Here is a 127,728-nt window from a genome sequence, read left to right as displayed (position 1 = left end):
GGGAACGTAATGTCTTTTTCAGTTAAAATTACAATAACATTTACAGTAAATACAAACTGAACAAGTAGGGCACTATATGCTAATTCTGTAAAATTGTTTACAACATGCTGCACTTAAAATGCAATTTACTGATAACACAATTGTTTATTAGAAAAGATTTTAATTAATATGTTTGATGCTTTATATCTGTCAGTGAATCTGCATCACTGAACTCTACAGATGAAGATGCTTTCAGCTACATTTAACATATTTACAATACAAAAATCTTTTTATTTCGCCCAAAATCAAAATGTGGGATAAAACCTTGCCTTGGCCCGCTGATCAGTATATGAATTCAATAAATATACTATCATTTTTTCTGTACAAATATTTTTTTTTCTCTTTAGAGGTGCAACAAGTGAAGAAATGAAGCGGTTCATCCATGTTTTTTGGAGCACACAGAGGAAGTTAACAGAGATGTTGTTTCCACCTGGCAGGAGCTGTAGCTCACCTCTGTGAGAAGATCATCAGAACCTGCACAGATACACACTTTATTATCATGTTTCTATATCATGGAGCTCAGTTTATGCAGAACTAAACTTACTGTCAAACTGGCAGAGACAGATGAATCCCATGAGTCCAGACAGAAATAAACCAACACCAGTGAAAACCAGCACTACTGAAAGCCACGAGACTGACAAAAGAAAAAATAATCCATGTTTATATCTATATCATTATGTGCAGATTTATTAAATTCATTTTAAATTAACATGCCACATCATATGTTCATGAAAGGATTAAATTTTTAATTTTTGTTTTATTTTTTACAGATATTCAGAACATGAGTTTTGTGTTGAATGAATGAAGAACCTTCAGAGTGAATGTGATCAGAATGAGGAACAGCTGAAACAGAAAAGATGATGATGAAATCATATTAGAATAAAAACTGAACTACTTCATCATGATTACAGACATCAGTGTTTCTACATGATCTCAATGTCAGGAAAGTGATTCTCATTTAACACTGATTTAATATTCTCTTATCAACAAAGCAAAAACACACTTACATGTTTGTGTCTCTCTGGTGGTTTGAGGAGCAGAAGCTGGAGTGAAAACAGCTGATAGAATCAACAGTGTGTGATCAGATATGAGAGATATGAAAATATTAGCCTAAAATCAGCTGCCAGAGACAATGATCAATTATACAGTTTAGCTGTAATTATACTGTATAACAATATTTGACTTCTAAATCCTGTGACTGAATAATCACATAAGAAAGCTGTGAAATAAACTAAGAAAGAATAATTTTCACATTGAAGCAATTTAAAGTGAAATGAGAAAATGCCTCTGTATTATTTTCAAAATAATCTTCACTCACAAGTTGTTTTGTCTGTCAAAGTTTCACCAGTAGAGGTCGCTGTTGAAGCTGCAAAGAGAATTCAACAATGTTACATGATGCAATTAGTTTGGAAATAAGACTCTATTTACAGTAGTACTAGTATGAATACTACAGCATAACACACAATATAACATACTAATATCAGAAACGCTCTATGAGAATCCTCTACAGGTATATTGAGACACAAGATTACTCACTTGTTTTTGTGGCAGTTTTCAAGGTTTGAGCAGTAGAGTCTATCACTTATTGGACAAATAATAGTAGGTGTAATTTGTTTTTGTGAAAAAATGATTAAGTTTTACTGTTGTAGGCTATATAGATTAGTTATTTCAACATATGCATTAAAAAAACTTACTCTGGACTGTCACTGTCACTGGATCAGAGTGAGGAGATGTTATGAGAACTTGTGACTTCTTCATAGTATAAAAGCAGGTTATTCTCACAGATGAACTCTGACCTTCTGACCAAATACTGATTTCAGATCCAGTGAGTGAGAGTTGACATGATGAGCGAGGTTTTGAGTTACTTTCTCTTCCATAGATGTTAAAGACACACATCTCCATCTTCAGATCTTCAGTATTCTCACAGCTCAGCTGAACTGTGTCTGTTTCCTTAATAACTGAAGCAGATGCTGTCAACTTGGCCTGAGGAAGACCTAATGAAGAGAAAAGGAAAAGACTGAGTAGTGATCAAAAAGAAATGGGACATTTTGACTTGGTTTCTGTTTTTACAAGTGTCTAGGTAGAGAAACCTCATTCGTCCAAACAGTCTCATTGGTATATTCTGGATTCACAAATATTCATGACTGTTAGATTATTGGATAATTACAGAAATATTTGGACAGATTTATAAATGACTTTCACATTTGACCTCGCAAGTAAATGTCACTCTAAGCTCTCACATATCCAGTTGACTAAATAGTTGTTGTTTTTTTATGTTTATTCAATAAATACATTTTTACTCATCTGTATGACATTTTGCAGGCCTGAATATTCAAACATAAAATGTATTTGTTAATATATAAAATATAAAAAAAGTATTTACAGTTTTGCCATTGTCTGATATGTTAACCACATTTGGACATGTTTTACCTCTGCATTTTACAAATTCAGTCAAATTAAATTGTTTTGTTTACTCTTATAATATATATATAATGTATGAAAAGTCCTCACCTCTGACAGTGATTGTGTCACTGCGCAGTGATCTGATCTCAGGTTCAGTGTTGAGTGAATAATCACAGCTCAGCTGTCTGTTCACTGATCGTGTCAAGAGTTCACCAGGAGTTACATAAAACAGACAATAATGATCTCCAGACTGACTCCTCTGAGTCTGAGAGACTCTTCTGTACAGAAGAACATCCCCAGTGTAGAGACTACAGGTGAAATCAGCTCTGACTGAAAGTGGTATTTCACATGATATGACAGAATGGACATCATCGTCATTATAACTGATGAAGGGTTTCTGAAGTGAACCTGTTTAAATCAAATAATGTATACTTAATTAATTAAAAAATGCATTAAGAATTTCCAAACAAGAACAGCAGTGAAATATTTTACCTAGAACCGTCAGTGTGGCAGCAGGAGAATGAGATGATGGTTTATCAATCCCGTGCTCATGTATAATGTAGTTGTCGACTGATGCAGGTGATTTTACAGCTGCCCATATGAGCACTTCAGCGCCAGTGAGATCGAGCTCACAAGATGGACTGGGTTTTATATTCTTCTGTTCACTGTTTCTGTAGAAATAACACTGTTTCACTGTAACACCTGCTGGAGTCTCACAGATCACCTTCACTGAGCTGGACTCACTTATGACATCTGGAGATACTTTTACAGCAGGAGATTCTGAAACAACCAAAAACAGATCAATCACTACATTACATTGACAATGTTTAAAAATATTGACAATGTACAATAATATTCCAAAATTAATCACATATTTTTGGAAAAATACAGCTGCCTGATTATTGCTGATGTATACAGTAATACTTAAAGTAAAACAAATATATCAGGAAGGTTGTAGTTCAGGTGTTTGTATGTTCATATTAAAACTTCACATATCAGACATGCTGAAATATTTTATCCAATAAAACTTGGTTCACTATAAATATGGACATATTTAAAAAGACATTAAACATCAGAGATCACTTACTATAAGACTGAACCTCCATAAGAAGCTGAAAAGCAGTGAAGATGAACAACTCCATTACAGCGAGAGTGTGAGAAAAGAGACAGAACGAGTCTCACACAATGGGTGAATTAGAAAGTAGTGCACTAGACCACAGGAAACCATTTAATGTACTGAGCAGTTTTATGTGGATGAAAGTGTAGATAAAAATACTACACTTATAGCCATGTGCAATGTAACATATCATAGAGTGTGCATAAGTCTCAATAATTTCATGTAATAGTTTTTTTTATAATGTTCAATGAATGTCAACCATACTGGTAGAGTTATAGACTAGACTAAATCTATACATTCTCTGACTAATAAATCCTCTTATTAGTGTTTTTTCATATTATATATAATAGAATTGAATAATTTATTAAAACACCTGAATATATAAAGTGCACAGAACAGTATTTATTGTTCTTAAAGTAATGTACAGCAGTGATGATCAGAAGGAAACAGAAGTTCAAACGTTCATGCATTTTATTAATAGACAAACAATATCTGACATCACTTTACATCTTGATGATTTAAAAGAGTAAGAAAAGAATAAAAAAAATTAAGAGATCAGATCCTCCTGAAATGACGATAAGTTTAACTTGTTTAATATATTGAAAAATGAATTAAATTGTCAGTGGATGATTTGGCATCTGAGCCAGACTGTCTAACTCAGAATCATCAGGGACGGTGCAGTACACGGCATCCTGAAAGAAAAAATACAATCACTGAATCATAAATAGGCCTTTTCTATATTGTGTACGTTGTATATTCTATTTTGTGTGTGTATACACACACACACACAAACTTAATGTGTGATAATAAATACACAAATTGTGAAGAAGTCAAAGAGACGAAAAAAATTAAAATAGCTTTGAATGTGAACACAAACAGATCTCTGCTCACCTCATTTTCTTCAGAAGGTTCCTTGTTGTCATCAATGTCATCTGACACTTTGGAAATAAAATAAACATTAGCCTTAATTTGACAGTGCACCATTCTGACACTTTTACATGAAGCATGACAACCTTCATTTTTAACTTCTGTATGAACATCATGAAACATTACAATGTTTTGCACAAACATTTAGCAAAAAGCTGCAGCACATCATTGGTGTAGGAGATAATGACTGACCTGGGTTCTGGGAAATGGCTGCTACAGAAGCGATCATAAGACTTCTAATAAAAATAGAAATTTGACTTTCTGTTTCAAACAAATAAAGCACTTAAATAACACATCTATATGAAATGAACTACAAAAGTCTCACCTCTTCCTCCTCAGTCTCACACCTAGAGAAATGCAGTGTATTAACGTGCTGTGTTGTTAACCGGATACTTGAAATAGTTAGTATGTGAATGCATGTGGTTCACTAAACTTACTGATGCAGAACAGACAGACGCCCATGAGTCCAGACAGGAAAACCCCCCCGCCGGTGGCCGCCAGTGCCATGATGAGCCATGTTTCTTTAGTGTCACCAAGAAATCAGATCGACTGATCACCATTTGCAATGTTTTCAGTTGGTAGAGACTGATTAATTTCAGATAATTAGTAATACTTACTTGGTTTTGGTGTTTCAATAACAGCAGTTTTACCAGGAGTTGAGGCTTTGACAACTAGTTAACATGAAAAAACAGAAACTTCTAAAACTCACAGATCAAGAGCTCTTACTGAAACTGAATTGCTTCATGTTAGTCAGGTAAAAATAAACGTCACTCACAGGTTTCTGTGGCCTTTGTCAGAGCTTCGCCTGTAGAGGTCGCTATAGAAACTGCAAAGATTTCAACAACGTTTTTAAAATGTAAAATTTGGAAATGCAACTCTATTTAGTAGAGGTATTTATATTAAAGTATCATACAATAATATAACATAAAACCATGAGGAAAATTAAAATGGTACCTGAGCAGAATAACAAAATTGTCAGGTTGAAGTTACAATATTGAAATACAAAGTTTGAAAATACCTGACCTGAAAAACTTCCTCTAACTAGATAAGATGATCTCACTACAAAAGAATAATGTTTATATAGAGAGGCGATGAAATAAGCAACATGAACATAGCTCTCTGTGCTCTCTGTGTTTTGATACATACTGTAAATAAATAACTCACAAGTTTGTGTGGCCGTTGTCAGAGCTTCACCGGTAGAGGTCGCTGTTGAAACTGAAAAGAGAATTCAACAACGTCACAAGGTGCATTTAAAGGGGGGGTATCACACACAGTTTCTGCCAATCTCATGTTAATCTTGAGTACCTATAGAGTAGTAGTGCATCCTTCATATCTCTGAAAAGTCTTTAGTTTGATCATATTTATAAAAGATACATACACTGTACCAAGTCTTTCTGAAAACAGCCGAGCGCCTGGAGGCGTGCCGTGTGAGCAGAGCTAAAGAGTCACAAGTACGCACAGATTTTGCTTAGCGATTGTCTGCAAGCTATCAATGGTCAGCTAAACAAATGTATTTAAACACACACAATACACCATCACATTATCCCTGGATAACTTTTGAATCACTATAATGAATATAGCGTATGAATGATGAATAATGAATTTATGAATTCACTATGTTCGTGTTGTTTACACTTGTGCACTTAGGCGCCTATTGCCAACAAAACAGACATCTGAAGCAGTTTTACTCATCACCTGCGGTTCCCACTCATGACCGGGATCATTATCCCTGGGACTGCTCCACCTTTCAGTTTCAAACGATCTGTAAATCCAGAGAAGAACTGGACCTTGTTTATGAAACCATAAGCGCCAATCCTGAGGGATCAAGCAGCCACGGAAAAACACGAGATATTCTCCATCATTTTAACTAATAAAAAAGTGATTGCAACTATAGTTTCTATGGTTATTTTAATAACAAATGTCGAGAGCGCATCAATGTAATGCTTGAGCACAAAACTCTCAGCTCCACTTAACGCTGGGTTCTTTGGGAAGCAAGGTTATCTTTCCCTCACAACCAAAAACACTTTTATAATATAGATAAATACAACATAAAACTATGTGGCAATATTAAGTGACTTGGGCAGAATAATTTAATGTGATAAACATAATTATATTAAAGACATCATCCACCTGGCATGGTTTGATAAACTAACTCAAAATGAACAGCAAACATACAGTACAGCAGAAAGATAACCACAGCTGCTTTAAATATAATGCAATATCTCTGATTTACAGTGTAATGAAAAGCTCTATGTTGAGGTGTAAGGTGTATGTCAGGTAATTGTTTTAATTTAAATATAAAAGTCACTCACAAGTTTCTTTGGCCGTTATCAGGGCTTCTCCAGTAGAGGTCGCTGTTGAAACTGCACGGAGAATTCAACAATATCACAAGGTGCATTTAAAATGATAGTTTAAAAATACAACTGTTTAGTAGTGGTTTTAATATATAATTTAATAAACAATATAAATATAAATAAAACCATTCACAAATTTAAAAGTGTCGCTTTGAAGAAGGCGTGGTTTTGGAGCTGCTCTAAATTACTACTTACAAGTTAGAGATATGTAAACTGCTGACAGAATTCAACAATGTGTCAGGGTTGAGGTTACAATATTGAAATAAATTTTGACAATAATATTGCATGTGACCTGATACCTAACAAACAAACCCCGATTTAACCATTTTGTTTGTGCTAACCCCATGAACTGCTAATAACTATTTCTGTCTATCTATAATACACTGGTCGAATATGTGAATATGAATTTAAAAAACTTACTCTGGACTGTCACTGGATCAGAGTGAGGAGATGTTATGAGAACTCGTGACTTCTTCAGAGTGTAGAAGCAGGTTATTCTCACAGATGAACTCTGACCTTCTGACCAAATACTGATCTGAGATCCAGTGAGTGAGAGTTTACATGATGAGCTCAGTTTTGAGTTACTTTCTCTTCCATTTATGTTAAAGACACACATCTCCATCTTCAGATCTTCAGTATTCTCACAGCTCAGCTGAACTGTGTCTGTTTCCTTAATAAGTGAAGCAGATGCTGTCAATTTGGCCTGAGGAAGATCTAATGAAGAAAAAAATAGATTGAATAATGATAGAATTTCCATTTGACTCTTAAAAACAAATCAGACTATAATATTGTTCTTCTTAAAATAAAGAATATAAAAGTCCTCACCTCTGATGGTGATTGTGTCACTGCGCTGTGATCTGATCTCAGGTTCAGTGTTGAGTGAATAATCACAGCTCAGCTGACTGTTCACTGATCGTGTGAAGAGTTCACTATGACTTAAATAAAACAGACAATAATGGTCTCCAGACTGACTCTTCTGAGAGTCTGTTTGGTGCAGAAGACCTTCCTCAGTGTAGAGACTACAGATGAAACCAGCTCTGACTGAAAGTAGTATTTCACATGATACGAGAGACTGATCATCACTATGATACACGATGTTGGGTTTCTGAAGTGCACCTGAAGAAAAATAAACATATTAAAAAACATTGCACTAACAGTTTCCAAACAAAAAGAATAGCAGTGAAATATCTCACCTAGAACCGTCACAGTGGCAGCAGGAGAACGAGATGATGGTTTATCAATCCCGTCCTCATGTATTGTGTAGAAGCAGTTAATGTCCACTGATGCAGGTGATTTAACAGCTGCCCATATGAGCACTTCAGCACCAGTGAGATTGAGCTCACAAGATGGACTGAGTTTCATATTCTTCTCGTCACTGTTTATGTAGAAAAAACTCTGGTTCACTGTAACATCTGCTGGTGTCTCACAGATCATCTTCACTGAGCTGGACTCACTTAGGACATCTGGAGATACTTTTACAACAGAGAAATCTGCAACAACCCAAAACAGATCAATCATTTTGACATTACATGCAAATAATTTTCTGAATGAGGTCTGGTTAAGACCTTATTTTCAGTATTTGTGTCTCGTTTCCATTACAAATATTAAATTTCTTAAGATATTAAATCTTGTTTTCTTAAAAATGTTAAAATTTCAACAACAAAAAAAGACAAAATCTAACTGCGGAATTCCAGAGGATAAATGTTTAAAAATAATATTACATGTGATCTCATATCTGACAAACCAGCTAGTCAGATAACAGGACTATTATTAAAACCAAATTTCAGGTGCGCAAAGTCTGTAAATTGGTAAAAACTGTCTCTTTGTCCGTCTATAACATACTGGACAAATGCGAATATGAATTTAAAAAAACAAAAAAACAAACTTACTCTGGATTGTCACTGTCACTGGATCAGAGTGAGGAGATGTTATGAGAACTTGTGAGTTCTTCACAGTGTAGAAGCAGGTTATTCTCACAGATAAACTCTGACCTTCTGACCAAATACTGATTTCAGATCCAGTGAGTGAGAGCTGACATGATGAGCTCAGTTTTGAGTTACTGTCACTTCCATAGATGTTAAAGTAACACATCTCCATCTTCAGATCTTCAGTATTCTCACAGCTCAGCTGAACTGTGTCTGTTTCCATAATAACTGAAGCAGATGCTGTTAACTTGGCCTGAGGAAGATCTAATGAATCTAATAAATAAAAAAATACATCGAACAGGGATGAAATCTTCACAGACAAAACAATCATACTGGCTTGCCAAACAATATCAAGTTGATGTAACAATCAAGGCAAAACTAGAACATTTATATTCATTAAATAAATTATATATTTACATGACATTTTCAGGCTTTTATACCACAATTTTGCTAGAATTTTGGATAGGTTTGGAAATATAACAACAAAATAATCCATACACAGGCAGATTTCAATTATATGCATTTTATTTCTTGTCTCCACTGATCTGCTCTAAGCACAGTCACTATTTTCACACCAATGCACAGCTTTGTCAAGTTACTTACATGAACGATTACACATATCATATGAGAAACGGATATCAGTGGAAAAGTTGTGGGTTGGTTGTGTATTCTGCTTTAATTCATGCAGCATCTGCCTTTCTAACAATAGATTGCATGCTGTGGGTCTGCAGAATGAAACGATGACAAGGAGATATATGTGGCGCCCTTAAACCACTCTGACAGTTTACAGCAAAGACTATAGAATAACACAAGACGTGTCACTCGTATTGTTTTAAATGGGAGAAAGTGTAACGCGCAATATGGCGGAATAAGTCACGCCTTCTAAAGCCAAGAGCCAATCGCCGACTGGTAAAGTCATCGCGTCACCTCAGCGGCCGTTAGAATCACCGGTTTCTATAGAAACAGTCAGACTCGCGCCTCCGAAGAGACGCGCATTTAGGTCTGCGCATGCGCATTAGCTTGATCAGCCTGAAAAAATACTTTTTTTTTGTCATGATTCGAGCGTTTAGAAACTAAATTTATGAGTCGGTTGTTGTTAGATTTCATTGGTGATTTCAAATATGAAATTTAATCGTAAGGTTGGCGAACAGTTTTGGAGAATCTGATGTTTCCCCATTCAAAGAGATAGGAGCTGCATGATGCCCAGGATGCCCGAGAGGCGTTTCAAAGATGGCCGCCGAGTTAAATGACTTGTCTTAAGGGACTTTACAGTCAACAACATTTGACGACTTTAAAGTAGTGTTGATTTTCCATGTAAAAGACTAGTTTTTCAATCAAAAGCTAAATTGTTGTTTTTATTTCACTTTGTATTATACACACATCTTTATTGAAATTTGAAACAAAGCAGAGATTCACTAACTTGGAGATTTTAATATCCATGGAACCTTTATAGTGGTTCTTTATAGTGAAAAGGATTCTTTAGATTATTAGGGCCAGAGCACCGATGGTGTGTAATTGCTTGGTCAATTATTGTTCTTCTCCGAAATGAATCACATTTTTGAGGGCCTTAAACATGCTCGAAAACTCATGAAACTTTGAACACGCATCAGAAGTGGTGAAAATATACGTCTGATATGGGTTTCAGAATTGGGTGTGGCAAAATGGCTCGATAGCGCCACCTACAAAATTTCAATTAAGCGCCCTTCGCGCAACGTTTCACGTACAGGTATGAAATTCGGTACACGCATAACAGCCCAATATTTACAAAAAAGGCCCTGGGTGCAAAATCTGAAAACCCAACAGGAAGTGAGATATTTTGAATTTTCTCTGCAAATTTTTTCAAAATTTACTTCTCCTACAGTTTTAATCACATCAACATCATATTTGGTCAGTCTAATCTAAAGGCCTTTGCAACGTTAAATTGCAAAGATCTTGAGTTTTTGCTGTGGCAGCCTGACAAATGCTGATGTTTCGCCATGAAAGAGGAAGCTGTTGTAACTCATAGGTAACTCATATGCCTGTAAGGCATACAATGTCTGATCTGAGATAAGAGTCCTGGCCTAAAGACATCTATATGGCAATATTCAATTAGTCATAGCACCACCAGCTGGCAACAGGAAATGACATGCTTTACATTGTAATTCACTCCCAGAAACACATTTGAGTATGCCACGAAGTACCAAACATACTAGAAAAATGTTAAATCATGCAACACTTGGCTAAGTGTTAATGTTTGCGATTAACGCAAAGAAACAGGAAGGTGTTGTAACTCAGGCATACAATGTCCGATCTGCTCCAAACTTCACGTTTGATAATGGTCCTGGCCTGAAGATCTACATGCCAAAATTCAGTTACAGTCAAAGCGCCACCTCTTGGCATCAGGAAGTGTGCCATTTTGAAATGACTTTGCCATAATTCTCCTGTATTTACTCGCTTACATGCATGTTGCCCACTGTTCACTGTTTTCCTAAGGCCAACGGGTGTGAGTGAGCCTGGGTGCGAGGGCCCTTTCATCGCTGCCTGCAGCTTTAATTAAAATTGTTCTTTTATGAACTGTTCACTGAAAGGTTCTTTGGGGAACCCAAGCAGTTTTTCTATGGCGTCACCATTTTGGAATCTTATTTGTTTCAAACAGCACCCAGAATATGACATTTCATGCTGAATATATAATTTAAACTTCACATGTACTGATCAGGCATGATGAAATGAAAATCTAAACAGCAAGCATAGATCACTTACCAAAAGCCTGAACCTCCATAAGGAGCTGAAAAGCAATGAAGATGAACAACTCCATTACCTCGAGTGTGAGAAAAGAGACAGAACAAGTCTCACACAATGAGAGGATTAGAACATTATACCACAGGAAATGATTTAATATATTGTTCAGTCCATGTAGATCACGAGATGAGACCACACTTATGTGCGCTGTGACACGTAGCGATACATACAGCAGGTCTGCATGAAATCATTGCTCTAATAGTGGTAGTGCTCAGTTAAATGTTTTATCTATTTTCTTCTATAAACAACCCTATTGGCACAATTACATATTAACTTCTGCTAATCCATACTCTGGTCTCATGAGACCAAATGAATCATTTTGGATCTAACAGCATCCAGAGTGTATGGCATTGCAAAGGAAAGAAGTACAGTGAGAAGTGTCTGGTGCCCACAGTGAAGTTCGGTGGTAGTAAAGTTCATATAGGGATGTAGGAGTGCTGAAGGAGTTTTACTTAATCAATGGTGTCATGAATTCACACACCATTGTGTGATGTAATAGAAAATCTTTAAACAGAAGATGCTACCTTCTCCTAATTACCTGCATTGTTGAGCACTTTTTCAACATGACTCTATGTTCTCCAAAGGTGAAAATTCTTCAGTCGACAAGTATTTCACTCGACTTTAACAATACTGGGCATCTGAAGGGGATTTAGTAGCTACAAGATGAGCAATACTCCCCATCAAACATCAGTGCACTCAAGGAGGTCATCTTCCAGGAGTTAAACAAGATAAATGAGCAGTTGTTGTGAACTTGTACACTCAATGCCAAGAAGGGTCAGAGCAGTATACTTAAAGTTATGGAGGACATGTATTATAATATTACACGCTTGCTGAATTTAATCAGGGGTGTTCTCATTTTTGCAACCATATATTTAAAGGGTTAGTTCACCCCAAAATTAAAATTCTGTCATTAATTACTCACCCTCATGTCGTTCCACACCTGTAAGACTTTCATTCATCTTCTGAACACAAATGAAGATCTCTTTAATGAAATCTGAGAGCTTTCTGACCCTCCATAGACAGCTACGCAACTGACACTTTGACGCTTCAAAGAGTTCATAAAGAGATTGGAAAACGAATCCAAGTGAATCAAACGGTTTAGTCCATAATTTTTGAAGAGACTCGGTTGCTTTTTATGATGAATAGATGGAATTTAGGCTTTTACACATTTTAACATTGACCAGCAAGCACAAGCAGAAGCTCAACCAAACCTGAATGACACACAAGAACAAATCTCTTCCAGACGCTCAGACGTGCTGCAGAACCAATGAGGTTCCAGAACAGATTTGATCTTGTGCGTCATTCAGGTTCGATTGAGCTTCTGTTTATGTGTGCTGATCAATGTTTACATGTGAGTAAAAGACTAAATTAAATCTGTTCATCATAAAAAGCGATCGAGTGTCTTCAGAAATTTATAGTCTTTAAATTTAGACTAAACCGTTTGATTCATGTGGATTAGTTTTCTGATCTCTTTATGATCTTTTTGAAACTCAAAAGTGGTCGTTGCAAAGGCAGTCAATGGGACAGAATCAATTAGATTTCATCAAAAAGTCTTGATTTGGAACATCATGAGGGTGAGTAATTAATAACATCATTTTCATTTTGGGATGAACTAACCCTTTAAGCAAAATTGTCACATTTACTGAATTTACAAATATTAGAAGGCCTATTTTTATCACTCAGAAACAGACAAAAATATCTTTATTTTCAGAGGGGGTGTACTCATTTATGCTGAGTAATATATATATCCTTTACTACACTCTAAAAAATGCTGGGTTAAAAACAACCCAAGTTGGGTTGAAAATGGACAAACCCAGCGATTGGGTTGTTTTAACCCAGCAGTTGGGTTAAATGTTTGCCCAACCTGCTGGGTAGTTTTATTTAAACCAACTATTGTTTAAAAATTGCTATATGGCTAGCTTAAAATGAACCCAAAATAGTTGGGAAATTAAAAACCAGATCCAATTAGAGGCAACAATAATAGACAAAAGGTGAATGTTTATTAATAAGCTTTAATATTTTATTAATATAAATTTAATAGTTTAATAGTTTATTAATATAAATTTATTAATAAGCAATTTAATAAATGTTTATTGTTTAATAATTATTCATTGAACATTAATAAATGTTCATTTCCAACATACTTTGGGTTAATTTTAATTAAGCAATACAGTCATTTTTAAACAATAGTTGGTTTAAATAAAACTACCCAGCAGGTTGGGCAAACATTTAACCCTACCGCTGGGTTAAAACAACCCAATTGCTGGGTTTGTCCATTTTCAACCCAACTTGGGTTGTTTTTAACCCAGCATTTAAAGTTGCTGAAAAATGATTTCTCTATTTCTATTTGTATTCTATATTAATGTGATATTTTGGACAATTTGAATGAAAATGTAAAGCTTTTGTGAAAATTCTCTGCTTTTGCTTGGATGATTCCATTTTTAGTGTCCTGTCCCATAAAGTCCACCTCACAGGTTTTCGCTGTAATTTTATTTTCTTAATAATGCAGTGAGGTCAAAACTGGATGTCCTTTGGCTTTGGCTATGTGCAACAATGCACAAACACACAGAACATTTAAAAAAAAGCATGTGGTTTAAATATTAGCTTTGAATTAAAGATTCACACTTATCTGAGGGACAAAACAAAAAATTCCAAGAGAAAAATAGGAAGCAGGGTAGAAATGTACAGTAGTGCCTTACAGTACTGACCTCATAGACATACAGTGAAACCACTGAATGTGTGACACAGGACAGTACATTTTTATAAACACAATCTCTTTAAATGACAATGTTTAGTTATAATGATTTAATGACAGAGAAATTATATTAGCAGAGAGCGATTTGGCATCTGTGCCAGGCTGTAGAACTCATGAGTGTCTTCAGGAACATCAGGAATAGTGCAGTATATGTGGCACCTTTTTTCCTGGAGAACAAAGAAGGTGGATAATAAATATATGAAATAAAAGGAAGTAAATATGGTAAAAGTAAAAACAGCTCTCTAGTACTCACCTCATTTTCTTCAGTATCATCTTCATCTGCCACATTATAAATACAATCATTTCAACCATTCGGACATTTATAACCAAAGCAATGTTAAATAACTGGTAATATTTTTTAACTTCTGTACTGTGTGAACATTATAAAACATTCTTTGCATATGAGATAATGACTTACCTGGGCTCTGGGAAATGGCTGCAGAGGTTTTCAAAGGACTAAACATAATAAAAATACACATTTATTTTGATGTTCTAAACAAATAATCACCTATATAAAGTACACTAGAAAAGACTTACCTCTTCTCTCTTGGATTCTGTCCTAGTAAAATATATAATACAAGTGCATTAATGTGTTGTGAAGCAAATTGATTATTAAAAGTGCACTTGGTGCACTTTTTATCATCTATTTTAACTATTACATATTTTAGTAATCATCATAAATTAGGTATCATTCGAAAGCCTAAACAGTCAAAATTCATCCTGTAAAAAACATTCTGAAGTTGGACATTGGCGTAACTAAATTAAAACTAAATTAACGGGTTGTAACAGCTGGCTTCTCCCCCTAGTGGGCAGTGTTGTGTTCCACATTATTGCAGTATTTTAGAATCAAATCCTTTTCTAATCTTGACAAAACACATCGTTGGAAAGGTATGAGACTCCAGGTGTTTCGGTTTTGTGAGTGGAGTGATATTGTGACAGAAATGTATTAATTTGTGACTGAAGAACGTATAAAATTAACGTATCAAAAGTGTGAGTGTGTCATTCAGTGGCTATTTTTGGTATAGCATCGAAACTATGGCTAAAAAAAAAAAATCACATACACTCGAGTAGGTACTTATTTTGAATTACTTCACGACCGCTAAAAAAGTATGTTCTAGATAGTATGAATGTGAATTCTATGAGTGTAATCTGGACATACTACATTTGCCATGACCTACCAGCATCAGTTCCTCTCCTGGGTACTTTTTGCCTACTCTTTTATGAATACTTAAAGTATTCATGAATTACAACCATTTAAGTTTAGTGCATTTTCACATCTATGCTCAAAGAGGGGTGACATTTAACAGGTTTTTTAAAAAAAAGTCAGTTTATCCGCATGTGTCTGTAACTTACTGATGCAGGACAGACAGATGCCCATGAGTCCGGTCAGGACAATCCCCCCGCTGGTGGCCGCCAGTGCCATGATGAGCCATGTTTCTTTGTGTCAATAAGAATTCAAACTGAGTGATAATCATATGCAAAGTTTTCAGTTGCAGCGATTAATCGATTGTTAATACATACTTCTTCTTGGTGTTGAATGGTCACCAGGAGTGGAAGCTTTGAGAACTAAAAGGATGAAATGGAGAGAGACTTTTCTAAACACTGAAATCCTTTAACAACAGCATGGGCTTTAATGTAGGACAGTAACTCAGACGTTTAGAGCAGTTACTCACCTGCTGTCGTGTTCCTCGTGACATTGAGAAGATGTGAAGCATGAGTAGATTCTAAAATGTAGCAATTCAGTCCATCAAATAATGATTAAATACAAATATTTCTATTTTTTCAATGATTTACAGTTACTATTTTAGACTTAATTTAAACATCTCCAAGTAGTTATATATTTACAAATAATTTTACATATTTTATGTTGAGACGAACAATATCAGAGTCTGTACTGGAATTCATTTTGCCTTGCTTTTTGTGTCTACACTCTTAGAAAAAAAGGTTAATTGGGGTTCTAATATAGTTCTTGAATGTTTTATGGCAAAAAGGTTCTATAAGGAGAAATGTCTTTAATTGAGTGCAAAACACTTTCATGTTTAATGGGTTATTTTTAATTTTTTTCTACAGATAAAGTGTTTACAAGCTGCTTAATTCATACATTTTTATTAAAATTAAAAATGAAAACTAAGTCCATAAAATGATCCCATGACGAAAAGCCATAAAAGGTTCTATATGAAGTGCCTGACAGAATCCTTTATGGTTCTATAGAACCTTTTCTTCTAAGATTGTACATATTCTAAACCGGTGAAGAAAATATTATAATTCCATGTTTGTTTGTTTTATATTTACATATGCTGTATTGCACAATGGTGTCTTTATAATCAGGCCTGTGGTTGAATCTAGTAGATTCTACACACTGTTCCTCAATTTTTAGGGCAAATACAGAATGAAACTTAGTGTTTCAGATCCTCATGAACATATGGGTGGTGCAGGAAAAACCATCTCATCAGGACAGAACTCCACTACAAAAAAGATGGATTTTACCTTGATAACGGTTTTGTCATAATCCCTTTAAATGATATCAGTGTTATTGCAAAACTTTTACGTACATTTTTTCAAATTATATTTTAATAACAATAAAGGAGCTCACCAGCCGTTGGGTTTATTGTGGTCTCATACCAAGTAGTGGATTCTGTAGCTAAAGTTGCTGAAATATTAAGAACTTACTGTTAAAAGTTGCCATCACAGTGTATTCATCACTATTTAGAGTCATTTAGTCTACTTACTTGTTTCATTGGTAAAGAATGTTGGTGTTGAATCTGCAGGAAACATTTTACCAGGTTAATCATCAAAATAATTATCACAAAAATAAGAATTATATATTTCAGATGAGCTTACATGATGCTGATGCTTTTGTTGTGTTTGGTGACTGAATTTGCGCAGGAAGAAAAACTATAGAGACAAAAACATACATTAAGAATTAAAAAAAAAATTGTTGAATTAATTGTGAATGTGAAGATTCATATTAGATTAAAGTGACATACCTGTCAGGTTGAATTTGTCACTACATGGTGAACGTTTGGATGATGCAGGTTCTGGAGAATAACTGCAGCTCATCACTTTACTCTTAACTGACATTAGTTGATTAAATAAATTAGTTTCGTGTATTGTAGAAATGCACTGTGTTCTTCCAGATGGTTTTTGAGATTTTATAATTTGTCGATTTTCATCTCCAATGTAAATAAAACAAGCATAAACAGTGTTATTTGATCCTGGTATTTGACAGTAAATTGTAAAAGCACCAGTTTGAGGGTCATGGGTTACTGTAATGACTGGCCTCTCTTCTGAAAAACAACATTTACAGACACATTAGTGTGGAGGAACCAGACGATTATGACAACACTTAGAAGAGAGCAACACTGTTCATAGAAGATGCTAAACAGTGACATTTTAATGTGACACATTACTGTACCAAATTAAACATCTTACTCCGATTTAAAGCCGAGTTATAGTGAGACTGATCAGCCCCTTGTGCATCTGTCGGTCTTTCATATCTCAGCTGCGCTGCGTTTGTGTCTTTCTGCATTGACGCTGAAGTCGCTGTCGTCCAAACCTGAGCAGAGAGTCCTGTAGGAGTAGATAACAATATACATCAGATATACAGGCATAACATTATGACCACCCTCCTAATATTATGTTTGCTGAAAAATAGCCCTGACCCATCAAGGCATGGAGCCTCCATGGATCAGACTTGTTTGTTCAGCACATCCCACAGATGCTCGATTGGATTGAGATCTGGGGAATTTGGAGGCCGACACCTCAAACTCGTTGTTGTGCTCCTCAAACCATTCCTAAACCATTTTTGCTTTGTGGCAGGACACATTATCCTGCTGAAAGAGGCCACAGTCACCAGGGAATACTGTTTCCGTGAAAGGGTGTACATGGTCTGCAATAATGCTTAAGTAGATAGCACGTGTCATGGATGGCAGGACCCAAGGTTTCCCAGCAGAACATTGCCCAAAGCTTCACACTGCCTCCGCCAGCTTGCCTTCTTCCCATAGTGCATCCTGGTGCCACGTGTTCCCCAGGTAAGCGACGCACACGCACCCGGCCATCCACGTGATGTAAAAGAAAACGTGATTCATCAGACCAGGCCACCTTCTTCCATTGCTCCGTGGTCCAGTTCTGATGCTCACGTGTCCACTGTTGGCGCTTTCGGCGGTGGACAGGGGTCAGTATGGGCACCCTGACTGGTCTGCGCCTATGCAGCCCCATACGCAACAAACTGCGATGCATGGTGTATTCTGACACCTTTCTATCAGAACCAGCATTAACTTCTTGAGCAATCTGAGCTACAGGAGCTCGTCTGTTGGATCGGACCATACGGGCCAGCCTTTACTCCCCACATGCATCAGTGAGCCTTGGCCACCCATGACCCTGTTGCCGGTTCACCACTGTTCCTTGATAGATACTGACCACTGCAGACCGGGAACACCCCACAAGAGCTGCAGTTTTGGAGATGCTCTGACTCAGTTGTCACAATTTGGCCCTTGTCAAACACGCTCAAATCCTTATGCTTGCCCATTTTCCCTGCTTCTAACACATCAACCTTGAGAACAACATGTTCACTTGCTGCCTAATATCTCCCACCCACTAACAGGTGCCGTGATGAAGAGATAATCAGTGTTATTCACTTCACCGGTCAGTGGTCATTATGTTATGCCTGATCGGTGTACATTACAGCTGCTGAACACAAAGATTGCATCACCTCTTGTAAGAAATCAAGCTATTTATTGGTCAAAATATAATGGTAAAAATATGTAACAAGATGTCCATTGACAGCACTGAACTAAAGTGAACAAAAGTAACCTGCTCTGACCATAATAGAGAAGTGGTTCTCATGCAGGGGCCTCAGCAAACTTCACACGAGATGACTTGAAATTATTATATTAAACTTAATTCAAATACTAAAAACACAAATAAATCAAGATGTGTTTACTGATTAACACAAGTCAGAATCTTGAATCTTATGGAATCAAGAAATTAATCCTAGTTATTTATTTTTTAATATATCAGCACTCCCAGTTTCTGTTAATAAAAAGTATTAAAAACATTTAAGGTGTTTCTGAGAACATGCACCTAATTCATGAGCGCAACTAGAAGCAAACTGAATCATCCACCTAAAAAAAAAGTGTTTATAGCATAGGCCTAGCTCAGTGCGATGATGATGATGATAAAAGCAATAATTTAATATTTATATTGTACTTTTTGCTTTTGCTCACAACATAAACAGAACAAAGAACTAAAAACAACTGAGGATCATGCAGCACACAGTACTTGACAGACACAACAGTACTTACACAAATAAACTTGTATATGCATTTTAAAATAATATAAATAACAAAATGCAAAGCACTTAAATATAATTGTTTTCTCCCCATCTAGTTTTATTCCATCATCAGTACAGCTCTACATATCTTGTCAGTAATTGTCGCATTTTTTGCAGTTGAGCTATAAATGTTTATTGTAAATGTTGGTTGAACCTAAAAACAGCAGTTATGACAGATGATAGTGAAAATATATGCATACTACTATAATAAAAGAAAAAAATATGCATACTAAACTAAAACAAAGAAAAGAAAAACATATGCATACACATATGCATACTATCCTAAAACAAAGGAGAACAGACATCTAATATGAGATCATTTCAATTATTTAACAAGTTTTGACACTTACTTTGAGGTTGAACCTCCAGCAGGAGTGTAAAGATGATGAGCAGAACCATGTCAGCGTCACATCAAAGAGTGAAGTGACACAAAGACACGCACCACGTTAAATGTACATGAGGAAGAAAGAAGTAATGAAAGGAAAACTATATAAACTCAATGACACAATATGTCTCTACAACATTAAATATGACACAGACTGTAGAATGATCAGCTACTTCAAGTATATCAAACCAAATAAATGAAAACACAAAAAATATTTTTCTGGTGAATCTTAAAGTCTCAATGTATTTTCTCACAATGGTTTGTGTTGATCTGAAGCGCTGGGGTCTTTCAAAGCCACAGGACAGCAGTGTGGTTGCAGAAACTAGCAGAGATGAAGCTACAAATAGAGGATATCTGCTGCAGTGCTGCTTTATATTTAACTTTTAGAACAGCTCTGCCAACTTTAAAACTTTAAAACAGTCATTTAAAACCTTGAATAATAAAATAAAAGTTTGAACAAAACGACAATTGTAAGTAAAAAAAATAAAAATCAAAAAAAGATAACGTTATGTAGCCTGTAGTTATTGTGAGCCCAAAACAACTAAGACTTTTTCTTTACCTGCAATGTTTTTAATTGATACAGATTTTAAAGGACACATTATATAACTTAATTGGCTATATATAATTGAAAATGTAAACTTGTGTTCAATAATAAGACATCATATCACATACATCTGTAAGTCCCAGTGTTAGGCAGCAGAGGGCGCTCTCATCTGACTCATATCCACAGTGATCAGGCCTGTCGTCTATACTGCGGTTGTTGTTTAGCTGCTTTTATTTATTTTATGGGATGAAGCTATCTTTAAAATATAATAGGTAGGGGACTCGTTTTACTCTTTACCTGTGGTTTAGAAGTGGATTTTGTGAAGGTGGGCCTTCAATCATCAAGGGGAAAACATAAGGGTAAGCATATCTGTATTGTATTCAACATGACACATAACACGATTCAACATATATAAGTTTTAGAGTAAATTACAAATGATTAGTAAATTATTAGTTATTATTAGTATTATTAGTCATTTATTATGTAATTTCAATAAGTGTGTAGTCAATTTTAGTGATAGCGCAGTAATGTTGCAGATTAGAAGAGAAGACCTGAGGACTTGCCATTTGCAGGACTTGTTAAATATGGCTGTCATGGGTAGGTAGACTGGATATAATGCAGATGAAAATGTAGATCATAAGACCACACTTACATCCTTTTGCACTGTGACATAGGGCAGATCGGGGCACATGCAACTGTTTTCCATTAGGACTTTAATGTTTAGTTTGCATTTTGCCCTGTTCTGTTCCTTTTTCCTGTTTCTAGTTTTGTAGTCCTTTTGTATTCTCATTTGTATTCGCATCCTCATTTCTTCCTGATCATTTGCACCTGTGTCTAGTTAGTCTTCTTATCTTAAAGTCGGGTGCACACTGTGCAATTTATAATAGTCTTTTATGATTGTTGCTTGTCAGACTGTACGAACGATCCTCATGTCACACTGTGGGATCTCGGCTGTCGTTTATGTCAGACTGTACGGCAATCAACATGTTAAAAACAGACGCGCGCATGAAAATTTGTCCGGAGTTTTACATCATCAACCCATACACGTTCGGTGACTGTGAGCTGCATTACATGCAGGACTGAAATGGTGGCTAAAAAAAGACATCTCTATAGCGTGAATTTTGATCACGGCTTATCTTGAAAAACTAAGACAATTTGACGTTCGTCGTAGAAGTCACAGTGCAGGACTGTGCGCCAAGTCTTCTGACACTGCCAGAATTTTGTCTGAGGTAAAATTTGATCGCAACGGTTATTAATCGGCTGTCTGTGAACATGTCAAACTAGCATTCAAAGACTACAGATTTTAGCCTAGGATTAGGGCTGGGCGATATATCGCGGGCGATATATCGCATGCGATTGTCACGCGCATTTTCTTCAGTAAAGCCGGTTCCCTGATTACCGCTAAATCGCCATCACCTGCTTTCAAATGGAGCGGCATTTAAAGGTGATAGAGAGGATTTTTTCATCTACTGAGAATCCAAAGACTGTTACTGAGTTTTTCAAATGAGCGCATGCGTAAGAACAGCCCCCCTCCTTCACAGCTCATTTCAAAGGAACGCCTCCCAAAACTCGTGCACGAGTATTGGAACACGAGTGTTTACCACCGGCATTCGCTGTGTCGTGTTTTTTTGGATTCATTATGTCGGACTCACCGCAGGTAACTCATAATCTGCAGTTGTTACTCCTGTCTCCTGACAAAAACATCGCATGCGGGGCCTGTGGAGTGTGGAAAGTTACTTAATAGAGCGCAGCCGCGCTCGTCTCTCACAAGGAACGTCACGGCAGTGATTGACAAGCCAGAGGGCCAATCGCGTAAACGTTTAAGGCCCTACCTCGTGCACAGATGATGTATATTAATATTATTACTTTCAGTGCACCTAATAAATAGTCTTTTATCCGTTAGTAAAGACAGTTTCAAGTAATATTGCAAAAATGTATAAAACAAAACATCCTCTTTAGCACCTTTAATAGACAGAGCCGTAGTTCACTGACAAGCCACGCAATATCGCGTTCATTATCGAAGGCGATTCATCTGCTATAATGAACGCAATATTGCGTAGCTTGTCAGTGATCTACGGTTCTGTCTATTAAATGCCGCTCCATTTGATAGCAGGTGATGGCGATTTAACGGTAATCAGGGAACCGGCTTTACTGACGAAATGCGCGTGACAATCGCATGCGATATATATCGCCCAGCCCTATTTAGGATTCTCAAAATTTGTCTCAGATTACCAAATTGTGGCCAAAATCGCACAGTGTGAACCCGGCTTAAGGCTACAGGTAGGCGAGTTTGATCGGGGTTGACCAAATAATAGACAATAAAAAATAATAGACATTGACCAAACAATTACTTTTTGGTTAATGTCTATTAAATATTAATAATCAGCTCTACATTGAAGTTTGCTGTATGCAAAAATCTAATCAGTTAATCATATGTATGCATTGGTCATTAGTCACTGATTGTACAGTAATTTGACAGAAAAAAAAATAATATAGACAAAATAATATAGATAATTTTGTGTAATTGCATATTTATTGAATATTTTTGCCAATTTGAAGGTGCTATTTAGTTACATGTAATACATTTTACCAATATAAAACTCATTTTCACCCAAAATCAGAATGAAAGGAAAACATTCACAGATTCTGATTTGCCCTGCTGATCAGTATATGAATTCAGTAGGTATACTGTACTGTACATACTGTCATACTTTCTGTACATGTTGCACCTCTAAAGAGAAAAACAAGTGATGAAGCGGTTCATCCATGTTTTTTGGAGCACACAGAGGAAGTTAACAGAGATGTTGTTTCCACCTGGCAGGAGCTGTAGATCACCTCTGTGAGAAGATCATCAGAACCTGCACAGATACACACTTTATTATCATGTTTCTATATCATGGAGACTTCGGTAAAGTTGGTTTTATATTCGCACATTCGGACTTCTTATAAATTCAGACTTTCCAATAAATGTGCAATAAATTAATGTTTGCGAATTTTAAGCAGCGACATGACATTGACAACCAACAATTGTCAACTTACAACATTTTTCACAGTCGATCAAAATAGGCAAGTATTGTTTTAAAGGCATATTTACTTGTGAATGTCCACTGAATGTCCAATGTAGTGTGATTAACAAGGCTATTGAATACGGATGTCCGAATGTGCGAATATAAAACCAACTTTACCGAAGTATCATGGAGCTCAGTTTATGCAGAACTAAACTTACTGTCAAAGTGGCAGAGACAGATGAATCCCATGAGTCCAGACAGAAATAAACCAACACCAGTGAAAACCAGCACTACTGAAAGCCACGAGACTGTCAAAGAAAAAGCCATTTCTAGGTTTACTTTAAGGTTTGTTTGCATTGAGAAAAGTAAAGGTGTTTTACAGCGATTTTACAGAGTCTCATTGATTCAATGCTGACAAACCAATTTCTCAAAGTAAAGAGTAAAGAATATTATTATTCAGAATAGCAGTTTTCTTATTGATTAGTCTTTTTTGTTCTCAAGTGTTTCTTGTTACTTGTTACCCCTTGTGTATAAACTGCCCTTGTGTTTCTCCTGTTCCTCGTCAGTCGTACGTTTATGTAACATGTTAGATGTATCTGGTGTTTTCTTGTGTTCCTGCATTCTCTGTTTTCTTTGACTCCTGGTTCTTTTGTTATCATTTTGTTTGTTCATTAAACAGCCCTTTGCATTTAGATCCTCGCCTCTACCTGTCATCATTTCTACTCCACCAGACACAAATTGATAAGCAAAATGAATAAATGTACTAATAATAAAGGAGCTCACCAGCTGTGGATTCTGCAGCCAGAGTTCCTGAAATATTAATAACTTACTATTAAAAGTTGTCATCACAACGTATTCATCACAATTTAGAGTCACATTTAGTCTACTTACTTGTTGTTGTTTCACTTGTAGAGAATGTTGATGCTGAATCTGCAGAGAACATTTTGTCAGGTTAATGAAAAGACATGTCTCAAACATTAAACATATGACACAGACTGTATAATGATCAGCTTCTTCAAGTATATCAAACCAAATAAATGAGAACACACAAAAATATTTTCTAATGCTAAAGGGAAGGTCAGAATATGATAAGAGGCAAAACAAATAAATTGACTAATAATAAAGGAGCTCACCAGCCGTAGGGTTTATTGTGGTCTCATACCAAGTAGTGGATTCTGAAATATTTAGAACTTACTATTCAAAGTTGTTGTAAAAAACAAAAAACAAAAAAAACACACACAATTTAGAGTCACATTTAGTCTACTTACTCATGGTTGTTGTTTCACTAGAGAATGTCAATGCTGAATCTGCAGAAAACATTTTGCCAGGTTAATCATCAAAATAATCATCACCACAATAAGAATTATATATTTCAGATGAGCTTACATAATTCTGATTCTTTTGTTGTGCTTGGTGACTGAATTTGCACAGGAAGAAAAACTATAGAGACAAAAACATATATTAAGAATTTTTTAAAAATTGTTGAATTAATTGTGAATGTGAAGATTCATATTAGATTAAAGTGACATACCTGTCAGGTTGAATTTGTCACTATATGATGAACGTTTGGATGATGAAGGTTCTGGAGAATAACTGCAGCTCATCACTTTACTCTTAACTGACTTTAGATGATTAAATAAATAAGTTTCATGGAGTGTAGGAATGCACTGTGTTCTTCCAGATGGTTTTTGAGATTTTATAATTTGTCGATTTTCATCTCCAATGTAAATAAAACAAGTATAAGCAGCATTATCTGATCCTGGTATTTGACAGTAAATTGTAAAAGCACCAGTTTGAGGGTCATGGGTTACTGTAATGACTGGCCTCTCTTCTGAAAAACAACATATACAGACACATTAGTGTGGAGGAATCAGAGGAATATGGCAATGCTTAGAAGAGAGCAACACTGTTCATAGAAGATGCTAAACAGTGACATTTTAATGTGACACATTACTGTACCAAATTAAACATCGTACTCTGATTTAAAGCTGAGTTATAATGAGACTGATCAGCCCCTTGTGCATCTGTTGGACTGTCATATCTCAGCTGCGCTGCGTTTGTGTCTTTCTGCACTGACGCTGGAGATGCTGTCAGGCAAAACTGATCAGAGAGTCCTGTAGAAATACAGTAAACATAGATATAAAGTAACAATATATATCAGACATACAGACATAACATTATGACCACCTTCCTAATATTGTGTTGATCCCCCTTTTGCTGCCAAAACAGCCCTGACCCATCGAGGCATGGACTCCACTAGACCCCTGAAGGTGTGCTGTGGTCTCTGGCACCAAGATGTTAGCAGCAGATCCTTTAAGTCCTGTAAGTTGTGAGGTGTGGCCTCCATAGATTAAACTTGTTTGTTCAGCACATCCCACAGATGATCGATTAGAATTTGGAGGCCAAGTCGACACCTCAAACTCATTGTTGTGCTCCTCAAACCATTCCTGAACCATTTTTGCTTTGTGGCAGGGCACATTATCCTGCTGAAAGAGGCCATAGCCACCAGGGAATACCATTTCCGTGAAAAGATGTACATGCACTCAAAAAAATGATTCTTTAAACTTACTTAATTCAATTATGGACAGTGGTTCCACACAAGCAAATTGTTTTTCATTAACATTAATGGAATTTTCACCATCTTTAGTAATACTATTGTTATTATTATCACTGTTATTACTGTTATTATTATTACTGATGTTACTGTTGCCATCATCACAAAATATTATCATCACCATCTTTAGTATTAGTATCACTAATTGTTATTATTATTATTGTTATTAATGTTATTATTATTATTGATATTACTATTGCCGTCAACACAAATTATTATCATCACCATCTTACTATTGTTATTATTATTACTGTTGTTGTTATTATTATTATTGATATTACTGTTGCCATCATCACAAAATATTATCATTATTATTATACATGCTATTACTACTTAAATACTTCTCCTATTACCCATTTGTCATTTCTGCTTATTTTTCATTGCTGTTACTATCATTGCTGTTTTATTGTTGTTTTTGTGTTTTGTGTTCACCATATGTTGTATGTTTTGATAAAAAAAATCATTAATGGAATTTTTTCACTTCACTCTTAACTGACTTTAGATTATCAAATAAATAATTTTTGTGTTTTGTAGAAATGCACTGTGTTCTTCCAGATGGTTTTTGAGATTTAATACTTTGTAAGTTTTCATCTCCAATGTAAATAAAACAATCATAACCAGCGTTATCTGATCCTGGTATTTGACAGTAAATTATAAAATCACCAGTTTGAGGGTCATGGGTTACTGTAATGACTGGCCTCTCTTCTGCAAAACACCATATACAGACACATTAGTGTGGAGGAACCAGAGGATTATGACAATACTTAGAAGAGAGCAACACTGTTCATGGAAGATGCTAAACAGTGACATTTAATGTGACACATTACTGTACCAAATTAAACATCACCGTGTGAATCTGTCAGTCTGTCATATTCAAGTAAAAAAGGTTGAGAGCCACTGTGATATGCCTCAACATGATGCAGTATACATTGTTTCCTGAGATTCCTCTGAATTTCAGCCTCCATTTGTTTTTTTCATCACTCTATTTAATAGGAAACTCAGCAATAACACTCCACAACCTATACTGCATCATGTAATTGATGCAAGCAACTAGAAGAAAACTGCTTCTACAACCTACAAAGAGAATTATCCACCTAAAAGTAAAAACATCTGAATGATGAAATGTTTCCATAGTATATGTATAGCTCAATGTGATGATGAAATCATTTGATATATATTTTGGTCATTTTTGCTTTTAGTCTCACAAAAAAAAAAAAAAAAAAACAGGTACTTAACTGTATAAAGTATACAAAAATATACTCACACAAATAGGCACGTATATGCATTTTAAAATATTATAAATAAAAAATTCTAAAGCAATGAAATACGCATTTTTTATCTCTTTTTTTTTTTACATCGTCACATCCCTGTATCCAAAAAATGAATTGACATGGCGAGTTCAGATCTATGTATTTTTTCTGTAGTTGTTTACTGACATCTTTTTTGTATTTCTTAGGTAATACTTAAAACCAGTTAGTTCTGACACATAATGGTGAAAATATTCAAGTGAATGAGTATGAGTATGGGTATGAGTTTCTTTGTTCTGCTGAATGCAAAAGAAGATATTTGAAAGAATGTTGGTAATCAAACAGTTAACCGTAGCCATTGACTTCTATATATGGGGAAAAAAATACTATAGAAGTCAATGGGGACCAACAGGTTGGTTACCAACTTTCTTTAAAATATCTTCTTTTGCGTTCAACAGAACAAAGAAACTCATACAGGTTTGGAACAATTGAGGGTGAATAATTGAATGTTCATTTTTGTGTGAACTATCCCTTTAAGATAATGATATGTGATTAAAAAAAAAAAAACTTAATTTAGATTGAAATTGTCACTTACTTTGAGGTTGAACCTCCAGCAGGAGTGTAAAGATGATGAGCAGAACCATGTCAGCGTCACATCAAAGAGTGAAGTGACACAAAGACACGCACCACTTTAAATGTACATGAGGAAAGAAGTCTGACTCATATCCACAGTGATCAGATGCCTGTTGTCAATATTGCAGTTGTTAATTGTATAGCTGCTTTTATTTATTTAAACAAAATAAAATGAAAAAATAAAGGTATCATTAAAATATAATATGGAGGGGACCTTGTGGTTGAGAGGTGGATTTTGTGAAAGTAGGCCTTCAAACATCAAGGGGAAAATAATACGACTTAACATATATATAGAAGTTTTAGATTAAACCTTGCAAATTCTGTAATTTCAATAATGTGTCAATTTCAGGGATAGCGCAGTAATATTACAGATTAGAAGAGAAGACCTGAGGACTTGCCATTTGCAAGACCTGTTAAATATGGCCGTCATGGGTAGTTAGACTAATATAATGCAGATGAAAATGTAGATCATAAAACCACACTTACATATTTTTGGACTGTAACATAAGGCAGATCAGGACACATCATGAACTGTCATGTCTCCCATTTGGACTTTTATGTTTAGTTTGCATTTTGCCCTGTTCTGTTCCTTTTTCCTGTTTTGTAGTCCTTTTGTATTCTAGTTGTAGTTCTTTTGGTTCACCTGTGTCTAGTTAGTCTTGTTATCTCCTGTGTATTTAAGCCCCATTGTTTGTTATGTTAGTTGGTCAGTTGATTTTCTGGCTCCTCATGTTTCCTGTTTTGTTTAATAAACTTACGTGCACTTAGTTCCACACTTCTGACTGCCTTCCTTGTTACAGTAATGGTTTGAGTTCAAAATGGCATAGCCTACTAGCATACTCATACTATTTGTGCCATATAAAGATACAGTATGTAAAGAGTAAGAGAATCAGCCAGAGTTTCTAACAAATCTACATTCAATCTTTTTTGTGTAAAAAACATTTAAATGTAGCAAAAATAACTGTACCAATAATAGATATATAACGAGAAACAAACACACCTGAACAAGCAGATCAATATCTTCAGGATTATAAGGCATCAGATAGGTGAGTTTGATCAGTGTTGAAGCTAAACTCTGCAGGAAAGTGGATCTCTAGGGCCAGAGCTGAGAACTCCTTGACTAGATCATAATATTGAACATTTTTATTTAATAACAAAAACAGGTATTACATTTATTATTATACCTTTACCTGTAAGAAAAAGATCCATATTTAACAAGATATAAAGTAAAATATATAGCTTGCCAGAATGCCTTCTGTATTCAACTTACGAAGAAAGTGTAACGCCTCTTGCAGTTCAAGCGCTTATGCTACGTCCTACACCTTCCGTATTTAACTTACAAAAAAGCATAAGTTTCGTAAGTTGAATACAGAAGGCGGAAGCTAGTTATTTTACTTTATAACTTGTTAAATATGGATTTATTCAGAAGGCCTTTATTAACCCCCAGAGCCATGTAAAGTATAATTATGATGGATGGATGTGGATTGAGACACTTTCTTCAGCTCATGCTTGTTGGTCCCGTTCACTGCCATTATAAAGCTTGGATGCATCAGGATATTTATTAATATAATACATTTTTAGAAAGAAGAAAATCATATACACCTAGGATGGCTTGAGGATGAGTAAAGCTTGAGATAATTTTCATTTGAAAGTGAACTAATCCTTTAAATATAAAATAAACTAATATGCAAACAATTACATTTCGGTCAATGTCTATTAAATATTAATAATCAGCTCTACATTGAAGTTTGCTGCATGCAAAAATCTAATCAGTTAATCATATGTAAGCATTGATCATTATTAGTCACTGTACTATACTGTACATACTGTCATACTTTCTGTACTTGTTTTTCTCTTTAGAGGTGCAACAAGTGAAGAAATGAAGCGGTTCATCCATGTTTTTTGGAGCACACAGAGGAAGTTAACAGAGATGTTGTTTCCACCTGGCAGGAGCTGTAGTTCACCTCTGTGAGAAGATCATCAGAACCTGCACAGATACACACTTTATTATCATGTTTCTATATCATGGAGCTCAGTTTATGCAGAACTAAACTTACTGTCAAAGTGGCAGAGACAGATGAATCCCATGAGTCCAGACAGAAATAAACCAACACCAGTGAAAACCAGCACTACCAAAAGCCACGAGACTGTCAAAAAAAAGCCATTTCTAGGTTTACTTTAAGGTTTGTTTGCATTGAGAAAAGTAAAGGTGTTTTACAGCGATTTTACAGAGTCTCATTGATTCAATGCTGACAAACCAGTTTCTCAAATTTAAAATGCATCAAAGAAAACTGAGTAAAGAATATTATTATTCAGAATAGCAGTTTTCTTATTGATTAGTCTTTTTTGTTCTCAGGTGTTTCTTGTTACTTGTTACCCCTTGTGTATAAACTGCCCTTGTGTTTCTCCTGTTCCTCGTCAGTCGTACGTTTATGTAACATGTTAGATGTATCTGGTGTTTTCTTGTGTTCCTGCATTCTCTGTTTTCTTTGACTCCTGGTTCTTTTGTTATCGTTTTGTTTGTTCATTAAACAGCCATCTGGAGAAAAAGTGAGTTTTAAAATGAGGATAAATACAGTAATTGCGTGCACATAACCAACTGATTTACTTACCTTGGATTGCTTTGATTCTGCACTGTTTCCTGCATAACAACACACATCAGATATCAAATAATGACCACGATAACACTTTTTTTCAATGATGATGATTCCCCTTTAGACATTCTACTACATGTCAACTAACTCTCATTACAGTATTAGTAGACTGTTTTAATATCTACTAACACTTTATTTTGATGACCTACAAAATAAAGTGTAACCTATTATTTTTGTCAGCTATAGCAAAAAATCCTTAGGAGCTTGACAAGCATCCATGCTGAACACATTTATATCAAAACAAGGGCAGATCAGAAGGTGTAATAAGCAGCATGAATATTATCCAGCTGAAATAGTTTGGAATTTTTCATGATTCTGATTGGAGCCTATTCGTTAAGCAAATAATATGAAATCATCTCAGTGCCAGCTAATGCAAAGGTTTGCAAATCCCTCTAACCTGTTTGCTGTGTGTTATATAAGTAGCCTATAATAAAACATAATGCTATTCATATGAAAATAATACACAAAATATAATATAGTACATAACATGGAGGGAATTGATTTTACTCTTTACCTTGTGGTTGAGAGGTGGATTGTACAGAGTTGATGGTTGAGTAAAATGCTGTATCTTCCTCACCAAGGCACTAAATAACAAAGATTGATCTATTAAATAGTGTCAAATATTAAAATGATCTCATTAATGGTTGATAATGATAGAAATACTTACTGAGTCTGAACCGGCCATTGTTAAAGGAACTCCTACAAACCAAGATGTCAGCAAACCTTGACATTAACGTGTATTTGACTTTTATTTTGAGTGAAATATGACTCGTTTTGAGGGAGAAAGTAAAAACTTACCCTGTTTTCTACTCTTTCTTTCAATCCAAATCCTAGTAAATTTCACAAATATATTTTGTGAACCACTCTATGCCTTATTTTCTTATAATTTCACCAATTATTTTATATATGCACAAAATGAACTCTGAAACATCTTTACCTCTCATCCTTTGACCTTCCTGCAATGAAGGAAACATCAAATCAGATTGACCAACTTTTCAACCAGAATGCTAAATCTATAAGCCATAAAGTCATGCCATTTTTTTTATACTCACGTGTACATCCGTATAAACAGATGCCAAACAGTCCAGTCAGTACAATTCCTCCACCAGTTGCAACCACAGAAATAGAGAAAAACACCTCTGTGTCAGACAAAGATATAAAAGATTAGCAACGAATTCACTGTTGCATTACTGTATATTAAGTGTCAAATGCTGCCATTGGGTTACATAACATAACAAAAGCTTCTGAGTAAAGTTACTTACTTTTATTTAAGTACTTATTTAAGTACTTAAGTATTTCAGGGTCTTCAATCATCAAGAGGAAATTTATAAAAGAGAAATTGACCATTAGCATATGTGTTCAACATGCTTAAATAACATATTCAACTCTCTCAATATAAAATTGTAATTTCCCAGCTAACAAGGAATGTTCTTATAGAACGTTGACTAACATTCTGTAAAGGTTCTCTCAAAGTTGTGATCAAACGTTCTTCCGGAATAGAATGTTCGTGCAAAGTTATCTGGTCTTTAAAGGTGCCGTATGTAATATTGACAGGTAGCAGTTGAAATGGGTATTGCAGTCCAAATTCAAAATACTGGAGAGAGTTGTTTCCCCTGCAAACTCCTCCTCAGACTCGACGCTCACGCGGATGCCAGATTGAGGACACGCAAAAGGAGCGAGCGCAACTGACAACAGAAGGTGAGGAGACTTACACAATTTTGATTTATAAGCATTTTAATATGCTCCCGTTCATAGAGATTTTTAGATGGATGCTGAGGCCTTTTAAGTTGGGAAGAATCTGTGATCTCGGACCCAGTTTGTTTGCTGGCTTCAATGGCTGCAATACCCTGTGTTTTACTCCAGGGGTGTCAAAATACTATTGTGTAAATTGGCAGTGGGCAGAATTACACAGACCCAAACAAAAACAGACATTCTGACACACATTTCTGTAGCAAGTGTTTTTCAGAGAAATGAGTATGTGAACTTTTGAATATCTGCAAACATATTACGGTATTTTTATGCTTTAGTACAGTCAAAAAATTACATACAGCACCTTTAATAATGTTCTCAAAACATTATAAAATCATTTTTTTCTTAAATGTTTTAGTTGGACATTCGTCTAATGTTGTTTTACTAAAGTAACATTTCTATAATGTTGGAAGAATGATAAAATGGAATGTTTCCTTAAAGGTGATAAAGAGGATGTTTTGTTTTATACATTTTGCAATATTACTTGGAACTGTCTTTACTAACTGATAAAAGACTATTTATTAGGTGCACTGAAAGGAATAATATTAATATACATCATCTGTGCACGAGGTAGGGCCTTAAAAACATCAGGCAATCGTTTATGCGATCATCGCGTAAACGATTGGCCCTCTGGCTTGTCAATCACTGCCATGACGTTCCTTGTGAGAGACGAGCGTGGCTGCGCGCTCCAGTAACTTTCCACGCTCCACAGGCGCCGCATGCAATGTTTTTGTCAGGAGACAGGAGTAACAACTGCAGATTATGAGTTACCTGCGGTGAGTCCGACATAATGAATCCACTAACACGACACAGCGAATGCCGGTGGTAAACACTCGTGTTCCAATACTCGTGCATGAGTTTTGGGAGGCGTTCCCTTGAAATGAGCTGTGAAGGAGGGGGGTTGTTCTTACGCATGCGCTCATTTCAAAAACTCACTAACAGTCTTTGGTTTCTCAGTCGACGAAAAGATCCTCTTTAGCACCTTTAACGTTTGCATAACAAAGAAAAAACCTTTGAAACGTTCAGAGAACATACAGAAATAATGTTTAATACGAACTTTAGCAAAACGTTCTTAGAACATTTTTGTTAGTTAAGTTACCTGGTGTATGTTCTGTAGTTTCAGTAACTGTAGACGATTCCAGAGATGCTGAAGATTTGTAAATAAATCAATCAAATGTGTTTTGTCTACGTAAAAGATTAGAAGAGAAGACCTCAAGATTTACCATTTGCAGGACCTGTTGAACTCTGGCTGTCATGGGTAGTTAGACTGGTCATATCTGTAAGCAACAAAACAAATGTAGATGAGAAGATTTAAAGCCAACCAATCAAAATCTTTGATAAATAGAGGAAAATTATGAGCAGAAAAGCACTTACTGGTTATCGGATCTGTTATCATTTCAGTACTGGATGTTACAGTCAAAGCTATTGAAACCACAGGACAAGAGTTACACTACAAGTTAAACATTATTAATGGACAAATAGTTTTTAAATGACCTTTTATAATGTAAGTATAACAATAAGATGAAACAGAGTTATGTTGGTTGAGAGGATTGTACAATCAAGGCAACTCACATGTTGTTGTTGTGTCCATTGTTGACGCAGTGGATAAATTTGCTGAAATTAATGTTTATATATGAAATCGCAATGATCAGTTTAGAAAGTGCTGGAATAAGAAAGACACATACTGGCTTTAAAAAGCCTTTAAAAATTATTTTAGCTATTAGTCTATACTCCCAAAATGTCACATAATTACCGTTCTAAAATGTATATTCGTCATTATAATTGCGCAAGGAGGAAATGAACGGGAACATTCTCACAACGTTTGCTAAATGTTCTGGCAAGGTTCTCTTAAAGTTATGAACAAACGTTCTTCCAAAATGTCACATAATTATCTTTGAGATATATACATTCCATTTTACAGTTTTTCTTTACTGTCAAGGGTGTATACAAATGTTTCTCCAATGCAATACAAGGTTAATGACTATGACGTAAACTAAAGCCTATCAGCTGTTTTTAAAAACATCTGCCCCACCCCAACTTCCTGTTTCAATTGGACATATGTCAACACAGGAATCAAAATGTTGTAATGTTTTTTTTTAACTAGGGTAAAGCAACTGAAATGCTCCTTAGTGTTTTCTTATGTGACGCATATATAAATTAATACAAGTTAAATCAGAAAAGCTGGAAATTCAATTAAAAATTCTAAGATTCCACCTTCAGTGGTTCCATTGGGGGTCAGTGTAGTTGGGCTGTCCTCTGTGATCGGCGGCAAAGATGACATGGCAGCAAAACCTTATGAGATACAAAAACATCAGCTTGGAAAAGAATAAACCACATTATCTATCTATTACACATAGTTTGCGATTAAACAGCGCACCTCTGACCCTTACTGAGACTGTGTCGGAATGAGGAGATGTTGCATTTTCTCCTAAGCTATACACAGTATAGTAGCAGGATATGTTGACATGTGAACTCTCTGCATCTTGTGACCACAGGATCAGTTCGTCGCTAGTAAGAGTGAGGTAACACGATGCACTTGGTTTTTTAAAGTTCTCCTGTCCTGCAGGGTAGAACATACATTCAGATACACGATGCATCTCATGACCTCCACACACCATCTGCACCGTTTCTCCATAGGTGGCAGATGTAGGAAATATTGTCAGGTTGGCCTGCGGCAAACCTAAAAAAAAAGAAGAAAAAAAAAAGAGAAGATACATAAATTCACCTTTGCAATAAAATATAACAATTAATTATTAACTCAGACCTTTTTAGATTCAATTTGAATTTAAAATGCATTCATTTAAAAACATACAAATGTGCTGTGCTTGTGTTAGTCATTAATTTAATATACTAGTCCATATATATATATATATATATATATATATATATATATATATATATATATAAATTAGTATACAATTTTATAAAATATATTAAATTAGTATTAAAAACCAAAAAGATAGTTTTTATTAAACTATTGACTCTTGAATATGAAAAGACACATAAAGGCTTATATAAAATAAATATTACATCTATATGTTAATCTGTTCAACATTTGTAAAAGTCAGGTCTAGAGTTCTAAAATCTATATTCGTCATTATAATTGCGCAAGGAGGAAATGAACAGGAACATTCTCACAACTTTTGCTAAATGTTCTGGCAAGGTTCTCTTAAAGTTATGAACAAACGTTCTTCCAAGTAACAAAAATAGAAAGTTTGGTCAAAGTTAACTGGTCTTTAATAATGTTCTCAAAACCATTAGCACAAACACATTATTTATACATTGTTTATATGTTTTTTTTTTTATGTCTTTTTTTTTTTTTTTTTTTTTTTGCTTCTTGTTTCAGAGAACATTCAAAAGTAACATTCCCATAATATTTTAAATATATGCAAAATGGAATTGCATAACCATATGAGAACATAAGCAAAACATTCATAGAACATATTTTTGTTAGCTGGGTTAATATCATTGTAAGGCATGAGAGATCACTTACCTTGTGATTTAACCTGCAGTAAAAGCTGAATGGTTATGAAGATGAACAGGGCCATTTCAATTTGTCTGAAGGCACTGTGAACAAACATTACATTAGAAGTGAACAATTGATGCTACTCAGAAAGAGTCTGAGAGGGAAGTAGGTAATGAGACCTACCTCAAAATGGGTGAAATGTCAACCTGACATGTCTGTAGAAGAATCCTGTGCTATAAGCATTACATGTAACCAGTTACCATGTATCAATCTCAGAATAAATTCAAAATTGACAAATAGATCACACAAGTAAGAAAAGTAAGAATCAAACTCCAGAAACAGGTAATTCACAAGGGTGGTGATGAAGACAATTAAAAAGGAAGTTCACAAACTCACTTTCACTTTATGTATTAGCCTTTGTTATTACCGTTTTTCTACAGAAGTGGAAAACGAGAAGTACAATGATCCTTAAAGTTACATTATGAATCATGCTAAGATTTATGTTACTTTTGTAATGTCTATATAGCAAATTTTTATGTTTAGCAGAATGTTGAATAATAAAGAGGAATAATTTTAGGGAATAATATTGTGTTACTCCCTAAAAAAGTAACAAATTATGTTAACTAATTATCTTAAAGGGATAGTTCACCCAAAAATGAAAATTTGATGTTTATCTGCTTACCCCCAGGGCATCAAAGATGTAGGTGACTTTGTTTCTTCAGTAGAACACAAATGATGATTTTTAACTCCAACCGTTAATGTCTGTCAGTCTTATAATGCGAGTCAATGGTCACACACTTTATAAGAGTCAATAAACATGCACAGACAAATCCAAATTAAACCCTGCGGCTCGTGACGGCACATTGATGTCCTAAGAGACGAAACGGTCGGTTTGTGCGAGAAACCGAACAGTATTTATATAAATTTTTACCTCTAAAACACCACTATGTCCAACTGCGTTCAGCATTCGCTTGGTGATATCTGATCGCGCTCTGACAACGGAAGTGATGTCTGGCACTCACTGATGCACGTGACGTCACCGTCGACCGTTAGGACTGCGGTCACGCACTCTGAGTGGCAAAAGACTGAGCAGCAGCATTGGTTTTCAGCGTGAATGTCGCGAAAAACAGGAAACGGGAAAGAGCTTTGCGGCTGACTGTACAAATAGATTTGACACAAACCCTGAGGTATATATTTAAAAACTAGAGAAAGCAACAGAAAAAGAAGCAAATGGATCACTGCAATTCACAGAAACAGCTGGACTCCAGCAGAGAAACATGGATTTGCAGTTATCATTGTGTCGAATTGTTGGATTTTGAGGTAAAATCATACCGTATATATTGTATTGTTATATATTATGTTGACGACTCATCAATTAAATATTTTCCATCTTATATTATGCATAATTGGGTGTTTTTAAGTAAACAACACTGTCAAAAACTATACTATAAAACTATATATGTTTTAGGGCTGGACAATATGACGATATAACATTGATATAAGTGATTAAGCAGATTTAAACCTACCGATATTGTAGTTATATAAAATATTCACAGCCAGATTTGCTTTATGTATTTCCCCTGCGTCAAATCAGGCACATATAAATGTCAGGAAACACGACTCCTGGCTGCATGTCAATATCCATGGATTAGGTTTATTTGACAAGTTGTAAGAAACACTTTCGAGTCCAACCTTTAGGGTAATTCGTTAGTTTTACTCGCGTCTTCGCCGTTTCTCCTATTAATCCAGTTACGCAGCAGGTTCTTTTGCCACTCAGTCCTGCTGAGGGAGCGCGTTTTCGGCGGGAAAGTGGCGTCGATGCATACCCTCTATATGCGCGAGACATCACTGCCGTTGTCAGAGCGCGATCAGACATCACCAAGCGAATGCTGAACGCAGTTGAACATAGTGGTGTTTTAGAGGTAAAAAAATGATATAAATACTGTTCGGTTTCTCGCACAAACCGATCGTTTCGTCTCTTAGGACATCAATGTGCCGTCACAAGCCGCAGGGTTTAATTTGGATTCGTCTGTGCATGTTTGACTCTTATAAATTGTGTGACCATTGACTCGCATCATAAGACTGACAGACATCAACGGTTGGAGTTAAAAATCATCATTTGTGTTCTACTGAAGAAACAAAGTCACCTACATCTTGGATGCCCTGGGGGTAAGCAGATAAACATCAAATTTTCATTTTTGGGTGAACTATCCCTTTAAAGTTACCTATAATGCCCCTTTTATAAGATGTAATATAAAGGTGCATTCACGCCACCTCATAATTCATGTAATTATGAGATTCTAGCTGGTAAAAAACGTTCACGTTCTCGTAGAGCTCGTAATTACAGCTTGTAGACTGGGAGTTTTCTGAAAGCTCCCACATGTACCACGTGGCTGCTGTACCACCTGACCGCTGTAGATTCATTTAGGCTTTGACAGTGCACAGCTCCGAATATAATGTCACATGTTGTCATCTCAAGATTCCGGTAAATATGAGGTGGCATGAATGCAGCATAAGTCTCTAGTGTCTCCAGAATGTGTCTGTGAAGTTTCAGCTCAAAATAGTAATTATAGCTTGTCAAATTTGCCCCTATTTGGGCGTGAGCAAAAACACACCATTTTTGTGTGTGTCCTTTTAAAAGCAAATGAGCTGCTGCTCCCGGCCCCCTTTCCAGAAGAGGGTTGCTCAACAACAACAAAGCTGGAGAATCTGACGCAGCCAAAATGATGATTATCAGTAACGGTGTTCAGCCTTACATTGTTCAAACCGGATGGAGAGACTCAGGAAGAACTTACAACCTTTAGAATGAAACTGGACGTTTCTGAATGGTTAGTGGATAAATTTATGTAGTTGTTGTGGAGTTGATTCAACTCATTGACTAGCATGTGCCGTCATGTTAATCTTTTGTGCAAATCCAGTGTTGAATTGACCCTCGTTCGTGAAGCAGTCCGGTGTAAAATGACAGCATCATTCTACTACAACAGTTCTTTCTCTTCTCTAAAGCAGCCCAACATGGCCTCACCCCCTTTGTTGCGTGTTCTTGGGGGCAGGGTTTGTGATGTAATGTAAATGTTGGGGTTTGTGATGTCACTAACCCAGGAAGAAGCTCATTGTAGTCCCTACCAGCCGTTTATTGTAGACCTTAAAAAGCGATTTTCTGTAAAAGAAAATATCTCCCTTTGCATTGAACTTTGAGTGTCGTAACTTTGCAGATGTTTATGCTCAAACAGCAACATTACACACTAACTAAAGTTAAAAAGTGAAATCATAAGGACCCCTTTAAAAAAAGGAACTCAAATATTAATTTGAAAAGTTTAAATTTAAAAAAGTAATGCATTACTTTACTCATTACATCAAAAGTAATATGATGATCATATAATGCTTTTTTGAAAGCTTCAAGCTTAATTGCCTCCAGACTCTCCTATATAAAACCTACAGACCTGTACAGATAGAAAAAGCCTCACATTGGCTCAAATTGTCTACTGTGATATCAGCAAGGGATGCTTTTGTCCCTTTTTGAGGAAAAAAACCAATGTCATCAATAAAACCAAGCAAATATTGACCAACAGCATTAATAAGCAGATGGAAAATGTATATTTGGCCTTTATAGCATTCTGTTTTAGGTGATATTTGCACGTCCCGTCATTCATTTTATTGACACGTTAAAGACCAAACAATTTAGGTGTGTTGTGCGAGTGGGTCAGCGATGACGTTCGCACCCGCTTGTGTCAGAGAGATACCACAGGAACAATGCAGGGCCGTTAATTTAAAGCGTTTACGGATGGTCTTAATGGGGTCTGTGTAACAACAACCCACACCCTTCGCTGTGGCCTTCAAGGCCTGAAAAGAATCTACTGCCCGGGTTCAGAGAAAAAAATCGAGGTCACCTTAATGTCAGATATTAAACGTCTAGGGCCTGTTTGAACAGGGGGTTTGGTGATTATATAAATCGGTCAAACAGAGAAAAGGAAATTCTTCTTTGAGCAAAGAGGATCTGCTCTGAAAGGTTGCTAGGAGTGACAAAAGTAACAGACACAGTTTGAAATGGAAGCGCTTGCCAAACTATCCCTCTCTTTTGTAAACAAGGAGAATCTGAAACACTTGGTCGCATTAAAATTGTTTTTTAATCACTGAAATGGTCTATTTACAGTTTTACTGGCATCTAAACTCTCTATCATGCCTTTAATCCTGACGACAGGAATAAGAGACTTAACATACAGACAACATTCGTCAACATAAGTGATATACATTGAACTGAAACATCAGAACGCTGCAATTGAATATGCATGAAATAATCCACCTTCTAATTTATAAAATGTTTGTTTTTAATTTGGAAATAAAATTTAAAATATTTAAATATTCAGGGTGATCAATATTCAGACCACCATGGGTGATGACCTTTGACCCTTTCTCATCATTCCATATGACTCACCTTTTCTATGTCTTTGTATTTTACATTTATATCAACAGAAATTAAAAATGCCAGACATAAGATATGATATATACGTCCAACTATATTCTATAGCAGTGAACAAATGCATAACTCTCTCAAAACACGTTTAAAAAAAACGATTGTGAGGGGGGGTTAAAGGGTTAGTTCACCCAAAAATTAAAATTCTGTCATTACTCACCCTCATGTCGTTCCACACCCATAAGACCTTCGTTCATCTTTGAAACGCAAATGAAGATATTTTTGATGAAATCAGAGAGCTTTCAGTCCCTCCACTGGGAGCAACGCAATTTAAACATTCAAGATCCACAACGATAGGAAAGACGTCATTAATCCATGTGACTTCAGTGGTTTACCCTCAATTTTTTGAAGCAACGCAAGAGCAAACATAATTTACCTCTATATTTACAAAATAATATTATCCAAATCTCCTAGAGTTAAACAATTGAGTTTTACCATTTTCGAATCCATTAGCGAGATGCTAACAGTCTAATCAGATTCAATGTACTATGCTAAGCTATGCTAAAAGTGGTATCGCTAGGCTGAATGGATTCGAAAACGGTAAAACTCAGCTGTTTAACTGTAGGGGAGTTGGAAAATAAGTCTATTTTCAAAAAAAGTGGTGTTTCTTTAACTCAACACGCATGTGTCGTGGTGCTCCCCCTACTGGATAGCAGGTCAATATTTTTGTAAATAAAGTGGTAAATTATGTTTTTTGTGTGTGTGTGCAAAAAAATCGCTTCTTAAAATTGAGGGTAAACCACTGGAGTCACGTGGATTACTTTAATGATGTCTTTCTTATCGTTCTGGATCTTGAATGTGTAAATTGCATTGATCCCAGTGGAGAGCCAGCACTCGGATTTCATCAAAAATATCTTCCTTTATCTTCTGAAGTTGGATGAAGGTCTTATGGGTTTGGAACGACATGAGGGTGAGTAATGACAGAATTTTCATTTTTGGAACTATCCCTTTATAATTATATTTTCCTTGGGATTAAATAATTTTTGCATCAGATTGTTAAAAATGGATACTTTGTAGATCCTCTAATAATATTTACTAGTTACAATTTACTTTTCTGGCTAATCTAATGTGTCAGTGAAAATGCAAGATTTGGTCTTAAAAAAAAAAACGCTTTTCAACTTTTTTTGGCATAACCTTGAATCTACAGTCTTCATATGTGATATAATAGATCTATAAGTTTAAGAGTCACTACTGCACATGTGCAGGAAATAGATTGGTCCAAAAGAAAAGTTACATTCACCATATTGTCATCTGCAGGAGTGGATAGTGACCAAATGCTCCTGGAAAAATACAGCTATATAATGATCTCTGTTAGCGTAATGAGCATTGTATTGGAAAGTTTTAATAATAAAACATTTTTTCCAGTCCTTTGAAGCTGGATTGTCCTAGTGTTAGCTGTATCCCACTGAGGTAATATAGAGTGGAATTCTTTCCTTTTTCACTTTGCGAAACCAACTAGAAATCTCAACTCATGTTGTTTTCACAGATCCAGTATGAAATACAAATAGCAGATTTTGTTGGATTATGTTCTATCATATTTTAATATCAGTGGAAAAAAATCCACTGCCCGGCAATTCTCCAAAAAACAACAACAACAAAAAACACTTCTACTATTATACCACTTCCTAACACACTGTCCTCTGTATCTCCATCAGGAGTCTTTTATGGAGCTAGGCTACATCAGATGAGTGTATTTACACAGCCACAGTGGTGGTAGAAGACACGGGTGTTGCGGCTCCTTCCGGTGTAACCTTAGCCAATCGGTGGTCCTTGTTTTGCGAGCAGCTCCGCCCACAGAGCTGGCAGGACGCGCAGCATGAGTTGCAGCAGGGCAAGAAACGAAACACACTCACTCGCCACAGGAACCAGCCGGGGGCCCAACAGCACCAGCACGTGAGAACCCCGCCGGCCGTCACGCCCAGAACCACATACAGCGCCAGCAGAGAAATGGAAGACTGGGATTCTGGAGAAGAAAAAATTTCATTAATGGACCAACAATTCCCAGTGAGATTTAAATGAATTCAGCACAAACACTCTATGCATTCACTCCATGTTCTTCAAACTGCCATCTATGGCGTCAGTTATTAAAAAGACCAAAATCTGGTAATCATGCGTCTTTTAAAATAAAGCAATAAACCATGATAGGGTGTGTGTTATAGTGACTTTAGCATGATTAAGTCAACAGCAATAGCAATATTAAAAATGACACTTTGCTCAGTAAATAGTTTGATTTGTTTAATAATAGTTATCAGAACAAATAATTAGTGACTATGTGTTTATACCACTACATTTTGTACAGTATGTTCGTCCTTATAATGCTGCTTCTTTTGGTTAACTAAAGCTTTCTTTGTAAAATCTGTCCCTTCAAGTTGTGTGCCATTGTTTGAACACCTGTGGACTTATAAAAGCTATTTAGATCGGATGTGGAGGTTAATGAAATCTATTTGTTCAAATGCACAATTGTGAGTAGTGGCTACTTAGCAGACTAGTGCTCTTGAGAAGTTACAACGAGTAGCTGATTTACAGCTCACTGTTTGCAATGAACATTTATGTGCTCCTCAATTAGCTTTGTGTCCTTAGCCTTTTAGAGTTCACCATTATGCAGCAATAAAACTAAATTTATGGACACTCAAAAAGAGCCACCGTTCTGAGTAGTCATTGTATTTTAGGTGAATCGAACTATACTCTTCCACCACAGGTTTTTCATCTATGTAAAATCATTTTTAAGGTCTAAATATGCACTAAAAACTGGATGGTGGATATTGTACAGCCAATGAAATTACTTTTAAACCCACAACCACGTAAAACGTCTCGGGTTACGTCTGTAACCCTGGTTCCCTGAATAGGGAACGAGACACTGCATTGACGGTTTAGGAACGCTTCTGCGTCAACGCAACGTCAGTGTTCCCATGAAAGGGAACTGATTTACTGATCATTGCTGCAGCTTAAACAGACAGTAACATGTGCTTGGTTTTGTTAGTTCGGCCTTCGACAATTAACCATATCTGGGAAGCCTGTAAAACAAGTTTTTAGAGTTTAATTTTAAGCAATTGGACCATATGGACAAGAAACAACTGACTTATCTTTAAGGAATGGATCATTCAGAAATGAAAATGCTGTAATTTATGGAAATTTGTATGGAAGCTTGTTTCTGCCAATAAAACAATCTAAACAATAATTGCGACTTTTTATCTCACAATTCTGACTTTTTTCTCACAATTGCAAGTTTACATCTCGCAATTCTGGCTTTTTTTTTTTTTTTTTTAGAGTTTATATCTCAGAATTGTGAGATATAAACTTGCAACTGCAAGAAAAAAGCCAGAATTGCGAGATATAAACTCTAAACAATTGCGAGATCTAAAGTCCAATTCTGAGGGAAAGAGTGACTTTTTTCATAATTGCAAGTTTATATCTTACAATTCTGACTTTATAACTCATAATTGTGAGTTTATGTCATGCAATTCTGACTGTAACACACAACTGTGAGTTTATACCTCGCAATTCTGACTTTATAACTCGCAAATGTGAGTTTTTATCATGCAATACTGAGAAAAAAGTCAGAATTGCGAGATGTAAACAAGCAATTGTGAGAAAAAAGAGATAAATGATTTGACAAATGCAACTGAGGTTTGAGGACCAATTTCAGTTAATTTTCAGCAAATAAAAACTTACATTTTAACTTTTTATCACACAAAGCTATCATATGAATTCAGAAGACTTACAAAGACTTAATATAGTTGTACGGATTCATTTTATTTTATGGTGCTTTTTATAACTTTTTGAGCTTGATGGAAAAGAGCCTTGGCATTATTTCTTTGTTTGTGTTCCACGAAAGAAAAGAAACTCATACAGGTTTAAAACAACATGAGAGTGAGTATATGATTTTCATTTTTGGATTAGCTATTGCTTTTATTTTCTATTGCAAATTCAACATTCAACATGCATGAAGAAACAGAAGAATACAAACATTTCTACATTCAACTAGCAATTACTCCTTTAAATGTGCATGAATCCTCTTGACAAACCAGTAACCACCATAATGTGTGAGGATTTTTGTTCTGTTTCTGTTTGGTTGAATGTTTTTTACTGCTTTTCAGAACTACTGGAGAGCTTACCAGTCACAGAATCCAGTTCAGGAACTGCGTTCGGAGTGGCACAGTTCTTTAAAGTGGACACTGTCAGGGTAGGCACGTTCAGCATCTCTGCTGGCTGAGTAACAGGGTGCTGTGGGGGCTTGGGTGTAGATAGAGGACCTTAAACACACAAAAACAAGATCAAGACCTATCAGAAACAAATCCCAGTTGGAAAAGCCTACTTTAAATAAACTCATTACTGACCACTGCAACCAGGATAATCGATTAAGTCACTGCCATCGCCACAGTTGTCAATGCCTTTATCATCTGCACAAACCAGACTCATGGGAATACACTTCCCATTCCGACAGTTGAAGTAAGGCTGTCCACTGCACTCTGATTGGTTAAAACCTGGAGAGACAAACAATATGAGCAGTTTCTATCATGCTTAGACTTCAAGAAAAAAAGTTAAACCGACTAAGAAGTAGGGATGCTTTCGAAACATTGCTTTGTGAAGGTTCAAAACCTTTGTGAAACTTTTGTTTCAAACCAGTGATTCGGAGCGAATATCAAACTGGCAAAGTCATGTGATTTCAGTGATTTCAGGCTTTGTTACATCATAACCAGTGCTGAGTAGTAACTGATTACATGAAATCTGGATTACGTAATCAGATTCCAAAAATTAACTACTTGTAATTAGATTATATTTTTTTAAAATACTTGTAATCAGACTATAGTTACTTTTTTATTAATTATATGATTACGTTATTCTCAAAATGACAGTAAATTATTCATAATTCATTGATTCTTCCTACTACAAGATAAATAGAATATATATTTTTTAATCTTTTTAGTAATTGTTTTATTTTGATTGTTTTCAATTTAAAATAATTTATTTTAAATTAACATTTTTATGATTTAATTACTAAATGGTTTTTCATTTAACTCATGAACCGCACTCTGGGAATCCCTGATGTAATGTAATATTTAATGCACTTCATATTGTTGATAAAGAATGGAATATATTTTCTGTCTCTTTTTTATTTTTATATCAATATCAATCCTATTCAAATCAATGTAATGTGTTTGGTCAAAAGTAGTCTAAAAGTAAACAAAAGATTATAATACCTTAAATGTGTAATGTAATGGATTACATATCATAACGAAATTTCAACTGTTCACAGCTATGAGCCAATCTCTGTGAAAACGTGGTGTCAATATCATTTTTACCTGATCTCGGATCTGTTTTAGAAATGTGGAAAACATTTTTAATAACCCCATTTTATAATGAAAATAAGAGTTGTTAATACTTAAAATCAAACAAAACAAGTCCTACAATTTAATAAAATATATATATACATATATAATACAGATACTTCGTTTTTTATGCTATTAGAGGAATTGTTAACTTCATTTTTTAGATTAAATGTAATTTATTAGATGCAAAAGGTGTTTTTATGCATGTTTGAGCTGAGTTTTCGTTGCATTTACACTGTTCTGTCACCAGTGTGTGGCTTTTCAAGCACTTGTTTGGAACAGTGAATCATTTTGTGAATCAGTTGGTTCAAATGATTCAACAAATCTTTGTTTCTCCCATCACTACTGAGAAGTGTATGTAAACACATTCTAACCCAGTCTGAATGAAGTGAAGTCTCCAACAAAGTCCACCCTCGGCTGAGTTCCTCGCGTCACAAGACGTAGAGTTAGAAATTTGCCCGTTGACAAGACCGGTCGGGGAGGGCTCTTCCCACAGAGTGGCGGGCCAATTGGCGGTGCGGACTTATCCCTCCCATCATAGAACTGGATGTAAGAGCCAGCATGGCAGGGGTCTTCTGGCCCCTCCCTGGTGGTTGGCTCCAAGCTCAGGTCGGGCCGCGTCGGGCCAGATGAAGAGGACCCCCTGGGTGATTCTGGGATAAGGGGTGGGGGGCTGTGCGGTGACACTCTAAGCAGGCTGTAGACCAGGAAGAAGCGGAAGTAGAACTGCACCTTGTCCCGGGGGGTGGCAGACTGCATGGTGAGGTGGCAATCCGTTCCCATGGAGACAAAGTAGTACTTCCGTGACTCTTGGTGGGACTTTACGACCATGCCGTCCCCCTGTATCGTCTGTCCACAGAAGTCCACCACATTCACTGTTGGGAATATTGAGATTCAGGGTCATTTTTTTTGATAAATTGAGAAGTGGGGCTCCAAACCAATGTTTGTTGTTTCAGTTAAAGGTGTTGTAGAACGTCTTTTTAAAAGATGTAATATAAGTCTAAGGTGTCCCCTGAACGTGTCTGTGAAGTTTCAGCTCAAAATACCCCATAGATTTTTTTTTTATTAATTTTTTTAACTGCCTATTTTGGGGCATCATTAAATATGAGCCGATTTAGGCTGCGGCCCCTTTAAATGCTCACGCTCCCCGCCCACGGAGTTCGCACTTGCCTTTAACAGCATAAACAAAGTTCACACAGCTAATATAACCCTCAAAATGGATCTTTACAAAGTGTTCGTCATGCAGCATGTCTAATCGCGTAAGTATGGTATTTATTTAGATGTTTACATTTGATTCTGAATGAGTTTGATAGTGCTCCGTGGCTAAAGCTAACATTACACACTGTTGGAGAGATTTATAAAGAATGAAGATGTGTTTATGCATTATACAGACTGCAAGTGTTTAAAAAATGAAAATAACGACAGTCTTGTCTCCGTGAATACAGTAAGAAACGATGGTAACTTTAACCACATTTAACAGTACATTAGCAATATGCTAACGAAACATTTAGAAAGACAATTTACAAATATCACTAAAAATATCATATCATGGATCATGTCAGTTATTATTGCTCCATCTGCTATTTTTCGCTATTGTTCTTGCTTGCTTACCTAGTCTGATGATTCAGCTGTGCACATCCAGACGTCCTGCCCTTGTCTAATGCTTGAACATGGGCTGGCATATGCAAATATTGGGGGCGTACACCCCGACTGTTACGTATCAGTCGGTGTTATGTTGAGATTCGCCTGTTCGTCGGGCTTTTAAACAAATGAGATTTATATAAGAAGGAGGAAACAACAGTGTTTGAGACTCACTGTATGTCATTTCCATGTACTGAACTCTTGTTATTTAACTATGCCAAGATAAATTCAATTTTTAATTCTAGGGCACCTTTCATTTTTACCAAGTCACCTTTATTTATATTGCGTTTAATATAGAATACAGATTTTTTCAAAGCAGCTTAACAGTAATAAACAGGAAAATAACAGAATCGATGCAAAATTCTTCTAATATGTTCACATTTAGCTACAAACATCTCAACAGTGTCATTATTTCAGCTCGACTCAGTTCAGAGTTGATTCAGTTCAGTTCAATAACAGTGTTGATGTTGCAAAGTGTTCCCATCCGATAGTGTCGGTGCAGTCAAATCGATAATATTCCTGAATATTAAGTGCCTTTTAAACCCTAACTAAGCAAGCCAAAGATAACAGTGGCAAGGAACCCAAACTCCATGTTGTGTAGAATGAAATAAAGAACACAGGGATGGAAGGAAAACAGAACAAATCCATTTCTAATCTAAAAAGACCACAAGCATGAACTAGCTTTGCATCCCCCCATCTGGGGTACGAACCAAATAATAGGAAGATTTACAACCTCTCCTTGGTTTATTAGCTTTGTTACCAAGGACAACTGGTGGATCCGTGATGTCTCACTGCCAGGAATGTCCAGAGAACCCTTCTATTGGTGGAAAAGGACCAATACCTCAAAATATTCCGTAACCATGTATCCTAAACTGAGTTTCCACAAAAATGAGCAGCAGCAGAATGGTAAGTTCCCTATAAATGTTTTAATTGGCCAGACTAAAGCGCTCTGAGCTCCAATCACACCCGGGTTCCCATTGTAATTTCCAACTCTAGAAAAACAGCAGAGAGCGTGCCAACTCAGTGGGTAATGACACAGATGCCACGGGCTTTTCACAGGAACAGATGAGGAGGTGTTACATTAATGTTTGGTGTCTGATCAAATCAATCAACCTTAGCTCGATGTATTGTCTAATAATGAAATGATTTTTATAGCTTTTTGTCTATATAATTCTACAGTTACAAAACATTGTGGTAGAAAATGATTGTTCTAAGATTTTTACAAATATGTTTTTCACTCTAAAAAATGCTGGGTTGTTTTAACCCATGTTTGGGTAAAATATGGACACGGGATATGGGTTTAAAATTTAATTTAAAATTTGGGTTGGGTTTGTCCATATTTGACCCAAACATGGGTTGAAACAACCCAGCATTTTTGTGAAACAAACAATTATATACTGTAATGGAAGGTAATAATTACAGTATATAATTAAAATTATGGTAAAAAAATCATGGAAATATAGTTTTTTATTTGTAAATATATATAGGCTACTTTTTTGATCTGTATATTACGGTAAAGGGCTTTGGCACGAGTAAACTTTAAAAAAAAAAAGAAGTTATTTAATTTAACAATGTTATTTTAGTTTATTTAAATATATAATTTTAAAAGTTGGAACTGCAAAAACTAACTGAAAACAGACTAAAGGTAATTTTAAATCTACTTCTATTTAACTTCATTAGATTACAGTTGTGGTAAGACAAATTAGGCTACATGGGACAAGCCAAATGTCTGTGCAACTCCAGCTAGTTCTAATGCCAATACACACAAATGAATTAAGAATACGAGAAGAAACCCGATTGCAACAAGTGTCTGAGACAACGAGGTAATAACGGGATAAATCTTGAGAAGTGAACACCCATCACCCTACCTGTCTCAATGGAGTGACTCTGGCGTGTCATTAAGATGAACAGAACAAACCATCCTGACAGGTGCTGAATGCATCTCACTGTGTCCATCTCGGGTGTCCAAGCAAAGGCACTTGCTCCTCCAATGTTAAACGCAATCGTTCTGTCGCATTTGTATCGCGAAAAGTCTACTCTCGCGCAAACCAAACATTCCCCTAATTTATAAAGACGACGTATAGCCGGGTGAAACACCCCAGAAGTGTCTTTTAATGCTTTTGAAGAGGGAATATTTGTCTATAGGCGTCTCAGATGCGTCGAGCTTAATCCTTGTTCATCATCCCGGCTTTTGTGCCTTTGAAGCCTCTTTGTCAAATTTATGCGTCTGAACTATTTCCATGACAACAGGTCCAATGTCACGGATCTAAAGGAGGAGCCGTGCAGGACCCCCTCAAAGTTTCCCCCCCACACAAGCACCATCTAGAGCTGAAGACAGGGGTAAACATCTGTCACAATGATTACATTTGGACATGTTCACAGTTGCAAAGTGTTTGTAGAGCACTAAAAGGGAACTGTTGGAGTTTTATAATTACATGTGTACTAACTCGTATACTAAGTGGGTCATTGACGAATAAGGTTTTTAAAAGTGTAAAATAAAACATAATGGAGATATAATTCATTTTTAAGTTTTATTAAGTGTTAACAATGAGATTGTGTTTTTTATAATCAATTAACACTGCTTTTGTCAGTTTTTTACAAGATGGACAAAATTTGTCACCAAAAAAGTCATTTGGTTTAACCAAAATTTCGGTTTTACCGAATGACACTTTTGGTTATACCAAATGACAATATTTTCAAACAATGTTAACAAGCTGATATCTAGGTAGCAAAAGGACAATCAAACATTTAATATTTAGTACAAGTTTTTAAAATATGACAACATTTTCATGTTTTATAGCAGTTGTACCGATTGACCTGATGTTTCGGGACATGCGTATGAGCAAGTGAAAACATGAATTTTTCAAATAGTTAAGTTTGCTTCATGACCATGTGGTCCTTTGCAGGTGTCTGAATGATGTCACATCCTGTCACATGATATTGATCGCATGACTTGATTCAAAATGGTCCTTTTATATCGGTTACTCCGAATGACATGAAATTCATTTTTCCGGACATTCTTTCTCATAACAAAGCAACGACTTATACACATAATTTTAATATCATTTTTCACTTTGTTGATATATGATGTTATAAAATCATGCCACAATAAAAAACATATACATTTATTACATTTTAAGATATTTGAATCACAAATGAAATGGCTGTATTGGCCTTTGGATGGTTAAACCGAATTACCTTTAGACACAAAATATGTCACAAAATATAATTAAAACCTTTTGGATTCAATAAAAGATATCTAGTTGTACTACCTTACATACTTTGGATGTCATATCTTTGTTTTTTATTATTATTAAGGCCTTCTAACAAAAAAATGACCCATCACGTCATTGACCCAAGTATATACTATAGTCAAAGGGTTTGGACTTAAATATTCACTCTGCTTTTTTGTTCAGAATTGTCATTAAAACTATAACACAAATGGAAGTTATATGTAGGCTTCTACAACATTGCCAACTCTCAACTAACTCCAAGAGAAGCAACATGGGATGCTTTTTTTCATAAAAGTATTAAAGTAGTTCTTACTTTCTTAGTATTTGGTCCAACAGATCCATAGTTTTGTAAAGAAATTAAGGTATAGACATGAGTTGTATTTATCTACAGAACAAATTTCAAGCATTTAAGCATAAGCCTTTAGAAAGTTACCTTTAAAATAACTTTGAAATAATTCTAAAACCCTACAAAATAACATATATTACACAATAAAAACACAAACAAACACTATGGTGTCATGAAGTCCAGCACTAAACCCAGTCTGCAGCGGGACCTGAAACTTATGTTTCTTGATTCAAGCCGTATAGGACACAGCCAAAATTCCTCTTCAACAATATGTTAAACACACACAGACACGCACACACACACACACACACACACACACACACACACACACACACACACACACACACACACAGAGAACATCCAGGCATTATTCCACATTTTGGCATTTAAATACCTTCTCTCTACATTCATGACCTTCTTGTGACACAGTCAGAAACCTCTACATGACATGTTCTGTTTTAAGGTGAAGTCAGTAAAAAGCTCTTAAACCTTTGGGGTCTTTAACAGAGTGGAATGGATCTTCTTGTTAAAAGTTTCATTGGACTTCTCTCTTTTGAGTGTGTGAATGTGTCTCATGATCTACCCTGGGAATCTATTCAGGCAAAATTCCCACAAGACAAAGCAAAAACATACACAAAAAACATGATTAAAATGAGAACATAAGAAGAAAAGTAGAGCATAATCAATCTATATACATATTAGCGCATATATAAGCTATTATATATTTATATATACTCAATATCATATATATATATATATATATATATATATATATATATATATATATATATATATATACACACACACACAGTGGGTACGGAAAGTATTCAGACCCCCTTAAATTTTTCACTCTTTGTTATATTGCAGCCATTTGCTAAAATCATTTAAGTTCATTTTTTTTTCCTCATTAATGTACACACAGCACCCCATATTGACAGAAAAACACAGAACTGTTGACATTTTTGCAGATTTATTAAAAAAGAAAAACTGAAATATCACATGGTCCTAAGTATTCAGACCCTTTGCTGTGACACTCATATATTTAACTCAGGTGCTGTCCATTTCTTCTGATCATCCTTGAGATGGTTCTACACCTTCATTTGAGTCCAGCTGTGTTTGATTATACTGATTGGACTTGATTAGAAAAGCCACACACCTGTCTATATAAGACCTTACAGCTCACAGTGCATGTCAGAGCAAATGAGAATCATGAGGTCAAAGGAACTGCCTGAAGAGCTCAGCGACAGAATTGTGGCAAGGCACAGATCTGGCTAAGGTTACAAAAAAATTTCTGCTGCACTTAAGGTTCCTAAGAGCACAGTGGCCTCCATAATCCTTAAATGGAAGACGTTTGGGACGACAAGAAGCCTTCCTAGAGCTGGCCGTCCAGCCAAACTGAGCTATTGGGGGAGAAGAGCCTTGGTGAGAGATGTAAAGAAGAACCCAAAGATCACTGTGGCTGAGCTCCAGAGATGCAGTCGGGAGATGGGAGAAAGTTGTAGAAAGTCAACCATCACTGCAGCCCTCCACCAGTCGGGGCTTTATGGCAGAGTGGCCCGACTGAAGCCTCTCCTCAGTGCAAGACACATGAAAGCCCGCATGGAGTTTGCCAAGATGGTGAGAAATAAGATTCTCAGGTCTGATGAGACCAAGATAGAACTTTTTGGCCTAAATTCTAAGCGGTATGTGTGGAGAAAACCAGGCACTGCTCATCGCCTGTCCAATACACTCCCAACAGTGAAGCATGGTGGTGGCAGCATCATGCTGTGGGGGTGTTTTTCAGCTGCAGGGACAGGACGACTGGTTGCAATCGAGGGAAAGATGAATGCGGCCAAGTACAGGGATATCCTGGACGAAAACCTTCTCCAGAGTGCTCAGGACCTCAGACTGGGCCGAAGGTTTACCTTCCAACAAGACAGTGACCCTAAGCACACAGCTAAAATAACGAAGGAGTGGCTTCACAACAACTCTGTGACTGTTCTTGAATGGCCCAGCCAGAGTCCTGACTTAAACCCAATTGAGCATCTCTGGAGAGACCTAAAAATGGCTGTCCACCAACGTTTACCATCCAACCTGACAGAACTGGAGAGGATCTGCAAGGAGGAATGGAAGAGGATCCCCAAATCCAGGTGTGAAAAACTTGTTGCATCTTTCCCAAAAAGAGTCATGGCTGTATTAGATCAAAAGGGTGCTTCTACTAAATACTGAGCAAAGGGTCTGAATACTTAGGACCATGTTATATTTCAGTTTTTCTTTTTTAATAAATCTGCAAAAATATCAACAATTCTGTGTTTTTCTGTCAATATGAGGTGCTGTGTGTACATTAATGAGGAAAAAAATGAACGTAAATGATTTTAGCAAATGGCTGCAATATAACAAAGAGTGAAAAATTTAAGGGGGTCTGAAATACTTTCCGTACCCACTGTATATATATATATATATTTTAAATAGTTTTAGAAATGAAATTTTGGAAACATTCATCAGCCATTACTCCAGTCTTCAGTGTAACATGATCCTTCAGAAATAATTCTAATATGCTGATTTGATACTTAATACTAGTTATTATCAATGTTGGAAACATTTGTGCTGGTTAATATTGTTTTTGGAACCGGTGATACTTTTTCAGGATTCATTGATAAATAAAAAGTAATAAAAAAAGTCATTTATTCAAAATAGTAATCTTTTCTAACATTATAAATCTTTTTATCACTTTTTATCAATTTAACACATCCTTGCTGAATAAAAGTATTAATTTCTTTCAAAAAAAGGGACTGAGCAACAGTATTGTATATTGTTACAAAATATTTCGATTTTAAATAAATGCTGTTCTTTTTAAACAATTATTCATCAAAGACTCCTGAACTTTCACAGGTTATAAAAAAATTATTAAGCAGCACAACTTTTTCCAACATTGATAATAAATCAGCATATTAGAATGATTTCTGAAGGATCATGTGACACTGAAGACTGGAGTAATGATGCTGAAAATTCACCTTTGATCACAGGAATAAATTATATTTTAAGCATATTAAAATAGAAAACCATTATTTGAAATTGTAATAATATTTCACGATACTACTGTTTTTTTTTTCTGTATTGTTGATCAAATAAATGCAGGCTTGATGAGCATAAGATACTTTTTTCAAAAACATTAAAAATGGTAATGTTTCGAAATTTTGACCAGTATACCAATTTTCTGCAAAACAATTTGATTTGTGAAAAATGACATCTATTTAACTTTTCACAACAATCATTATAGTGCAATTTTGTGGAGCACCTCAACGTCATGTTGTCCATGTCAAGGCAAATGAGCCATTTATGGACTTTTAAATGTCATCTGGCTCAAAAACAGCATATTATCCAAAGCTTTAAATACTTCGTTTTGAATTACAACAATTCAATGTGTTGTATGTTTCTGCGCAACGAAAAAGTTTGAAGAAAACTTGCCATGTGCAACTCCAAAACATTGAACGAGCTGTGCGCGCCAACGGATTTACGTCAGACGCCGCGATTACGTCACGCGTAAGTACGTACGTCTCATAGAAGTTTGAAACTGACGAAGGGACAAAAATATTTATATAAAAGCTGACGCAAGGGCGCTAAATACAAACGTACAATCAATAAAGTGTGATTTAAAATTCCTATATTTATAAAAGAATCTTCACAGTCAAGAATCTCCTGGTTAATTTACGCCAGGTGCCTTTATTTAATGAAAATAAGTCAAGAGCTAGCTGCTAGCATGCTAACTGCGTAGCTTTAGCAGCCTCGATGAAAATACTCAATATTATTGTGTTTACTAAAGATTTATAAAACAATACAGTTGTGTCGAGCCCGTAAAACGCCGTATTTATTTTTGACGGTATGTTTTATTCTAAACTGTGAATTATGTTGATGTGATAGTCTAAAATGTGTGTGCTAATTGGGACTCAGTGGTGTTTCTTGAATTTTATTATCTGTGCTTGCCAATTATTTGCTTGTTATCATAAATAAGCTGTCATTAGAGTGTTTTTCTGATGTATGGGGTAAAATCAAAAGTGTTGTGCATGCTGGACCAATGATGCAAGGCCTGTGCATCACAGATGTGTTTAACTGTCAAGTGAGTGTGATGTGATTTTTGCTGTTTTTGTTTCTTTTTTATGTGTATGTTGTTGGCTGTGTATGTTTTGTACACGTTTTCTGTATAACTCTGTAAAAGTTTGTGTGTGATGTGTTCTTTCTGACTGCAGGGTGTCTGTACATGTCTGTTCAGATGCATGTTGTCATTTTGTGTGTCATTTTAACAGTTTGTACTTTGTGCAGAATGGCTCCTCGGTTGCAGCTGGAAAAAGCTGCTTGGCGGTGGGCAGAGACAGTCAAACCAGAGGACATCACACACGAACATATCGAGTTAGCTTATAGGATCGCAGTGCCGGCGTGCAAAAGAGGGGCATGCAGGTAATATGATGGTGATAATGATCTGTGTTTACTGTTTAGTTCAGAATGGCATTAACTCTAGGAACTGTAATTCCTTTTATTGGAACAACTGTGAAAACATGTTTTTATTTCTGCACGTTGTTGTAATCACATCACTGTCCCGCTTTGAACATTTTGAACAGGAGGAACTGTAAAGGAAATCCTAATTGTCTAGTCGGTATTGGGGAACAATCATGGTTAGGAGAAATTGATGAAAATACCTTCCACAACATTGATGACCCAAATTCAGAAAGACGAGATAAGGTATGCCAAATGACATCTTGTTTCAGTTACTGAAAATGTTTTTTAATGGCCTTAGTTTTTGTTAACGATGAATGATAGGGTTGTCAACTACCTTAGGGCAAGTTTTTTAAAGGGTTAGTTCACCCAAAAATGAAATTTATGTCATTAATTACTCACCCTCATGTCGTTCTAAAACCGTAAGACCTTCGTTCATCTTTGGAACACAAATTAAGATATTTTTGGTGAAATCCGAGAGGTTTTTTTTATCCCTCATAGAAAGCCACTTAATTACCACATTCAGGGTCCAGAAAGGTAATAAAGACAATAGTCAACGTGATTACAGTGGTTAAACCTTAATGTTATGAAGCAACGAGAATACATTTTGTGCGCAAATACAAAATAAAAATAACGAATCTCACATGGACTATTTTAACAATGTCTTTACTACTTTTCTGGCCTTTAATGAAGGTAATTACGTTGCTTTCTACGGGGGATAAAACCCCCCCCTCGGATTTCATAAAAAAAATCTTAGTTTGTGTTCCGAAGATGAACTAAGGTCTTAAGGATGTGGAACGACATGAGGGTGAGTAATTAATGACAGAAGTTTCATTTTTGGGTGAATTAACCCTTAAATACTAATATGTCAACATCATCAACATTTATGTGAATGCTTTCTCTGTTTCAGAACACATTTGTGGGCCTGACGAATCTTGGCGCCACTTGTTACGTGAACACTTTCCTCCAGGTGTGGTTCCACAATCTGGAGCTCCGCAGAGCCTTATATCGATTTCAAAATTCCAGAGCTGAAGGGCACAACACGGATTCAGGTGAGCTTGAGGTTCTAAAGCCTGGATGATTTTATTGTCCAGCAATTGCTTTACTTCTCATTAGGCAGTTATGATGCCGTTGTACACTGCAAAAAAGTTGTTGGTTTAACTTAAAAACATAAGTTACCTGGTTGCCTTAAAATTTTGAGTTCATTGAAATTAAAAATTTGAGTTAATACAATGAAGGTGATTGGTTTAATCAACAGAAACTCAAAATAGTATGTTATCTGAACCACATTATTTAAGTTGATTCATTAATTTTTTGTGTAGCATGCAATTGCAGTGGCAGTTGCCATTTAGTAAATGTTTTTTTTTTTTTTTTGATAATTATAAGGAGATTCACTCTGGAGCTACTTTGGAGCTAAGCATCAAGAGTACATTGCTGAAAGCATGAGTTTTAGCTTTAAAATATGCATTGAAAGCATATTTATTTATTGAATTTGACTTATTTTGTGCACATTATTCTTCATACCAACAGATTATGAGCCACGGACGATATGCGAACATCTCCAGTATCTGTTTGCATTGCTACAGAACAGCAACAGACGGTATATCGACCCCTCAGGGCTGGTGAAGGCTCTTGGGCTCGACACAGGGCAACAGCAGGTGAGCAAGCATAGGATGGATTATGTTGGAATGTCCTGTGGAGCATGTGAAATCTCAAAAGCCATGTTTATTTTGTTTTTAGGATGCTCAGGAATTCTCCAAACTCTTCCTATCACTTCTTGAAGACACACTTTCAAAGCAGAAGGACCCAAATCTCCAAAATGTCATCCAACAGCAGTTCTGTGGACAGTTCTCTTATGTTACCGTGTAAGTTAAACAAATGTTTTTTCAGATTCATAAGTTTCTTGTCACTTGATATATTTATAGTCACATATATAGTCACTATATATGTGATTATAGGTTATTATAGTCACTTTGAATGTGATGTGTACAATGACATGTACAATTATGTTATAATATTGTAATTAGTGCTTGTTTTTGTTTTTTGTGTGTGTGTTATGTTAGATGCAACAAATGTGGACGTGAGTCTCCTCTACCATCACGATTTTATGAGCTGGAGCTGAACATTCAAGGACATAAAAACCTCACGGAGTGCGTTACAGAGTTTTTGAAGGTGATTGCTCACATTTATTGTGCCTGACAGCTCCATATGTCTATGGAGATCAGATATTAAGGTTCTCAATGTGTTGTTCTACCCGCTGTTTAGGAGGAGAAGCTGGACGGTGATAATCGTTACTATTGCGAGAGCTGTCAGAGTAAACAGAACGCCACCCGTCGGATCAAGCTCCAGAGTCTTCCCCGCACAATCAACTTTCAGCTCATGCGATTTGTTTTTGATAGGTGAGTATTGTAATATGTCATTATCAGATCTGTTACCAGATGTTTTATTGCCGTTTTTAATCGTTTGTTTCTCATCTTTCTCTGCTTCTGTAGGCAAAGTGGTCATAAGAAGAAACTTAACACCTTCATTAGTTTTCCAGAAGTTCTTGACATGGGGCCATTTTTGGAAGGAAAAGGTATACTGTGCATTAATGTGCATTTAATATATACACTACAGTTCAAAAGTTTGGGGTCGGTAAGAAGGTTTGCTTTTGAAAGTCTCTTGCATTCACCATGGCTGCATTTATTTGATCAAAAATACAGTAATATTGGGAAACATTATTACAATTTAAAAGAACAGTTTTCTATATTAATATATTAGAAAATGTAATTTATTCCTGTGATGCAAAGCTGAATTTTCAGCATCATTACTCCAGTCTTCAGTGTCACATGATCCTTTAGAAATCATTCTAATATGCTGATTTGATGCTCAAGAAACATTTCTTATTATCAGTGTTCAAAACTTTTGTGCTGCTTATTATTTTTTTTTTGGAAATGGTGATACATTTTTCCAAGATTATTTGATTAATTAAAAGTTGAAAAAATGTTTATTTGAAACAATGTAAAAATTTGTCACTTTTGATCATTAATGCATCCTTTTTGAATAAAAGTATTAATTTCTTTAAAAACCACAAACATTTTGAATGATAGTGTATGTCAGCTCAGAATCATAGATAAGGAATAGGAATTGTAATCAATGAACATTACTTGATTATTTTTTTCTCCCTCCAACTCTAAATTCAGATGAGAAGTGCACGTATGAGCTCAGCGCTGTGTTGATTCATCGTGGCGTGAGCGCATACTCTGGTCACTACATTGCCCACGTAAGAGATGCCCACACAAATGACTGGTACAAATTCAATGATGAGGAGATTGAGAAAATGGAGGGCAAGAAACTTCAGCTGGGCGTTGAGGAAGACATTGGTAATGACACATTTTGGTTTTAGTTTGAATGATGTCTCATTTTTGTAGCGACTTGTTAGTGCAGTTGCTTTTACAGTCTTTAAAATGAAAAATTATAAAAAAAATAAAAATATAGTTTATTTCTTATCCTTTACATTCCAGCCGAGACGGGCAAGTCTCAAACCCGAAAGCCAAAATGTAGCAAAGGCTATCACTGTTCGAGGAACGCATACATGTTAGTGTACAAACAGCAGACAGAAGAGATTGACCAAACAGAATCTAACGTTGAAGTTCCAGGTAAAATGAACTGTATGAACATTATGGATTAAACATTCACATATGATTGTTTTATTGTGCCAATGTAAATTAAGAGGAAAGTAAATGTTTTTCCCCCTAATTATTACATAATATTTTTTGAAAGTGTTATCTATTTACTACATTATTAAAGTAGAAGTGTTCAAAACCTCTCATGATGTATTTATTTGTTTTTCAGTTTTTCTCCAGAAGCTAGTTGACCAGGACAACAAGAAGTTTGAGGAGTGGTGTAATGAGATGGCAGACATGCGAAAGCAGAGCGTTGACAAAGGCAAAGCCAAACATGAGGAGGTGAAGGAGCTCTACGAATTGTTACCCGCGGAAGACGGTCCGTAAAAATGCCCTGTGCATCAGTTTCTCTGACAATATAAACTGTTAAATCTTTGAAAATTTTGGTGTTATATTTACACTACAATTCAAAAGTTTGGGGTCGGAATGATTTTTTTTAATGGTTTTGAAAGAAATCTCTTGTGGTCATCAAGACTTCAAAAATACAGTAAAAACAGTAACATTGTGAGATATCATTACAATTTAATGGTACTTTTTTCTATTTGAATACATTTTAAAATGTATTTTATTAATGTGATGCAAAGCTTTATTTTCAGCATCATTACTCCAGTCTTCAGTGTCACATGATCCTTCAGAAATCATTCTAATATGCTGGTGATATTTGGTTCCCAAGAAACATATTACAGTTTGTGCTACTTAATATGTTTGTTGATTTTTTTCAGGTTTCTTTTATGAATGGAAAGTTCAAAAGAACAGAAATTATTTGAAATGGAAACAATTTAAAAGTCTTGACTGTCACTTTTGATCAATTCAATGCATCCTTCCTGAACAAAAGCAGTCATTTCCTAATTAAAAAAATTATATTAACCCCAAACTTTTGAACAGTAAGGCTTTTGTATTAGTGTGAAAGCATCTATTTTTCAATAAGGAGTCAATGTCTGGGCTCCTTTTGTGTTTTTAGGCCAGTCATACGAGTTTGTGCCTCTGGAGTGGCTGAAGAAATGGCTTGATGACTCCACGGCCATCAAGGAAATTGACAACAGCCAATTCCTGTGCTCCCATGGCAAACTGCACCCAGACAAGATTGGCGAGGCCAAAAGAATATCCTTGAAGGCTGCCAATCTCCTTTTTGGCCGCTACGGAGGAGGACCCAGACTAGACCGTAAGGGTTTCTCTTGTCAAACTTCTCCTTAATCATTCATTACCCTTTTGTTCCATATATTCATTCTTCCTGGATGGTGTTTAGGGTCATACCTCTGCAGAGACTGTGTCACTCAGCGATGTCGGGTGATCAGACTGAAAAACCAGCTAAATGAAGATTACAAAGAGGTCACAAATCTGGCCAAAGCCTCTTTGAAAAGGTACGGAGTACTAAATCAGCCGCTTCTTTAACCTGGATCTGCTACTGCTGTTCATTAGATGTTTGATGAAGCTGATCTTGTGTTTATATTGGCTGTATTTAGTGATGAATTAGGGTTCTGGATTGGTAAGGCATCTCTAAGGAGCTGGAGACAATTGGCATTAGACCAGCTAGAGGAGGATGAGGAGGAAACCAAACACAACAACAGCAAAATTAACGGAGAGAAAAGCAGCAGCCCAGGAGCAAAAGGTACCGAAGCTTACAGATGGTCATTCTATGTTTTGCTTTAAGGCTTGTCTTTTAGCTGTTTATTCTCTTTTTGTCTCTTTGTTAGCTGATGGAGTTAAAGGAGATGATGACAGGGACGGTGAAGAGATGAAGAACTTTAATGAAGACATTCTCTGTTATCATGGTTTGTTTTCTCTGGATAAAACTGAAAACTAAATGTGTGCATGTAACCAGTTTAATGATAGCAAAGGAGATGCACAAAATTAAAAATGTGTATTATTAATTAGCAAGGTTGTTTTTTATGATGAGACGCTGTAATTGTGCTGATTCTTTCTCCTGCAGGTGGTCTGAGTATATTAGAGAATGACAGACGGCTGGTTTCTGCAGAGGTGTGGAATAAACTGCGGATGTATTTCCCCAAAGCACCAGAGTTCACGCAACGTCACGAGCCCTGTCAGCAGTGCATGGTAACAAATTGATCAATTAGCACAGCTGTCATGGTTAAAAGGTGTAGTGGACACTCAAAACCTTGTGATCTGCCTACTATTTTTTGGGAAATGTATTTTTTTAAGATATACCGTTTCTTTCAGAGGCTGGAAAGGGAAGGGAAAGAGAACGAGGCTTTGAACAGAATGATGGCAAATGAACAGAAGAGCTCCCTGCTCAACCTCTTCCAGGAGAAAAATCGACCCACGCTGCAAAAATGGCCACAGGTAATCATTTTCCACAAATAAGGGATTATGTTTCAGTTTTTCCCCTGATGTTTTGAATAATTAAAATGTTTTTCAGTAGAGCTGACTTTAATTTGAATTATGTTTTAGGACACAGATCTTCTGTTCATTGTACCCCTTTACTTTGTAGAAGAATGGAGGAAATTTATCAGGTAATGGAATTTTCTTCTTTTTTTTTTAAATACTTTTTTCTGTAATTACTAAAATGATTTTACAGTTGAAATATGAATCATTTTGATATGTCCTAAATTATTGTAATGTCTCCTGTTATACTTGATCACACCACAGGAGGCCAGCAAAGAGTAACCCAGTGTCCAATGTGGGGAACAGTATCCTGCTCTGCCCTCATGGAGGCTTCATGTTCACCTACGACTCCATGCTGCAAGGAGACGCCCAACAGTGAGTTTCTCAGTCCTGACCTCTCACATGTCCTGGAACAAAAATAATATTCAGCTTTTAATTATTGATATCAGATGTCATTAAACAAAACTGCAGAAATAGTTTAATTTGCATTATTTTCAACTATCAAGAGCAACTCTGAGTTAAGTCTGAGCGTTTGTGTCTGTCAATGCACAGTATAGCTCTTCTCTGGCCTGCCGAATGGGAGGTGATCAGCAGAATGTTTCTGGTGGACCAGGCCATCTCCATATGTCGGATTTATGACAAAACACAAGACAATGGCAATGTGCAATACCAGACTCATCCAGGTGAGATGAACGGTCAACCCTTAGTCAGTAGTTTCTTCGAGGTCCCTCAAACAGACGTTGTATTTGATGTGAGAATGTGTGCTGTGCTGTCAGATTTGTGTCGAGAGTGCCGAGAGGGCTTCATATTCCAGCAGCAGAGGGACATGAGGGAGTATGCGCAGGCCACTGTGTATGTTCGCAAAGTCATTGACAAGAAAATGGTGAGTCACGTGTCCTCAATTTAACCATAAACATTACAATTGTACTACCAGGAATAACTCATGAGTGTCCTTGGCTTTCTCTGTTATAGATGATTAAGGAATCTGCCCCTGAGTTCAGTGTGAGTGGGTCAGATGTTGAGGATGAAAGAGAAGAGCCAAAGATAGATGGAGAGAAAGATCCAGACTTCAGTCAGGTATGTTTGATCTGTCTGTCTATCCAAATATCCATCTATCCATCTGTCTGACTATCATCTATCTAACAATTATCCACCTGACTGTCTGCCTGTCTATCTGATGGTTTATCCATCTGTTTATCTGTCTATCTGTCTGTCTGTCTGTCATCCGACTATCCATCTATCTGCCTATCCAAATGTCCGTCTGTCTGACTATCATCTATCTACCGATTATCTACCTGACCGTCTGTCTGCCGACCATCTGACTGTTTATGCATCTGTCTATTCGTCTCTCTGTTTGTTTGTCTGTCTATCCATCTGACTATCCATCTGTTTGCCTGTCTGTTCAACTATCTGACTATACGTCTGTCTGTCTATCAAACTATCTGTCTCTGTCCATCTGACTGTCCAACAATTCGACTATGTCTGTCTGAGTATCTGTCTATCCGACTATCTGTCTGTCTATCCGACTGTCTGTCTGTTTGTCCGTCTGTCTATCTGACTGACTGACTGTCTGTCTGTCTGTGCGTCTGACTGTCTCTCCAACTATCTGACTATCCGTCTGTCTGTCCGTCTGACTGTCTATCTAATTCTGACTATCCGTCTGTCTGTCTGTGCGTCTGACTGTCTCTACAACTATCTGTCTGTCTGTCCGTCTGACTGTCTATCCAACTCCGACTATCCTTCTGTCCCTCTGACTGTCTATCCAACTATCTGACCATCCGTCTGTCTGTTGTCTGACTGTCTATCCGACTCTGCCTGTCTGTCTGTCTGTCTATCCAACTATTCGACTGTCTGTCTCTCTGTCCTTCTGCCTATCTGACCGTCTATCCAACTATCCGACCATCCGTCTGTCTGTCTGTCTGTCCATCTGACTGTCTCTCCAACTATCTGACTATCCGTCTGTCTGTCCATCTGACTGTCTATCCAACTATCCCACTGTTTCTCTGTCCATCTGCCCGTCTGACTGTCTATCCAACTATCCGAATATCTGTCTCTGTCTGTCTGACTGTCCAACTATTCGACTATGTCTGTCTGACTATCTGTCCATCTGTCTATCCGACTACCTGTCTGTCTATCCCGACTGTCTGTCTGTCCGTCCGTCTGTCTATCCGACTGTCTGACTGTCTCTCCAACTATCTGACTATCCGTCTGTCTGTCCGTCTGACTGTCTATTCAACTATCTGACCATCTGTCTGTCTGTTGTCTGACTGTCTATCCGACTCTGCCTGTCTGTCTGACTGTCTATCCAACTATTCGACTGTCTGTCTCTCTGTCCTTCTGCCTATCTGACCGTCTATCCAACTATCCGACCATCCGTCTGTCTGTTGTCTGAATGTCTATTCGACTGTCTGTCCGTCTGCCCGTCTGACTGTCTATCCGACTGTCTCTCTGTCCTTCTGCCTATCTGACTGACTCTCCAACTATCCGACTGTCTGTCTGTCCATCTGACTGTCTATCCAACTATCCGACTGTTTCTCTGTCCGTCTGCCCGTCTGACTGTCTATCCAACTATCCGAATATCTATCTGTCTGTCCGTCTGACTATCCATCTGTCTACCTGATTATCTATCTATCTATCTATGGCTCAAGCTCCCTTCTTTACATCAGTCTGAGGGTGGAGCCAAACGTCAGAAGCTGAACGAGACCGTCTCTCTCTCTGCACCCGCTGTTGCCTCTGCCTCCAAGTCGGGCATCAGGAGGAGTACAAGGCACAGGAAACTCCGTGGGGAGAAGGCCCTCATCGTCTCTGCCAACCAGACGCTCAAAGAGCTAAAGATCCAGGTCTGTTAGCACAGCGAAAATTAACTACTTAAATTTTGTGTAATGCCCCATGTTGTCTTATTTAAAATAATTGCATCCACAGATCATGCATGCATTCTCCGTGGCTCCATTCGATCAAAACCTTTCCATAGACGGACGCTGTTTAACAGATGACTCCGCCACACTAGGAAGCCTCGGAGTCATCCCAGAGAGCATCATTTGCCTTAAGGTACAACTCTCAACTCTGTTTTGATGGGAACAGATACATTAGCTATTTCAAAACATAATGAGCTGCCTACCTAGACAGCCTTTTTGGACATAATACACTACCGTTCAAAGGTTTGGGCTTGGTAAGATTTTTCTGACAGAAGTCTCTTATGCTTACCGTAATATTGTGAAATATTATTACAATTTAAATTAACTGTTTTCTATTGTAATAAATTATTTTTCAATGACAAACAATTATTAAATAGTTATTATATAATAGTTGTAAAGTGGATTGTCCCTGTTTACTAATTATTATTAGTAAAACTGAGACAAACCGCTTGAATTTTTCTTCTACAGGCTGATGAGCCCATTGCTGATTATGCTGCAATGGATGATGTTTATCAAGGTAAGTGCTGTTTATGTCAGCTTAAATTCTTTTCTATGTCATTTTCAAACACATTAGTCTGCATTTTTTTGATGCTGAGTTTTTTGTTTTTGTAGTCTGTATGCCTGAAGAAGGATTTAAAGGTATGAATACATTATTGTAATAATTTCTGACATGCATTTTAATCTTTAAAACCTTTGTGAAAGAATCAGGAACATGATATTGTCAAACATTATTCATTTTCTACTGTATTTGTTTCCTTTTTGTTCAGGCACTGGACTATTAGGACACTGATGGAGGCTTCAGATGTGGAACAATGCTGACAATGTCTGAGCAAGGATAAAGCTTGAATTACACATAGATATTCATTCTTGGGATGACTTCTTTTTTGTTCTTTTTTATTTTATTTGTTTTTGAATGTTGCAACAACTTCAAAAGTGTCTTTTTGCTTTAAAACATCGTGCTGGCTTTTAATATTGAAAGATGTTGATGCATTCTGCAAGGTTTTGTGGTCGTGCTTACCATGACTGTGAAAAATACGGGTCGAGATTTCCTCAAAGGACGTTCCATTTCAAGGAAAATCTGAATTCCTCCTTGTTTGTTGCAATGTCATGTTCAGAGATTATGGTCTGATGATATTTTGTGTGTAAAACAGTAAGTCTCTGTAAATCCTTTGTTGAAAAGAAGCTTGTGATGGCACTGTAATAGAGCTCGTACATATTTAAGAATGCATGAGCAACTTGAATATTAAAAAAATATTTAGTCTTTGTTTCGTTAATGTAAATAACCTCATCAAAATACAGCAGTGAAGAAAAGTCTAGAAAGATGAGGATAAATAGGAGACATTTCCGAATGTGGAAATATTACAGCATTGCTAAATAGTTTAGACATGTTCTGCTACTTGAAATATGTAGCAGGCATTTGTGTGAACTTTTCTGTATGTTCTTTCATATGGGCAATAAATATTCTTTTTACATCTTCAGATGTGTTTTTTATGTGTAGAACAACTGCAGAGATTGGTTTTGTAGGAATGTTTATATAAATATTAACATTTTTATGTGTGCTGCTTGTAGGAATGCACATATTCCTGTTACTGTTGTGTTTCTGCTCCAGTCAGTTAATATATTGAGACCCAGCCAAAAACAATACCAAAAAATGTTATCATACTGACTGATATGATAAAAAATGTTTATATTTTGTATCCATACTATTATAACTATGAAATAACAGTGCATGCGTTTGCATTGAAAAACTCAAATGTTTTTCAATATTTTGACAGAATGTTAATGTTAATGTTAACTTCTTTATTAATTACACAATTTTATTAGCATATGCAAATAAAGCTGTGTTCCCAACTTACACATATTGGCTAATGTTTATATTAATGTATTTTAGGGGCTTGTATTTAAAAAATCATATTTTTCACATATTAAGTGTTATTTGTAGGTACTTTTTTGCCCTGGTTACCTGCAGTAAGATGAAAACATCTTTAAAAAGAAAATGTTTATGATGTTAAGATGTTTATTTTAAAGAAATTTGAAAATCAAACTGACAATTCAAATACATTAAAACATATATATTATGTAAATACATTTTCCATAAAATTTGATTGAGATGATTGAGTCATTTTATTTGCATTAAGTTACTTTTTGCAGATGACGACCCAAGAGGTTAATTCACCATTAGTGAACATGTTTTGGACTGATTTACTATTAAACTATTAAACCTTCTGTGTATAGATACACGACAAAATAAGAAATAAGGGTATTTTCATAGAATGAATAGGTATTTATTTTAAAAATACACACATACATAAAGTCAGCGAAGCTTTTGGGTGCATGTACGTGACTAGGTGATTGATGTCTATGGAGGAGTATATGTTTCTAATGATCCTAAATACCAGCTGTTCATTATACGCATGCGTGTAAAAGTACCGCAAGTCTTGACGCGCATGCGCATTGTATAACTATACGCGCATGCGCAGTGTCGCGCTGTTTTGGGCCGAATCTTTATTGCGAAGCGGAATGTTGTCCTTCGAAGGAGTTTAAATAAAGAGCCGGATCTTTTGAATTTAAAGGTAAAGGGGAAGTGTTTAGCTGTGGTGTGCTGTGTGAGGCACAATCATTTGGCTCTAATATTGTGCTATTTGTACTTTTTACTGCTTTTATTTTTTATATTAGCATTAGATAGCATGGCAGCTTAGCCGAACACTGCAATGTCACCCATTGCATGTGTTTATGGCATCACATTTAGCTTATATAGTTAAATATTTGTTGTTTGCATAGTTTGTTCTTGCTGTGGAGATAAAATTCCTCTAATTGCACTTTTATCTTGCCTTCTAAATTGTTGTATATCGTGTACATCTGTTTCTTTATCTTATAGTTGAAATAAACAGGCTAAAATGTCTCCCCTTCTGTTATAATGTCACCTCATGTACTGTGTTTGTTTACATTTTATTTGTCTAAATATTCATGTGCTTTTAGAGAAGTTATGATATATGAGATGCTATGAAACATATAAGTTAGTCACTGTGCACAAATAGGTTTTGCCAAGGCGTGTACTTTATTTAGGAATAGGAAAGGAATATTTTACTCAAACATAATTTTGGGGTCATCTTTAAGCTTAATGTGAAGCAATAAAGTACTTTTTGTGCTGATATTTTCGTCAAAACGTAAAGGGGTCCCCTTATATCACGCTGCAAAAAAAATTAATTTTTACAAATATTTAGAAATTCTTGAATCAGTATAATAATAAGAAAGGATATTGGACATAGGATATTGTCTTTTTTTGTTCTGAAAAAAAAATTAAATGAGTTTATGCTTAAAACAAGATAAAAAAAGATGTCAATGGGGTAAGAAAAATAAATTAATTTGAAGGGGAAAAATATATTTTTTCTTACCCCACTGACAAATATTATTCTCGTTTTAAGTATAAACTCCCTTTTCCAGTACAATTATCTTACATTTACTTGAGAAGCAAAATTACTTTATTGATATTACGTCTGGTTTTCTGAAAAATGTATCAACATTTTTTTTATCCCTATAATAATAATAATTAAAAAAAAATCCTTTCAATAGGGCAAGAAAAATAGATTTAATTCAAAGGGAAAACAATATTTTTCTTAGCCAACTGACAGATTTTTTACTTGTTTTAAGCATAAACTCAGTTAATTGTGATATATTTTTTCTGCATTTTCTTCTTGTCCACCTCTACAGGTACAAGATGGAGCTCCCAAACTACAGTCGACAGCTCATGCAGCAACTGCATGCTTTACGAAAAGAGAAGAAGTTCTGCGACTGCTCCATCCTGGTGGGCGAGACTCCCCATCCCGCTCACAAACTAGTGCTGGCAGCCTCCAGTATGTTATTTAAGTCTGTTCTGGAAGGTTCTGACACCATCTCCATCGACACAGATTTACTGTCCTCTCAAGAGTTTTCCTCTCTTCTGGACATTGTGTACACTGGTAAACTGCCTCCCGGGAAGCACAACTTCACCCGACTCATAGCCGCTGCAGACAGCCTGCAGATGTTTGATGTGGCTGTTGGTTTTAAGAACATTCTCACTGACCTCATGAAGCAGACTTCTGTGGAAACTAAGACAGAGGCGATAAAACATGAGGAGCAATCTAAATCTGAGCAGCTTAAAAGGGACAAGAAGAGTTTGCAAGGTAAAGATTAAGTTATTAATGGATTGAGATCACTTCATTCAACTGTTTTGTATGAATTATGTTTATTTCTATGCTCAGAGGACAGCGCAGTTGAGCTGATCTCTCAAAATCAAGCTGGTATCACAAAGATCCTACAGAGTGGACGGTCATATGTTAAGGTTCTTGAGATCTGGGATACAATCTCCACAGAGGAGCGCCAGGTAAAATAGTAAAAAAGTGTTAAAAAAGGAATAATTGTGCTCTTCTTCTCACCGAAGCTGAATTTATTTGATTAAAATACAGTATTGTGAAATATTATTTGTTTTAAAATAACAGGATTTTTTATTGTTATTTTAATATATTGTAAAATGATATGTATTCTATGATGGAAAGGATGAATTTTTAGCAGTCATTACTCTCATCAGAAATGCTGATTTAGTGCTCATTTATTATCAATGCTCAATTATTAATAATGGTTCTTATTATTATCAATGTTGAAAACATTTTGTTTCTTAATATTTATGTGGAAACTGTGTTATTTTTTTTTTAGGATTCTTTATTGAATAAAATTCAAAAGAACAGCATTTATTTGAAGTCTTTTGTAACATTATAAATGTATTTACTGTCACTTTAATCATTTTAATGCAACCTTGTTGAATAAAATACTTAATTTTATTTACCCCAAATTTTTAAATGGTTGTGTATCATGGTTTCCACAAAAATATTAAGCGGCACAATTATTTTCAACATTGATAATAATAAGAAATGTTTCTTGAGCAGCAAATCAGCATATTAGAATGATTTCTGAAGGATCATGTGACACTGAAGACTGGAGTAATGATGCTGAAAATTCAGCTTTGATCACAGGAATAAATTACTTTTTAAAATATATTACAATAGAAAACAGTTTTTTTTTTTTAAATTGAAATAATATCTCAAAATATTACAGTTTTTTTACTGTATTTTACAAACTTTTGGCCGCCAGTGAATGCAACTGATAATTCACTTCTTAACATACAGTATTTTGAAAATCTAAAGAAGCATTTAGGATTCAGTTTTTACAATTCAAATGTAGTATTGGATTCAGATCTGAATCCCCCTGATCTTCTGCAGGTCATATTGGAGAGCTTCAGAGAAGATCCATCAGCAGATGAAGTTTACCAGCGGCTGCTAAATCTTGTGAAAGTTGAGAGAGTTCTGTCAGCTCAAACACTCCTTGCTTTGTTAGAACAGCTAAAATGTTTAAATCCTGATCCAGGATCAGTTCTGGAGGAGCAGGGAAATGAGAGCTGCCCTGAGCCAAAAGGTAAACTGACCTGAGTTAAAGTGGGGAGTGTTGAATCATGGGATATTAATAGGATATGAAAATGACTAAATATTTAAGGCAGAATTTGCTTGACTTTGAGTGATTGTACAACTTGTAATCCTGTGATCTGTTTATCCACAGATGTTCGGTGGTCTGGTGGGCTTTTAGACCACGTATCAGAACTAACCCATCACTTCTCCAGTGTTAACAACCTCTCAGAGCTTTTGACCAATGCAGTGAACAGATGTACCAATGATATGGAAAAAGAGGTAAATTTACCCCTTACACTTTGTTATATAAAACAATACAGCAGCACGCATTAATCATTCTATAATTATAGTATACTACATTTAAAAGTTTCAGATTTGTAAAGTTTTTTAATGTTTTTTAAAAGAAATCTCTTATTCTCACCAAGGCTGTTATTTATTTGATTAAAAATACAGTAAAAACAGTAATATTGTGAAATATTATTTCAATTTAAATTATTTGAATATGTTTTAAAATGTAATTTATTCCTGTGATGCAAAGCTGAATTTTCAGCATCATTACTCCAGTCTTCAGTGTCATTAAAATATGCTGATTTGGTGCTCAAGAAACATTTCTTACTATTATTATCAATGTTGAAAACAGTTTTGCTGCTTAATATTTTTGTGGAAACGGTGATACTTTTTTTTTCAGGATTCTTTAATGAATAAAAGTTCAAAAGCAGTTTTTATTTAAAACAGAAATCTTTTGTAACAACGTAAATGTCTACCGAAGAGGATTATAGGGCCAAGCAATAATAAAAAAATAAAACCATCTCGAGATTAAAGTTGTTAAATTTTGAGAAAAATGTCGTTAAATTTCAAGAAAAAAGTCGAGATAAAATGTTGAGAATAAAGTCATTAAATTACGAGAAAAAAGTCGTTAAATTACGAGAACAAATTCGTTAAATTATGAGAAAAAACTCGTTAAATTTCGAGAAAAAAGTCGAGATAAAATGTTGAGAATAAAGTCGTAATTTAATGAGTTTATTCTCAACATTTTATCTAGACTTTTTTCTTGAAATTTAACGAGTTTTTTCTCGTAATTTAACGAGTTTATTCTCAACATTTTATCTCGACTTTTTTCTCGAAATTTAACGAGTTTTTTCTCGTAATTTAATGAGTTTATTCTCAACATTTTATCTCGACTTTTTTCTCGAAATTTAACGAGTTTTTTCTCGTAATTTAATGTTTATTCTCAACATTTTATCTCGACTTTTTTCTCAAAATTTAACGAGTTTTTTCTCGTAATTTAATGAGTTTATTCTCAACATTTTATCTCGACTTTTTTCTTGAAATTTAATGAGTTTTTTCTCGTAATTTAATGAGTTTATTCTCAACATTTTATCTCGACTTTTTTCTTGAAATTTAACGAGTTTTTTCTCGTAATTTAATGAGTTTATTCTCAACATTTTATCTCGACTTTTTTCTCGAAATTTAACGAGTTTTTTCTCGTAATTTAACAAGTTTATTCTCAACATTTTATCTCGACTTTTTTCTCAAAATTTAACGAGTTTTTTCTCGTAATTTAATGAGTTTATTCTCAACATTTTATCTCGACTTTTTTCTTGAAATTTAATGAGTTTTTTCTCGTAATTTAATGAGTTTATTCTCAACATTTTATCTCGACTTTTTTCTTGAAATTTAACGAGTTTTTTCTCGTAATTTAATGAGTTTATTCTCAACATTTTATCTCGACTTTTTTCTCGAAATTTAACGAGTTTTTTCTCGTAATTTAACAAGTTTATTCTCAACATTTTATCTCGACTTTTTTCTCAAAATTTAACGAGTTTTTTCTCGTAATTTAATGTTTATTCTCAACATTTTATCTCGACTTTTTTCTCGAAATTTAACGAGTTTTTTCTCGTAATTTAATGTTTATTCTCAACATTTTATCTCGACTTTTTTCTCGAAATTTAACGAGTTTTTTCTCGTAATTTAATGAGTTTATTCTCAACATTTTATCTCGACTTTTTTCTCGAAATTTAACGAGTTTTTTCTCATAATTTAACGAGTTTATTCTCAATATTTTATTTCGACTTTTTTCTCGAAATTTAACAAGTTTTTTCTCGTAATTTAATGAGTTTATTCTCAACATTTTATCTCGACTTTTTTCTTGAAATTTAACAAGTTTTTTCTCGTAATTTAACGAGTTTATTCTCAATATTTTATTTCAACTTTTTTCTCGAAATTTAACAAGTTTTTTCTCGTAATTTAACGAGTTTATTCTCAATATTTTATTTCAACTTTTTTCTCGAAATTTAACAAGTTTTTTCTCGTAATTTAATGAGTTTATTCTCAACATTTTATCTTGACTTTTTTCTCAAAATTTAACGAGTTTTTTCTCGTAATTTAACGAGTTTATTCTCAATATTTTATTTCGACTTTTTTCTCGAAATTTAACAAGTTTTTTCTCGTAATTTAACGAGTTTATTCTCAACATTTTATTTCGACTTTTTTCTCAAAATTTAACAAGTTTTTTCTCGTAATTTAATGAGTTTATTCTCAACATTTTATCTCGACTTTTTTCTCAAAATTTAACGAGTTTTTTCTCGTAATTTAACGAGTTTATTCTCAATATTTTATTTTGACTTTTTTCTCGAAATTTAACAAGTTTTTTCTCGTAATTTAACGAGTTTATTCTCAACATTTTATTTCGACTTTTTTCTCGAAATTTAACAAGTTTTTTTCTCGTAATTTAAGGAGTTTATTCTCAACATTTTATCTCGACTTTTTTCTGGAAATTTAACGAGTTTTTTCTCGTAATTTAATGAGTTTATTCTCAACATTTTATCTCGACTTTTTTCTCGAAATTTAACGAGTTTTTTCTCGTAATTTATTGAGTTTATTCTCAACATTTTATCTCGACTTTTTTCTCGAAATTTAACAAGTTTTTTCTCGTAATTTAATGAGTTTATTCTCAACATTTTATCTCGACTTTTTTCTTGAAATTTAACGAGTTTTTTCTCGTAATTTAATGAGTTTATTCTCAACATTTTATCTCGACTTTTTTCTCGAAATTTAACGAGTTTTTTCTCGTAATTTAATGACTTAATTCTCAACATTTTATCTCGACTTTTTTCTCGAAATTTAACGAGTTTTTTCTCGTAATTTAATGAGTTTATTCTCAACATTTTATCTCGACTTTTTTCTCGAAATTTAACGAGTTTTTTCTCATAATTTAACGAGTTTATTCTCAATATTTTATTTCGACTTTTTTCTCGAAATTTAACAAGTTTTTTCTCGTAATTTAATGAGTTTATTCTCAACATTTTATCTCGACTTTTTTCTTGAAATTTAATTAGTTTTTTTCTCGAAATTTAACAAGTTTTTTCTCGTAATTTAACGAGTTTATTCTCAACATTTTATCTCGACTTTTTTCTCGAAATTTAACGAGTTTTTTCTCATAATTTAACGAGTTTATTCTCAATATTTTATTTCGACTTTTTTCTCGAAATTTAACAAGTTTTTTTCTCGTAATTTAATGAGTTTATTCTCAACATTTTATCTCGACTTTTTTCTTGAAATTTAATGAGTTTTTTTCTCGAAATTTAACAAGTTTTTTCTCGTAATTTAACGAGTTTATTCTCGTAATTTAATGAGTTTATTCTCAACATTTTATCTCGACTTTTTTCTCAAAATTTAACGTGTTTTTTCTCGTAATTTAATGAGTTTATTCTCAACATTTTATTTCGACTTTTTTCTCGAAATTTAACGAGTTTTTTCTCGTAATTTAATGACTTAATTCTCAACATTTTATCTCGACTTTTTTCTTGAAATTTAATGAGTTTTTTCTCGTAATTTAACGAATTTGTTCTCAATATTTTATCTCGACTTTTTTCTCGAAATTTAACGAGTTTTTTCTCGTAATTTAACGAGTTTGTTCTCAATATTTTATCTCGACTTTTTTCTCGAAATTTAACTAATTTGTTCTCAATATTTTATCTCGACTTTTTTCTCGAAATTTAACGAGTTTTTTCTCGTAATTTAACGAGTTTATTCTCAACATTTTATCTCGACTTTTTTCTCGAAATTTAACGAGTTTTTTCTCATAATTTAACGAGTTTATTCTCAATATTTTATTTCGACTTTTTTCTCGAAATTTAACGAGTTTTTTCTCGTAATGTAATGTGTTTATTCTCAATATTTTATTTCGACTTTTTTCTCGAAATTTAACAAGTTTTTTCTCATAATTTAACGAGTTTATTCTCAATATTTTATTTCGACTTTTTTCTCGAAATTTAACGAGTTTTTTCTCATAATTTAACGAGTTTATTCTCAATATTTTATTTCGACTTTTTTCTCGAAATTTAACGAGTTTTTTCTCGTAATGTAATGTGTTTATTCTCAACATTTTATCTCGACTTTTTTCTTGAAATTTAACGAGTTTTTTCTCGTAATTTAATGAGTTTTTTCTCAACATTTTATCTCGACTTTTTTCTCGAAATTTAATGTTTTTTTTCTCGTAATTTAATGAGTTTATTCTCAACATTTTAGCTCGCCTTTTTTCTTGAAATTTAACGAGTTTATTCTCGAAATTTAACAACTTTAATCTCGAGATGGTTTTATTTTTTTATTATTGCTTGGCCCTAATCCTCTTCCATAAATGTCTTTACTGTCACTTTTGAATAGTTTAATGCATCCTTACTGAATAAAAGTTTTAATTTCTTTAAAAAAAAAGCTGACCCCAAACTTTTGAATGGTAGTGTATGTGTTTGTTCTTCTTAAGGCAGTGTTGCTGTGCTGTTGTTCTGCATCATCTGTGGAGGTGGTGGAAAGCTTGTTATGTAAAGTCAGAGAGAAGGCCATAAGTGAAGAAACATTTCTGAACCTGCTCAATGAGGTGAAGGAAAGCTCCTCCGATCTGCTTCAACTTCTGGAGAACCTAAAAAACGCAAGGGGTATGCACAACAAAAACATCTGATCCATGTCATCATGCATCATATTCCTTCTGATGACTGCTACTTTTTCAGGTAACACAGCCGAAGACAGCAGTGGGATGGATTTGTTGAGAATATATCAGAACAGACTCATCGAGCTGAATCTGGACCTCCAGCTCTTCGAACAGAGCCTTAAAATGGGTCCTGACATGCCTGCAAATGAGAGAGAGGTACACATGTTGCATTACAAAATGAGTTTTTAGCAGTGGATTCAATGCAAGGAACAAATTTTAACAGAATTGTGTCCATTCAGTGTATTGAAGCCCTGCTGCGACCAAAAGGAGATGGCAAAGTGGTTGAAAGGCTGATATCTGCAGCGTTGGCCGGTTCACTGCAGGCGGTGACTGTATGGAGGCTTCTCCTGTGGACAGAGACACACAGTCCAGAGCTGACGCTCCTCATGCAAGAGCTCAAGGAGAAACAAGATGCACAAAAACTTCTCCAAACCAGTGAGTGTCAAACAGCTTTTAAATCAACACGCTGCTTTTGGTCACTACGTGTCAACTGCTATCCTCTGAATGTGTGTGAATTTGGAAAAATTATTTCTATTTTGTTTATTGTTTTTTTTTAGTTAAAGACATAGATGTGCTCTTCCAGCACAAATCACTTATTCTGGAAACAGTCACTGACACTACCCTGCTCGAACAGGGTTTGGTCGCAAAGGATCATGGAACAGAGCGATTTGCCGAAGTAAGAAATGGAGGATAAAATTTTAAAAATTATGGTCTGTGTACTCATACTAAATGGTGCACAAGCAGTATATATATATACTAATATATATATATATATATGTATATATATATATATATATATATATATATATATATATATATATATATATATATATATATAGCTATATTATTCGGAGTAATATCTGCCGATAACGATACCGATAGTTTGGTGGTTCTGCCTTTTATAGCTTTTTTGAAAGAAATGTTATAAACATAAACACATTACTCAAATTAATATTAACACACATTAACTAATTCTGAAGATTAAAGTTATTTCTTAAGAAATAACTTTCTTAACTTTCTGAATGTTATTACTGGCCGATATATCGGCGCATCTCTAATACTGCTTGTGCACCATATCTATCTATCTATCTATCTATCTATATATATATATATATATATATATATATATATATATATACACACAAAATAAAAGTTTGTTTACATAATATGTGTGTGTACTGTGTGTATGTATTATGTATATATAATACACACATGTATATCTATATTTAACAAAAATATATTATATTTATATATAAAATATTGATATTTATATATAATATAAATTATATATAAATATACATGCATGCATATAAATATTTCTTAAATTCACACACATATATTATGTAAACACAACATTTTATTTTGGATGCGATTTATCGTGAGTATATATACATATATGTATGTGTGCTGCTTAATATGTTTGTGGAAACCTTTGCATTTTCTCAGGATTTCAGGATAAACAGCATTCATTTGAAATAGAAATGTTTTCTAACATTATAAATGTCTTTATGGTCAGTTTTGATCAATTTAACGCATCCTTGCTGTATACAATTTTTAATTTCTTTAAAAAAAAATCATACTGACCCCAAACTTTTAAACAGTAAGTATAATTCACTGTCAAAGTAGACACTTTGAGTATGTAGTAAGACATTGCTGAGGCAGCCATGACCTTGCATTCATTCAACAAAAAGTCGAAAAGAGTCAAACTCTTTTTTTCCTAGTAATACACAAGGGGTTGTGGGTAATATTAGTCCAAAATGTATAGATGCATATTTAAAAAACACACTCAACACAGTGTACTATGAATTAGAATAAAACACTAATCGCATGTTGTTGTATTTCCAAGAGGAGCAAATATACAATATATAAAATAAAATATAACATAACATTATTTTTGTGTGTCCTAGTTTCTCCAGAGCTGTCGGAGAGCTGATGGTGAGCTGGAGTCAGTACAGCAGACTGTCGAGAGAGTTTTGAGTCATGACTCAGAGTTTGCCAGTTCACTGTGCCAGCTGCTCTCTGCCAACCCTCAGCTGACCACTCTCATGAAACACCTCAAACATACTGGTGAAGGACTTCACAGAACAGACATGTTTCTGTCCATGTGATGATATGATAGTTTGGCATTGCATTTAAACCGTAACAAACCTTTACTTTGTGTCTATATTGAAAACAGGGTCTCTGTCAGATTCTGACTGTCCTGCGAAATCTGGGGTTGAGCAAGAGGGATCAACTGCAGACTCTGAGGATGATGATGGGGAAGACTCAAAAAAAGGCAAAAGGAAGGCTGTGCCTGTGTCTTACCGCTGCGAGTGGTGTAATAAAACGTTTGACTTTAAGTGCCGTTTGATAAAGCATAAGAAAGGCTGTGCCCTCGCGCCGGGGAAGGAGCAGCGCTGCTCAGAGTGTTCAATGGCGTTTCCAACGCTCAAGAGCCTTCACCAGCACTGCATGGATGCCCACGGCGGCCCCCCGGCTAAGAAGAAGAAAACAGAACAAGTACCATGTGACATGTGCCCCAAGATCTTCAAACACTCCTCAGGTGGGTGATGAGCATTTTCAAGACTTTGAAACACTGGTTGTTAATGCATGTGCTCCAGACATGTTGAGCTGTGGTGCTCATACAGGTGATGCAGATTCGAACCTGGCCTGCAACTTGGTCTTGATCCCATTCCTCTTCTCTTTTAAATAATAGTTTAGTGTCTCGATTATGATGTAAAAAGTACTTGTACAAGCTAATTTAATTTGTAATTAGTAGTATAATAACATTTATATTATGTTTAACTTTAATAACAGCAGCAGCAATAATGATAATGATAATTATTGTTAAAATTAAATGTAAAAATTATTTTTAAATATGTTAATATTATTAATTACTAATTAAATGATAATAATAATTCAGCTTTAATAAACTGTTGTAATTAAAACAAAAACTAATATAAATATTGTTATAGTTTTAATTATGAATTAAATGGAAATAATATTATCAACTGTAACAAAAATAATTAATTTTACTAATTTTAATTAGTTAATAATATTATTAAGCTAATATGCTAATAAAACACTTGTTTATTTAATAATAATATTTAATATTATTAATGTTGTTATTATTTTATACTGTTGTTAAAGCTAAATACTAATATATATTTGTTATATTATTAATTATGAATTAAATGCAAATAACAATAATAATAACAACAACAACGGCAACAATAATAATTAATTACTATTATCAATTAATATCAAATAATAATAATAATAATAATAATAATGTTATTCAACATTAATAAACTTGTTAATAAAAAAATACTAATATAAATATTGTTATATTATTAATTATGAATTAAATGCAAATAACAATAATAATAACAACAACAACAGCAACAATAATAATTAATTACTATTATCAATTACTAATAAAAATTACTAATAAAATTATATTTAATTATATTATTAATCTAATATGCTAATGAAAACACTTGTTTATCTAATAATAATATTTATTATTATTAACGTTGTTATATTATTTTTATACTGTTGTTATTAAAGTACTAATTTTTACTATTAGTACTAAATACTAATATAAATTTTGTTATATTATTAATTATTAATTAACTGTAAATAATTATATCTACAAAATAATATTTATTTACTATTAAAAATGTATAATAAAACTAATTAATATTATTATCAAGCTAATATGCTAATGAAAGCACTTGTTTATTTAATAATAATAATAATAATAAATACTAATATTATTTGCATTATTATTCATATCATTATTGGTATTATTAGTAGTAATAATTAAATAAATAAACTAGTGTATTCATTAGTGCTTTAGTTTTTGTTATAGTATAAAAATTGGTATCAAGTATTATGATAAAATTTCCCTGGTATGAAATGTGAAATTTCATACCAGAGCTGTCGATGTATGTTCACCATCTCTAAAATTACAATAAAAAGAAAAATCGCACTTGTCCGAGGACATATCTTTGGATATAAAATGAACCTTAGACACAAATCACTCTTACATCGGCACTGTTTTATGATTTCAATTCTTATATCCTTCAGGTCTGTTGTATCATAAACGCACTGAACATTTCGAGGAGAGGCCGTACGCGTGTGAGGAGTGTGGGGCGAAGTTTGCTGCCACCTCGTCCCTGAAGAACCACATGCGTCTACACACGGGAGAAAAACCCTTCCACTGCAAACACTGTGACATGAGCTTTTCTGTGGCCGCCGCTCTGTCCTACCACACCAAGAAGAAGCATGCCGAGGGTGGGGTGGTTTAAATGGCTTCTCTAATTATTATATCAGGCTTTTGTGTGGAAACCAGCATGACAACATTATGCAAATTCTGCATTTGCAGGTAAAATGTACTGCTGTCAGTACTGCTCAGCCTCATTCGCACAGTCCATCGAACTGACACGTCATGTCCGTACGCACACCGGAGACAAACCGTATGTCTGCAGGGAATGTGGGAAAGGCTTCAAACAAGCCAATGGACTATCCGTCCATCTCCAGAACTTTCACAGTAAGCACCTCCACGTGAGTCACGTGATATATTTCACTCTCTAATAAACACAAGCTAAACTACTTCTCTGTCCCATTAGACATTACAGAACCACATGACTGTCAGAAATGCCGGGTGAGTTTCTCTTCGCTGGACGAGCTCCGACAGCACATCCAGGAGGTGCATCCGAAAGAGCTGCACCAGTGTCCTGAGTGCAGCAAGATCTTTAACAGCGAAGCCAATCTGGAGAAACACATGAACGTTCATGACGGCAACAAACCCTACAGCTGCAAGATGTGCAAAAAGTCCTATCAGGCAAGAACAGTAAACTTGATTTGTTGAATGTAGGATTCTTAGTATAAAATGATAGGATTATTTCTCTCCAATAGAAACTTGTTTCCATGTTACTCTCTTTTTGTGCAATTTGCTTATAGGCAATGATTTGCATGAAATAAGTAAGTACAGTGACCCATAAAATATTTTTTGACACTTAAAATGCACATAAAATATATAAATGCTATTGCATTAAATACAAAATATCAACAAGTTACATTTATTTTAAATATCGCACAAGCACACATTTTTTCAGCAAAATATATAATATAATATAATATAATATAATATAATATAATATAATATAATATAATATAATATAATATAATATAATATAATATAATATACACAACCGTTCAAACATTTGGGGTCATTAGATGCATTTTTCATTATTCTCTTAAGCTTACCAAGGCTAGAATTATTTGATCAAAAATACAGTAAAAAAAGTAATATTGTGAAATATTATTACAATTTAAAATAAATGTTTTCTCTTTGAATATATTTTAAAATGTAATTTATTCTTCTGAATACATTTCTTACATTTCTTATTATTATAATTTTTTTCCCAGGATCATTTTATGAACATTATATTATTTAATTTTTTTTGTAATATTTATATAATATAAAATATAAGTATACATTATTTTAATATATAATGTATTTTTAATATATTTTAATATATTATTTTAGTATACATTATATATATATATATATATATATATATTATACTTAGGCTTTTGTATTATATAAATATTACAAATGTTTTTAATAAATAATTATTATTTTATTTATTGTTTTTATTTATATGTATATTATAATATTATATATATATATATATCATTTAAATAATTGATATTTATATTTTATATAATTATATATATAATATATAATAAAAATTATAAATAATAATTATATATATATAACATTTTACTTGAAAATTGTTACCATTTTGTTTCTGTTTCAGACGCTCTCTGGTCTGTGGTACCACAATCGCACTGCCCACCCTGAGAGCGCCTCTGCCCAGGGCAACAAACACATCAAATCTCTGCTGCCGTGTGACAAGTGTGACAAGACATTTAGCAACCGAAATAGTCTGTTAAAACACCAGATAACCAATCACACAGGTAAGGAATGACCACTAAGTTTGTATGAACTAACCATTGATACTGTTACAGTCACGATGTACTAGTATTGATTGTGTGTGTATGTGTTGTTCAGAAGTGCGCTTGTGGAAGTGTGTGAACTGTGACAGCACTCTGACGAGCGAGCAGGAGCTGCAGCAGCACGTCTGCAGCGGACAGTCGAGTCAGGCCAGCTCTGTGTTCAGCTGTATGGTCTGCTCTCTCCACTTCCCCTCAGAGCCTGAGTTCCAGCAGCACTTCCTGTCCAAGCACCTGCAGCTCATGCAAGAGGAAGCACAGACACAGGCCTCCAGTTCTCAAACGGTGACGCCCCAAACCTCCTACAATGACCCGTCAAAAATTAGACAATGTGCATTTATTTGTGGGAAGTGAAATTAAATGTAATCTGCAGTGCAATTAAAGTTTAAAGGATCATAATTTACTCTTTTATTGCAATTTCCTTATAATAATAATAATATCTACTTGTAATATTAGTCAGGGTTTCAGAACAAATGCCCAACATATTGTGTCCAATTAACTTAAAGATATTTCCAATGGTTAAGGCAAGACACAAGAAGTGAATAGGGTCAAAGTTTTAATTAACTGTCCCCATTTGATTCATTGCAGTACATATTATATAATATAATAATTAATAATAAAAACATATATAATTTAATAAATATATATATATACAGTACAGTCCAAAAGTTTGGAACCACTAAGATTTTTAATGTTTTTAAAAGAAGTTTCATCTGCTCACCAAGGCTACATTTATTTAATTAAAAATACAGTAAAAAACAGTAATATTGTGAAATATTATTACAATTTAAAATAACTGTGTACTATTTAAATATATTTGACAAAGTAATTTATTCCTGTGATGCAAAGCTGAATTTTCAGCATCATTACTCCAGTCTTCAGTGTCACATGATCCTTCAGAAATCATTCTAATATGCTGATCTGCTGCTCAAGAAACATTTAATGTGTACAATTGTACAAAATATTTGTGTACAATATTTTTTTTCAGGATTATTTGATGAATAGAAAGTTCAAAAGAACAGTGTTTATCTGAAATCTAATCTTTTGTAACATTATAAATGTCTTTACTGCCACTTTTGATTGATTTAATGCATCCTTGCTGAATAAAAGTATTCATTTCTTTAATTTCTTTTCAAAAAACTTTTGAACGGTAGTGTATAATGCTACAGAAGCTTTGTATTTCAGATAAATGCTGTTCTTTTGAACTTTCTATTCATCAAGGAATCCTGAAAAAAAAAGTACACAACTGTTTTCAACATTGAAAATAATCATAAATGTTTCTTGAGCAGCAAATCAGCATATTAGAATGATTTCTGAAGGATCATGTGACACTGAAGACTGGAGTAACGATGCTGAAAATTCAGCTTTGCCATCACAGGAATAAATTACTTTGTCAAATATATCTAAATAGTACACAGTTATTTTAAATTGTAATAATATTTCACAATATTACTGTTTTTTACTGTATTTTTAATTAAATAAATGTAGCCTTGGTGAGCAGACGAAACTTCTTTTAAAAACATTAAAAATCTTGGTTCCAAACTTTTGGACTGTACTGTATATAGCACATCACACCTAAAATTATTTTTTGACAAAAAACTTTTAAAATGGCCTGTAAGGATTTGTATTGTAATTTAAATCTACAGACACAAATAGATAAAGTGCAATTAAATAAACACTTAAATGTGTATGTTGGATGTTTTATTTCCACTAGAGAAGCAAAATAGCCCACAATAGTGTCTTGCCTTAAATAATATTTCACTACAAACAAAAAGAGGCTTAACTGAGGTTTTCTTGACTCATTCCAGGTGATTCAGTGCGAGGATACAGCCGGTCAAGAGGCGGAGCAAGTGATTAGCCTCGACCAATCCCGGATTGAGGGGTCACAGCAGGTGTTCGTCGCTCTGGGTGATCAACAGGAAACTCCCGGCGGCTCTGGAATCGTGGCCGTGAGCATGGAAGATCTGCTGAACGGCACAGTCACACTCATCTGTGAAGAGGGTCAATGAAGCACATGGGTGTATGATCATGATTTTTCTTTGAGATGGCATGATGATGTTTCTGGTTTACACAGGATACTAAAGGCTTTAGCCTTCATGTGACATTGTTTTTGTACAAGAATGTATGATTTTTAATGAAAAGACTCTGGATCACTCGATTTGTTTTCCTCTGCTGGAAGAGGCTATGCGTACACAAGCATGCAAAATCCATGTTAAAAATAGCTCAAGATGACGTCTGTGTCTTCACTACAGCCTGAATCTTTTTTTTTTGATTGCATTGCATTGTGAACTATGTTCTCTGGGTCTTTATTTATTTACTGAATATATTCTGACAAGCACAAACTGATTTTAATAGCAAAAACACTCATTTGAATTTATTTTCCAACACAGTATCTACCTCCAATCAAGCATCGTGTTCAGAGATGAGTTTTGTGTTTCTGATGGGCTTTGGTGAATGAGAGTTTGGACCATTTCAGAATGCTTTACTATTCATTTACGGAGTGTCTATTTACAAGTATAAATAGCCCGTCTTGCTTTCCTGCTAAAAATAACTTTTATTTTGTGACCAAGCTGACTTCATTTCTACATCCGTGTATAAATCTGATGAATGCAATTTTAAATAAATCATGGGAAAATTTGTCGAAGAAAACATTTACTTTGCTTTACTATGACATCAGCAGATAAAACATGTGACAAGTCTTTTTGTAAATAATGCTTATTTGACAAAGAAAGAAACTGACAAAGCATTGAGTAAAAACAATCATTTACTGTTCATAAGAATGATCACGCCAACCCTCAAATACATACAGTATAGAGTAAAATACTCATATTTTGAAATGCCAGTAATTCATACACAACCCTGAGTCATTGTTTTCTACATTCAAAGTTGTAGCTTTAGAATCTTATAACCTGACCACATTGTGCAGTTTCATAAAAAAACTTGCACTGTCAAATCAATACAGTAAACCGTCTGTATTAAACCAGAGTCCATGACACTGCACATAACTGTTATACTAGTCTAGTATGTGTTAAAATGCAGCACACAAATAATACAGGCATATATAAACACAAGAGGTGGAACAAATAATCTCTAGTTATGTGTCACATAATGTAAAAAATACACTGATACTGACTTTGAACTAAGCTTCAGATGCCCACATTAATTTGCTCATTTTACTGTCCAGACTAAATGCACAATATAACATTATCGGCCATTATCATTTATCTTTATCGTTGGATGCAGATATTACTAGGGCTTATATTTAGACTGAAGCTTACATAGTTTTCTCAAAATAACACACAAAACATATTTGTTATCAGCCATAATAAAAATAAATATTGGGAAGTACAGTAAAATGTTCTCATTGCATCTCTAGTCCAGACAAAGAAGAAAAAAAAAAAAAGTCAAAATAACACATTTTTCTGTCATGTTGTTCAGGAGAGTATCATACAGAGGAAGGCACACAATCAAATGCTACTGCAACATGAACAAACTGAACTACAGCTCTGTAAAATCATGCAAAACTCACAAGGATGGGGTTGAAATTAGAGAAGAACATGACAATGATATATCTAAAACATTTGCAAGTTTTATATTAATACAATAAGCATATTCTTGCAATGCAAACAGCAATTTTGTTCATTTTCCCAGAGTGCCACAAGGCTCCCTATTCAGCAGTGCATAGTAAAAAACAAAAAATGTGTCCTCTGTGAAGCACAACCAATTGCTTGTATTAGATTACGAAAAATATGCAAATATAGAATTACTCATTTATAATGTTCAAGCAGGTCCTCAAGAACAAAATATCAGTAGTCAGCACTCCATATTCATTATAGTCAGTACACCATACTCATTATGAAGGTAAAACATTCTTTTTTTTTTCTTTTTCTTTTTTTTTTAACAAAAAATATGTAAATATTGAAAATATGCAAATATATTTTCAGTGCATAGTCCTTGGGTTTACAAAATCCCTGGTAAATAAAGGTTTCAAAACAAGTCACAAGGACACGCAGGATCACCTGATTATAAACAGCTAATTTAATTCATTAAAATTACTATATACACTTCGCTAACTGCCTTTAGTTGCTCACTTTTGTGAGAATGACCATATGATCACCGAACGTGCTAGTCAGAGATGCAAAAATGCTATTTAGACTATCTTATTTAATACAACGGTGGTTTTGGATTTTACAGTGACACCTACTGGTTTGGATGAATATTTGTAGTTTTCCTATCCCAGTAGAATTAAACTACACATACTATTTGTATGACTGCAGGGCCTATCTCAACTGCTTGTACCTCTGAAGATGGACAATCACCAGATTACAGTACGTCACTTCTCAGACAATTTCACAATCTGCCAAACAAACAAACGCCGACCAATGCCAACAGGAGTAACACACTGATCCAACAAAACCCAACAAAGTATCTGTTGCCGTTGGTTGGCGTCTGCTGGTGCAGTGTGAACTGGCCTTAAAAGACTGCAAGTACACATAAAGTGTGCCTTTTGGGACAGGGCCAAAATCCTATGTGAGTGAACGTCATTTAAAATGTCAAAAAGTGGAAGAAATGAAATCAAATGTCATCACATTTGATTCATGCTGTTTCTAGAGTTTCTAAAGCTCAGGGGCCTCATTTATAAAATGCACATTCAATTGGATTTGATTACATTATTGAAAAGTGTTACCAAAAAAATCCAACATTGTTGGAGGTAAATATAAAAAGACAATCACAATATGCATTAATATTTTTATATGCACATATAAGCAACTTTTTTGATAATTACGTCACTTAAATTTATTTATTAATTATATGATTTCCTGAAAAAATTGTATGTATTTATATTTATATATAGTTCAGTCATGAAACTCTTCCGAGCAGCTGATTGGTTCTCTTAAAACTGTCCACTTTGGCCAGTCGATTTGGAGTGCGTTTCACAAAGCCAAATATGGTCACAAGTTCCGTCGTTATCAACAGAGTCAAAGTCCCTTTAATACAAGTCATTTAGCTTGGCGGCCATCTTTGAAACACCTCTCAGGCATGCAAGTGCAGCTCCTATCTCTTTGAATGGAGAAACATCAAATTCTCCAAAGCTGTTCGCCAATTTCATATTTTAAATCACCAATGAAATCTGACAACAAATGTTTCCAAACGCTCGAATCATGACAAAAAAAACTGTATTTTTCAGGCAGGATCAAGCTAATGCGTATGCGCAGTCCTAAGTGCACGTCTCTATAGAAAGCGCGCATCTGTTTCTATAGGAACCGGAGTTTCAAACGGCCTCTGCAGTGACTTTACCAGTCGGCGATTGGCTCTTATTTGGAAGGCAGGACTTATTTCACCATATTGCGTGTTGCACTTTCTCCCATTCAAACCAATAGGAGTGATGCATCTTGTGTTATTCTATAGTCTTTGACAGAGTTCAACAGAATTTGCGACCATAGTTCTCTAAAGATGCTTTTGGGAAACGCACCCCTGTTTATTCTATCTATTTATTTCAGTCCCAAACAGGCTCAACTCAGTGAATTGCACCATGGGAATTTTCCTAGCCCTCCTCCCTCCCCAGCACCACCTGTCTAGATCTGGGGGTTCTCCCTACTTCCCTTGCAGCAGCTTGCATTCTATTCTGCGTATTTATGCGCATTTTTCAGCAGTAGCTTTCAGTCATGCAGCAGCGTGGCAGATCTAATCTGCCAAGACTAAACCTATGTACATACCATTCTTATTAATAAATGCTGGTTAAATCTATTCAGAGAGTTGTCATGTGTATATATACACACGCTTGCCCATGATGATGAGTGTGATTTATAAAGTGTGATGCAATTTGGAACCTTTTTTGTGCATATGGACACTTTATAAAACATTCGTAGGAACATTTTGGAAATTGCTGTATGTTCCCATTTAGGGAACTTTATAAATGAGGCCCCAGATCCCTAAATAAGGCTCTAATTTGAGGCTTTAGTTTTCAACTAGTAATCTTCTTTTTGGGCAGGAAGGCACTAGTGATTTGGTTCATCACTACTAAGGCAGGAAAAAGTGGGAGGAGGAGGAAGATATACCAAATTGTGCCTGTCACCGAGGCCTGAAACCAGTCTGTAAACATGGCTGACATGACCGTGATGGTGGCCAGCAAGTAAGCCACCAGGCCACAGGTGGCATGATACAGTCTCCACCGAGGAAATGAGTAAGTGCTAATGAGTTTAGGGAACAGGAGAATGACGCCACATATCGCCTGCAGCACAGTAGCAGCCATCGTAGTGAGTCCCAGCAGGCTGTGCCAGGAAGTGAAGTGCGAATTCTCCTTTATGTTCTTACTGGCCACCATGAAGCAGAGTCCTGTAGCTCCACACACCAGCAGCAGGGCCTGAAAGAACCAGTGCAGACGGACCTTCCACTTACGGGATTTGAAGCAGAACGGGGTGCCTTCAGCGGAGAAAAGCAGGATCCCTTCTGTCATGCACAGGCAAAACTAAGACAGGAGAGAAAAGAGGACAGGTTTAAAGGAGACATATCAAGTAAAACACAAATTTTCCTGCTTTTTTGGAAAGAGTTCAATTTACAATACCACTCAAAAGTGAAAGAAGTCTCTTATGCTCATCGACAGTAAAAACAGTAATATTATTATGATTTGAAAAAACTTTTCTATTGTAATATATTAGAAAATGTAATTTATTCCTGTGATGCAAAGCTGAATTTTTTTTTCATCATTACTCCAGTCTTCAGTGTCACATGATCCTTCAGAAATCATTCTAATATGCTGATTTGCTGCTCAAGAAACATTTCTCATTATAATCAATGTTGAAAACAGCTGTGTTTTGTGAAAATGGTGTACTGTACATGGGTCAGATTCTGAGAATGACCTCTATCAGGTCATCACACCTCATTATGAGTACAGAAGTGAATGTGTTATGTTTGTCATCAAGGTCAGTGTAACCAGATTCTCATGGCAAAGCAGCTGAGGCTAATTCCATTGTCTTTGTGTTTCACCACACTCTATTCATTATTTACAAAAGACATATTTTATTCATTCCCTGAGAGGCTGAACGTCAATGAGACACACTGCATTATTAAAAACTGCAGGAAATCTGACTTATGGCTAAAAACATACTGAATTGTATAATATCTTGTGTATTTGAATATATAAAAACGTACCCCAAGTGACATGCAGACAGGATGCCAAGAGAAGAGACCTGAAATTAATAAACACAGCATGATATTTAGAAACACATATTCATTTTTATCTTATCAATACTAAACCTTCCATATGCTTAACATCATTAGTTCATGTTTCTACTATAGAATTACCACAGTACATGTCAAAAAACAGTAATACCATGGTACTTTTTTGTATTTCATATATAGCTACAATGGTATTTACATAGTACTCCAATTTGGTGTATCAAAAAATAGCATGAAATCTTTAAAAACATGGTAAAATGTCCAAAAATATCATAATAACTTCAATGTACGTCAAGATATACCATGGTAGTGAATGATTATTGTATTCACCAATATATTTCAAATAATACTATAAAAAATACAAAACGTAGTACTATTATGGTAAACAAGGTACTTCTTGGTTTGTTGTGGAAATGTCTACTTTCGGTGTAGAAATGACACGGCACTTTCATTCATACATATATATGTGTGTGTATATATATATATATATATATATATATATATATATATATATATATATATATATATATATATATATAAGAGAGAGAGAGAGAGAGAGAGAGAGAGAGAGAGAGAGAGAGAGAGATGTTCAGATGCAAAAGCCTCTAGGTGCCATCTGAAATTTTCTTCTAAAATGAGTATTTTTATCAAGCTCTATTGTTTAGGTTCAGCAATTTCACTTTAATGGCCATTAATAGGTCCTTTTCATTGCCATTAAAGTGAAATAACTGAACATAAACATACGAGCTTGATAAAAATACTCATTTTAGAAGAAAATTTCAGATGGCACTTAGAGGCTTTTATATATACTCGTACATATTATTAAACCAAGTTATTATTAATCAGTCAGAAATTTCTACGTAATTTAATTTAAATAGTTTTCCGAAAACTTTTTAACACCATGAAGTAGAGCACTTCCATATTCTTGGACATGTATCGTGGTTTTTTTTAAACTATCTTTAAGTACCATTTAAATGCCACTTAAATTTCGGTATTATGATATTATCATCCATGTAACCTAGGCACTGCCACAGACTAGCATCATATATGAATCAAATATATACATGCAGATGTAAGTAAATGCAAACGAAGTGAAATAACTCACTTGTTCCTGGTCTGGACAGTATGGATATGAGAATGAAGAGGCCGAGTGAAATGATGTGCGCCGCGACCACAGACACTCTGCGCAGCCACACATAGAGCCAGAAGTCCCGCATCCCGAGCCCCTCTCCAACCGCACTGTACTCCACATCCGACGACGAGCGCATCCCGAGCGGCATTCCCAAGCAACTCAGATATTTACATTTAAGTCCAAAGTACACAACAGAACACGTATCTCAAGTGTCATTCCCACTGAGCTTCACAAAATCACATTTATCCGGGATTTTTAGAACCGAAATGTATAACATTTCAACTCGCTCGGTTTAAAAAACAAAAGACACTCGCGGTAGGAACGCTGTTATTCCTGTTTGTTTGGTGGTTGTAACTTGTGACAGTAATAGAAACGCATTTCCTGGATAGGAATCCTACTACGGTAAAGGATTCGCTCTTAATATTCAGGAGCCATGCAGCTGCGATTGGAAGGTTACCAAGCAACGCGAGCAAGACCACATTAATATTCATGACGAACGTTCGCCATAGGACAGTAGCCGAGGAACGTCAGCATAGCCTTTTTAATATTCAGAATATACATGATACGTACCAGTAATCTACTTAATATTTATGAGCTAAGCTTTTGCCAGCGTAATGGATGCGCAAGACATTTAAAAGTGAAAAAAAAAAAAAAAAAATCAAGACATCTAGAGGCGGACCGATGATCCGTTTTCACAGACAAACCAACTTTTGTCATTTTTGTACACTTGGCAGAAAAGGTGTGGTGCTCTGACCAATGAATTTCCATTATTTTTCCCGCGTTTCATGATTACTGGATAAAGACTTTTTTTAAAAATAGATTTATAGATATATATATATATATATATATATATATATATATATATATATATATAAATTAGTCTGCTTTTTTAAACAAATAATTGACTGAAATATGTAATGTATATATGCATGCTGTGTATATTTTGGTGAGACTTCATGTCTAATTACATTTAAATTTTTTACACAAGCTATCGAGTGAAATAGACAGACAGTGCTGAGTATAAAGAATATTTTAATCCATTTTATAAACAACATTTACGTAGCAGCATTATTCAGTAGATTCTGAGGTATTTTCTGAATTCACAGAGAAATTCACTCCCCCATCTTATTTCATACACATCAACATACATACATACACACAGACAGACATTCATAGTAGCTAAACATGCGCGCGCACACATACATACATACACAATTCAAACAGTCAGTCAAACATCCGGAGTCCTGCGTCCATAGTTCTATATGGTAGAGTTCGTAGGGCTCGCTCTTTTAGTGGCTTGTAAGGCTGGCACTCTCAGTGGTGCAATTTTGGCTGCAGGAAAAGGCAACATAAAACAATTAATATGATGATAAACCATATTTAGAATCAGTGTCTAATATTATACCCAAGCCACTCATAAAAGGCAACATTGCATATGCAAGTAAAACTTGCGTTCAAAAGTCTCTTATGCTCACCAAGCCGGCATTATTTTATTTAATCGAAATTACAGTAGAAACAACATTTAAAATAACTGTTTTATACTTGAATATATTAAAATGTAATTTATTCCTGTGAATTTTCAGCATTAGTCCAGTCTTCAGTGTCACATGATCCTTCAGAAATCATTCTAATATGATGATTTGTTGCTCAAAAAACATTTCATTGTTGAAAATAGTTGTGTTTTATGGAATCCATTATGCATTTAAGGATCCTTTGATGAATAGAAAGTAAAAAAAAAAAAAAAAAAAAAACAGCATTTATTTCAAAGATATTTTTAATGTCACTTTATCATAATAATGCATTCTTGCATGAGAAATCCACAGATTTCAACAATTACAACACTTTTATTCATTGTGAATTAGGAAGACTTCAAAATTTGTACATGATGTTCTAGTGAAAAAAAACAGGAAGAGGAATGAACTGAATTGCACCCTAACCCTACAAGTTTGAATAAACGATCAAAATATGAGAAATATTTTAATTATGAGGGAAGAACTAAACTAGTCTTTAACAAAATTATTTGGCAAAAAAGGGCCAAACTACAGCCACGGGTTTATTTTACTATGCAAAACAATTTGACATTGACTACAGCATAATCAGTTATTAATATTTCATTGGTTCTCTCAATTTTGCATGTCTTCATAATTTATTTGTACGACAGCCTGGCCAAAAATTATGTCCGTTTCATTGCATTATCACAGAAAAAACAAAAAACAAACGACTGACTCCAATTCAATCTGTTCATCATATAAAGTGACCGAGTCTCTCGAGATTTGGACTAAACCGCTCAATTCATATTAGTTTCATGATCTCTTTATGAACTTTTTAAAAGCGACAACGTGTCAGTTGCGTAGCTGTCAATGGAGGGACAGAAATCTCATATTTCCTTAAAAGATCTTCATTTGTGCTTCGAAGATTAACAAAAGTTTTATGGATTTGGAACGACATGAGGGTGAGTAAATGATGACAGAAACTTCATTTTTGGGTGAATTATCCCTTTAAATCTGGGCCGACTTATACAAATGTATTGATAAATTTGATTTGAGCATAGCTCAAGAGATACAGTGCCAACAGAATATTAATATTAATATAATATTAAAAATGAACAAAACTAAACATGCACTCACCTTTTGTGTGCTGAGTTTCTTTTCCCCTCCTATGGAGAGTCCCGCCCCTTTGCTTTCTTTCCAGGGATAGAAGCCGGAATGAGGGGAGGTGGGCAGCCGGTGGGGTTTGGAGGGCGGAGAGGAGCCGCTGCTCTTGCGTTTCTTCCCCAAACCCTTGTGATCAAAGCTGGCCACCCTGCCATGCAGTCCTGAGTCCACTCCTCGGCCGTGCGGGGCAGCGTCCGGCGCCGAATGGTGGGCCGGGGGATGAGTCCTCTTAAAGGCCCACGAGGAGGGCGCGTGGGGATCCGAGGGTGTGAGCTGGGGACGCGGCTTGCTTCCTGGCGAAAGCGAGCCGTTGGTTTGTCCGTGAGAGGCTGACGGTGGCGTTTTGCTGATGAGGGGCCGCCCCTTGTTCTGGGACATGCAATTCTTGTCCGGGCTGACAGCGTCCGACTCTTGGAAAGAAGAGGCTTTCCGTTTGCGCAGTGCAGAGGCGTCCGTCGTGGACGTCCGCTCTGTTTCCCTGAGACGCAGCTGCTGTTTGCTGGGGCGGCCGACCGGATTCTTGGGCCGACCGGGGCCCGACTGAGCAGGAGCTCGAGCGAGTTTAGAAGGGGGAGCTGTGGACTGACCGCCCCCAGAGTTCTCGGACTGACCGTAAGCCTTGCTGGTGGATGAACTCTGTGGGTTTGGCTCCTTGCCTGGTCCGTGGGAAGAGTAGAAGGAAGTCTTGAGAGAAGTTGGGTTGTGACTTCCTGCTTTCTGTTTGGAATGCTGGGAAATGGAGGAAGGAGAGGAAGGAACAGCTGCAGGCTTGGCTGGGGGACTCTGGGAATGAGGATCGGATGCTTGAGGTATTTTTCTGCGAGTAGGAGAGAGGAAGCAGGAGGGAATCAGAAGAATATTCACTTTCGCATGCAGTACAGGGAGTAAAGACAGATTTGTCAAGAAGAAATAGGTTTCATTAGGGTCTGAAGAGCTTTAACTAATGGAGATTAACCTTAGTGGATCTTGGAACAGTCTCGGAGCGCAATCTGTGAGTGAATCTCATGACACGCGTCAAGAACAAGCCCCGCTCACATTTCACCCAAAATCAAAGGACAAAAACATTTACATTGTGTATCTTCATTTAAATTAAAGAGATAATTTTCATTTTAGGGTAAACTAAGTCATCATTTACTCACTCTGGTGTTGTTCTAATGCCATATGCCCTTTTTTTTCGGACAACAAAAGGAGAATAAAAAAAATATATATATAAATATATATGTCCCACTCACGCTCGTCCATGTAATGCCAGTGAATAGTGACCAGCATCAAGCTTTTAGAAAACAAAAAAACAAAAAAAAATATCACAGAACGATCCCATGCAACACGTATTATATATATTCCATGTTCTGGGACTATACGATAGGATTTGGTGAAAAACAAACAGAAATTTAATGTATTATTTAACGAAAATTCTGACCTTGGCAGTTGGTCTTCTGTGCACCGCAGTTCACTCACAACTTGCCCAGAAAAAGCACACAAGTTGTGAAAAATCAAGATTAATAAAAACACAATATGAAATTGTGTATGAAACGCCTAGAAATTGAAAAAAAAAAAAAGTATCTGTCTACTTTCTTCACACTGAGTTCTCAGGTCAGGAAGTCTGGTTGACAGCTGAAAAATGTAACAACTTCTTGTTACGATGGATATATTCGCCTCAAAAGAGGAAGTACATGGATTGTATTTTATGTTGCATATTTATTGATCTTCATTTCTCAAAAAACTCACAACTTGTGTGCTTTTTCTGGTCGAGTCGGAGTGAACTGTCAGCAACAAGGCTATTTTCATGGTGAAAACAAACAACATTTATACAGTTAACAAAAGACTATAAAAGACATATACTGCATTAGAACAACACAAGGGTGAGTAAACAATGACTTAATTTTTATTTTAGGATGAACTAAACCTTTAAACACATTTCCCCCAAAACCAAATGTATTATTATTACTGTATTATTATAGTATCATATGGTTTTAGTTGTTGGTTTTTGTGATTCTCATTTGCAACGATGATTCTCACTGCTGTAACACAATTACTAAAATCAGCACAAAAAAGGCAGTACAAATGAATACTTTCCAATTTAAATAAAGTTTAAATATATATATATATATAATTGTTTTTATTAGTTTAATATGTCTAAATATGTTTTCCGTTACACTATTGCAAATTTGATGAATGGCCTAAGATTTCATTTAAATTTTTGATATCAGGGTAAAATATATTACTTGGACATATTTGTGACTGGTTTTGTGATTCTGATGATGATTCTCATTGCTGGAATATACTTAATTAAAAGCAGAGGGGGAAAATGACAGTACAACCACAGTACATTACCATAATGAATATATGAATGAATGAATGAATGTATATATATATGTATATGTATATATATATAACAATGCAAAAATTAAAAGCAAGCTTTGTTCACAATTCTTACTTTTTCCTTTTGATATCAGGTTGAAGTATTACTTGGACATGTTTGTGATGCGTTTTGTGAGATTTTGGAGATTGCCACAGCAGCAATGCCTGCTTTTGAGCCTTTTGTTAATATGACCACACTGTTTGACACAATGGCACAATCATACTGTTATGATACGGCATATACAAGTTGGGAGGTTCTTACTTCCACAGATGTGCGCTGAGGTGGTTCTCCACCATGACACTCATGGCAGACCGTAGATGGTGCAATCGTCGATCGAAAGTGAAGACACCGTGACCCAGAGAATGACTCCCAAATGAACAAAGCTATGGAAAAGCCAAGCATTAATACTAATACTCTTTCTTTCAAATATAAAGACTGTATAAAGAGTTAGCATTTAAAAATCACAGACAACGGGTCTCAGTCACTAATAATTGTGTGGATTATTTGTATGCACAGGAGAACTTCTCCGGCTAATTCACAACACGAATTTGGAGTATTCAAGTCATTTGCATAAAACATGGCCAAACCATCTCCATATAAGGGCTTTCTGCACAACTTTTCCTTTAGAGCCTTTCATGGCTCTCTTCTGACGACGCTCTCGTCAATAAGCCCAATTATGAACCATTATAATACTGATGCTTACCTTAATTACTTCTATAACTCTTATTGCCTGCCTTTTACATAATTATAGTAATGTTAGATGACACTGTGTAAATGTTTGTTTGTACCGCGGCTGGTTTGGGATGCCATGGAGTTGAGTGCCAGTCTGCGGGTTCATCGTTCCCCTCTCCTTCACTCTCATCACCTGAGATGTGGGCCTGGGTGAGAGGAGAGTGTGGTCGTGTGCTGCCATCCTCCAGATGGGGTTTATCCTCCTCCGCGCTTTCCGACAATGTGGGCGTTCTGCCACACGAACAGAGGCAAACAGATGCAGTTAGTCTCAGAGTTTAGAGACTTTAAAGACTCCAGCAAACTACATGCAACTATTCGCCAAATAATGTACATTAACAGTAACAGTTCACTTACAGTTTAATTTCACATAAAAAAAAGCTAAAAATCATAAATTATATTAGTGTTGTCAAAAGTACTGACTTTGATACCAAGGCGTTACTGAAATTTTAAAAATGTGACGCTTTGAGCGCTGTTGAGCGGATTCGTAAACACCTCTGATTGGCCATTGTGTTCACATGCTCATCAGATATGTCTGTGATTGTCTACATTGATCAACGCTTCAAGAACATGTTGTAAATAGACATTAATGACGCGCTTCACCGAGCGCTTAGATACACATGGGAGCATTTGAAAGCAGGTGTCAACAGACCGGTCTGCTGATAGACGCCTGCTTTCAAATACTCCCGCTTTCAAACACTTCTGTGTACTTTCAAATGCTTTGATCATTGTAAACAATCAGAGACATACTTGTTGAGCATGTGAACACAATGGCCAATCAGAGGTGTTTACGAGTCCGCTCAACAGCGCTCAAAGCGTCATATTTTTAAAATTTCAGTAATGACTTGGTATCAAAGTCAGTACTTTTGCTTTTGACAACACATACACACATATACATACACATACACATATATATATATATATATATATATATATATATAAATAAAATATTATATATGCTGTCAAACCAATAAAAAAATAAAATTAATCAAATTTTTCTGTAATTAATCATGATCAATCGCACTTATGGCAAGTTTGTCAGATTAAAGTTTGTAATACATTTTTATATTGTAATAATTTCACATTTAATCACCAAATTAATGTAAAAACAACATAAAGACAGTATATTTTAAATATTTGATCTAACAGAATATCCAGAATCAGAGCAGTTACCAAACACTTTACAGTCTTCACTGCATAACTGTAGCAGGTTTATTAGGCTGCCGTCACTTTAAGACATGCAGCACATGACGTGGATTTGCATCCTATTTTTCACAACTCCTTATTCATTTAATACTTTATTTATCTCATTTAAGACTGTGCTTACTCAACAAAAAGGATAATTTTGGCATAATTTTGTGTGTTTTTGTCTGTTCAAGAGCGAGTGCTATCTGCTCAGATTTTGCTACGTCCCATTAAAACAGTAAATAGCATAATTTGACAGTGAAAAAAAGATTACCTATCAGATTGTGCTACCACCATTATATTCATGTGGTCTGAGGCTTTATTAACATCCTTACCTACACCTACACTAAACCTACCCTTAAAACTATGCAAATATAGTGTTGGTAGCACAAACTGACTTTTTGTCAGAACACAGACAGGGGATTCACAGAAGCGCACCAGAACCGCACTAAGTTCTCTTTAGCGTCTTGTCGCGTTTTAATGGTTTAAAAGCTTTTGCATGAATATGGATGGGGGAAAAAAAACGGATTAACGCGTTAATTGCGTTAAATATTTTTAAAGCGTTAAACTGAAACAATTAGTCGCATACGTTAGCGCGTTAAATTTGATAGCAATGATACTGATATAATATATATATTATAGAGAGATTTTTTTGATTGATGTTTCTAACCTGAATGCAGGGCTGTTGGTCAGAGGTCTCCGGCAGAGAGGCGGTGCAGGTGAATCTCTGGGAGGTTCTGGGCTTGCAGTCGGAGCAGCTGAACTCTCCGGGGCCTGAGATACACGATCACGAGCCTTCGAACTCATCTTCAGCTCCGCCACCAACTGGTCAAAGTTTTTACTTCTGCCTTGCACCTTCCTGCGCTGATGAATGGAATGAATCTGGAGGAGAGATAATGTTTTTTTTGGACTGAAACCCTGCAACACACTTTTCATAAAACATATTCTAACTGGTTTGAACTGATGAGAGCGCAAGCGCTTTCATCAGGAATTGCTTTTTTGTCTTTTGTAGAATATTAAGCACTGGAAAGCCTTTAAGGGATTGTGTAGTTTGAATAAATAATTTAGAGGAAGTGCTCACCCTGATGATTGCACAATGCAAACAATGCGTTATTATAAATTTATGGCCAAAAAAACATTTTATATAACACTTGTGTAGCACTGTGCCCTGGATTTTGAAAAACATCATTTAGCTGTAAAACAAGACACATTCTTCCTTTATTCGAGTTCCCGAGTTCTTAAAAAACATGCCTGATATCTCAAATATTCACAAGCACTTTGCAATATTCAGTGATTTTAATACACTTTTTATTATGGCATTTCATGTGTGCTTTTTATTACTCCTATAGATAGCTTCACAATCCCTCATCTCATAACTCATGAGTATTAGAGCATTAAACATCGTTTATCACCCAAATACTCTGTTATAGTCATTCATCACTCAAAAATTGTCATGCAAATTCCTGTGAAATATTTCTCATGTGTTACAATGCTTTAGTTAAAAAAAAAAAATGAGGAATGGAAAAAAGAGGTTTATGTATTGTTATTTATATTTTAGCTACACTGTCTAGTCCTACACACAGATCATTTCTGTTGATTTAACAAAAACCTGAAGCCGTGCTACACAAATGAAGAGAGGCTTTTCCTGTAATCCCTTCCCCATTTCCTGTTAGTCATGTCGGCTGAACTTCCTGTCTGTCTACACACTGAAACCAGCTTCCAGTGAAGGGCTTCAAAACTCTGATGGCAAGATACATTTCCACTACTACTACTACTACTACTACTACAGAGCAGTAAAAAGCAATAATTCCGCTTCTGTCTGAATAAAGATCAGAATGTCACTATGAATAAGAAATGCAGCACACTGATAACAGGATATGGTTAGATGAAGTGGTAGTCAACTCACATTGCAGGTCAGAAGTCGAGTACAAACTTTCTTTCTCTCAGGGTCCAACACACCACAGTGCTTGTCGAGGTCACATTCTTTTTCTGCGGAAAAACGAGAAAAGCATTTTATGGTCAAATTCATATAAAATTCCTTTCACCATAATTCCATAAAGCATTTAAGGACCATTCTGTGGCTAAAGCTTGGTTTTATGTTTAGATTTTGACTTTGGGGCCTGATTATACATATAGATGTCAGGAAAAAAGGCAAAAAGATGCAGCCTTTGTACATCAAAAGTAGTCATGCACGTGAGAAAAAAAAATTGAAAATGTGCGCAACTTGATTACTAAGTGCAAATTTGATAATATATCAGCCTAATTTGGAAAGATGGCTATGATGGACCTCAGTCAGGACTTACTGGAGACCATCTTGTACGTTCTTTGCCCACGGAGGTGTCCGGGGGCGACAGGGGCCGAGGCAACCTCGCCTCTCTGGGATTGAGGCCTCTCAGTTGAGGAAGGCCGATTGGGCGACGGGCCTCCATGTGGCCATGGGGGGTCTCTGTGAGTAGGGGGAGGGGAGCTCCGTGTGGGTTCGATGGGAGGGGGCTGCTTAAAAACAGCTGATTCTGAATGACTCGAGTTTGAAGGTGAGTGCCTGGGGAAAAGATAGTCATTTATAAATTATACAGGTTGTATATGTTGCTAATAACCACAGATTATCAGACTCTTACACTTCAGACACTCTTTTAAAGAGACAATCCACCCAAAAATGAAAATTCGTTCATCATTTACTCACTCTCATTTTGTTCCAAATCCATAAGACTTTTCATCTTTGGAGCACAAATTTTAATGAAATCTTAGAGATTTCTGTCCCTCCACTGAAAGTCTATTCACCCAAAACTCTGACGCATCAAAAACAGAATGTAAAATAAATCCATATGAATCTAGTGGTTTAATCCAAGTCTTCTGAAGAGACACGATTGCTTTATATGATGAACAGATTTAATTTAGGATTTTATTCACATATAAACTTTGATCTACAAACGAGCTTGATATGCGAGAACCAATGAGGTTCATTCTTGTGTGTTACGCAGCACATTTGAGCTTCAACAAGAACCAATGACGTTTGTTTTCACGCATCAAGCTAGCATGGTTGAGCTGTTTGTGTTCGCTGATCAATGTTTATATGTGAATAAAAGCCTAAATAAAAGCCTGTCTCTTCAGAAAACTTGGGTTAAACAGGTAGATTCATATGGATTTATTTTATGTCCTCTTTATAAATGTCAGAGTTTGGGGTGAATAGACTTTCAATGGACGGACAGACATTATCAGATTTCAACAAAAATATCTTACTTTGTGTTCCGAAGATGAACAAAAGTCTTACGGTTTGGAATGACATAAATGACCTTTTTAATTTTCGGGTGAACTATCCCATAAACATAAAAGATTCGTTAATCTTACCAAACTCCATCTTTTGGAGGTTTTGAGTGTCTGAATTGAGGCGGCGTGGAGGGGGATTGTGGAGATGCCCGCGGGGGCACGACATTCTGGTTTCTGCCACTCCAAGAGGATGTTCCGTGGGAGGGCGGGGTGTGTCCATGGCGGGGTCTTTGCTGCTGAGGTGGAGGTGGGGTGGAGCGGAGGTGTGCATAGAGCTTACCCAGAGGGCCGTGTCTCCTCTCGCAATGCTTTTCGAATGCCTGAGGCTTCACCACCTGACTGCAGTGGCCACACACCACCAGGTAGAAGTCATCGTGCCCAGGATAATGACCAAAGATGGACATATCTGCAGATGCATAGCAAACAATATGGAAAAATTAGCTCCGTTCGAAAACTGGAAACTACAGAAACTGTTTCTAAATGCACACATTTTCTCCAGAGAGAATGATTCAAGTCAACTAAACATGCAAAGGCAGTTCATACTAGTGACCGTCAAATATTTGACTATCTTAAGGTTAAACTGAACAGAAACATTTCACATTATCGTCACAAAAATATGAAAATGTTTTATTTAAAAGAAAATAGACCTTTTATGTTAAATGTTATGCCATTTTTGATTATCAGCATTGGGCAAAAAAGCAATGTATGTTTGCAATCAAGTTAAAACTGAAAATAGAAAAAAATATATATACTATTCATCGACTAGGCTGTCAGTATTTTTTTAAATTGTTGATAAAAACTAATTTCAGCAATTTTGAGTATGATATATAAATTACACAGAAGGTACATGTTGCTAATAACCACATAAGATATGTTAGAGGCTGTGTATCATTACATTCATATAAGCATTCATTTCATTTCAGCAATATTTATTATGCGTCATCTGCCAAATATTGTGCATACTGACATAGCTACCATGTTGGTATTGTTTAAAGAAAATAAATATAGGCTGACCACTACTTTCTTTGTCATAATTGGTAAAATCATTAGAGAAATGTTAATTATTAGGGATTTTATGACAAGGATGAAATTACAATATGTTAGAATGGGTTTACAAGACGACCAATGTGAGAATTTCAATGGTTTTTGCCAAAATTTAAAGAGAAAAGTGGTTGATAGCTGATATAATGCTTATAAACTGAATGTAAACTGCACTGTTTAAACTGGGTAATTTAGTGTTCACCCTATATAACATTGTAATAACTGTTGAATTGAAACTAATGACATTGAACAAAAAAATATGAATTTCACAAAAGAACATGTTTATTATAGATCTATAAGGCTGTTTATAAATGTTGGTACATGACAGGAAGAACCACCACATTTGTTAATGTTGATAATCTCCAAACAGCCAAATACCGGACAATTAATCAGCTTATACATCAGTCCATTAATAAATGGATTAATTTCATGGTAATACCGCTGTCTCCCAATGAAATCAAAGTTAAGTATATACTGCCTACCCTCTTTCCTCAGTGTCATGGTTTCCATCGTTTTCTTGCCATTCTTGCTGTATTCATCTCCATCGGACCCTATGATTGCAGGAAGTGTAGAGAGAGGGAACATAAAACATGACCATTACAGAAGCATTACCAATCAATGCTTTACCAGCACATATGGGTTATGGGCCGCTTATATACATCCAACCTTCAAACCCAACAATTCAAAGAGCCGTAACCATGGTAAACAGGGGACGTGTCCCCTCCAATATTCAGATATATGATGGGTTCTTCAAAGGTGGACTATATTTGGTCCAGAATAAATGGTTACAGTCCTAAATGCACTATATTGAGTCAAACCTGTGAGAGAAAAAAGGACATGTACTGAATTATGCATACTGTGGTGTTTAATGAGAGTAATAATATGAGATCTAGCCGGTTGTTTAGGTTTTATTCCCCAAGATTTTCAATGCAAGATGCAATCTGTGCCATGAACTGGTCATCTGTGAAGCACAAGCTCTTCTGTGGGTGGGGCCAAAATAAAAACTACCTGCAAATGATCTCTACACTATTAACTGATGTGATAATGTGCCAGTCGACAAAAGGAGATTCGTGGTTTCAAACTGAGTGCGTTTGTTACATTTGAAGTTCCAGACAAAACGAACACGGAACACGTTCTATTATGACGACACTCATCAGAGAGAGAGCGCAAGCGCGTAACCCGGCCGGCACTAGGACCCGGCAGGTTCTTTGTTTGGGTAACATGGTTCGGGATGCCGTGCCTTTTTCACGAAAAATAAAGCACATCCCTGAGACTTTTGTATGGTTTATTTAGAAATACCGGCCACGAAGCACTCACTCACCCTCCGATGCTGTCAGGTTGGCTCTTTCCGTCCAGACGCTCCAGCTTTGGCCCACGAAATCATCGAGACAAGGCACCCGCCGTTCCAGAGCAGCCATTACTTTAACTGCGCGTTCACGCACCGCCATCATCACTGCGCGGCAAGGCGCTGACGTCACATTGCGCGCTCCCGTTGGCGGAGGGGGAACCTGCGTGTGCGCGCACTTGTTCTGGGAAATGTAGATTTTTTCGTTTTTTTTAATTTGCATTATTGTTTGTTTTTTCCACTATTTTTACTGTACGATGATTCAAACTCTTTAGTAATACAAATATACAGATATGTCATGCAAATAGTTTCACATTCTTAATATATCAAAAAATTATATTTTACATTTTATAGGTTTTTAGTAAGTGTTGTGATATTTTCAAGTGACAATTAAGCACATTCAAAATGCAAAAATAAATCTTAATGGAAGTCTAAAATAGACTTCATTTTCTTATGTAATAGAGAAATATATATTTTTTTCTCCTTTACTTAATTATTGATATTCTAGTTTTAATAGTATTAATACCATATTCATGACTTCAAATTTATGAAAGCATGGACATCAGCGTTTATCATTCACGTGTCACGTGTGTTGTGATTTTGCCTTGTTTTTGATGAATTTATTGCGTTTACAATACTACCATCTAGTGGTTATGTAGTAAACAGCAGTCTTTTGGAAATAAAACACGAACCAATATTTATTTACAGCTCTCCTCTTTTAATACTAACCAAAACTGCAAACAGCCTTTGTGGAGATTTTCCTTCTGAACTTAGCACAAAGATACAAAAACACAACAACAAAAATGTAGGCCTATATTTTCCAAAAGTCTCAACCAAAATTGAGGATTGCTCCAGGACAAAAATTAGACAACATATGATGTGAGGAAATACCTTTGAGATTTTTAGATGGCACTTTGAACCTTTTTCCCCTTTAAATCACAACTATAATCATTTATATTAATAATTTAATGTGTTTAAGTATACTTTTTCTAGCTATGTTGACATACCAGGTAATTGGATTAAAATTTTTAGATGTGGCAGTGAATATTAAATGGAAAGTTTCATCTTCTGATTAAATCAACTACTTAAGAATATAATAATAATAATACAAAAAAATTCCAATTTAAAATGAAACAAATACAAATCAATTTTCATCAGAACATAAGCTGCACACAGACAAATCACAGCTACTGAACAATTATTCTCTATTTTAGGATTAAACTGAATGCAATCCCCCACAAATGTATTTCTCTGTAAAAAATAAGATGGTAAAACATGCCACAGATGCACAAAATTAAATGTTCTTTCTGTAAATATACACATCATCCCATGTGATACAAACACTTCATTTACAGTGTCGAGTCAAATAATGACAACATTACTACTCTGAACAGTAGAAAAACAATTAAACAAGTGTTTCTTTCAGTTGAACAATGACTAGTGTTGAATAGTTAACATTTTTCCTGATAGCAAATGAAAAATGGCCTTTGGCGTAGTAATTTATTACCAAATACCACTTCAAAAAGAGTCAACTCAGAGAATTCACACAAAGACTTAAAATAAAGGTTACAGATTAAATATCAGAGGCTTTATGGCTGAAAACAAGAATTTCAGTTTGTCATTTTCTGACAAAAGTAAGGTGACTTAGTTGTCAAAAGTGTTTTGGGTGTGACAAAAACATTGTGAACGTAAATGAAAAGGCACTTAAACCAATAAATAGTTTTTAAAAACTACAGAGAAAGACAAGCTTTAAATGTCTAGAGCTAGATATTAGTGCGCTTGTGTTTTAAGTGCTCACATAAGAGCTTTCAAATGTAACGTCTGCTTCTCAAGAGGTCTGATTGTAGTGGATACTTAGAGTTATTGAAATGCAGGTCATCTTTATACCAAATTAGACAGTTTAAAGGGATAGTTCACCCAAAAATGAAAATTCTGGCATCATTTACTCACCCTCATGTTGTTTCAAACCTGTATGAGATTCTTTCTTCTACTGAAGATATTTTGAAGAATGTTGGTAACCAAACAGTTTGACTTCCATAGTGTTTTTTTCCTACTATGGAAGTCAATGGCTGTTTGGTTACCTGCATTCTTTAAAACATCTTCTTTTTAGTTCAACAGAAGAAAGAAACTCATACAGGATTGGAACAAAATGAGGGTGAGTAAATGATGACAGAATTCTCATTTTTGGTGAACTATCCCATTTACCTAGAACACAAGTTACCTTTTTAATTTGTAATATAAATGCTACTGATCTAATAAAATTTGGTTTATTTTTGCCTCGCTTTAGACGACCTGCTTGACAAAATTATCACCCGGCAGTGCCATCAAACAGACACTAAAATAATAAAAGAAAAAATCCATAAAGAAATGATGAATTCAGCTTATAGCATTTATAATGTAGTGAACCGCAATGCGTGGAGCTAGAAACAAAGCTTTTGCATGAACAAACGGTGATGTCCTCTGCTTGATGAACGGATGGAAAGGAGAGGAAGGAGGCCGTCTTGTTTAATTAGGAGGTGGAAACTCCTTCCTCTGCGTTGGGTGGCGGATTGGCCGGCTTATGAAACGGAGTCTCCTTGTAGATGAACCAGCAGTTCCCTGCCCACAATATCAGGTTTAGGAATCCAAAAAGCTAGAAGATACAGAAAAGAGAAAGATACATTTAGTGCTTCAACTGCTCATTTCTGCTTACAAATAAATTACTAGTAGGAGAAGGACAATGAACAACACAAAGTTTTTCTCCCACAGGTCATTAAGATTGTTTCTAAAACGTGTTGCAAAAACTTTAACCGCACAACAACTTGAGGGTGAGTAAATGATGACAAATTTTTTTTTTAATGGAACTATCCCTTTAACTAGGTTAAAAAAAAAACAATACAAATATGAGAGCAGAACTAACAGGTAGTAATCGTCCTTACCACAGAGGCATTGAGACGACCCATAGCAGGATAGCTCTTCGCTTCACATTTATCAGGCAGACAATGATCGATTAGCCTATCAGGATTTGTAGCATACTTGACATCTGTTAAACCTTTTCCCCAAGCTGAGGAGCACACCAGCCACAAGAACGCAAAGATCCCGGTCACAATCAGATCCTGGGGAGGAAACACATTAAAGTTTGAAATGGCAATCCTTGTTCATGGGAATTGTAAGAGAAAATGATATTCTGATAAAGTTGCTTTCAAAAGGACAAAAATGCACAAAAGTAGTTCAACAGATGAAAGAAAATCACATGGCATGAGAAGATAACAGACACTTGAACGATTAACAGAAGCGTCAGCTCCGAAAAATGTATAGCCTTTACAATGAATAATTAATGTTTTCTATTAAACATTTATTAGTGAATTTTGAGTAAATACTGTAAAATAAATGACCGAAACGGCCATTTTCGGGAAAAAAAAAAAAAAAAAAAAAATGTAAATGCATATGCTTTATATAAACAAATGATCACCTTCCAAGTGGTTTTGTAATTAGAATAGGGAAGGCATGGGACATACAGCGTAAGCTTTTTGAAGAATACGAAAGTGTCAGAACCACTTGGAAGGCGATAATTTGTTTATATAATTTTGAAAATGACCAATCGTTTCGCTAGATAAGACCCTTATTCCTCATCTGGTATCGTTTAAAGCCCTTTGAAGCTGCTCTGAAACTGTCATTTTGACCTTCAACAGTTTGGAGACCATTGAAGTCCACTATAAGGAGAATAATCCTGGAATGTTTTCATCAAAAACCTTCATTTCTTTTCGACTGAAGAAAGAAAGACATGAACATCTAGTGTGTAATGGGATATGATCAGATATGATAATGGGCATTTGGTTTCTGACATGCACTGTGAGTGGACGATCAATCATAACAGACTGGGCCATCTGACCAATAAGAGCAGAGCAGGCTCTAGGAAAGGAGGGGTATAGAGAGAGCGAATCCTTTATCAAACCGTTTCGGACACTGTGAGAAAAGAGGTGATGCTGCAGTGTGTATTATGAGAGATTTAAAGTGCTTTTTGGGGTTTTTTTTTACCTTTGATGCATGTAAAACTACTGTAGGAGACCTCAAAAACAAAATTAGGAACCTTTAAAATAGCAGAATTGTGGCACTTTAAATAAAATTAACATCTCATTTGCAACCATTAAAGGATTAGTCCACTTTCAAATAAACTTTTCCTGATAATTTACTCACCCTCATGTCATCCAAGATGTTCATGTCCTTCTTTCTTCAGTCGAAAAGAAATTAAGGTTTTTGAGGAAAACATTCCAGGATTATTCTCCTTATAGTGGACTTCAATGGGCACCAAACGGTTGAAGGTCAAAATTACAGTTTCAGTGCAGCTTCAAAGGGCTTTAAACGATACCAGACGATGAATAAGGGTCTTATCTAGCGAAACGATCGGCCATTTAAAAAAAAAATTCCGTTCTGTTTTTTTTTTCCGTAAGTAGAATAGGAAAGGCGCAGGACATACGGCGTAAGCTTTTTGAAGAATACGGAAAGCGGAAGCACTTGCAAGGCGATCATTTGTGTTTATAAAAGCATATACATTTATATTTTTTCGAAAACAACCGATCGTTTCACTAGATAAGACCCTTATTCCTCGTCTGGTGTCGTTTAAAGCCCTTTGAAGCTGCACTGAAACTGTCATTTTGACCTTCAACTGTCTGGAGTCCACTGAAGACCACTATATGGAGAAAAATCCTGGAATGTTTTCATCAAAAACCTTAATTTCTTTTCGACTGAAGAAAGAAGGACAGTAAATTATCAGGAAAATTTTATTTTATTTATTATTGACTGCCCTAAACTGTAAAACAAACCAATTCAAAAATCCTCACAACACATATTTTAATATTATACTACCGTACCTCGGGATCTCGCAAGATTAAAATGTGACGAGACTCCTTTGTTGAGGTGAAAAGCGGTCTCGCGATATCGCCGTGACGGAGTGTGAGGGTGAAATTAGGAAAGAATATGCCACCGCTACGCTTACATTACGCCTCCACTGTCATTTTTCTTTTTATAGAGATAAAAACTATTTAATTCAATTGAATAATTAAATGCTTTAATTCCATCCAGCTCATCCAACACGAGCTGCAGAGTTGCACATAACTCTTCACCGATCACATGACGAAACTGACGAGATGACTGACGAGACCATGGGGGAGGATCTGTTGCACAACAGAGCCTAAGTGCTTGACAAATGTCTTATCTTGTAGAATGAGTGCTGCTCAGCACCGTCGCTCCCTATTCACAGAGTACGCGCGATCGCAAAATTGAATGTGAATGTTACAATAGCCCGCCTTTTCAAAGCGGCTCCCAGATGCATGCAAATATCTCCCAATATGAAAGCTATCTTAGGCTGGGCTGTGTAGTTGTAACCATCTCTCAGCTCTGTATCATGCTTGAAGAAAAATTTGGTCTCTGTTTGCACTTTGAATACTGTGAGAGTACTTTCATTATAGTTGCACTTATTGTTTGCACTTAATAAGACTAAGAGAAAACTTATTCTTTTTATTTATACTGTTTTTATTTCTATGATCAATTTGTGGACAGGAGTTAAATTAGGAGGTCAAAAGTTGTAGAAGCTCATAAATCATGAACAGCTCTAAGGTCTGAAGAGACTCATAAGAAATCATACAGGAGAGAAGCCAGTCAGTTGAGTTTGTGGCAAAAGTTAACAGTACTTGTATATTGTTATCTTTTTCAATATGATAACTCCTACTCAGAAAGTAGAACCGAAATGACATTCATTACAAGATGATTAGTTAAAACATTTCAAATGCACATGCAGACTATTTTTCTATTTCGTCATTGAGGATTTCTTAAAAATACTGTTTAAAAATCTCATCTAGTCTCCTTCTTGTGAGCTAACTGTCTTTTCACACCCGTACTAAATATCCCGTTTCACAAAGATAATTTCTTCCAAACCATGAGTCACAAACTCTTAATGTCTTGCTTTTGATTGATTCATGATAAGTACATACAAAAAAAAAAAAAAAAACACAATCATGACATAGAAATTCATACGCTCACAATCATTCATAATGTTTCAAATAAAAAATGAATCGATTGATTACTCACAAAGGTGGGGCCACGGTTAGACTCCCTGTACACATGCTGGTAGCCCAAGTACAGGATGAGGGTGAAAGTACAATACAGGAAGCCCAAGACGCCCACAGAGACAAAGAACTCAGCCGAGGAGGAGAAATCTCCCTGCAGGAAGGTCGTGTTCTTGGTCCCATTGCAATGATTAATGTCATATGGCTGACTTGGGAGCCTGATAATTGAAAGTCACATATTTAACATGTTGTGTATGTTAAGCAAAATATCAGAGATGCACCGATATATCTGCCAATAATTGGTATCGGCCGATAAAAAACAATTATTTTTCCTATTAGTCATCGGCCAATTATTTAAAAACAGCCGACATGTTCAGACTGCTACTAATACTGTGTGTGAAGAAAAGTTCTCATGTTTCTCAATTTAGGGCAAGTTAACGCGACAATAATGTATTAAAAGTTAAAAAATAGTGCCATTAAAGCAAGCTCTATTTTACCCAATGAATCACCCATAGTTCAAGCCAGGGTTGCCAGGATCGCACTTAATCACTGTTGCTGTGGGTTGTTTTTCATGGCCGTGGGTTGAAGCAACTCCACATAACATGACGTTTAGCACATAGAATGCAAATTTTACCAGGGGAACCCAGCCAAAAACATGGATTTTACCCCTGAGAATGCAATTTTTTCTTAGGGGGGACCTCCCTGAAACACGAGTTTTTGGCTAATTTTGATTTGCAATTGGGTGAGTTTTGTTGTGAAAACCTGGCAACCCTAACTACACCAAACATTCAATAATCGCAAAGAGCTTCATGCTTTTTTACTTGTGATAAGAAACAAAGCCTCAGCTTTTTTAACTGTCCATTTTATCACAGAATTCAAACATTTAAGTGCAAAGTCTCAGCTTTTAAATTCTGTCCATTTTATCACAAAATTCACACATTTAAGAGTGTTAATAAAATAGCTTGTGAACAATGTCAATTAACTCTGCATTTACCTCAGGAAAGTTATCCAATGTTCACAGTTCATAATTAGCTATAAAAACACTAGAGAGAAACTGATTTACTGAAAATGATATACGCATTTATGCTTGAATAAATTTGTTATGAAGACAAGTGTTACCTAATGTGCAGCTGAGTTGAATACAAACATTTCAGTTATTATTTGTGTAATTATTATATTTGGAAATAAATACTAGTTGAATAGCTCTGTTGTTAATTTTAACCTCTAATATTATAGCAAAGACTATAGAATAACACAAGACATGTCACTCGTATTGTTTTGAATGGGAGAAAGTGTAACGCGCAATATGGCGGAATAAGTCCCGCCTTCTAAAGCCAAGAGCCAATCGCCGACTGGTAAAGTCATCGCGTCACCTCAGCGGCCGTTAGAATCACTGGTTTCTATAGAAACAGTCAGACGCGCGCCTCCGAAGAGACGCGCATTTAGGTCTGCGCATGCACATTAGCTTGATCCAGCCTGAAAAAATACAGTTTTTTTTGTCATGATTCGAGCGTTTAGAAACTAAATTTATGAGTCGGTTGTTGTTAAGATTTCATTGGTGATTTCAAATATGAAATTTAATCGTAAGGTTGGCGAACAGTTTTGGAGAATCTGATGTTTCCCCATTCAAAGAGATAGGAGCTGCATGATGCCCAGGATGCCCGAGAGGCGTTTCAAAGATGGCCGCCGAGTGAAATGACTTGTCTTAAAGGGACTTTGATTATAGTAATGTACTAAATGAGAGGGTTCCCTGTATAATTTGCAGCATTATTTGGGAGAGATTTTTTTTCCTTAAGAAAATATCATTATTGGCAGATATCATTCTGAATAATCAGCTATTGGTATAGACAGAGAAATGTAGTATCGGTGCACCTCTACAAAATACAAATGACTTTTTCATTGGATGACATTTTAACACTGAAAAAAAAATGACACCTTTATTTTGAAATAATTTGTAATAGAAATGTGGTTGTTTTACCTAAAAGGATATCCAAAATGAGCAGTAATGTCGTTTTTAGTTGCACAATTAATAGTGAGCGTAGTGGATCCAACATAACCACCAGTGGTGGCAAAGGCACAAATGGTGAAAACCTGAAAACACAACAATCATGATAATAAGACATCTCTGTAACATTTTTCAATGAAATCATCACATGCATCGATTCTGATATCAGCACTGTCTATAACTATGCACACTTAATCAGTTTACAGAAGTCTGAAAATGTCAAAATGATCAGTTCAGAGTTAAGTAGTAAAATAATCATGTTAAATGCAATTTTGTGTAAGCATTTCATGTGTGATCATTATAAACATGTATCTGAATTCTATTTTAACCACTAGAAAAGGATCTGGATTTATTATTTTTTATTTCAGAAATCAAGGTGTAATTTCCCAGAAATTTCTGAAACATCAAAAAAGTAATAGATGCAGCCCAATTAGTGAGGGTTTAACATATGCAAAAATAAGACTTCAAAAACATGAACTCAACAGCTGTCAGTGATGTGAAATGATAAATGAGAGTGAAATGGATTGAGTGTTTGATCCTTCAACACTTTTCCCCCTCGTCGACTCACACATATCCTGGCGCGTGGTTCGCTGCTTTCCTTTTACAAACGCCCCACTTCCACACAGGAAGTGGCTTCTGCAGACATTTGTGAGAATAACTATAGTAGCACAGCTCTGATTTATAGATTCTGCAGGCATTTTTCAGTGCTCTATGAGCCAGCCTTTCCCCTATATCTAAGGTGTTTTGCTGTTTAAAAAAAAAAAAAAAGCAATTTCATGAAAAAGATAAACTTTTAAGAGCCATGCTGTAAAATGGAAGAACACTGTGGATCTCGGATTAAACATACTGGGAAGAACTAATTGGAAAATGCTTAAAGCGATAGTTCCCCCCAAAAAATCTGTCACCCTCACCCTCATATCGTTTCAAACCATGACTCTTTTGTGGGCAAAATTACAGACTTTTAATTTTTGTGTGATTTATCTCTTTAACACAGCTCTACTCGCAGCTTGAGTCAGTGGAAACGAAACACAAATGTTCAAACCAAGTTAAAGTTCAACCTTTCTTTTACATTTCAGCTACATATTAAAGAATTCCAAGGACTGTTTGATCACCGAAGTGTCTGTGGAACCCCTTGTTTAAGAAACATTGATGGACCTTCAGAGAAGCAGTTGCTGTTACACAGGAAACACAATAGCGGGATGCAGAACTTCCATCACAGAAGACCTTTGTGAGAATTATATTTTCAAAATACTGCCATTTAAAAGGGTGAATCTCATGAAAATGTCTTGGAAAAAATGTATAAATAGGGGGAATGGGCATCAGTGTTGTTATTGTTAACTAAAACTAATCAAAATAATTTTTATTCATTTAAATAAAGCTTTAATAAATTAAAATAGTAAAAAAACTAAAGTTTAAAAACTATTTTGTTTCAGTTAGGTGCCAAGACAACATTTCCAATTTAAGATGAAGTGCTAAAATGACTTAAACTGAAATAAAATAAAATAAAATAAAATAAAATAAAATAAAATAAAATACAATAAAATAAAGTGATAAAAAACACAAACTAATAAATGACAAAAGCACTTAGCTAAATTACAAACACTTAAAGGTCCCGTTTTTCGTGGTTTTTTGAAGCTTTGATTGTGTTTATAGTGTGCAATATAACATGTGTTCATGTTTCGCGTGTAAAAAAACACAGTATTTTTCACATAATTTACTTATCTGTATACCGCTGTTTCCACTGTCATAAAAACGGGCTGATGACTTCCTTGTTCTATGAAGTCCCTCCTTCAGAAATACGTAACGAGTTCTGATTGTGCCAGCGGTTCCTGTGTTGTGATTCGACAGCAGCTTAGCGCTCCTTGCACGGAAAGGTCACGCCTCTTACCATAACGTGGAGATGCACGCGCTCAGTGTTATTGTAAACATGTCCTTAATTTTTCCCTATCAATTTGAGCCGGAATCAGACCCGGTGATTGGACTGCGGGATGAAAATAACAGCGTTTCGATGACATGGCGACAAACACACTCTACAAACGCAACTCTCGTGTATTCCTGTGGGCGGAGGTTAGTCAAAAAACTGTTTTAGTGACGTCATTAAAGAAGGAAGTAGAGGGATGTAGTCCAAACTGGCCGTTCGATGTAGGCGACTTCTGTTAAATTAAATATCTCGCTTGGCATTGAACTTTGAGCTTTAAAATTTTACAGATTTTATTTATACTCTAACAACAACATTACACACTAACTAAAGTTTGAAACATGGGATCACGAAGAACGGGACCTTTAAATTAAAATGAAAACTGAAAATATAAAAATAAAAGCTCATTATATGCCACAGGAGTATTTATTTTAAAGTATATAATATATTATAAACACTAAAAATAATAAATGCTGCAAAATAATGTCACAGTGCAAAATAATATAATGGTCCTAAAAATAGGCTTCATTTTCTTTATTTCTTTATTTTCTTTCTTTATTTTATGTAATGTAATCTATTCTATATAATTTCTTAAAATAAAAATATTTTATATAATTATTCTAAATATAAAAAAATATACATATATTCCATTTTACGATTACATTTTTGAAATATGACTGACATTTCTTTACAGCTTTATATAATTCACGGAAAATAACTATCTGCATATATATTATAAATATAATATATATATATATATATATATATATATATATATATATATATATATATATATATATATATATATATATATATATATATATATATATATATATATATATATATATATATATATGCGCATACATTTTTAAATTTTTTACTTCAAACACTGATATATATATCAATGTTTGAAGTAAAAAATAAAAAAATTAATCAAGATATAATCAAACAGACTTAACAGTCTATATTTTCCAACTGAGGATAGATTGTTTTCTTCTTTCATTAAACCAGATATCTGATCCTCTGAGACATGTTAGTCTGTATTGCACCCTAAAATGATTCTAAAAATAGCCTTATTTTTGCTGCCATAAAAATCACTCCGCATTCTAAAGTGTGGGTGTGTGTGATCTTCACCCCGCCAAGACATTGGCTTCATTCCTGGCCAGCGTGTGGTGCAGGTGCTTGGCACAGAGAAGCACAGCGAGCCAACTAAGGGTGCCTGGCACCAAACAGAACCACGTGGTGGGCCGATGCCACGTTCACGCTGGAATGCACACCTACACACAGCAAGTGATTATTAAAGAGCGCCTTTGTGTGAATGAACCGTCCCTGCCGCCACTGTCAACGTGATCAGGGGTCGATTTACCTGTTAGTGGCCAATACTTCATCTCCACTGCTGTATTATTACTGAGAGATCTGGGTTGTGGTTGTTAAAAGGAAAAACATCACTGCGGACACATGCTGATTTAGGGAGTGGCTGACATTCTTGCTTTACAAGTAAATAATTTGTCAAACCGCCCGTTTCCTTTGATTTTTTTTGCAATTCAGGACATTCTCTAGGAAAAATGCTTATGAATGCATATAAGCCATATCCTCCTCCACATATAAGCACTTTTACGCAACTAACGCCAGACCGGTTACACCTTAAAGAAGCACTCATTTATTTCCTACTTCCTATTCAGCGTGTCTAGACCTCCAAATGTAATCTCTAACCTAAAAAGATAACAGCTTAATTTACACCTTCTGCACTCAAATTATGTTGCATCGTAGGTTTTCGTTTTCTGGGATTTTTTCAAAGAAGCTTGTGATGAAAGAAGTCCCCACTGATAAACAGCACCTGGATTAAGTTGCTGAAATTCCATCACCGACATACAAAGGATCCAAAACAGCGCACTATTGTGTAAAATTGCACGTTTAGTTTTGTCTACCAACACCTTGCATGTTCGCAATTATAATGACTTGCAAAGACAAGGCAAAATTATGTGCAAAGTGCAAATGTTTACAAAGGGTCTGGCAAAAGTGAAAGAGAAGTAGACCTGCCAGGTGAGAGAAGAAAAAAAATATGTCCTTAAAAAACAAAAGCCTAGACATAATTTAAAGTCACCATGAAATCAAAATAGACAATTCTTGTTTTTTCATGGAATATTGCAGCATTTATTATAAATGATTTATCCGTGCACATCTTTTTTTTATTATTATTCATGTGCCTTTGTAATCTTTAAATCAAAATAATTTCCTCTACCTCTTACACCAAAATATATTGTCTTCTAGTGATTATCTTCTTTTGGACTGAACCGTATGAAACAGTTTGTGACTTGAGTCAGCACAGATCTACAAGTTACTCAATCAAAATTCACTTTAGGACATGCCTGACACTCATTTGGTCTCGAAACATACCCCTGTACAGGTATGTTATGTAGGGGGGCAGTTATGGCCACCAAAGCGTTTTTTCCGAGGCTAGCGTATTTTTCCAATTGTTTTCAATGGGAGCGCCGCATTTTTAAAATGCCAGGAGCGTAACGAGGCACTGAGCGTCTATTTCATGCTAAAGCGCTGAGCGCTCAGAGTTAAAAAATGTTCAAATTTGGGTAAAATGCAGCGTTCATCACTGTCACTTTGTACCCAGCCATCCAATCACAGTGGAGGAGGGGCGGGACAAATACCACATCGACCAACCGCCACATTCTGCTTATACAACATTAGCAGATGACAACAACAAGCATGATAATATCGGAACAAATTATTTAAAGGTGCTAAAGAGGTTCTTTTTGTCGACTGAGTTTTTGAAATGAGCGCATGGGTAAGAACAGCCCCCCTCCTTCACAGCTCTTTTCGAGGGAACGCCTCCCAAAACTTGTGCACGAGTATCTGAACACGAGTGTTTACCACCGGCATTCGCTGTGTTATTAAGCCGGGCACACATTTAACGACTAGCTAAAACATTCTAAGACTGTGCTCAACATACAGTGATTGTTTCCTGCTCCTGAAGCAGATTTATATACTTTCACATGGAATTTGAACACCGACTGTAATCGCAGACTGAAAGCAACTGGCTCTGACTGGACGCGTTTAAGCGCGATCAGTCATAAGTAGCAATTTACATTCATAATCGGCCTTACAATAGTTAAGTGTGTGCGCAACTTAAAGCCGTGGATTCATTATGTCGGACTCACCGCAGGTAACTCATAATCTGCAGTTGTTACTCCTGTCTCCTGACAAAAACATTGCATGCAGCGCCTGTGGAGTGTGGAAAGTTACTGGAGCGCACAGCCTCGCTCGTCTCTCACATGGATCGTCATGGCAGTGATTGACAAGCCAGAGGGCCAATCCGCGCACGTCTCTCACAAGGAACGTCACGGCAGTGATTGACAAACCAGAGGGCCAATCGTTTACGTGATGATCGCGTAAACGATTGGCTGATGTTTTTAAGGCCCAACCTCGTGCACAGATGATGTATATTAATACTATTCCTTTCAGTGCACCTAATAAATAGTCTTTTATCAGTTAGTAAAGACAGTTTCAAGTAATATTGCAAAAATGTATAAAACAAAACATCCTCTTTAGCACCTTTAAAACAAGAGCCAAAGCAAATACTTTACATTGTATCAACATTTGTAAATAGAAACAGTACAGAAACAAACTATCTGTGAAATGAGATACTACTAACACTTCCGAGGATATTCCATATCGTAGCACGCAAAGTGTCTTGATTGAGAAAAAAAAGAAGAAAAAATGCACACTGCGCTGCCGAAGCGCTCTCAAGCACTCACAGCTTGGCGTTTTAAGCAGAGCGTCTAGCATTTTCAGCTGGCTAAAAATGCTTTGGTAGACACACGGCCTAATGGTTAGAGAGTTGGACTTGAACCAGAAGGTTGCAGGTTTGAGTCTCAGTGCCGGCAGGAAATGTAGGTGGAGGGAGTGAATGAACAGCGCTCTTCCACTCTCATTACCCACAACTGAAGTGCCCTTGAGCAAGGCACCTAACCCCCAATTGCTCCCCAGGCGCTGCAGAATAAAATGGCTGCCCACTGCTCCGGGTGTGTATTCACGGTTTGCGTTTTCAATACTCACTTCCGTGTGTGTGCGCTTGGATGGGTGAAACGCAGAGCACACATTCCGAGTAAGGGACAACACCATACTTGGCTACACACGTCAGGTCACTTAAATGAGTCAATATCCAGGAGTATATGATCCTACAATGCCTTTATTTGCCAACTCATTCAGCATTTCAGTTAGTCCACTGAACTGAGAACAGTACAGAATATGTCCAACATGAGGAGTTCTGTCTGCCGAGGGTTTCATAAAGGGGGCAAAACATATGTTTCTGACGTCTTTTGCTGTAAAGTGTATAACAAATAAAATATATTGGAAATATAACAGTGATCCGACGGCAGTAGTTCAACAGCAGTAAAGTGTCGGTTAATGGTTACAACAGTTCTTGCTGAACCGAGGAAACTGTTCAGACTCTGACATGTCCATGAAAAACCAAAGAGCTCCAGATACAAGCAAAGCCTAAACTGAGCAGTTGACTTGAATGTTGTTTTTTTATGGTTTATGTAAAAAATGAGCTGATTAAGACTAGTTTATTCACTAGAGATGTAAAACATCTGTGTTTCATATCATTATTGGGTGATTCAATGACAGCATTGCGTATATGTGATATCATTGCGCGATTATGAAAACAATTTTTTTGAACCGGTTCATTGAAACGAACAGTCCAGTTTGCAGAAAAGAATCGGATATCCCATCACTACTCTCTTCTCTGAAGACGCGTTTACATGCGTGAGGGCGGGACAACCTGTCACTCACATGAGATCGACCAATAGCAAACCACAACCGTTCAACGATCAAATCAATTCTCAATGGACAAAATCAAGCTCCACAATTGTTCTTGTTCAAGAAGCTGTTTTACTTTGATACAGATATATAAATAAGGAAGGAAAGACTATTGCAGCTTACTTCCGTAGGATCAATAATGCAACTACATGGCCCGGCGTTAGTCCTGTTAGTGAATATCTAATAAACTACATGCTATTTCAGCAACAACAGCTGGGATTCTTTTCTGTATATACAACATCACTTCTAAAAATGATCTTGGCTGCTTTCAGTGCCATCAGATATATACGTCAGTGTTTATGCAGGTATAGTGTCACATGTCAAACACTAAAATTTATGGCAGTTAGCTTCCACTTCCGGACTTCTAACCTATACCAGACCAACTGGATTGAATTTCAGTCTAGTCTACAACTAAATTGAGGACAAACAAAAATATATTTAGCTCACAAGCCATGCAACAGTAGATGAGATGCCCTTCCGAAGGAAGCTTCTACATTCTAGAATCCATTATAAATCTTTTCCAGATCATCGAAACTTAATTGTATAGCACGTAAACCAGATCAGACTGAATCAAAAAGTTAATTTCATATCCAACCTGATTTCTTAGTAGGTTAATGACCTCCAGAGAGTGAGTCGAGGCCTAGTTACCCACATCAGCCGGAGAACCCTGCAGGTAGGCGTGTTTTATAGCCTAGATTTTCCATTGTTTGCAGAGGTATATGTGGTATTAGTCTAAAGTCCACCATAGGAGCCTCTTAATGTTCATGAGGCAAACAGGGCTGTCTTGGTTGCTTCTACCGTTGGCAATGTAAACACCATTCAATTCTCAAGAGAGAGTGTGCAAGGCAGGACTTGTAGAAATTTGCATGCATTTGTATGCTTGAGAAAATTTCTACTGCACAATCCCTATCAGATGACTCATGTATAGGTGTGTATATGTATAGATGACCTTAAAAATGGATAATGTACGAGTTTTGGTCCAGTTGACATTACTTTGACATGGGTGTTGCCCCTTATTGACAAAACAACAACACCATATGTGACTCAAACGAACTTGTTTCATCGTGTAAAGGTACATGGATATGATCGAATGATACAGCGTTTAAAAAACATTTGCAACAATGTATCATTTGTCATAATGAACGTTCCATCAAAAAGATACAATGTGACATTTGGATTTGTTGAATGATCGCAGGAACTCACCCATTCCAGGATTCGGATAAATCCCAGTGGCTCTTTCACAGGTCCCAAATCCAGACTAAAACCCGACATGACTTTCTGTAAATGGAGAAAATAAAGACGAAACCCTTCAATCGATTTTCCTGAGCGGAAAAGACGAAGACCACCAAACTGCTGTTAGTTTATTACCTGCAGGATTTCCATGTTGTGGGTGTATTTTTATATTGACGCTAATAGAAAAGACTTCGACTCCAGGATAGTTTCCGATTTGGTTATTAACAGAAATAGAGGACACAAGACAATGACGTTCAAGGTTTTCGATAGCGGGAAAAAATAAAGGACTAGTGTCGACCAACTTGTCAAACTTTCTACAGTTAAACACGTGATTTCAACTTTCTCTTAAAGTGACACACACGCGTAAATGCACTGCAGTGTTGCCAGATCCCTCCAGTACGGAAATATGCACAAAATAGGCCTAAATAAGTAAAAGATTGTGATTTTATTAGTGGAAATGAACAATTGCTTGTGTAAAATAGTTAATAAATATTAAAAATAAACAGAACACAAAAAGATTACTTCATTAAGCAAGTTTATTAAAACCAGTTTTGCATGACCTTTGTTCTGTCTTACAATAAACATTATTTAAATTGATTATGTTCTCTAATTAATAGCCTAAAAAAGCCTCTTAAATGTTTTAAATGATGGATTTTGAATATAATGTTATAATTATGGGCTAAAATTACCCATTTTATCCTATGAAATCACAAATATTTTCTATTTAATAGGTATCACAATGTAGGCAATATTGTATTTGCACATAAAAGAAAAAAGTTACATGAGAAAAACTTTAATTTCATTTATGTTATAATTTAATATATTTTGGTGTATTTTATTTGTAAATAATTATGTTGTTTCGATTTTATATATATATATATATATATATATATATATATATATATATATATATATATATATATATCGTCTTCATTCTGAACAATAAAGTATTACGACCACTCACAGCCAGTGTGCAAAAGACTTCTATGACAATAGGGTAGGAACCTAAGTTGGTCCGACATGTTTTTATCGGACGATTATGTAAAAACACTTCCTGCACTGTTGAAACTAGCAAACTCACCCTCTACTGCAGAAGGTAAGAAATTAATCGCATACATTTTTTGTTGTGTTCTACTGCAGCAAATCGCAGCTCAGCAGACAAAAGCATTTGAAACAACAGAGCATACTGTATAAAGTTGTTTTAAACGGCTCATGTGTTGTTTATTTAGTAGTAAACCGGTTAGCTAACGGCAGATGCTCATGTGTATGTGTTCTCACATGGTTTTATCAAAATAAATAACAAAATATATAAAACAACGTATGGGAAAACTGCTTATTGAGGCCTTTGGGAGTTTTTAAAAGTGCATAGATGAAAATAAATACGCTGGGGGTATTTCTAAAGAGCTCACAACATATAAATGACTTGGTTGAAATGAAACATGCCTTGTCATTGAGTGACCAGTGGTTCGGCCAATCAAATAGACAGTTGACTCTTAGTCCCGCCTTTCATCTTAAAATCGTCCAATCAGTGGAAGGGATGCCGGTCTCTGATTGGTTATGAACTCCAATGCCAACATCGCGCCGCTAACATAGCGAGCTGTTTTGCGCTAACTCACTTCATTTAAAGTTAGAAAATCAAGGTCTGTCTGTTTTAACATTTTTATATTAATTTTTTTCTAGATTTGCATTTCAAAATGTTCCTGACAAGATCCGAATATGACAGGTAAGATGAAGAATGATCTTTATCTATACTTTATGCTTTCACTGCTTTGAATGACTTTCCATCATTTGTGTTTCATTCTTGTGGTGTCAGTGACTGCTCTTATATATATATATATGATATTTACACACATCTCTTCAAAGAATGTAATGTCACCGTCTTGTCTTGAAACTTTCACTTTCAGTTTTATTTTGCTTGCCGATATAAGACCTTCTTTTACTCATACATACAGTTCATTAAAGTGTATGAAAGGTATTGTAAATGCATATTTGAATAAACTTACTGTATTATATTAACATTTTTTTTCTCCCCATCCTCAGAGGAGTAAACACTTTCTCACCAGAAGGAAGGCTTTTTCAAGTAGAATATGCTATTGAAGCCATCAAGGTAAATATTTTCAGTATATTCAATAATATGATGTGTAATACTTGTAATATGATATGTAATACATCTTATTACCCAAATGTTGTGTCTTTTTCAGCTTTCTCATGAATGTCGGCGCTAATTTGTTTTGCTTTGTGTGACTTTACAGTTGGGGTCCACAGCCATTGGCATCCAGACAGCGGAGGGAGTGTGTCTCGCTGTGGAGAAGAGAATAACCTCTCCTCTGATGGAGCCCAGCAGCATTGAAAAGATTGTAGAGATCGACACTTACATTGGTAAGACAAACTCTAATTATATAACATATATTATATTACATATTCTCGGTGAGGATAAGGGTAATAAAGCTAGTAGTGAATGATCATGTTCATTTCTCAATACAGGCTGTGCCATGAGTGGCTTAATAGCTGATGCAAAAACACTTATCGACAAAGCAAGAGTGGAAACACAGGTCAGTGAAAGTTTCTTCATAATCTGTGTTGTCACCAAAGCCTCATTCAGTAATAATTGTGTACAGGTGTGTTACGGTCTTTAAAGGTCAAGGAGATGGAACGTAACATTTAGATCTCACGCTACAGTGAGTGAGCTATGTACAATGCATAAGACGACACAAAAGAAAACATATATAGTCATAGGGAAAAGGAACTTAAATGGTTAGTTCACCCAAAAATGAAAATAATGTCATTTATTACTCACCCTCATGTCGTTCTACACCCGTAAGACCTTCGTTCATCTTCGTAACACAAATTCAAATATTTCTGATTAAATCCAATGGCTCAGTGAGGCCTACATAGACAGCAATGCCATTGTAAATCTCAAGATCAATAAAGGTACTAAAAACATATTTAAATCAGTTCATGTGACTACAGTGGTTCAACCTTAATATTATAATGTGATGAGAATACTTTTTGTCTGCCAAAAAAACAAAATAACGACTTTTCAACAATATCTTGTGATGGCCGATTTTAAAAACACTGCTTCATGAAGCTTCTGAGCTTTACGAATCGAATCAGTGAATCAGTCACGTGATTTCAGCAGTTTAGCCGTTTGATAGGAAATCCGAATCACTGATTCAATGTGTAAAGCTCTGAAGTGCTTTACACATTGATCAGTCATCACGAAATATTGTTGAAAAGTCGTTATTTTGTTTTTTTGGCACACAAAAATATTCTCGTCGCTTTATAATATTAAGGTTGAACCACTGAACTCACATGAACTGATTTAAATATGTTTTTAGTACATTTATGGATCTTGAGATTTACAATGGCATTGCTGTCTATAGAGGCCTCACTGAGCCATCGGATTTCATCAAAAATATCTTAATTTGTGTTCCGAAGATGAACGAAGGTTTTACGGGTGTGGAACGACATGAGGGTGAGAAGTTAATGACATTATTTTCATTTTTGGGTGAACTAACTCTTTAGGTGGCTGCAAATAAAACCAAAATAATTCCCTTAAAGCTACTCTCCAAAACCCTCTAACTAAACAAAAGAAAAATGTGAAAAATAAGCCGAATTCTATTCTACTTCTTACACACATTTCTTACCTAGTGTGTCTAACACTTGACATTACTACGGGCGCAGTGTACATCGTGCGATCTGCTTACCTGTTCCCTTTTTCCCCAATAAAGAACCATAAACTCAGAACATTGGCATAAAGCACAAATACTAAAGTATGAAGGGTTAGACTACACAGACACACATGGAATTCAATAAACAACTGATACAAGTTACACAACTCAAGACACTGAACACAAACACTGCTGCCAAACGAGGCATGCTGGAAGCCCTAACGCCCTAACGATGATTGACAGCTGACACGGCTTCTCACAGTGAACCTGAGAGCGAGATAGTGAGTGGGAGAGACAAAGCGAGAGAAGGAGGGAAAAGAAAAACAAAAGCAAAGTTTTCACTCTAAATGCAAAAGATTATATTGTAAGCATTCTAGTGTTTCTGCAGAACCATTGGTTTACCTACAATGAGACAATGACAGTGGAGAGCGTAACGCAGGCCGTGTCTAACCTCGCTCTGCAGTTTGGAGAGGAGGACGCTGACCCTGGCGCTATGGTAAGAGCCGTCTGGCTTCAATGTTATTGCACTTGTTTTCAGTTCACTGAGGATGGTAGTCTCTGGATGTGGTTTAAATAGAAATGTCCCTCTTTTTCAACTTTAGAGCCGTCCTTTTGGTGTCGCTCTGCTTTTCGGAGGTGTGGATGAGAAAGGACCTCAGCTGTAAGTACTCTTTTTGCTTTTAGTATTTTTATCAAGGTAAATGTAGAGCAGTTTGTTTTAATAGATATTAAAAAACAAACACATTTATACTGGTTTGTTTTATTTTTCAATGTTTTGCCCTGCTTGATGTACATTCCAAGAAATGAGTGATATATGAATACACCACGTTCCAAATTATTATGCAAGTGACATATCAGTAAGATTTCAATAGAATAAACATTCAGATTTTAGTTTTTCTAAGAAAATGTATGTTTGTTTATTTATCCATGTCTTTTTAGATAACTGGTATAACAAAATAATTTGCCAGGTCTACTTAGGTCTATGGAAACCCTACTTAGAGGTTGTTCCACATTATTAAGCAAGTCACAGTTCTCATGCCATATGGAGAGGAAGAAAGATCTTTCTGAAGATGAAAAGCATGAAATGGTCCAATGTTGTGCAAAAGGCATGAAAACAACTAATATTTGTGAGTGATTTAGAGCACAGCAGAACTCGGTCAGATAAAGGCTTATTAATGAAAGTTCCTGTCAAAAAAATTAATTGTATTAAAAGGGCACCTATAAAAAAGCCATGGTGTTGAGCAGCAAACAGGTATTTGAAGCTCCTGGTGTCTCTGGAGTCTCAAGAGGCTCTCCATGCAGGCTGGCAGTTATGCGTAAAGATGCATTTCAGCCACTCCAAACCAAAGTTCACAAAGAGAAACATTTACAGTGGGTGTAGAAATACATTTTCAAACAGTTTTATTGCTGTGGTGATTTTTTGCAGCATGGGATAGTGCATAGTGCATTGTATTTCAGAAGGCACTATCCTCCTTTTTATATCATAGCTGAAAATGGCCAGTTATGAACTTCACATATCTTGCAAAAGTCATTTTAATACCCTCAGAGACCCTAAAGGGACCTTCCATCTCACTTCCCAATATTCCAGCCCAAATCAACACCTGTCAGCTCCTTGCTGACGTTGCAGTCTTGTTGGAACGTGGTGGCCATTCACCAACCATCCAGAAATCCATCCGTTTAGACCATCCATTGTAGTACAGCATTAGTCAGTGAATAAAACTATTTAAAAAATGAGTCTTCATGTAATTCTACACCCACTGTTAATGTTTCTCTTTGTGAGGTTTGGTTAGTGGTGTCTAAAATGCATCTTTACGCACAACTGCCAGCCAGTTTTCATGCCTTTTGCACAACGTTGCACCATTTCATGCTTTTCATCTTCAGAAAGATCTTTCTTCCTCCCTATATTGCATGAGAACTGTGACTTGCTTAATAATGTGGAACAACCTCTAAGTAGGGTTTCCATAGACCTGGCTAATTATTTTGTCTGAGATTGATACCAGTTATCTAAAAAGACATGGATAAATAAACAAACAAACATTTTCTTAGAAAAACTAAAATCTAAATGTTTATTCTACTGAAATCTTACTGATATGTCACTTGCATAATAATTTGGAACGCTGAGTAATTGGAATAAAGCAGAAATTGCAATATGGCTTAGTGCGGATATCAAATTGCCAAGGCTGTGATTTAATTATTTAAGTATATGTGCTGCATATTTCAGAGTGAATCACGGCACTGTTCTTTTATCTTTTAACAGTAATGATAATACTAATTGTTATTAGTTATAGTGATTATAATCACAGATTTATTTATTTATTTTTGGCCAAATTGTGCAGTTCTACTAACAAGCACAGCAAACCTGGAGGTTTTTTTGGGGGGAATTATTACTTTTTAATTTGCAATCACAATAGTTATCTTCATAAACAGAATATGGTTTTTTTCCCCCTTGCATTGTGCAGTTCTACAAGAAATCAGTATCAAAAACATTATAATTATTATAATAATTATAATTACAATAAAGAGGTTTTGATGCTTAAGTTGAATGCACAACTCAACATCCATTGAGCCTACACAAACTTTCAAAAGTAGCATTATTATTATTATTTTATTGATTTGTCTGTAAGTCTAATTTGATAGAGTAAATATTGTTAAATGGCAACATGGCTTAGTGCGATTATCAATTATTATCGTCAAGGCTATGATTTTAATTAAATAAACATGCTGCATGTTTCAGTGTATTGCAGCACTGTGTTCTTTTTTAATAATAATGATAATAATACAATTATTATTAGTTATATATATTGTGATATATGTAATCACAGATTTTTTTGGCCAAATTGTGCAGTTCTATTAAGCACAGCAAACGTTGAAGGTGTTTTTTTTTTGTTTTTTTTAAGAACATTTTAATTTGCAATCACAAAAATGGAATTAGATGTTTTTTCCCCTGAATCGTACAATTCTAGAAGAAATCTGTATCAAAAGCATTATAATTATTATTAATATATATTGATATATTATTAATATTCCATAACAATTCAAAATTTTCCAAGATCCAAAAAGTTCTGAGAAGTGTTGAATACCTGGGTTTTTCTTTATTAGGCACTCGTACAGAATTGTTTGGTTTGTAAAGTATGTAAATCACACCAAAAAACACTTCTTTTTTTTTAATGCAGATACCACATGGATCCTTCTGGCACTTTTGTCCAGTGTGATGCCAGGGCTATTGGCTCAGCATCTGAAGGTGCTCAGAGCTCTCTGCAGGAGGTTTACCACAAGGTACGTTTACCCACTCTCTCCTCTTCATCTCCATTTACTTTTTAAGGTTTTATGGTAAAATCAATAATGAAATGGTAATCTGATAGCTCAGTTTTGACGCTCAAGTTGAATGCACAGCTCAACATCCCTTGAGCCTGCAGAAATTTTCAAAAGTAGCATTATTATTATTAGTTTCTTTTATGTAGAACATCTTAGTGAAGTCTAATTTGATATTAAGTAAATACTGTTAAAAACAAATCGCACTAGCCTAGCAACCATTTTTGCATCATAAGTTGTATAATTTAATTTTAAAGGCAAATATAGGCAATTCAGGGTCAAATAATTCAGTTAATAACTGAAAACCTATATTATATATTATACTTTTGTACTTTTTCTATAATGCAAAATCATCTCCTTATGTCCATGTGTATATAACACAGTTCTAAGCTCTATCTCAGCCATCTGATCCATAATTCCACAGCCAGGTTATTTCAAGATGATATTCTCACAGAGAAAAGTGTTCCTCCTGAGAGCATCCTATAGCAGCAAATTGAGCCACGTGCTCAGGAAATAAGAGTCCCTTTTTAAATCCACCCCACCCATCTTCCCATTCCAGTATGTCATGCCTCTAATAGTGTAACTTTAGTCACCAGACTCACCCATGTGATCCTGCAATCTAATAAGCAGCGGCCGGTGTCCAAAAGACTTCTCCATAAATCTAATTGCTTTGAAAAAAAAAATTCACGCTATACTTGTCGCTGCTTTCCCCCACTAAACATTCATGAAATGTCTCTTTGTCTTTTTCAGTCCATGACGTTAAAAGATGCCATCAAGTCTTCTCTCACTATTCTGAAACAAGTGATGGAGGAGAAACTCAATGCCACTAACATTGAGGTAATGCACAAGCACTTCACCTCACATGGTGTTGGTCATGTGAAATATAATTAAATTTAAAAGTATTTGAAGGTCTGACAATTTCCTTATCTCTGCCTGCAGCTTGCCACAGTAGAGCCTGGCAAGACCTTTCACATGTACACAAAAGAAGAGCTTGAGGATGTCATCAAGGATATCTAGAGCTGAACAGAGCTCTGCAAAGCCCAACTGATGTTCAATACGAAAAATCCAGTGTAATTTTGTGTGAATCATCACACAGCAATTGCATACGGAATACTCTGGCTGCATCCCACGGTTTGCCTGTTCAGACAGGAATTGAGTCTTTATACTTTTTTTTTCCTCTGTCAATCCCAAAATTTCTATAGTTCTGTACAAGCACAGGACAGCAGATCTTGTAGTTGAAGTAAATGGGGGGGTTCTTTTTGTTACCAATCACTGAGATAATAAACTGTTGTTGAAAAACTGATGTGTTTGATTTTTTTTTTTCTTCTTAGTCAATTATAGACTAATAAAGGAAAAAAATTGTCAATAAAGAAAATTCGTATATGCTGTTATAGGTTTCGTCCAGCATCATGTGCTGTAAATCTTTATTATAAGTACAGCTGTTCAATTACATGCAAATTCTCAAAAGCCTAAATAAGGATAATCAGTTTTATTATATATTTTTGAACCACATGTGTGTGTAAATATAATGCTCATTTTTATAATTTAATATAGTACCATGCATTTGAAGAGGTGTGAACAAATTTGTGTAAAACTCAAATGTTATTGTTAAATATTTCTATGAAATATAAATGTATAAAAAATATGGCTCTTTGGCTCTTTGTACAAAGGAGTTAACAGACAATGTCACAAATTTGTTCATTTTATTAGTGGCCTTATTTTTCACCAAAAGTTTTTTAAAAATATGTAAATATGTTTTTTTAATATAGTACAGTAATATTTTAGAAATTAAATGTATTCAGTATATGTAGCAATTATAATATACAGTAATTGAGTGCTGTCAAATCGATTAATCGCACCTAACATAAAATACACTACTGTTCAAAAGTTTGGGGTCAGTAAGATTTTTTAATGTTTTAAAAGAGGTATCTTCTGCTCACCAAGCCTGCATTTATTTGATTAAAAATACAAACAAAAACAGTAATATTGTGAAATATTATTCCAATTTAAAACAGCTGTTTTCTATGTCAATATACAGTAAAGTATAATTTATTCCTGTGATCAAAGCTGAATTTTCAGCATCATTACAACAGTCTTCAGTGTCACATGATCCTTCAGAAATCAATCTAATATGATGATTTGATGCTCAAGAAACATTTATGATTATTATCAATGGTGAAAACAGTTATTTACATTTTTATTTTATGATGCTACGATGAATAGAAAGTTCAAAAGAACAGCATTTATCTGAAATCTAAATCTTTTGTAACATTAAACACTACCATTCAAAAGTTTGGGGTCAGTAAGAATTTTAATTTTATTTTTGGGGGATAGAAATAAAATCAATCAATACTTTTATTCATCAAGGATGAGTAAACTGATCAAAAATTACAGTAAAGACAATTATAATGTTAAAAAATATTCTATTTTAAATAAACGCTGTTCTTTTGAACTTTCTATTCATCGAAGAATTTTGAAAAAAATTGTACACAACTGTTTTCAACATTGATAATAATTAATGTTTCTTGAGCATCAAATCATATTAGAATGATTTCTGAAGGATCATGTGACACTGAAGACTGGAGTAATGATGCTGAAAATTCAGCTTTGCCAACACGAGAATAAATTACTTTAAGTTATTTTAAATTGTAATAATGTTTCACAATATTACTGTTTTTACTGTATTTTTAATTAAATAAATTAAGCCTTGGTGAGCAGACAAAACTTCTTTTAAAAACATTAAAAATCTTATGGACCCCAAACTTTTGAGCAGTAGACAGTGTGTGTGTGTATATATATATATATATTATTCACACATATATTATGCAAACATTTATGTCAGATGCGATTAATCGATTTGACAGCACTAAATTAAATGTGTTAGCCAGTTTCTGTAATATTCTGTAATATTTTGATATTATCAAAAGTTTTTAGTATGACTTACAATAATATTAATTCGATAAAATAAAATAAAAAAATGATGACATTTAAATAAAACTATTCAACTTTTCACAGCACATAGTCAAACACATGGTAGTTT

The 127,728-nt window shown here is 35.4% G+C and overlaps 10 protein-coding genes across 22 annotated transcripts; 3 read left to right on the top strand and 7 right to left on the bottom strand.

Annotated features, from left to right (window-relative positions):
* Positions 1–4,016: 4,016 nt before the first annotated feature.
* Positions 4,017–9,600, bottom strand: LOC125257144. Of its 3 annotated transcripts, none has more exons than XM_048173600.1 (15): positions 9,369–9,600; positions 8,730–9,038; positions 8,034–8,330; positions 7,666–7,956; positions 7,261–7,554; positions 6,799–6,849; positions 5,651–5,701; positions 5,510–5,545; positions 5,262–5,312; positions 5,104–5,157; positions 4,924–5,007; positions 4,812–4,833; positions 4,679–4,719; positions 4,451–4,497; positions 4,017–4,251 (listed from the first exon to the last, which is right to left on the bottom strand). In XM_048173600.1, the coding sequence occupies exons 1-15, from the start codon at positions 9,454–9,456 to the stop codon at positions 4,171–4,173; spliced, it is 1,797 nt and encodes a 598-aa protein (XP_048029557.1). In that variant the 5' UTR covers positions 9,457–9,600; the 3' UTR covers positions 4,017–4,170. The 3 variants fall into 3 exon arrangements, with proteins under 3 accessions (XP_048029557.1, XP_048029555.1, XP_048029558.1); XM_048173598.1 differs by having other exon boundaries at positions 4,679–4,722; positions 9,369–9,597; XM_048173601.1 differs by lacking the exon at positions 5,510–5,545 and having other exon boundaries at positions 4,679–4,722; positions 9,369–9,592.
* Positions 9,601–13,910: 4,310 nt separating this feature from the next.
* Positions 13,911–20,241, bottom strand: LOC125256956. Of its 3 annotated transcripts, XM_048173312.1 has the most exons (13): positions 19,981–20,237; positions 17,731–17,868; positions 17,286–17,585; positions 17,140–17,193; positions 17,028–17,060; positions 16,892–16,951; positions 15,972–16,022; positions 15,820–15,864; positions 15,652–15,735; positions 14,836–14,857; positions 14,717–14,754; positions 14,552–14,577; positions 13,912–14,465 (listed from the first exon to the last, which is right to left on the bottom strand). In XM_048173312.1, exons 1-13 carry the CDS (start codon positions 20,027–20,029, stop codon positions 14,364–14,366), a joined length of 1,002 nt encoding a protein of 333 aa, XP_048029269.1. In that variant the 5' UTR covers positions 20,030–20,237; the 3' UTR covers positions 13,912–14,363. The 3 variants fall into 3 exon arrangements, with proteins under 3 accessions (XP_048029267.1, XP_048029268.1, XP_048029269.1); XM_048173310.1 differs by having other exon boundaries at positions 13,911–14,577; positions 19,981–20,241; XM_048173311.1 differs by having other exon boundaries at positions 13,911–14,577; positions 16,892–16,948; positions 19,981–20,240.
* Positions 20,242–29,635: 9,394 nt separating this feature from the next.
* LOC125256957 lies at positions 29,636–36,601 on the bottom strand. Of its 2 annotated transcripts, XR_007182218.1 has the most exons (17): positions 36,114–36,601; positions 35,958–36,031; positions 34,842–35,144; positions 34,679–34,756; positions 34,037–34,078; positions 33,839–33,886; positions 33,688–33,741; positions 33,564–33,611; positions 31,978–32,019; positions 31,768–31,854; positions 31,653–31,671; positions 31,514–31,545; positions 31,383–31,414; positions 31,230–31,299; positions 30,674–30,702; positions 30,119–30,600; positions 29,636–30,048 (listed from the first exon to the last, which is right to left on the bottom strand). XR_007182218.1 is itself a non-coding variant. In XM_048173314.1 (16 exons), the coding sequence occupies exons 2-16, from the start codon at positions 36,010–36,012 to the stop codon at positions 30,589–30,591; spliced, it is 951 nt and encodes a 316-aa protein (XP_048029271.1). In that variant the 5' UTR covers positions 36,013–36,031; positions 36,114–36,601; the 3' UTR covers positions 30,061–30,588. The 2 variants fall into 2 exon arrangements, 1 of the variants encoding a protein (XP_048029271.1); XM_048173314.1 differs by lacking the exon at positions 29,636–30,048 and having other exon boundaries at positions 30,061–30,600.
* A 3,434-nt stretch (positions 36,602–40,035) lies between these two features.
* ldlrad2 (low density lipoprotein receptor class A domain containing 2) lies at positions 40,036–49,813 on the bottom strand. The gene is made up of 5 exons (XM_048173596.1): positions 49,241–49,813; positions 46,106–46,606; positions 44,739–44,885; positions 44,517–44,654; positions 40,036–42,364 (listed from the first exon to the last, which is right to left on the bottom strand). The coding sequence occupies exons 1-5, from the start codon at positions 49,326–49,328 to the stop codon at positions 42,096–42,098; spliced, it is 1,143 nt and encodes a 380-aa protein (XP_048029553.1). The 5' UTR covers positions 49,329–49,813; the 3' UTR covers positions 40,036–42,095.
* A 4,641-nt stretch (positions 49,814–54,454) lies between these two features.
* usp48 (ubiquitin specific peptidase 48) lies at positions 54,455–65,822 on the top strand. 7 transcript variants are annotated; one of them, XM_048172767.1, is made up of 28 exons: positions 54,455–54,473; positions 55,251–55,385; positions 55,547–55,667; positions 56,332–56,473; positions 56,952–57,079; positions 57,162–57,286; positions 57,485–57,593; positions 57,687–57,820; positions 57,914–57,996; positions 58,604–58,783; positions 58,925–59,059; positions 59,256–59,405; positions 60,048–60,248; positions 60,333–60,447; positions 60,550–60,695; positions 60,781–60,858; positions 61,017–61,141; positions 61,265–61,387; positions 61,496–61,557; positions 61,694–61,804; positions 61,982–62,112; positions 62,206–62,312; positions 62,402–62,506; positions 64,096–64,269; positions 64,352–64,477; positions 64,813–64,861; positions 64,957–64,983; positions 65,112–65,822. In XM_048172767.1, the coding sequence occupies exons 2-28, from the start codon at positions 55,252–55,254 to the stop codon at positions 65,132–65,134; spliced, it is 3,144 nt and encodes a 1,047-aa protein (XP_048028724.1). In that variant the 5' UTR covers positions 54,455–54,473; position 55,251; the 3' UTR covers positions 65,135–65,822. The 7 variants fall into 7 exon arrangements, with proteins under 7 accessions (XP_048028724.1, XP_048028723.1, XP_048028728.1 ...); XM_048172766.1 differs by having other exon boundaries at positions 64,078–64,269; XM_048172770.1 differs by having other exon boundaries at positions 54,459–54,477; positions 64,078–64,269.
* A 967-nt stretch (positions 65,823–66,789) lies between these two features.
* Positions 66,790–83,416, top strand: zbtb40 (zinc finger and BTB domain containing 40). The gene is made up of 17 exons (XM_048173011.1): positions 66,790–66,917; positions 68,056–68,507; positions 68,586–68,707; positions 69,600–69,792; positions 69,934–70,061; positions 74,545–74,716; positions 74,789–74,925; positions 75,009–75,204; positions 75,327–75,445; positions 76,677–76,836; positions 76,946–77,311; positions 78,841–79,047; positions 79,139–79,303; positions 79,383–79,597; positions 80,580–80,739; positions 80,834–81,060; positions 82,584–83,416. Exons 2-17 carry the CDS (start codon positions 68,063–68,065, stop codon positions 82,782–82,784), a joined length of 3,213 nt encoding a protein of 1,070 aa, XP_048028968.1. The 5' UTR covers positions 66,790–66,917; positions 68,056–68,062; the 3' UTR covers positions 82,785–83,416.
* A 105-nt stretch (positions 83,417–83,521) lies between these two features.
* Positions 83,522–89,553, bottom strand: LOC125256799 (probable transmembrane reductase CYB561D1). The gene is made up of 3 exons (XM_048173015.1): positions 89,060–89,553; positions 87,928–87,965; positions 83,522–87,244 (listed from the first exon to the last, which is right to left on the bottom strand). The coding sequence occupies exons 1-3, from the start codon at positions 89,232–89,234 to the stop codon at positions 86,741–86,743; spliced, it is 717 nt and encodes a 238-aa protein (XP_048028972.1). The 5' UTR covers positions 89,235–89,553; the 3' UTR covers positions 83,522–86,740.
* Positions 89,554–90,101: 548 nt separating this feature from the next.
* On the bottom strand, positions 90,102–101,815 carry atxn7l2a (ataxin 7-like 2a). Its single transcript, XM_048173012.1, has 10 exons — positions 101,646–101,815; positions 100,807–100,875; positions 99,365–99,689; positions 98,320–98,558; positions 97,923–98,005; positions 96,687–96,898; positions 94,891–95,065; positions 94,364–94,485; positions 91,714–92,557; positions 90,102–90,418 (listed from the first exon to the last, which is right to left on the bottom strand). The coding sequence occupies exons 1-10, from the start codon at positions 101,773–101,775 to the stop codon at positions 90,401–90,403; spliced, it is 2,217 nt and encodes a 738-aa protein (XP_048028969.1). The 5' UTR covers positions 101,776–101,815; the 3' UTR covers positions 90,102–90,400.
* Positions 101,816–102,366: 551 nt separating this feature from the next.
* Positions 102,367–118,054, bottom strand: sypl2a (synaptophysin-like 2a). The gene is made up of 6 exons (XM_048173017.1): positions 117,841–118,054; positions 117,676–117,750; positions 109,692–109,804; positions 107,736–107,931; positions 104,588–104,764; positions 102,367–104,301 (listed from the first exon to the last, which is right to left on the bottom strand). The coding sequence occupies exons 1-6, from the start codon at positions 117,853–117,855 to the stop codon at positions 104,179–104,181; spliced, it is 699 nt and encodes a 232-aa protein (XP_048028974.1). The 5' UTR covers positions 117,856–118,054; the 3' UTR covers positions 102,367–104,178.
* psma5 (proteasome 20S subunit alpha 5) lies at positions 116,994–125,987 on the top strand. 2 transcript variants are annotated; one of them, XM_048173014.1, is made up of 10 exons: positions 116,994–117,145; positions 119,386–119,428; positions 119,746–119,812; positions 119,958–120,084; positions 120,190–120,257; positions 121,765–121,872; positions 121,979–122,037; positions 124,550–124,652; positions 125,439–125,525; positions 125,628–125,987. In XM_048173014.1, the coding sequence occupies exons 2-10, from the start codon at positions 119,400–119,402 to the stop codon at positions 125,703–125,705; spliced, it is 726 nt and encodes a 241-aa protein (XP_048028971.1). In that variant the 5' UTR covers positions 116,994–117,145; positions 119,386–119,399; the 3' UTR covers positions 125,706–125,987. The 2 variants fall into 2 exon arrangements, with proteins under 2 accessions (XP_048028971.1, XP_048028970.1); XM_048173013.1 differs by lacking the exon at positions 116,994–117,145 and adding an exon at positions 118,684–118,801.
* The last annotated feature ends 1,741 nt before the right edge of the window (positions 125,988–127,728 follow it).

Source organism: Megalobrama amblycephala, linkage group LG21 (assembly GCF_018812025.1).
Source record: "Megalobrama amblycephala isolate DHTTF-2021 linkage group LG21, ASM1881202v1, whole genome shotgun sequence".
In the NCBI taxonomy this organism is placed as follows: domain Eukaryota; kingdom Metazoa; phylum Chordata; class Actinopteri; order Cypriniformes; family Xenocyprididae; genus Megalobrama; species Megalobrama amblycephala.
Note: the sequence above shows the minus strand (reverse complement) of the source record. Positions and strands in the feature narration are given on the sequence as shown.

Coding starts and splice junctions, on each gene's coding strand:
- LOC125256957 (XM_048173314.1), bottom strand. CDS start 36,012: ATGGCCCTGTTCATCTTCATAACCATTCAGCTTTTACTGCAGGTTAAA. Junction 33,742..33,838: donor GATAACAGATCCGATAACCA/GTAAGTGCTTTT, acceptor TGTTGCTTACAG/ATATGACCAGTCTAACTACC. Junction 31,415..31,513: donor AAGAAAGAGTAGAAAACAGG/GTAAGTTTTTAC, acceptor CTTGGTTTGTAG/GAGTTCCTTTAACAATGGCC.
- LOC125256956 (XM_048173310.1), bottom strand. CDS start 20,029: ATGGTTCTGCTCATCATCTTTACACTCCTGCTGGAGGTTCAACCTCAA. Junction 15,865..15,971: donor CACGAGGAACACGACAGCAG/GTGAGTAACTGC, acceptor TCATCCTTTTAG/TTCTCAAAGCTTCCACTCCT. Junction 15,736..15,819: donor CCATTCAACACCAAGAAGAA/GTATGTATTAAC, acceptor ATTGACACAAAG/AAACATGGCTCATCATGGCA.
- ldlrad2 (XM_048173596.1), bottom strand. CDS start 49,328: ATGGACACAGTGAGATGCATTCAGCACCTGTCAGGATGGTTTGTTCTG. Junction 44,655..44,738: donor CGATTATCCTGGTTGCAGTG/GTCAGTAATGAG, acceptor TGTGTGTTTAAG/GTCCTCTATCTACACCCAAG. Junction 42,365..44,516: donor TGAACTGGATTCTGTGACTG/GTAAGCTCTCCA, acceptor TTTCTTCTCCAG/AATCCCAGTCTTCCATTTCT.
- LOC125257144 (XM_048173598.1), bottom strand. CDS start 9,456: ATGCTGCATGAATTAAAGCAGAATACACAACCAACCCACAACTTTTCC. Junction 6,850..7,260: donor TGATCCAGTGACAGTCCAGA/GTAAGTTTTTTA, acceptor TTCTCCGTGCAG/TTTCAACAGCGACCTCTACT. Junction 5,702..6,798: donor GATAACGGCCAAAGAAACTT/GTGAGTGACTTT, acceptor TTCTCTTTTCAG/TTTCAACAGCGACCTCTACC.
- LOC125256799 (XM_048173015.1), bottom strand. CDS start 89,234: ATGCCGCTCGGGATGCGCTCGTCGTCGGATGTGGAGTACAGTGCGGTT. Junction 87,966..89,059: donor ACTGTCCAGACCAGGAACAA/GTGAGTTATTTC, acceptor TATTAATTTCAG/GTCTCTTCTCTTGGCATCCT. Junction 87,245..87,927: donor CTGTCTGCATGTCACTTGGG/GTACGTTTTTAT, acceptor CTCCTGTCTTAG/TTTTGCCTGTGCATGACAGA.
- atxn7l2a (XM_048173012.1), bottom strand. CDS start 101,775: ATGATGGCGGTGCGTGAACGCGCAGTTAAAGTAATGGCTGCTCTGGAA. Junction 98,006..98,319: donor AACGTACAAGATGGTCTCCA/GTAAGTCCTGAC, acceptor GTTTTTCCGCAG/AAAAAGAATGTGACCTCGAC. Junction 94,486..94,890: donor GGCATCCCAAACCAGCCGCG/GTACAAACAAAC, acceptor GCTTTTCCATAG/CTTTGTTCATTTGGGAGTCA.
- zbtb40 (XM_048173011.1), top strand. CDS start 68,063: ATGGAGCTCCCAAACTACAGTCGACAGCTCATGCAGCAACTGCATGCT. Junction 79,048..79,138: donor CAAGAAGAAGCATGCCGAGG/GTGGGGTGGTTT, acceptor CTGCATTTGCAG/GTAAAATGTACTGCTGTCAG. Junction 79,598..80,579: donor TGTGCAAAAAGTCCTATCAG/GCAAGAACAGTA, acceptor TTTCTGTTTCAG/ACGCTCTCTGGTCTGTGGTA.
- sypl2a (XM_048173017.1), bottom strand. Junction 104,765..107,735: donor CTAACCGTGGCCCCACCTTT/GTGAGTAATCAA, acceptor TTTCCTCCCCAG/GATCTGATTGTGACCGGGAT. Junction 104,302..104,587: donor GTCGTCTCAATGCCTCTGTG/GTAAGGACGATT, acceptor TGTATCTTCTAG/CTTTTTGGATTCCTAAACCT.
- usp48 (XM_048172768.1), top strand. Junction 60,859..61,016: donor AGACATTCTCTGTTATCATG/GTTTGTTTTCTC, acceptor TTTCTCCTGCAG/GTGGTCTGAGTATATTAGAG. Junction 64,478..64,812: donor AGAGCATCATTTGCCTTAAG/GTACAACTCTCA, acceptor TTTCTTCTACAG/GCTGATGAGCCCATTGCTGA.
- psma5 (XM_048173013.1), top strand. CDS start 118,726: ATGTTTTTATCGGACGATTATGTAAAAACACTTCCTGCACTGTTGAAA. Junction 119,813..119,957: donor ATGCTATTGAAGCCATCAAG/GTAAATATTTTC, acceptor GTGACTTTACAG/TTGGGGTCCACAGCCATTGG. Junction 120,085..120,189: donor AGAGATCGACACTTACATTG/GTAAGACAAACT, acceptor TTCTCAATACAG/GCTGTGCCATGAGTGGCTTA.